This window comes from Ciconia boyciana, chromosome 1 (assembly GCF_034638445.1).
Source record: "Ciconia boyciana chromosome 1, ASM3463844v1, whole genome shotgun sequence".
Taxonomy (NCBI): Eukaryota; Metazoa; Chordata; class Aves; order Ciconiiformes; family Ciconiidae; genus Ciconia; species Ciconia boyciana.
In genome coordinates, this window is record NC_132934.1 from 131466654 (window position 1) to 131610832 (window position 144179).

Here is a 144179-nt window from a genome sequence, read left to right on the forward strand (position 1 = left end):
CCCCTGCCCCCTGAATCCTTTTGACGTCACTAACGGAACACCACGTAAGACACGCCAATGCCCAGACATGTCAGCCGTGCTCCGAAAAGCCGCTCCCAGCATCTTTTTCCTCCCCGGGGAGGGGAAGCGGGCGGCCGCTCCCGGCCCGCCCTGGGCGCCGGTGCCAAGCATCGGGAGGCCCGGGCAGCCCCGCAGCCGCTGCCCGCGGCGGCTCGGCGCGCAGCAGGGGGCGGGCGGCGCGCGCGGCCGTTACCGGCGGCGCCGCAGGAGCTGTCCGTTCAGCACCGCGCCCGCCCGCGCCGCCGCCTCCCCCGCCTCTCCTCGCTCCCGTGGTCCACTTCGAACGAGCCAAACTTCGCCGCGGGTCACCGAGAGGGAGCTACCGAGGCCGGCCAGGCCGGCGGGCCCGCGGGAGGGCCACGCTGAAGCGCGCCTGGCCTGGCCGTGCGGCTGCGCACGGGTTGGGGCCGGGGGGGTATGCCCGTGCGGCCCTCGGTGCGTCTCTCCCTCCCAAATGCCCACGCCGCTCCGGCACGCCTCGGTGCGTGGCACTAAGGCGGGCCTGCCCGCGCTAGGAGGGCACACCCCGTCCCGGCGCGGCGCGGCGTGGCGCGGCCCGGGTTCGGGGCCCCGTCAGCAGGCGCGCCGAGGGGGCTGCCCGGCACCGGCGGGTCGCAGCGCGGCGGGGCCGCCGCCGCCGGGGGGCCGGGGCCGCCCGGGGAGCCGCCGGGGGCCGCGGTGGCGCGGCGGGGCAGCAGCCAACCAGGAGGCCGCATGCAAATGAGCGCGGCGTCCCCCGCGCGGAGGGGGCGGTGGCGCGGCGGACGCCCGGTTGCCATGGCGACGCGCGGCGGCCGTGCCCCCGGGCGGCTCCCGGGGAGACCCCCCGCGGGGCGGGCACACGCGTGACGGCGGAGCCCCGCGCCGGGCGGGCCCGGGCGGCGGCGGCGGCGGCGGCGGGCGAGGCTGCCGCCGGCCATGCCAGTGCTCGCGCCCGATGCTGAGTCAGAAACAGGTATCCCGAAATCCCCCTCTGAGGCGCGGCGCTCGGAGGCCATGGAGGAGCTAGAGCACACCTGCCCCCAGCCTCGCCTGGTGAGTCGGGCCCGGCCCCGGGCGGGGGCTCGGCCCCACCTCGGCCCTCCCGCCCGAGCCTCCCCGGGCGCGGCGGGGCGGGGGGCGAGTGCGGGGGGGCGCGGCGGCGGGGGGGCGAGGGAGGGAGAGGCCAGCGCCGTCTTACGGCAGGTCCCTTTGTGTGGCGCCGCGCCTCCGCGGGGAGAGGCAGAGCGGAGGCTGCTGCGGGGGCGGGCCGTCCCCTCGCCCTCGGGTGCGGATCCCGGACGGGCTGCCCTTGCTGTGCTTTGTCGTGTGGGGACTTCGGGGAGTACAGTGGCAGCTAAGCAGAATTTCTGGTCCCTGCTTTAAAAGCAAAAAAAATCCCCGTGAGCCCGCGACGAGGAAGGGTGCCTTTGAGAGACGGTGTGCCAAGCTCTGCCGCATTTGCGAGAGGCTCGCAGGAAATAGCCGCAGTACAAAGCCACGCGGCTTCAGCTCAGGTAGTGGGAAGCATGTGACTCGGTAAAGCCGTATTACAATAAAAAAAGCTGCATGTCTTTAGTAACGAACGCAGAGGAGCAGCGGCCCCTCAAAGGAGGCGGCTGCGGCGGGCGATGGCCGGTCCCGGCCTCTCCCCGGGCCGCTGCGCGGGGCTCGGGCCGCGGCCCCGGCTGACAGGGGCGTCCGGCCGGGCGGCAGCCGCCTCCTCTTCAGTGACCCTCCCGGGTCCCGCTGAGCTCTGCGGGCCGGCCCCTCGGCCAGGTGTAGTGCACCCGGGAATGGTAAATCCCACTTTTCTCAACTTCAGAGCCCAGCGAGGAGTTTCCCGTCCGATTCGGGATGCGTGAGGAAGAGAGTCTTGGGGAGCTGCGGTTTTTGGGGGACGGGAGGATGAGGAAGAGCCAGGAGAGTGATAGTAAAAATAAACTCCTTTGGTGGCCTTTGGTTAAAGTTGAGGGAAGGCTCCCTCGGATCGTGCAGGCAACTGTACGAGGCTGCTGCGCCCCAAGAGTTAAGGTTCTGAGAGCTGCCCTTTTTTCATGTGCTAATTTAAAATAATTGGAATGTTTCCTTGCTTTTTATTGAAACCTTTTGTTATTCCTGTCAGGAATGATCACTCCTTTCCCCAACATGGTATGCACCATTGGCAAGGCGGTAGAAAAATAATAACGATACCTGTTTGCACACACAGAAATGCAGAGACAGCATCAAGGTGTGAAAGTGCATGATTGATGCAACAGTTTAATACTGGAAACTAGATTATTTAACACTGCAATTCAGCCACAGTCCTAATTAAAACATATTTAAACATCAAACTTCAGTAATTAAATTCAACTATAGTTGAAACATTGTTCTGATATGACAAGAAATAGCAACAGTTGTTGGAGCTGACCTAAATTAATGTTTTCTGCTTATAATTAGAATCAACTTTGAAGAAGACTGTTAATTTGTTCATGGAAGGCTTTTGGAGCTGTTTTGATAGGGAAAGTTAGCTCACGTGTTGTTACTGCAGTGTGTTCGTACAGGCTGTCTAAGATTTCTCTGTCAAAAGCTCAGCTATAACAACCCGTTTGAATATATTACTCCATGTAGTCTGACATTTTAAAAGATTTTAAAGAAAGAAGTGACAATATGATGCCAGTATTTACAGTATCATGCATTCCAGTATAATTTCTGTGGAAATTAAGTTGACAGCTAGAGTACACGAATAAAACAGGAATTCATTATGATGTTTTAGATCTTCCTGAGTACCAATAATGGACAATGGAGACATTTTGAATAAAGATTTATGGAAAGTGTGTGCTTATGAAGTGATATTTTGTCAGTCAGCAGATCTTCGTTATCTTCAGGCAAAAAAAATAAATTGCCTGGTGAAGTGTAACACAATACACCCTACTTGTTAGGGCATAAGGAGTGATGCAAGCAAGCGTAGTCAAGTTATGTCTTGAGAAGAATTCAGAGCTGGTGTCCTGAAGAGTTAAAGTGAATCACCCCTTGACAGATGATCTAATAACATGGATATCTAGTTCCTATCAGATCTTTTTAAAGATCTTCAGTACTTTCTCTGATCCCACTCCTTTGAAGGCAGCATGTACAGTGGTAGGCCAGTAACCACGTCACTTAGTTCATTAATGTAAATGAAAGAGGGGGTCTCAGTTAACATTTTAGTATCATTTTATTATCCTGGACCTCAGGATGGTACCTCAGGATGGCTTTGGTACCTCAGAATGATATAACTGGTGGCAAGTAAAGTCTGTGATATTTTTATGACTTTTTAATGCTGTTCATTGGTTACTATGCGTCTCTCAAATTAATTATCTGGGCTTTCAAGTTCCTAATGTAGGCTCATTTTTAGGAAACAGTTTTTGTTAAGAAAAGAAATATAACTTCAGAATCAGCTCAAATTTTAGAAGATGAAAAGGGGGTTAGTTCTTTTCTGAAACAGTTGTCGTCCTTTTCATTAAAACAGGAATTATTTATTTAAAGCCTTAAAACTGTGAATATTTTTAATGGATATCTGCCACTAGATCCTCTGATTTTAGGCTATGGAGTCTGCTAGCTTGGCAGGAAGTGTCACAGTAGGACTAAAGAAAACCCCTGTATCCTTCAAAGAGCAGGAAAACAGGGGACATTGAAGGCAATTCTCAGGTAAGTTTCAATGTGTATTGAAACCTGATGTTTTCCAGTGCCTAGTACTGTTGTGATATAAATTGCCATTAATTTTTTCCCAAGACACTCGTTGTGTTTTCTTAACCAACTGGAGCATTAATGAGCATTCGTTCTTCAGTTAATTCCCCTGGTCCATCTCTCACTTAATCTTTGCCTTCTTTACGTTCTCAACTTCCACGTATCTGAATGCCAGAAAAATCTCTCTCTGAGTGACACACGTACCTTAGTCTCAATGCACAATGGAGAAACAAACCAATTAGAGTCGCAGGCTTTATCCATAGCAGTGATTTTAGCAGTTTTGTAGTCAAGGAAAAAACCCCACAAATAGCATTTCTCCAATCCTGGTTTGTATAGTTTTGCATTTATCTGTTTCTCATCCGGACCAAACTGCTGGGTTAGGCCACTTTCTCATCTACCACTGTCCCATCCATATTGTTAAGTGGGCATTGCTTCTTCTACTTAAACCCTAGGATACCCATGGTTTGGTCATGGGGGTCTTCATTGTTTTAAATGGGATAAACATCACTGCCGGTCATATCATGCCACACATTCAAGGTATGGCAGTTGCCCCTGGATAAGTTTCAACAAGCTGCAGAGCACTGCTGGGCTGTGGATCTTAGCCTGGGAATCCCAGCGTTAGGGTTTGCCTGCATGTGTCTGTACTAAAAAGGCCCGTAAGTGAGGCAAGTGCTTAGTTTAACTGGATGGCAGAGATACCATAGGAGGAAATACCAAAGAGTAAGTATGAAGCCTTGTGAAATGATTTGCTTATTTTTTAATAATTTATTTATGTTCCCTGGGATCAAGAGTTTGACTTTGGTCCCACAAGACTTCAGTCCCACATGTGGGTAGCTCCTTGAAGGATCGGTGTGCACCTCAAGAATTACCAGTGCTCACCCTGAAAGAAACAAACAGGCATTTCAACACACTTTGTTCAGGAAGACAATTCTGGGTAGTGTCTTTCATAAAAGGAAACAATGGCAATTTATAAGGACAGTGCTGCAGATAAAGCGAAACCAAATACACATCGAAACTTACTTGAAAACAAACTTCAAAACCTACTGCTTGGTCTCATCTTTCCCTTGAACACACTGGGAGCTTCTTTTCCTCTTATTTCACGTCTCTGTCATCCAACACAGGCCTCAGTGGGAACATCTGGGAAAGTACTGTTGGGACCTGGGTACCAATGTCTTATTTTCAAAACTGGCTGAAGCCCTTAGGGTTAGGTCAGCTAAGGGAATGCAGGGCAATGAAATGTACGTTTGCATCGCAGTGCCTACCTTGTTGTGCTGTGAGACTGAGCCTGAATCAGGAACACAGGCTCTTCTGCAACACACAGGGAAAGTGAAGCACAACTTAAGGAACCTTAAGAAACCAGATAAGCAGAAAACCACCTGAATTAGCCAAAGTGAACTGCAGGGGAGGAGAGGGAGTAGACAGGTAGGCGGTTGGTTTGACCTGTGCCTGCAAGGGACGTTGGTGGGTACAGGGCCAGGCAGGAATTAAGCAGCAGTTTTCATGAATTTAAGGTAAAGTGAGTCTATCTTCAAGATGACATAAAGAAGCAGATAAGTGCTTTTTGCCTTGTCTGCTCTGTCCTTGGCAATGCAATCCCAGGAATACCGGGCTGTTCCCAAGATCATGGTTACGTGACATCCGTGCTACCATCGGACACCTGTTCTCAGGCAACTCAGGCTGTGGCCAGATCCTGTTTGCCTGTGCAGGAAGGGGCATCGAGGCCCCGTGTGGAAAATACCCAACTAGGTTTTTTTATGCTTAGTATCACCACTGCAAGGATAGACTAGCTGGAGACTCAGGACCTATCCATATGGCAGATAAAACATGTTCTGCCAAGGCACTGTAAGCATCAGGGCCATTTGAGGTTCACCCTGGCAATCCCAGTGCCTGCTCCCAAGCCCAGATTTACTTCTGCTGCCTTGTCTTGAGATTTAGGGGCTACAGACTTTTACAGTTCAATAGCAATTAGGTATCAAATATCTTGGGGCCACTGAATCTACAATACTTTGGAGAATGAGACTCAGGTACAATTGAAGATCACAGCTCTCACATCATTTTAGGTATCAGCTGCTTTAGCCATTTTGTTTATTTTCTTGATTTTTTAGAAGAAATGAGAGTACATGAATTCATTTTTTCAAATTATTCAAGTACATTTGGAAAACTGTTTTTCTATTTTTTTATTTTATTGAAGGGTAGAGGAGAATGTTTTAGTACTTTCACTCACTGGAGCTGTATAATGGTTTAAAGGGGCACTAGACTCCTTTAGACAATTTCCTTGTTGCTGCTGTTAAGCAATGAAATGTTAAGCACAGAATTTGAAATAATTGCAATGAAAGTGTGCATGCCTTGGATTCCTGTATTTTCATCCCTGGATGCCTTACTCCCTTTGTATTTGCAAGCAGTGTTTTGAGAGGGTCTGATGCAACCTCTAGAATTATTTCAGATATTTTATTTCCATGAGCTTCCATAGATCTTCATATTTATCTTTCCTGTATCACTGAAAGGTATATGCAATTTTAATCAGAGGAGCTAATGATGCATTTAGGGGGTTTTAATGTAGTTAAAAAGTGTTCCATGCATCTGTTTCTCTCTCATGTGATGTTATGACTTAGGGGGTCTGCCATCTGTTTGCTTCAAAGTGGAACTAAGCATAAATATATATGTAAACAGCTTTACATTTGAGGAACCCCAAATGACTTTATTTGACCAAATATCTTTTTGGTCCTTTACAAGTTCGGTTTCTGCTCTGGATTAATTTTAGTTTTCATAAATGTTGGCTACTACATAAAAGGACAAACCCATAAAAACATGCCAAGTGTGCTTGGTGCTTGGGGACATGTAGCAATCTTTGTCGCACTTAAAAAAAAATAAAAACTGCCCATAGACACCAAAAATCTGCTGTGATTTCCCCTTACTACATCAAAGGACATGCAATTAGTATATGTTCCGAAATGTCATAGTCTCTGCAAAAACATACTGCAATACGTATTCATCAGATATACAGAACTACAGATATTTTTTGCAGCATTCACAAATGACACATAAACACAGGGAGCAAACATTACATTACCTGTATTGTATTCCTTGCTTGGAAATGCATATATGCAGTGCTATTTTAGAAGCAGCTTTTATTAGGAGAATATTACCAATTTCTTAAACTGTGCTATTGTCATTACTATGAAGGTTTGTATCATATCTTTAAAAAAGGAGTAGAAAACTATCGTAAATAGATTCTCTCTGCCTCCTTCTCAAAAACATATACAACGTTATGATGTAACATATGTATAAAACGTAAAAAGAAACCCAACACGTACATGGGTGTGGCGCAGAAGAAATACAGAATTAGGAGCCAAATACTAACTACACGGGCAAGAAGTATGCGTTGCATATAACCACACATCCAGGATCGTGCACAGACACCCAATGCAGCCGAACTGTCTATCACAATATGTGATTATACCTTTGTTTCCACGTAATCTGCTTTCCTTTCCTACACACACGTAGACACACACATAAGGTGAAAAGCTTTTGTGAAAGGCACAGGATGAATCAAGGGATCTGGTAGAGAAGCCCAGTGCACTCCCTCTGGGAAAATAGTTCTTCCCAGGGTGCTTCTGCCTGCCAGCTGGGGAACTGCAGAGACTATGTGCCTCCTGTGCGGGAGGAAAAAATGGGGTTTCTTTTGCTTCCACATAGCTCTATTTTGAGTAACGGTTTATACAAAATGCTGTTCTACATCTGACGTGAAATAACGGATAGACGTTAAGTATTTTTATGTAGAAACACAAGTAGGGATTGAATACTGGGCCAAATTCACCCAATATCTTGGCTATAACTCAGTTGATTTCAGTAGATTAAGCCTTGCCTATGTTAAAGTTGAAGTTAGGTCCTTTTAGGCATACATCAGGGTGTACACTAATGTACAAGTAAAAAGAAATGGGTATTAAAAAAAAAATATGAACTGACATTATCTCCAGTTTCTGGATTGATCAATAAAACACAGAGTGGCATTAGAGCAGTGGTTACAAGTTTGCTCTGTTGGCCATGGCCAGCCCTCAGCATTACTCATGGGCCAGCAAGCACCTGCCATTCAGCTTGTAATTGCAAATGCACTATGGCCAGTTTGGTTTGGCAGTCCCGTTGCAATGTCCTCGTTTTGCAATGGCATCTGCAGGCTGCTGCCTGGTAACCAGTGCCCTGTTGAAGGAGCCGCATACTTTGTCCTGAAATACTGCATATCCCTCCTCAGTGCCCGGACATCTGACAGCTTGGCTAAGTCTCTAGCCATCAGGACAGCAGGACATCTAGGCTCACAGGCTGCACGCCAGCTTAGCTGCAGTTTGTTCTTTCACTGAGTCCTACCTGGGTCACCTGTATGCAGTGCTCCTTCCAGCTGTGCCAGGGGAGCAGGCTCAGGTGGGTAAACTGCCGAGGCTCACATTTCTTTTCCAGCTGGCATTCATGGAGATTGAGATGCTTCCTCAGCAGTTCTTTCGCTTGAGCTCTGCTTGACTTGGGGCCCATCCTACCTCTATGATGGATTTTATTTTCTAAATAACGTGTTCCAGTTCAGTCAAAAGTCATGGCTGTCACGCAGGAATCTTGTCACAAAATTCTTTGGCCTTTTGCAAATATTAGACTAGATTATATAATAGTTATTCTAGTTTCATAATCTGTGAATCTGTACATATATACATCATTGTGCTTCTTGAGAAGGCAGCGGAAGCTGCTTTTCTTCTATTATATCTTCAATTTGTAATTGCATCTTGCACTTAATCGTTACTGACTTAATACTAATGACAAGCAAAGTATATTTGATTGAAGATAAAGCCCAGAAAAAGCAACTGAGAATAAGGCAATTTGGAATGCCTGCAAACAGATTTTTTTTTTTAAGTGATTATTATTATTAGGTTAGTTTGCCTTATTTTTAGTTTACATCCACCTCCCTGAGTCAGCAGAACTATGGGAGAACAGGCTAGATTTTCTTTTGATACATGCGTTAATACTGGGACTGTTTGTGAAAAGTCCACCTGGAGGCACCCACCAGTAATACTCAATTACAACTTAATTGCTCATAAATTTACCTGTTTGGGTCAAGGTTACCAAAGGTAATACATGAGAAACTGTGGTTTTCATTTTTCACAATGTTGACTCCCTGAACCTCTAAGAGAAGACCTTGGTAGTCCTTAACATAGTCTTTCCACTTGCAAAGGGTATTCATACTTCAGAAACTCAGCATGTATTTTTAGTTCCTTCTCAAGAGTTTTGATAGTGTTCTTCTCTTAAATGTTCCTTAAAACTGATGTCAGTGTTTCCTGCTCTGTAATTATTGTTTGCCAACATCAGGAGCAGGTTCCCAAAATAATCTTTCCTCATATGAGTAGATCTTACCCATGTGATTTGTTCCAGTGAAATCAGTTATCTCTTTTAAATACTGCCTCTGAGATAAAAGATAAAAATTACAGCATCAGACCTCCCACAGAATTTGCCTACCATCCGGACACAGAACCAGCTCTGTCCTGCCTACCACACTGTACTCTCCTCTCTGGGCTACTGTCTCATTAAATATACTCAGGGGTTACAAAGATGTTACTGGGTGCAAATGGAGCTGTGAGGCATTTGCTAGAAGCCCCCCTTTACCTACCTTCCATCTTTTAATTTCCTGAAGTTTATTGAGCATCATTCAGTTATTTTGCAGATTTGTGGGAATGCAAGTAAGCCACTGAACTTGTCATAGAATGAATGGCTTCTGATATGCTAGGGTTATTGGATACGATGTTTTTGCATATGTTCATTTTTAGGAAGTGAATTTCATTATAATTGAATGCAGTGTCTTCACTCCCAGGAAATACGACTTGCATTGCAAGAGTTGTTTAACATCTTCTGAAGCAAATATCACTAACAAGTCCTAATATTACAATGACTTATCCATTTATGGCATGTAATAGGCTTTCTCTAGACACCACATATTAATAATAAATAACAATGTGGCATTTGGATTGCTTAAATGAAAGTAAGGTCTCCCTGCTGACACCAGGTGTAAGGTGCTTATGTCATCAAAGATAACGGCAAAGTGTGAGCACCATGTAAATAATTTTATATTCCTATCTATTAAAGCTCTAGAAATTGGAAGAGTTATCAGTTTGAACACTGTATAAACCACCTTGCAGTTAACAGGGAAGGGCAACAAAAATATTCAAAGTTGTGGACCAGCTTCCATACAAGGAACAAATAAACACGGTAAAGCTCTTCAGCCTGCAAAATGTGACTGCGGGAGAAAAGAGAGAGGACTATGAGATCATGAGAGGCAGGCAACAGGTGACTATGGATGAATTTACTGAATCTTCCAGTACAAGAATATCAAATAAAACAAGGAGAAGGCAGGTGCTGAACAAACAAAATGAGATAATTCATCACTGAACTCATGCTTAGGCTGTAGAGCACCTTGCTACAGGATGATGCAGATCTCAGAAGCTTACCTTGGTCCAAAATACGAGGCTAATTTGACTTGCTTGACTAATCGCAAAATGTAAATGCCTAGAAAATAATGAAGGCACAGATGAGGGGAAGAATCTGTTAGAGAAAGACAGAAGTACATTTGCACAAAGTCTTTGTCTAACTGTCTGATTATTGGCAAAACTATAGTGAACTTCTAAAAGTACTTTAATGGATTAACCAAAATGAAAAAGCTGCTATATAAATTACTTGCTCTCTTCTCCCAATTCTAGTTATTACTGACAAGAAACTGGAAGGAATACAAGTAATTATATACAAACGGAAAGAGGTTTGATAAATTATTTCTGGTTTTTAATAATTTCTTGAAATATTTTATCTTATGCTATAATATACAAACTAAACTGTCTCATCTTATTTTACTCATAAGATTTTTTGTTAAGCTCAGCAACATTTTTTCTAGGCCAGATAAAATGAAATAGTATTGGATACTCATTGGGAAACTATTGCTGTATTTCCCTTGATCTGTCAGCGCATGGTATTTATGCATTTCTCTATGTGGCTTTGATAGAATATTGCTGATTTTAATCTATTGTATTTAATGTATTTTCATATCCAATGACTGAGAGGTCACAGAGTAATGGGATTATTGAGAAGTCTGGTTCTAAGCCCTCAGCTGTAAAGAGAGCTTTAATGATGAGGGTTTACAAAAGCTGGACCGATAGGAAGCTAATAGAGGTGGTTCTCCATTGAGCAGAGACCGAAAGAAAAATCTTGGTGTTGCAAAGGCGTTTGCATGGATAAAAAGCACCACTGTGTTTGCCGGAGGGGGGGAGGAGGGAATATCTTGCTGCAAACCAGGCCTATTTTCTTCAAATAATCTCCAAGGAAACAGCCTCTGCCAAGCTAGGATCTGATTACCAGTTGCAGGCCTCAGACCATAGCCATTATTGTTTTAACATTTCTGCCTTCCTCTTTATCCCAGCGGGAACCAGGCTGTATGGGCTGCCGTGTAACTTGACCTTGCTTGGAGATAAAAAGACAGGTTAGCACACAGCGATCACAAAGCCAGAAGCAAAAAGACAGTGTTTAGAAAATAAAGGAAGGAGCTGGCACAGTATGATTATGTGTAATGTTCTACGTTGTGCGGCATGGGTGGCCTGATGAACAGTTCCTGTCCACGAAACCCAGACAGAAACTTGGACTTGGTCATAGTTTATCCATTTTTAACCTTGTCTCTGCAGAGACACTGTGATTTTCATCACTAAGATATTAATGATGAAGTTTTTCTGCAATATTTGAAATTATGAAAAAAAGGAAAGAAAAACGGAAGGAGAGGAAAAATAAATTACATAAAATTTTAGTGCTTTCGGTAAACAAAATGACTAGTAAATCAGCAGAAAGAGCTGGATATGAATCTTTAAGTCTTTGTTGCTGTTTTACTAGTGTCCTCTGAGCTTTCCATGCAACAAGCCAGTAAGCCCAGAGGTCAGCAGCAATTAGGCATGACGTTTTAAAGTGTCGCAGGGATGCTAACAAAAATAAACGCTCAGTGATTAAGCATTCAGCATCTAAAAGCTGGAAAAATGTGTAAAGGGGAAGAGAGATTCTGTTACGATCAGCCGTGGGTGTTCAAACTGGTATGACAACTGTACATCACACAAGTGGTCACTGTCAAAACCCAACCAAGCCACTGCTGCAAGGCCGTGAGGTCCCAGCTAAATCATAGCGGAGGCAAAGTAAGGGATAGATTTCCTTCAGCTTGTCTCAACTACCACCTCATCTCACAGAAACAAAGCAAACCAAAACTCAGGTCATGGTACTTTGCTGTTTCTATGATTTCATAAAGATTTCAAGCCAAGAGCAGTAGAAGTGTGTTTTTTCATACCAGACCATATGGCAGATAATAAATATCTGAGGTTCTGATCACTGATAACTTCCTACATAGGCATGGGCAGAAAATGCAATTTCTGTAATCAGGTTTCCTGACAGATAATGCCACGTCATTCTTCACACATCCTCACTCTCTCTCTCTTATATCTTTAGGTTATAAGCTCTTCAGAGCAAGTACCCTTGTGGTGCTCTGATCACAGTTGGAGCATTTTAGTACTATTACAGTATGTGTCAGACCAGAGAAAGGAATTGCAGCTCAGTTAGCTCTAGTTAGGTGGGACTTCTAGTTGCAGTCTTGGCTTTATTTTGAATGGCTCCTCAAAATTATACAAGGTTCTGATTAAACACACAACAAAACAACCTGGAGTCTCAATCATCGGTACTGATGTCTTGTCACTGGGAGGAGCTGGTGCTTCTGAGGAGGTGGCCCATTTGTAGCTTTCTAAATCCCAATTAGTTTTTCCAGCTATTATTTACACATAGCAGAATACATTTTTCATCTTGGACCTTTGGACTCATTGAGAACAAACCAAGGATTAAGCTGCTTGGGCCATCAAACTGGCTTTGCCCAGCAAAAGAAAAATTAAGTACCTGCCCCTACCTCAAAAGTGCTTGAGCTTCTCAACAGACAAAGAATTAAGTTGCATGATGTGTTTGGAAAGCTTTATTTTCCTCATCATTTTACGTTGTGTGAATTGTGCATGACCAAAAGCAAAAATCCCCAGGTAAAAAAACAGCATTAAGCCTGGTTACAGCATCCTGCCACAGTTAAATGGTTCTTTTTTAACTACTTGATGGAAGAAACAAATTTACTTTCTTCGTGTTTTTTTCCCCTTCCAGACTCTGACGGCACCTGCTCCATTTGCAGATGAAACAAGCTGTCAGTGCCAAGCCCCCCATGAGAAGCTAACCATTGCACAAGCCCGCCTGGGAACACCAGGTATGTGGAGAGCGCAACATCAGCAGGACCATGGGTGCTGGGACCATGGGGCCAAAGCACAGGCTGTCCCTTACAAATGTCTGTCAATGTTCACTTGTGCCTTCCACTTGGAAGCAGAACAGCCAGCCTGGTATCGGGTGCTATCAGGTAGTGGGGAAGAAACCAGTAACTAGAGGACCATTATATTCTGCTAGAGAAACAACAGGAGAAAACGTTTCAAGTTAGAGTTTGATGTTTTCGTGGATGTCTGCATGTTGGTTGGAAGGCTTGCCAGCCCACTCCAGCCAGCCTGAAAATTGTGTTGTGTAGTGGCTACCTCCTGGATTCTCTTCCCGTACTGCCTCTGTATGCTGGAAAACCTCTTCTTTCACTGACATTTTCGTTGATCACATCAGACCTTAAGTGGCCTTAAAGGCCACCTGCCCTTTGAAAAGAAACCATGCCCAATTTTGGAACTCTTTATCTGGACATTTTTTCCAGACCTACCTTTGTGATTGGGCTGGGGAAACAGGATGATTTCACATAATGTCCCAGATACATAATTCAGCCCCCTAAATTCCAAGAGATTCTTTAAAAAAGCACCTTCGTATACTTACTCCATATTTAAAATAAGCTTTTAAAGTACCTACACTTTATAGGGGTAAGCCGCAGCTTTCCATTCAGCTCTGCAAGGAACAATGTTCTCCCGTGGACCCGTGGATGTGCTGACAGCAGACATATCTCTCTGTAGCACTGAAGCACGGTCCACGGAGGTTGGAACTCTGTCGCTCTCATCTCCACTGTCCTTTTGCTTGGAGGTGGCACAGCTGTCAGGCGTCATTTGGTAAAGCAAGTCCCTTTTCTATCTGGAGGCTGCTGCTGAAGATGTCATACAGAAAGCAAGAGTTACAAGGATGATAGCAGGAGGATGGTGAGAAAAAGAAATGATAGGCTCGTTAGAGAGAAGAGAAGAGCTTGGGGGAAGTATGAAAAAAGGGAAGTGAAAGGTTTATGTGGAAGAGGTAAGCAATACATTTTTACAGCAGTAAGCTGTGGAAAAAAGAAAGTCACAGACAAGAGGGGAGGAAAAGGGAGATCTTTGGAAAAAATAAGGAAAATTTTGAAAAAATCCAGAAGGCAGAACTGACTAGAAAGGCAGAAAGAAAAGAACAAGACATATGGTGGAACTCCGAATGAAGCAGGAAGATGACATTTTTCCTAAATTAGAATACCGGGATGATGGATGATAATAAATAGGCTAAGTCTGAGAGAAAACAGCAGAGAGTACAGAGAAGAACAAGTAATGAGCAGGATAAAACACTATGAATTCACCCATGGTGCGTTTTGAACATCAGAACTGGGGTAAATCTCTGCAATCATCTTACCTGGGAACAAAAACCTGTCCAGTAGAATTAAGTGCAACTTGTTTTGGGTCTGAAAAATCACTGTTCTGTTTCTTTCTCCACAGTTGACAGACCTGTCAGAGTGTACGCAGATGGGATATTTGACCTCTTCCACTCTGGCCATGCTAGAGCTCTTATGCAAGCCAAAACTCTATTCCCAAATAGCTACTTATTAGTAGGAGGTAAGATCAGGGTTATTTATTGCTCTGGATTTTTGCTTCTGTGCTTCAGTATCAGAGAGTTATTGCGGTGCTCGCACCCCCAGCTGTTTATACACTGTGACTTTGAATGCTACTTTCACTCTGGGGGCTTTCTATAGGCGATTTGCCTTGAATTACATCTTACAATTGCATCAATTAAAGTAAAAGTCAAATTCTGCCCTCAGCAGCACAGGCACAATTCCCATTCTAGTTAAAGCAGGTGCCTGCATGACTCTGAGCTTAGAATAGCTCTGTATGAATAATTTACCTTTTTCAGTTATTCACTCGAAATTGTTCAAAGATGGAGATGAGTGAATGAGATCAACTGCTCATTTATTTCTGGCTCCTCGGTCCCTCCGCCAGCCAGGCACAGCGCACATCCCCTGGCTGCTGGGTCAGTACTGTGTGTGCAGACCCAGCCTTCAACATCAGCAGAGAAGCTAAATCCAGCCCATTATCATTGGAGACCCAAATGTAGGTCACGATTTGAACGTAGTTTTCAGCTCACAAGTGACCCCGGGCAGGTTACTTCCTTATCAGGTTTTTTTTTGCCATGAATATCTTCTTTTTTTGCTGTGCAGCTGGCTAACAGCTGTTCAGCAGTTGGTACGTGCCTGAGGAGTCACTGGAGGCTGGCTGCGTCCTGCCTAGCTGGCTGTGCAAGCCCTGCTCTCGTGAGACCTCATAAACATGCATTGCAGTTCCAGTTTCCCTGCACCTTTGGGATTGAGATATGCCTCGCATAAACATTTCACAGCAACCTTCAGCTGCTCAAATGCTTACGGCAGTGATGATAAAGCAAATGCGAATGCAACCTTCAGACACTTTATAAGATGCATTATTTTGCATCTTTGTCCCAAATTAGTTGAAAGAGGGAAAAAAAGACCCAACACAGAGGAAAAGCAAAATCTCCTATAAACACACTTTTCGGTTTTACTCTTAAGTTCATGAATTGTGGCGATTCCCATGGAGCTTCCTGGGACGGAAAGGAGACATCCCTTTGTTATGAAGGAAACATTTAGGACTCTCTTGTTTTCCTGCTGAGCCAGATAGCTTGCAGAAGCAGCTAGTGGAGGTGCAAGACTGTGAGGTTTAAAAAAAAAAGGCAAGTTATAGATGTTTTGTTGTTTCTTTTAAAGGAGCGGGGGGTGTCCCAGATCAGGGAAGGAGCTCTGGGGCAAAAGCCTGGCCCCTTTGAAATTCACAGCATAGCTTCACTTTGCCCTTATTTTTGGAGTGAAGGACAAAGCAGCCAGCACTCATCAGCACCTCTTCCCAGCAAGACACTCTGCATCTTAGCATGTTTAAAAAATGGGCACCTTTCCACACCCACATACAATTTGTGCTGCAAAAGCACTGGTATCATGTGTCTTTGTGGGCACCACAACCAACCCCTTTATTTCTCGTTGTGAAGACAATTATTTGGAGCGAAGAAATTTTTTTTAATAGATATTTATACCTTCCCAAATCAGTCATTAGAGCAGGATGACAGAATCAAAATACAGAGATATTGTGTCTGCACTGTACATGAACAAACACTAATCAAAAAATGAAATCAAACCTTTCTACAGAATTCAAGCAAAAATTACTATTTTCCAATAATTTTAGTAGACCCTTTCTTCCAGGAGAGGGTAGCTTTAAGATGACATAAAGGCTGTAAATAAATATAAATACAATCTCAGAAGGGATCTTTCTACTGAAAATGCTTTGATCTCCATTAAATTTCTTGTCAGCAGGCATCAAAAAAAGACATAATAGGATAGAGTAGCATTTCACTAGCTGAAATTCATATGTATATTATTATCTGGCTTTGAATTTTGCACAAACTCCAGGGCTATCTAAGCCTTCCTACATTTTTCCTACTTTAAAGGTCCTTAATGACCATCACAGCAAGAACATCCATTTTAGATCTCAAAAAAACCTGCATCTTTGCCAGCACCTTGCCTGATAGGTTGATGTTTTCAAATTAGAAAGAAGCAGCAGCTGTAGGACTGCTCTCACACTTCCCTGCAGCACTAATAATGTTGCATTTATCATTTGTCAAGTACATTTACTGTTTGTCCTGGTGTCACAGACAAGTGAGATCCAAAGGCACAGGTCTGACCTGTGGTGAAGGACAACCACTCTCAACCCAGCTATAAATGGGTATCACATTATTCCATGTGGGGTGTCAAATGACTATCGTAGCTATAATATTGGACAGAGTTACAGTTGTGGGGATAGGTCACTGTGTTTTACACAACGTTATGCGGGTAGAAAGATAATACCTAGCTTTTATAGTCCTCTGGTAAAATGAGGGGAAGCAACACCCGTGTTAAAAGCAATGTGACAAAGTATTGGTACATCCAGAGTTAAAGATGCAGGATTTCTGGACTTGCTCATTCCACTAGAGCATACAGCTTCTCCCAGTCCTTTCCATGGGGCTTCCTTCTGCGATTTCCCATTTGAACATGGCATAAGCCTTACTTCTCTTTCTATGAAACCTGCTGAACTCAAAGCTAAACTCAGAGACAGATTCCTATAAAATCTCCCTTGACTTGTTTTCCATCAGTGTTTATTTAGTGAGAAACTGTTCTACTGTGATTTAGAGCTTTGTTGGCAAATTCATCATTTAGAGCATTGTTTACATAAGAACAAAAAGCGGGAACAGGAGACCCAGAGAGGCTGAGGGGTCTCCATCTTTGGAAACTCAACTGGACATGGCCCTGAGCAACCTGCTGTAGTTGACCCTGCTCTGAGGAGGGGTTTGGATTAGGTGATGTCCAGTGGTGCCTTCCTGCCTCGACCATTTTGTGTTACATGACATTTGTGAGCACTCTGTCATTGCTGACACTGCACTTTTTGATTGTTTTTAAAGCATTGTCCATCACCCTTGAAATTTCACAGCCCATGAAATCCCCACTTATAGTGGGATTGAGTTACCTCAACGTGTGCCTATAGTACCACTTGAGGTGTCCTACAGTATCTCACTTGGGCTCTGGCTGCAGCTCCAGAAAGGGAAGGATTGCTCAGAAATCTATGGTTGTACCTGCCAACCCTGAACAGAACTCTTAGATGCCCTGGAGCACCCCAAAACTAGCTAAGCTAATAACTAAGTGCTTAATGGAATTATCATGAAATAATTAACTGCTGGTCATGCTAACTCTACTGAGTGTAGAGCCATTTTGTTGATATTTCCATATTTTAGTTTGCAGTGATGACTTAACTCATAAATTCAAAGGCTTCACTGTGATGAATGAAACTGAACGATATGAAGCCCTCAGACACTGTCGTTATGTGGATGAGGTCATCAGAGATGCACCCTGGACACTGACACCTGAGTTCCTTGAAAAACATAAGGTACATTTCTCCCCTTATCCCTCCCTTCCCCTTTGTAGACTGACAGTTGAGAATAAACAGCAAGCCTGTGAAATTCTATTAGCTGGAGCAAATTATTTAATTCAGTTAATTCCAGTCACTGAAATTAGGTACATGGCATTGCTTGCCTCCGTCTTTGTCAGAAAGTGTTGTATTTGTCTTGCCTTTTTTTTCCTCAGGATGCTGAGATGATTTCTGTTGTGGGATTTTTGAATGGCAAAATAACACTGAAGAATTATTCACAAATTGACTTTCAGGAAAGGAGATCATGAGCCAGAAAAGTTATCACGTAGTGACTAAAGTCCTGTTAAAGTCCTGAATTCAAGGCACATTTCTTATTAATGTCAACAGGTGCAATAACTGGCCAGAAATACGTAAAAATGTCATATGTCCTCTAAAAGGCAGGATATAATTTCTTATGTGCTATTGACTGTCTTGCAATATATATAAATCTTAACAAAAGCATAATTAACTAGGATGTATTTTAGTGTCCATATCACTGGGTGACGAATGGACAGCATGACAGTACTAGGTATACATGTATATATGCACAGCCCTAAGGGGGCAGAATCAATAATCCTGCCTCCATGGTTTTGAAAGCCAAGGCTTTGCCACTTGACTTAGCTCTTCCCGTAGCAATAAAAGCAGGAGTGGGTGTCTTAGGTTTTCTACAGAATATCACAGAGAGCCAGCCAGAGCAATGTGTTAATGGCAGTGCTTCTGGAGTCAAGCTTTCTGTTCTTTCATAATTGATCATACAACACAGCAGCTGTAGGCCTAAATCTAGTGCAATATTCTAGGTGATGGCTTTAGGATGAGAATGTCAAAAGCAAGTCAGCTGAAGTCAAGAAAAGAGATGATCCTCCACAACGACCCCCCACTGAACCAAAATTCAGTGATGGTGGCATGTGATTCTTCTTCTGTTCACTGGCAGATTGACTTTGTAGCCCACGATGACATCCCGTACTCCTCCGCTGGCTCGGATGATGTATACAAACACATAAAGGAGGCAGGTAAGGGCAACTTTACATTTTTAGCACCTTCCTTTTCAGCCTCAACTCAAATTCTTTTACTGCCTTTTCACCTCGACTGCTGGGAGAGAAGCAGTAGAGATAATATCACATTCTCTTATGCCCTAATGGTAGGTACTGCTGACTTCAGCAGAAAGGTTCACTTCGTAAAGCCACAAAGGATGTCCTTGGCTGAATTCCTGCCATAACCCCAGGAAACCATTCAGATCTGTCACGGAAGAGTCCCATCTGAGTTTTTTAAACAATTTCAGGGTGCTCAATTAGAGCTCTGAACCAAGGAAAATAAGTTCAGTTCCCACAGCAGCCCAGGCAACTTCAGTGGTTTGTTGATAACCACAAACTGATGACTCCTTGACACAGCCCAGTCCTGAATACGGGCAAGCACAGGCAGCCTTCAGGAGTCATTAGGATCCACTTCTGATTTGCACTGAGGGTTCTTTTTACTACACTGGCAGAGGGTTTAAATCAGTACCAGAGTGATTCGTTTGCCATGACTATTTAGCAGTTTGGTCGACTACCATATTACGTTGAACATGACCATGCTGAAGTCATCAGGAGTTTGTATCTCTTCAGTTCAAGGAAGCTGAATTAAATCTGAGGAGACAGTATTAAGCCCTGTTTGCTAGCAGCAGCTGTCCTAACACAGTGAACAGTGCAGGAGGAGGAACTGATCATACCTTTCTTCTGCTCCCTGGGGGTGCTGCCCTGAACACTGGCAAATCCATCCTCTTCCTGGTCTACATAAACATGTATATTGGAGGCTTAAAAAAATTCCAGAGCAAATCTGCCCGATGATAATTTGTCATGCAAAGTGACCTTCTCAAGCTATACAATGACAGCAGTAGACCAGGTACTGACCTGAGCTGAAAGAATAAGCTTTTTATAGCAGCAATTCTTGATCTCTTTCCACTTGCAAGCCTCACTGTGGTGTCAGACTCACAACCCTCCTTTGGGAACTGCTGTTTTACAGTTTCAGAGCCAGCACCAGCTTACTTCACTAGGCAGTGGAACAAAGGTACCTCTGGTAAGGATGGGTCACCGAGGGACATACAGGATATGTGCTGGCCAGGCAGCTATGTTGCCTTTCTTCTATTAGGTGCTGAGTGCGCAAGACAACATGACAGGAGCCCTTGGTGTCACTGCATCATTACCAGACTGAGTTGGAGAGTGCCCAAACCTGGCACATCCTTCTCTGCTGTTGTTGGGCACGGGTGCAGTGCGCACGCATCCTGATGAGAAATTCAAACTTCATTTGCAGAACAGAGTATGGACTTACAGCTTCAGGGACTTGTGGTCTGTCCCGTGTCCGTCACTGCGAGATGCTGGAGAAGTGACTTCTGTCTTGTATGGCTGAATTTTTTTACATATTAACTGGGAATAATGTTACCTTATTTGTGAAGAGTTTTGAGATCTACTGCTGTAATGGTCATAACACTCCAGAACAGCATTATTACAATAGTGAATTTCCCCTTTCTCCTAGGATGTTTTGTTTTAAATAGACCAATGCTGTGGATGCGCTTGTGCATTTTCCTTAGTTCCAGTACTCCCGTTTTCCCACAGGTTGTTGGGGAGCAGAGAAGCAGATGAGAACTGCGGAGCTCCTTGTGTAGATTCCCATGGGCTCCCATTTCCCCAGTCCCTTCAGTGGGTGGGAGGGTGTATGGACAACGGTGAGCTGGGTGACGGTGCACTGACTAAACCTCTGCACATCTGTGAACAATTAGCTTGGAAAACATGAATCAGTCCAACACATGAAGCATATGAAAGCAAAATCAGTGACTAAAGGTAATGTTCTCATACAAGGGTTCGTGCATCTACTTGAAAACAATTCCACTTTTGGCTTAGCAAGGGTAGGGTTTGGATTTGTTCATATATTCTTGTAGCTCCTATCTTAAAAGGCTTCTGGCTCAAAGTGGTTTTTACTGCTTCCAAAAATAGTTTCCTGAGTGACTGCTGCAAGCCTGAAAAGCACGATCAGGGAAACCTCTCTGCTTGTGATTAAAATAATCTGGTTTTCAGCAGGGTATTAATTAGAGATCAGAAAGAAAAAATATCCTATAGCATTTAGTCACAAGAGGCTGCTAAGCTTCTTGATTCCTTCTCCAGATCTTTTTCTAACCCTGCGAAATTAGCTAGCAATGCCTGCCTACTTCAAGTGAACGTGTGAGGATTAATTTGCCGGTAGCTATACCACCCTTTTAAGACAAAGCACTACTTTGTTTTGCAAAACCATTTCCAGTCTTATCTTACAGCTCTCTCTCATCAGCAGCTTGATGTTCCAATTACATATAAGTGATCGTAGTAATTTTTGTAGCCCTATCTAACTACTAAACCAAGGTGTGCTAACGCTCTATTATTGCCTTTGTGACTTGCTTTAACAGTTCAAGTGATCCTGTCTGGATGAGGAGCAATTAAAAAGCAATATATTCCTCAGGTGTGTTGAGGAAAATACAAGCAGTATTAGTAAATGGCCAGTTTTATTAGGCACGGATCTGTCGGAGCAGGGACAGTGGTTATGCAGCCACTGACATGGCCAGGTGGACATGAAATGGGGACTATGGAGACTGATACCTTCAGTCCCCACGGTGTATCTGTGTTTGTTCATACCACCGTTATGCTTCATCTTCCTGTTACAAGCTACCAGCAGCTCCAGGGTGTTTTCCAGTTATTGTAACGCATCTTTTACCTGAAGGCGCTTCCTGGCTTTGGCCAAGGCCAGAGGCTGGTCGGTTTTACTCAGAAGAACAAAGACCATCAGGGGGTGCAGCACAGGAGGGGAGGGGAGAGTGGAAATACACAGCAGAGCAGCAAATGGCCTTTCAATAGCGGGAGTGGAAGCCAACCCCCTGCTCCTTTATATAACATTAAATAAGGGCTACGCTTATAGAAAGAACTGCTCAGTGAATTGTCACAACTGCGAGGTTTAGCCTTCCTGGCTCGGGAGCCCCTGCCAGTCTAACGACTTCCACATCACAGCGAAGAGGGCAAGTTTTAGCCTTTCTGAAGACTTGAGGAAAAATGAGCGGTATAGCAACCTAGTGCCTTCCCTAAGCTCACACAGGAACAACAGCAAAGAACTAGGAATAAGCCAGGCAGAATTGTGAGTCTCTTACCTTTGGTCAGGCATTTTTGTGTTCATCCTCAGCTACCTGCCGCAGTGCCTGGTCCTGCCGTGCTTTCTCAGCGGGCTTTCTTTTCCCACTTTGCTCAGGAATGTTCGTACCAACGCAGAGAACCGAAGGTATCTCAACATCAGATATCATCACAAGGATCGTCCGGGACTATGACGTGTATGCCCGGCGCAACCTCCAACGAGGATACACCGCCAAAGAGCTGAATGTTAGTTTTATAAATGTAAGTACACCCATCTGCATTTGCTTCTGAAACACTCTCTCCTAGGACCCTGAATGTAGAGTGAAGGTTAAGAAAGGGTATCTTCCTCCTGCTGCTTTTAAAAGAGCTGGGAAGAACTTAATTTAAAAGGAACTGGTAAGCTGAGGGTAGTTTTAATTGTTCCTATTAATTAGCAGCTTCATTTCCATTTTATGCTTTCACGTTTGTGACAAAGCTGCTGCTCCCCCTTCCTCCTTGAGTGGGTGACTTAATGACACACTAGGAAGGGGCCCACCCCGCCCACCGCAGGCTTCTCAGCCACTCACCCAAGACACCGTTTCTTTCTTTATTCCTGTTGTGAGAAAGCAGCACAGAGAGCAAAGATTTTGATATCCAAACTTCCTCTACAATGCGATGGGATAAAACAAAAAAACCCACCCCAACCGCTGAGCAGTGAGATTACTAGAGGAAGCTAAAATGGTTTTTAAAAGACAAGGAAGGGTGTTAGGAAGCTGGTACATAAATGATGCTGATCAGAAGCCACAATAGGTAGGGCAAGAGCCCCATTTGAAAAGATGGCTCAGATTATTCAGCTTCCACATACAGAACTGCATCTTACCCTCCAGTGAGGAGTAAACACTTAACAGAAATTAAAGTTTACTTTCCTTCATTTTCTGTTTCAAGTCTTAAGGCCTCAAGATAACCCACATTACCAAAATCTTTCCTGTGATTGGACTGGCTTGCAAGAGGACTTCTCCCTCCTTCCCTGGAGCTGGGAAACCCCCTTGTGAAGGGCCGAATTGTGTCATTTCATGAGGGTTTTTGCTTACTTGTTTCTTATTTTGAAGTCTGGCAGATAAATCACAGATCACAGGGCATAAATATTTATTTCACTATGGTTTTTTTTCAGTCTTCTACAAAATCCTGCATGTAAGTACTCCACCCAGAAGGATCACTATTGCAAATACCCGTTAAATTAAGGCATACTGGATGCCTTGGGGGTTCTCAAATTTATCCTTTAGAGGCTCTGAGGTCAAGATACTGTTGCACAGGTATGCTTCCCCCAGTCTCAAGACACTGATATATCCTGAAGTCCCTCCTGGCATTTGGTTATTTAGCTTATAGTAATTTAAATGCAGAAATACTAATTTGTACCAAAGACCGTTTGTGTTTCAAAATTAAAAGAAACCAAAACAAAACAGGATTTCACCACGACAGAAGAGTGCTGCTTTCCTTGTTAAAGAAAGGCTTGGTCACCTATTAGGTGCAAAGCGAGTTCGGTTTCTTTGGACTTTGAGGATTTTGTTTGGCCTTGTGGCCTGCAAAGATGGTTCTTCTAGTGATTCATGAGCTAGAATAAAACCCACCTCAGCACTAAACAGTATTTTTTTTAAAAGTAAATTCAAGTGCCCATTAAATGAAGTTCACAGGAAATTAAAAGCTGATAGTGATCTGTGCTTCTACAGAGACCATTACACCTTCAAGGGCACAGCGTTAAGTTAGCTGTGTGTCCTGTACATTTGAGGAGCACAGAGGCATTCCAGGACAAAAGCCCTTTAACCCTGAAGTATTTGAGAAGCTTGGCCTGATGAGAGGTCCCTAACGTTATCTTCCCTGTCTCTCTCTTTTTCTGTGTGACTTAGAAAAGAGGGCAAGCTCCTAATTGCTGTCAAGTCTGCTGGCCACAAGCCACCGGCCTACGCGCATCTTTCTGTTGCGGCCAGAAGCTCCTGTATTAGCCAGGCTTGGAGGTGAAGGCAGTTTTCCTTCTGCTCTGCAGAAATCCCAGCAGAGAGATATTTTGGTCCAAGTTATCATCCAGGCTGGCAAGTCAGCAGTGGGCTGCATTTGCTAGGAAACCCAGGGAGATCTGCCTTTTGCTTAAGTTTGAGCTGTTAATTTCTCACTTGTATCCTTCACAAGATTCATATAATTTTCAAAGTGCATTCAGTCTGAAAATATGGAAAGATTCATTTAGTGGATTAAACACAGTAATCACACAAGATTATCTTTTCAATATGTACCTTCTGCACTTCATCCCACAAATGTTAAATTTGCATTTATAAAAATAATGTGAGAATAGTTAACCAAGGCCATATGTATTAGGATACATTAATGCAATTTTTTTCTTCTCAACTGTCAGTGGCTAATTATTTTCAAGTGTCTTATATTAATCTCCATCCACACTTTTAAAACAGGAGAAGAAATACCGCTTTCAAAACCAAGTGGACAAAATGAAAGAAAAAGTCAAGAATGTAGAGGAAAAATCAAAAGAATTTGTTTACAAGGTGGAAGAGAAGAGCCATGACCTCATTCAGAAATGGGAAGAAAAGTCCAGGGAATTTATTGGCAACTTTTTAGAGCTGTTTGGACCCGACGGAGCCTGGGTAGGTATTCTGCCATCCCAGGAAGTCTGAGTGGTTTTCATTTGTCTTCTGTAATGCAGATAAAGGGCAGATTCTTTTGCTGCAGTCTTTGTTTTGAAAGCCAGCATGGTAGGATAATGCCAAACCTGCCTGCTGAATCCAATAACGCATGCCAATACTGCAGCAGGAGGATTTGGCACTTCTGGCTGTTGCTTCTTGGGATAATTTCTGTCTTTTGTGAAGGTGCGATGCTGAATGTGATACTGTATTCAGTAGAGCTGCATAACAGCAACACACGAGCAAACAGGCTGACACAGTCTGTTCTCCCCATTAGCACTAAATGGGACCACACAGACATCAGGGAGAAATACACTGGAGGTGGCGAGGGAAACAGGGACACTGAAAAGTTTTTCAATAGTTCTTTTCATGCTCTGTACGCAGTAGTAGAAGGTGACAGTTTTCTAAAACTTTAAAAACTTCTGATGTAAAGTTCCAGGAAATGATTTTACATGTCGAGTGGCCAGGCTCATCTAACTGACTGCAGGGAGGGCTCAGGTGGAACTGAAGCACTTTCGAAGTTCTCTTCAGTACACGCTGGCTCCACAGAGCCCGTTTATCAAAGGTCCCCAGGTGCCTTGGAAAGGCAGTTGAGAGTCTGTAACAGCACCCTTCTGGGGAGAAACCCCATGGCCTTACCTGCTCAAACCAAAGTAATGCACTGAGCGCGTGGTGAGTTAGTGACACTTCAGAGCCCCACAAGAGTCCTGGCCCCCATCTTTCAGTTCTGATAGCTTGCCAAAACTGGGGGAAACTTTGTTTCCTTGTACTACTTCCCTTTGCTACTTGAAACCCGCAGCAAAGCTTATTTTGAATGTAAAAGTTACCATTTGTTTGAACAGACCTTCTTAGACCTTCCCAGTGGGAGTCAGTCCTTTTCCAACAAGCTCTCTGTGCAGCTGTGTTCTGGTGAAAGCCCAGGCCCCAGCCAGACCCGTCAGTACAGGCATCATCTTGGACATGCTGCTCTAGTTGCAAGCTTCAAGTGAAGCTTTTGCTCAGTCCACAGGAATGTGAGAAAGCATGGAGGAGAGCAGCAAGCAGTGCAGGGTGAATTGAGGGGAGCAGAGTAAGAGCTAGACAAATAATCCCACAGAACAGCAGGATGCTTCAGAGGCACATGTTCAGACCATGGCATGCAGTCAGGCAGCTCCCTCCTCACTTAAAAGCAAACCCTTTGCAAGAGGCTTGTGCAAAGCTTTAACTGCTCATGGATTACAGTTTGAGGCAAAACATCAACAGAGGCAGCAAGTCAGAAAAAACAGTTTAGGACTAGCATGAAGCAGATACTATTGGAATATTTTTAAAGAGCCAGCAGACCCATAATGTTCTTTCATGTCACTTTTATCAGTTCATACCTGAGCAGCTTCCCATCACAAAAGTACCTTCTGTTGAAAGGATCTCAGCAGAGTTTTTGTTTATAAACGAGCCTTCAGGAAGATTCACAGTCCCCTGGTGAATTAAGTAGCCCACATCACAGCTGTGTCACAACTCAGTGCCACCAAAGCACATAGTACCTGCCTCTTACTGGAGTTATCATCTTTTCTCTGCCATGACTTGCTGTGTTGATTACCACTCAGTTGAGAAAAGCCTAAAATTAGGCTGTGAAGGCTTCAGAACAGATTTGCGTCTTTATAATCTCCTTACAGCTACATCTGTCCCATGCAAAGGCAGGTGCTTTCTGAGTAACTCCGGTCCCAGCCATATAAACAAATAGCTTATTTAGCAGTTTGTTCATTGACAGTATCATTTTCCTTGGGGAGGCGAAGAGGGTAAACTCTTCTGATGAAAGGCCCAGGTTTACCTGCATTGACCACATCCACATGAAGAGTGCTTCCTCTGTAAGTTATTCTCCATAGAGCTTGGCGAGCGTTCCCCATGTGGGATGGTCCTGTGGCCATAGGTGCTGAATAAATAAAACCAATGCTAACAGAGCATGTGAAACCCACAGGAGGCAAGATGAGTTTGGCTGGGCAGAGAGAGGAAAAGAATTTCAAAGCCTTGATCCCATTCCCTGGCCCTACCCACTCAACACTGCACACTGACGGCATTTTTAAAAACCCTTTGCTGATAAAACATTTTCCCAAATTTGATTAGAGAAAAGCTGCTCTGCAAAGGTCTTTGGGGGGGTGGGGTGGATGTGGCCTCCTGTTCACTGAGTTAGTGTCCCAGCCATAGAGTAGGAAATCTGGTGCAACCACAGAGACCTTTGCTAAGAACAAGAATGAAATCTCCTTGCACTGTTGTAGGAAAAGCGTCAGTTACAGCGAGCTGAGAGGTGTTACGGCTTTTTTAAAATCAGTTTGAGCCTTGCAACAGGAAAGATTTTTAAAATAATGATAACTCGCTATTAGTGTCAAAACTGTTATTAACATTAATTTGCCTTATCACTGTTAGTTAGATGTTGCTTTTAATGTTGACATTAAAAGTACAGGAATCGTTATGGGCATGCTAGATTCCTAGATCAGTAATTTGCATGCCATTAATATGCTATTATTATTTCACAAATAATTATTATAATATGCTTTATGCTAGCATCAATTTTCTAAAAGTAAGGGCCACGTAACCCACAAAAAAAATACCTGTTTCTGAAAAAGGTCAAAATGTCAGTTTTGAACTGTCAGGATGTCTATAATCCATTGGCAATTTTGCCCACCTGTGTGATCCCCTGTATGTATTTTTTCTCCGAGAGAGTCATAGAGGGGTCAGAAACAGCGATTAACATGGCACGAAACTTTTGTCCTGGCTTTAGAGAGGACCACTGCACAGCCCGGCACGGAGGCCCTAATGGCAGAGACGCCGCTCCACGGCAGCGGAAAGCAGCAGGGTTCATTCCACCTTCTCTCAGACACGTATGAGCAGGCAGCTGCACTTCAGGTCAGCGGAGAGAAAGGGCAGGGTTTCCATGCTAATCTCCCTCTCGGAGGAGACGAGGTGTCCCTCGAAAGGGCCTGTTTCCCTCTACTCAGGGCACAGAGGGAGGTGGGGATGGCCAGACCAGGAAATGGCTGCATCACATCAGATGTCTGTGGCGGCTCAGAGGAATCGTACAGGTTGCAATTGGAACCCAGGGCTGGCGTTTAGGCCACACCCGTGCATCTGCAGCCTGGGCCTCAGCACGGCCTTGAAAGAATCAGCAGCTCAAAAGCAGCAGTCCTCCGTAACACCCAACTGGCACTTGTTTTGTAAAGCAAAGGAGTAGGCAGTAAAATTCAGAAACAGACAAAATAGACAAAATATTTTTGCCCAGTAGCAAGTTCGCATTATGTCCCTAAATTGGTTGGGTGTACCTGAACTTGCTTGAGCCAAGGCTTTGAAATGATTTTCCCACCTCTGGTAAAGGTCCAGAGCGCACCCAGCCTTGTCTAACCCTCCTGCACTTCAAGGGAACCATTAACACTTGTTCAATTTCTTCAGCACCCAACAGCCCGAGGAGCACCCCCCTGTTAGGAGGACCTTGCCTGTGAAGGGCATGACTTGCTGACCCTGCTAGAGCACAGCTGGAGGGGAAGAGTCATTCTGGAGGCAGGCAAATTACACCTCCACCTCCTCCTATAGCAGCTGCGGTTTTAGCCAGCAACCTGGTAGGTAAAGCACTGAGGCAGGGGGCAATTTGGACTGGCTGGGCACTTACACTGCTGAAGGTGTGGGTGCACCAGCTTGTTCAAGCAACAAACTCTTTGCTGAAGCAGGGACTGGGAAGCAGGTGTCCTACAGCCTGGCTGAGGGCCTTAGCAGGAAGGTGGGGTTCTCCTTTCCATCCCTGGCCCGTGTGGCCCAAGGTACAGTCAAGTAGCCCCTGCCATGTGGGATACCAGCCAAGCTGGGACACTTTGATCTCCCCCAGCACCGGTACCAGACCACCATGACCCACAGCAACATCACTGAGCTTTTTGAAGTGGCTGGTAAGGTGCCAGGGGCAGGAGGGAGTCAAAGTGATTTGCTTGGCCAGGAAAAAGATACTTCATATCAAACATCATTTTTTTGTTGTGGGTCATCATCAGTGAGAGGATGAAACAGACTAAGTCAAGCCAACAAAAATCTCAATTCCTGGGATCTGAAGAGAAATTTTGCACTCCTACCACTGAATTTCAACAGGCTCTGGGGCTTTGCCAGCCCTGGTGACATCCTCACGGCTCTCAGCAGCAGAAACCCTCCCCCACCCAAATGCTTCCTGGCACCATTTATCAGGAGCAACCACCATCTGCTAACTATTGAGATTTTAGGAAGTCTTGACTATTTTGGACCTAGCAGTAGTGCAGGGGTAGGTTACACACCATGGGTCTTCACATGTGAGAGCATGGCTAAGCGTGGCTCCAGGCAGGAACCGCTCTGTCATTCTGCACTGCAGCAACATCCAGGCTCTAAAACTAAGTTAATAAAGGCCCATGTGATAAAGATATAAATTGGGTGAGGGAGCTCACAGAGGAACAGTTAAGCTTGGTATTTGTGCTCGACTGTTAACCCCCAGGATTAGCAAACACCAAAAACCTGATGGGAAAACCTAGCATTTGCCCCTCAGCTGGCAGGGAAATACTGAGTTTCAAAGAGAGGGAGGAAGAGCAAGACAGGCAGCCACATGCACCTTGGCTGGGAGGAAGGTCATCACAGAGCAGAGTCCCTGCAGGGGGAAGGGGAGGAGGAACAAAACGAAAACTGAAGCTGAGAAAGTCTGTGGACTGCAGCTGCCCAAGCAGGCAAACCCAGAATACGTTCTGCAGAAGTATTTTGCTCTCAGACCCGAGCGGCAACTTAACTTTGTCTGGGCTGGCTCTTCCGTTCTAGCCGAGCATCGCCTGCGATCCAGCTCCCAGTACTCCAGCCAAGGTTGAGGCTTCTTGTTCCCCATCCCCAGGAGGAGCAGCGAGGCACTCGCATTTGGCATTTTCCACATGAAGCGTGCAGCAGCCGCGCAGTACGTGCTAGATCTCCTGTAAGCCAGCCTGGCAGCCTAACGCAAGGCCACGTAGGTGCTAACAAGTAGCAGCATTTGCCTTAGTGTAGCAGATTGCTTGACTGAAAAGGTGGTCTCTTCCTCTGCCAGCTCTGGCAGGCCTCCACTCAGCTTTACAAAGCAAAAAGGACAATAAAGCCCAAAGCAGAACATAGAGCCTGCATGTGTTTCTCTTTTCAACAAAGACACCTGAATTCTGACATTCCCACCCTCCGTTTAAGGGTTTGGGTGGTCCCTGCTCCAGGTAGCTGGGCAAGTGGCTGCCAGTATTTGGCAGGCACCGGGCTGCTTCCCTTGAGAAGGGAAGGAGGAGAAAAGGCTGGGTCAGCCAGGAAGCTCAGCAGGAGATGGGTGGTCCACCCCAGCACACTAAAAGGAAAAGGCCCTGGGAACAAGGAACCTTGGGAGGTCAGGCAGAAAACTGACTTTTTGAGACAGAGTGTGACCAACACATACAAAAAATCCAGAGGGAGTTCCCCCTAGCTGGCTTAGGACAGTACACACAGTATTCTCACACTAGGGGTGTCCAATTTAAAAAAAAACCTTGTCACATAAAAAACAAGTTACTATGAGCACAGCAGAAAAGGCAAAGGCTAAGTTGGGGCTGAACTGGCCATGCTTCAGAGCAGAAATCTATCCTGTGTCTCCCTGCTCTCTCCCAGGTGAGAGGCACAGTGCAGCGCAGCCCCTGCCTGCCCAGAGACATACCTGCCCCTCTGTGCATTACTCAAAGAGCATCTTTCCACTTTGCTTTTGCAGAAGCAGATGTTCCAGGAACGAAGCGGCCGAATGCTCCAGGCTTTTTCTCCCCGGCAGAGCCCAAACAGCAGTCCTACGCGAGGCCGTTCTCCATCCCGTTCTCCATCTCCACCCTGGGTCTTCAATAAAGCCTCCCCTCCCTCTTCTCCAAAAGCTGCCTCTGCCTCCCTCAGCAGCATGAGCGAGGGAGACGAGGATGAAAAGTAAAATAAAGATATATTTTTTTAACCATGAGACAGAAGAACAAGCTGTGAACTCAACCGCTGGATGGGGAGAAGCGTGAGGAACATCTGGGGTATCTCTGACAGCAGGGAACATGCTCTGGGAGAAGATGCTGAAAACAGACTGGAGCACAGCAAGTGAGATCTCAGGAAGAGCTTATCCCATCCCCACCCCCTCGCCGTGCCTGGAGGCCCGGCTAGCCGTGCTTGCCAGACACGGTACCGGGGAATGACAGAAAAACATACACCTTTGTGCAAGTTCCTGTCCGTGCGTTGCTGCTTACAGCTGCTGCGGCCAGGCCGGGTCAGCGGGGAACTCTGCACCGCGTGGGGCTGGCGGGAGGAGCCCTGTTGGCTCCTGATCCGGACCCCGCACACAGGCATGTGACTGCTGCGGCCCATGGATGGAGAAGATGCAGTTATACTGGACCCTGCTAACCTTGAGCTCTTCTGGCACGTGAGGGAATGGCATTGCTGCAGCAAATACATTCAGAAACAGGAAATAAAATTTCACTTTTTTTCTTGTTGAATGAAATCTGCCCCAGACCCCAAACCATGCCAGTGAAATGGAGAGCTCTCCAGCTAAGCTGGTGGAAATCCATTTAATATATTCAAGCTATTGAACACTGCTTGTTGACCAAGCCTCTGTACAGGGTGTATGTAAAGAGTCAGGCTGTATTTGCTTTCTCAAATTGCTCTCCATGTTCCTAGTGCCTGAACACCTGGTAACTTCGGTTTTGCTCCCTGGCTTTGCACTTTGGAGGCAAGAAAGTAAATGAGAAGACAGCCCTAGCTGGAATGTGGTGTTGCAGGAAATAGATAGTTTGAAGACACTGCTGATTTTTACTGGTGAATTCTAAAACACACATAGGATCCCAAGGCCTCAGGATGGGGCCTCCTAGGAAACCCTGCTGCTCCCTGCTACGTATCACCAAATGACGGGCACAACAGTGCTGCTGTCCTCACATGCTACTCAGCTGGTTAAACAATTTCTCATCAAACTCTAAACAAAATGCGTTCACAGACACCCTGTCCCCGCAGGGGTCCCGAGGCCATGCCTCTACCCTAACGTGGAGGAAAAAGTTGGAAAAAACAATGGAAACCTTTTAAACAGGATTAGGCATGGGGATTTTCTTTGTCCGTCCGTGACGCCCGTACAGCCCCAAGCAGAAAGGTAGCAACGAGTGAAGCTTTCCGCTCCTCTCGATGCGCTAGCTGATCTCCTTCCAGCTTGGCAAAGCCAGACCTGCCTGACGTCCGGCTCCACCGTTCAGTCCCGCAGCTGGCACCTGGTGAGGTGGCTGCAGACTTGGATTTCTGAGCATGGGGGACCCCCAGCCCCCAAGGCTGCCCTGCCCCACAGCTCAGAAAGCTGCAGGAAACACCCAGCTCGCATCACTGTGGTGGGGCTGCGAAGCAACGATGCGACTTTGCTCCCAGGCTTGCCTGCCTCAGTGCACAGGCACGTTCGAGGCTCTCCAGTCCAGCACCAGCTTTGGTGCCAGGCCAGCAAGGTAAAGGGTGCTGCCACCTGCCTGTCCCACCGGCAGCCTGCCGGGCACAGACCCCGGACAGCCTGGGCAGGGGGTGACAGCAGTGAAATCGTCACCGTGCCACTGCTCCCTGGAGTTGCAAACCCATCGGGACACGCAGCCTGCGGTGGGCAGCACCAGTCAGCGCTTCGCTGGTTCCCTGCGCAGGCAGCACAGGAAACGCTGGGAGAGGGAGGGCTCTGAGCAGCTCTTGGAATAAAAACTGAAGGAACAAGGCTCCCGAGTGCTTGAGCACATGGAGGGGTAGCACCTGCTGGTGGCAGTCCCCCCCAGGCACCATGCTTACCTTGCCGAGTGACCTAGTAGGTAAACTTTCACTCCTTCCCTTCCAGATACTTTTCCAGTCAGGTAAATTACAGACCCTTGTACCAGGCACCAAATTAGCCCCACACTCTGTTCATTCCCTACAGCTTTCATCCCTCCCCCGCTGTTGGGTAACCAGTTTTTCTTTGGGAACACTTCTCCGACTACCACAAGACCGAGTACATAGTATCTCGTGGCATGCTTTGGCCTCTGGAGTCAAGCTAGTTCTTTCTTCACAGAGCTGCAAAAGGAGATGAGCAGGGAACAGGGTGAACTACTGCTTTCACTAGAAAGTGCGAGGGGAGAGCCACAGCTAGTTCAGCTGCCGCCAGCTGTGTGCCCGATGGGACGATGCAATGAAGACCTTTCTCAGCCTCAGGCAACCTGTTACTGTAATTTCATACCTGGGATGCACTTGTTAGTTTTTCTGATCCTTTGCAAGTCTTAAGTCTTCTCATCACAAACCACTCCACCACGGGAACCGTCTGCTCTCTACTGGTGCTGTTTATACGACGAGCCATGTCCAAATGCAATGGAGGTGGGCAGGTTTTTGTTGTTCCTGGCTTTTACCGTTTGTTTTTTTGTTTTAATTTCACAGTGCTTACTGTTCAGCAGCCCTTGTTCAGTGGTTTGAGTGGAAGACAGCACCACGACTTGTAAATAGGAACTGGAGAAAAACTCACCAGTGACCTCTTCTTAACAGAAGCTGTTTCTCAGAGTCACAGGTGGCTACCCAGCGACAAAGCCATATACTGTACCAGATGTCCTTCCGCATTTAGGATATCGATAAGCTGAAGCCTTTGCCCTGCTGGTACAGACACCGATATCCATGTGCTGTCTCCAGCAAACCAGAACCTCATTGTCTCTGGACACGTGGAGGGCAATTTTGCACTTCTGAGTCATGGTTGGGTTTTATTTTTCATGAGTGTTGCTTTAATTCAGTCCTATTTATCAGCCAAGCTCCACATGAAAAATAAACAGCGTACAACAGATACCACTGCCTCTCACCTTCATTTTATAGCACCTCTGGACACAAACGCAACCCCCAGCGTAAGCCCCACTGATAGCATAGTGCTTGTTACCCCCATCCTTTGTACCCCAGTACAAAGTACCCATCCTTACGCCCCTGCAAATGCCACTAGAGCAGCCTCTCCAACCTGCCCAAAACCCTGCTGCTCGAGTTACCGCTGCTGCTCTCTGCTCTGACCCGATCACCTCTCTCCTCACCTTCACTCAGATTTTTCTGGCTGCAAGGAAAAGGTGGAGAATTGCTGCCCGAGCTGGCAAGGCGCAGCAGTAGACACCAGCAAGTTTGGGACCTCCCTTCCCCTCTGCCCCAGCGCAGTAGAATCAGGAGCCACTATTTTAATTCTTACTTCTAAGTGGAAGAAAGAGACAGTGCTTTTGCAACCATCCTGGTTCTGCTTCTGAAAACCATCCCCAGCAGCAGCAGCGATGCTCCTGTGTGTGCCAGGATGGTTTGCAGTTGTGCCAGATTTATGCAAAACTGCAGCAGCAAACATTACCACAGGGACCACAACTGACCCTGGCCTTTGGACTTGACTCTTCCTCCAGCTAAGTCAGTCTGATGCCTGAATGTTCCTGCTGCGCTCTTTCCCTTTTGTCCTTTCTGTAAGAAAGGAGTTATTATTGCAGCAGCAGTAGAAAAGACTTTTTAAAATTATTTATTTATAGAGAAACTATTTAAAGGCACAGAGTCCACGCCAAAGTGCTCCCTGGTAATACAAGCTTTATCACTTAAGATGAATCTGGAGCTGTTCTGAGCAGTGTCTTGCATCACTTGGGAGATACGAGACATCCTTGTATGCTCCCGGGACCGGGAAAGTCAGCCCGGCTGCAGTCCCGCTTCTCTTTTGCCACTGAGCTGCCTCTGCAGCCCTGTGGAGAGGAACCACGTCTGACTGATGCCTCCCCACAATCTCATTGCCCTTCAGGTGCCAGTTCTGCACACACATACACCCGCACAGCCGACAGCGCTCTGGGAAGGGACAACAGGGACTCTTGTTCACACGGGCCTGATCTACACCCAGGGACAACATGAGCCACCACTGAGTCAGGCCCTCTCAGGCAAGGTGACACAAAGCAAGAGCTGCAGCACTCTGCGGCAGCATCTCCCTCTACTGCAAAACAAGCACCGAGTTAGATTTGTAACAAGCTTTAAATCCAGTAGTCTGAACTGAAAAGCATTTTCAACTTTTTAACTGGGATTTCATTGCACCATAGAAACCGTGAAAACACTAGCAAGGGGCACGACTGGAAACAGTCAGAAAGTCTCCGCTGCAAGTTCATACGAGTTGATATAAAACACGTAGGAGAACATTTGAAATGTGGCTGCAGAAGCAGAGATTTTCTGCAGTACAAGGCAGAGCTCTTGTGCCAGCATTTGTGAAACATCTACAGTATTTCCTTAGTTTTAAATCCTTCCGTCATTTAGGCATGAAATATAACACTGTGTAAGCTCACTCACAGGGATGATTTAACTCACAAGGCCCAAGAAAGATAAACATTGTAAAAAAAAACCCACATCATAATTTTTTGTGTATATTAAAAATTATTTCCAAACGCTGTAGGGACAGAATTCTCAAAAGAAAAATATTTAGAATAGCACAAAGCAGTACTGACAGCTGGAAGGTGGATAACGTTAACAACAGGAAACAGGCATTTCAAATAAAGCCACAAGAAAACTAGATGCTTTTTCATGAAGAGGAATCCTGACTTCCTAAGGGGACCGGCTCAGAGCAAGGACCACTTATCGAGGAGGATACGGCTGTAATAAATCCCCAGCATTGCCCATTCTGATCTCTCCTGAACGCTGCAGCTGCTCTCCCTGTCCGCTTAGCTTTGCCTTTTACGTTTAAAAGTCATCCTGCTGGAACTGCTGCTATGCACTTTCACCTTCTCTCCCCCGAAACAAAAGGCAGAGGTGCCTTTGGTCTGGAGGCTGGACAGGCTTCACACCTTGCTCAGACAGCGGCCACAGACACACACAGGAAGACAACGACGAGACGACTAAACAGCTCCAGAGCCCAACAGCGCTGCCAGATCCTGCACCTCCTTCCCCACTCCAAAGCCTTCATTAAACAAGGCGAAACTGTTTAAATTCCCTTCGGCTCGTGGCTTGGCTTCCTCAACTGCAATCCTTGCTTTTCCACTCCAAAATCTCAGGGGAATGAGTTCTGCCAACAGAAGCCGCTTGGTGGGTCCCCGACGCCGCGTCCCCATGAGCACAGGCCCTGGGAAGCCGGGCCCTCACCGTGTACAGCCCAGCCTGAGGTCAGAGGAGATTCTTGTTTTGGTACAGGGCAAACCCCCTCGGGAACAAGGTGGTCCCCTGAATCAACACAAGGCCTACCAACTCAGCTCAGCAGAAAGGAAGGGTTTGACACTACATCGAATTTGCTTGTAAAAAAAGGGTAGTAATAAACCATCAGGGAAAAGTCCTATATAAAAAGCACATAATTAAGCAGCAGTTTCACTCGAGTCTGGTGCAGACCTCTGACTGCCTCCTAAAACAGAGCTGAAAACGGACCAGAAAATGGACCTAGGGCTTTGCCTCTTGTGTGGAGGCCCTTTCAGGCAGCAGGCTATCTTAAGCACTCCTGTTCTGATCTTATTTTGAAGAGAGATTTTTTCCTCTCACAATACACCGTGTGTTCCCCAAGCAGGCACACACAGGTATTTTCTGCCCTTCTCTTTCTGAAGGGAAGGCCCTTCCCTGGTGTGCAAAAGGTGGCATTAGCGTTTCTAACCTGAACGGCAATCAAGGCCACTGCCTCACAGCTCCGCCTGAGGGAGAGGAGACAGATGCAGAACAAAGTAAAAATAGCTGAGAGCCTTTGGAAACGCATCTTTGCTGTGCTAAGTGGGGAATGTGGGACCGAGACTCCAGCAAGAACTGAGGCTCTTCCTATGACAAGTCACTCTGCTGGACCTCCCAGCTGCATGCAGCAGGCTCCCATGTTAAAACCAGTTTCTCAGATAAAAGGCTTGAACTCCTCTACCCCAGCAGTTATTCACGGCCAGTTTATGGTTGGGCCAATACCTTTCTTCAGTTCAAACAGTTCTTTCACACTTGGTATCTTCACCCCTTGTTAGATATTCTTTCCAACAGCATCCATCCTTCCTTCAATGTGGAACAGTGAACTGCCAAGTTCATAAGCCAAGTAAGGCAGTTTTGCCTTTCACAAACACGGAAGAGCCTGCTCCGTATACTGCAGTGTGGCAAAATATCATCTGAAGACAAATGGGCAAAACAAATGTAAGGAGGAAACGATGCCTTTGGAAGTATCGCCTCCTTTGACCCTTCTCAAAAGGCAGTTTCACCCTATGAAAAGAAAACTGTCCCCTAAAAGGATTAAAACGTTACAGGGCTTGATCCCAAGCTTCTCTGGTAATACTTCGTGGTCTGTGCTATACATGAAATAAGTGACCTCTGTGGAGCCATCAGGATTTGACTACTTACAACATTTTCCTCTCATCATTTTGGTAGCTCAGCCTTCCATTTACATTTAGGTTTTGGATAAAAGTCTCATCTCCATAGGCAGGGGAGATTCCTGTTGCTGCCCAGCAAACTATGTTAAATAACCACAGCACAGCAGCAAAATACCTGGAGGAGCCCAGACACGCATCTGAGGGGGGACACACGCCAAACCCGCACCCTGCCTGATTCTCTGCCATTAACTGTGACTTCAACAAGTACGTGGGAAAGAACCAGGATTCTCCCTTTTTAAAGCAGCCTGAAATTCCCCTCTCTACAGAGGATGCACTTGCTGGTGCAGCAAAGCTCATGCTCAGAAACACGTCTGCAAGGGGAGGTGAACCCCGCTGTGTCAGGCTACGTACCAGTGCCCAGACCCCGAGTCACTCCTCCTTTGCAGCAATGAGCCCACAGGCTCGAAGCAGCTCGGCAGGTGCTGCCTCGGTATCTGGCTGGCGAGCTTGGTCCTACGGGATCAAACAGTGCAGTCAACCCTAAACCAGTTAGGCTGATGATTTCCCTGACTTCCCCTACTTGCAGAAAGGGTGCAAACAAAACCTCTGGCAAGGGAAAGCTGGGGACCCAGGAATTTAAACATTTTTGGCTTTTTTTGTTTTTAAATGACTGTGGTAAACAAGTGAAAATATGGTTGCAAGACGCAGTTTTCACATTTACAAAACCCAGCAATAAATTTTTTTAAAAAATATTTAACTGGACTAATCAAGAAGAAAATGGCCCATTATCTCAAAACAACTATTCCTGTGCCTGGGCAGATGAAGGCAGGAACACTCAAAGGGAAAATCTTTCCTGGTTGGAACTGACCAGGCTGCAGGCGCACGTCAAATCTCACACGTATTTCAAATTCTAGAAACAGCTTTTTTACAATAAATTACGGCCTCTTCAGCACATTGTGGTACTTTTTAACCCTAATATTTTAAACCTAATATTAGATCTAATATCTATCTAATATTAGATATTCTCTAATCATACATCTCCACAGACAAACCCTGGTTTTCTGTAAAAGAAATAACTGTGAACCGCAAAGCCATCATCCATTTAGGAAAAGTAGATTAATTATAACCTGCTCTTTACAAGTGACTAGCTTTGAATACCAACAGGGTTGTGTTATTTTAATGTACTACACACCATACTAGTCGCTACCTTTTTTAGCTCAAAAACTAATGCATAAAAACAGTAGGAACCCAGTTACTGTGCTACTTGGCCGTACCTAAGATATTTTGTATCATCAGTTTAAAACTTAACTAGTTTTATTTTTAACAGTGTCCTGAGCTTGCTACAAACATGATTAAAAGCCAAATGCCAAAACAAACTATGAAACTATCCCTTAGAGAAAATGTCTTTTTTTTTTTTCCCCTTTGGTTATCTAAAAGGCCTCTCCCAAATGAGTGCATCTATTCCAGAAAAGAACAAAAAGGACATTTTCAATACTCATATTGTTCACATGCAAATAGAAAACTGCCTAAGGCACGTCCTGGGTAAGAACTAACAAGATTCCCCCAAAAATAGCTGGTTCCATACTAAACATTGATCGAAACAGTGTAGCAAATCTTGGGTGGTTTAATTTTTTTTCTCTCCGCCCATCCCCCCCCCCCCCCCCCCCGTACCTTTTCTTCAAACCACCCCACAGCACATACTTGTATCATAGACACACAGAGAACATGGAGAACCATCAGAAAACACCAGCAAGCTCACAGTCTGTATCTTCTGAAGAAATGCAAGAAAAAAAAATAATGCCATGAGGTCAAGCACCTCTATTCTGACACCTTTCAACTGCCAGTTTCTGGGAATTCAAGACAATTTGTCATTAAGAACATAAACTACATAGAAGCTAATTAAAACGCAGTTAGCCATTCTGCAAAGAGCGGTGGTTCTACCATGCCATCCGCAGAATTGACTTCACCCATTATATCTGAAATTATATCTACAGGGAAGTGCCCAAGGTGATCTTTTTGCATGTTTTACCCAACTGTTCCACTGTTTATCAAGAAACAAAAAGTGAGAGATTAATTATTTGAACGCTGACAGCTGTGTATCAAGCACCTTGATAAAATACTTTCATATGCCATTAAAAAAAAAAATCTAGAAACTTCAGTTCTCTTGCTGTAAAACAAGATGTTTAGCAAGCCAGCATTCTCCATCATGAAGTGCACAGAGTAACAGTATGACAAAATGTATTTAAATATACCAGAACACAGCGTAACTCCAACCTCTTCATGCATCACAAAGGGCTATTTGCGAAATATTTTGTAAAGCTGGTAAACTTGTACATTATAATGTACAGGTACAAGCAGGCAGTTTTCAAGCATACTGCATCATACTGGCAATGGTCACCCATTTACTGAAGTGGACACCCATACCTGAAAATAAAGAAGGAAAGAATAGTGTTTCCCTGGTGGTAAAACTTAACCTTTAGTCCACCAACATCTAGAGACACAGAAACTACCACACAGCCATGATTCACGCACACACAAAAACTCAGGTTCCTTTACCTGAATGCAAACCTAACCGCGCCTTAAGTGTTGGTCCTCCACAGCCCCAAGGATTATATCAAGTATTCTTATGTCTGCAAAGAGATTTATTAACATAAGTATAAAGAGCAAAGCGGAACAGGCAAGGGAGGCACTCACAGAAAGTACGGGGGAAGCCATGCACACTGACAACCTCAGGTCTGCTAGGATGGCTCCTGCATTTTAACAACTGACATCTCACAACAGTGCCAGCTGGCATCAGCTCCCATAACCACAAGAAAATTTTAATGAAGCTGTCCTTCGAAAGCTTTCTAATACCAGAACACAGATCAACATGTGACCTTGAAAACTGGCAGAACTGAAGCTTTCTTCTGACAAGTCTTAAATCAGCGTATTTACAGGCGCCTGCTCATTTATTAATTTCAAGAAAAGAATCCACAGTGGCAGATCGAGAAGGAAAACCATCTTACAACTTTCAACTCCTGACTCCTAGTTGCATGCTAGTAGAAGCAAAGCGACATGCCTGTTGTTGCCTTTGGACTAGGGGACACAAAGGGGGATAGTTTGGGCCAAAGACATAAAAAATTATCCAAGTCACGAGATAGAGAAGGGTCTTCAGATTGCTGTAACAAGTTTTCTAAATGGCTGATGCTCTTAGACAAAATACAGCAGGCATTATTTACGAAACTCAATTTTACTCTTACTGCTAGAGGAGATGGTACAAAAGCTAAAAGTAAAGACAGCCTTAGAGTTAGATGATAAATATAAACTAATCCGGCAAAAAAAAGTTTCATTTTGCCTATTAAGCATGCCTGACATGTTTTGTATGCCTGACTACATTTAAAAACTGTCTACTGCAAGGTTTGTTTCCACTGAAAGTAACAAATTTAGGTACTGAATGAGTCTACGACAGTCTAAAAGAGACATGAATGTATAATGACAAACTGATCCCCTATCACAAATTGTTCTCCCACAGGTCCTACAGCCATAAATCTTCATTATACTGCTGCTGCTGCAACTAGTTGCTTCACATTCTACAGACAGCTACTCTCAAATATCATGCTGACAGATTTTGCAATTTTGAGTTACTTAATTAACCACTCAGCTCCTGTGAATATCCTATCACAGCAAATGGTAAGCAGTGAGAAAGTGCAACACAGACTTCTTCTCATCTGAAGTTTTAAAATAAATTCATCAGAAAGAAACTTAGATATCAGTTCTAGCATAATTCTGACCAACTGGAGACTCATTTATTACTAAATGAGAAAGTTAATGAGCCAAGAAATCTGGGTCTCCAGGCATTTTCCTGCTCTGGAATTGCCTGGTAACAAACTTTGTTTTTCATTTTCTTTAATAAGTTACGAATGTGTATAAAACTTTCCATAAAGTTGAAGAAATTTCAAGGTAGAAGCCTTGGGTGTTATTTTATAACAGACTTTTCAAATGTCAAGAATAATCCAGGAAATTTTAGCTTTAAGGAGATTCATATAGCAGAAAAAAACAAATCCAAACCAAAGAAAACAATGTATGGTGACAAACGGTGCTGATGTAACCCAATCAATCAGATACCAGAGTTTCAGAAGTCCCCAATAACTCACTTCTGGTTCTAAGCCGCTGTAGGAGCTTCTGCTGTTTCACTGTCAGGAAATCAAAAACTCCAGGAAGCAAGGATGCATTAGAGGCAATCCTTAATAACATGGAACACTAAAGGAAATGTCATACTCCACAGAAATACTAGGCAGTGGCTAAAACTGTAGGCTTCATCTCTATGCACTTCAGAGGAGGCCTCAGTACTGCCAAAATAGGCAGCTCAATCCCTACCTTCAGCATCTCCCTGAATTTGGTCCCTCTAAATCCCGTATTTCCGCAAACCAGCAGTCTGAAGTGCTGTGAAGCTGTGCTCCTACCACAGTAACAATGATGATTCAAGGGCTTAATTACTCCCTTCTGTTACTTGCATTGATATATTAAACCAATAAATTATTAATTCAATAAATTATTAAGTCTTGATCAACACTAAGGGGTATAAACCGAAGGAAAAAAACCCCATACGCTTATATAGCAAAATGGTTAGCGAAACCACAACAGTCTAGCTAAATTTAAGCAAAGTTTGAAACACACATAGCGTACAGATGGCACCAAAATTCAGCTCTTAGGTTTTGCTAATGCTAACACCTTTTCTGCTTATAAACCTGTGTGTTCCCTCAAAACCAAGAATCTGGAGAACACGAATGAAACTCACTTTTTGAAATAGTACTTCATATTTTCAAATAGCAAAGTTCTCAGTCAACAAATATGTTTAACTTACAATTATTTCAACTTAATGCTCTTAAGCTGCAACTGTTTCTGGATTCCTCTATGAAAGTGAGAAAGGGACAACTTGGGGTTCTTGCCACAGACTTTCTATTTTAGGCAGTTATTCAGAAACAGCCGTTTCTAGGTAAGAGGCCTGAACTTTTCTTACCCAATGTTCTGAGAAAGAGCAATGAATGCTAGTTTAAAAGAGAGTAAAACAAGAGTCACTAGGTCAACCCGACTTTCTCAGACTACGAAAGAGAAAATTTTTATCCCAAAATACTTTAGGGTACATGTTCCCACTATACCTCCTCCCTTGCCCACCCCAACTACAAACCTATAGAAACCAGGGAGCTTATCGGTATAGAGAAAGAAATAACGTAGAAAAAATATTTGCAAAAGTGATGGACCCAGAGTAACTTCTGTAGCGACTAGTTTTTCAAGAAGCCAGTCTCCACAAATGCTTTTTCAGTTCCATTATTTTGTAGAAAGAGACATCTTCAGATTTGCAATTAGCAAAAAAATTCTTATGTTTCAATTTTTCCACTCAAACCAAGTACAATTTTATTTTCTATACAACTGCTATCTTTGTAAATATTTTGGTATCAGGTCCTTGGCATAACAGCAAAACCAAGAATTGTGAAGTTCAACTATGTTAGCACGTGATTTTATCTTTTTAAAAACAAATCAAGTCTTGTGCCACAAGAATCACTGAAAGGTAACTTCAGAATGAAAAATAGTTTCTTGTGAAAATAAGCATTTCATAAAGACTCATATCTAACAGGAATAAAATGTATTTATGAAAGACTTTAAAAGTTTCAAAGTCTTAAAATCTACCCGGAAATCTGACACAAACCAGAGCAGATTAAATGTACCTGAAAATTCAGACTAATACAATACGGAAGCAATTGCATTTATATATAGTTCTACAACCAACCTAACAAAAAATAAATTATGCTTGAGATATTAACAATAAATCTCGAGGGAGGAGGGGAGATGGACATGGAAACACTCAAATGTATGTTTCCACAGAAGATTTCAAACTGCTTTGTGACAAAACAGGCAAGAAAAACACTGTTATCTAAAATTACTCTGAGCTCCCAACTGCAGCTCTCTGAGGGTATCCCTCTGTAGGCGTGTGTGAAGTTGACCTTGGGCTGCCAAATCACTAAGCTCCACAGTATGTGAAACCGAATCAGTCCCTTAAAAATGTCATCATGTAGTTTTTACATATTTTTATTTGTCAGCAATGGAAAGAAAGAAGGAAAATAAGAGTATACACAAATTATATACACGGGTATTGGACTAGAAACAATTCCAACACAAGTTATAGAAGACTCAAAATGAAAACATCACCAAGTAATCTCATGAAAAATCAGCTTCCCACTCCTCCATTATAGGTTCAGTTGACTCAAATGATGCCACCTCACCAGTAAGAGTTCTGTCCCATAACCGATGCTGGGAACAAATTGACTTGATTTCCATCCATGTCAGAAACTCACATCATAAAACCCAATACAAGTTTAGCACACCGTTAACAGTTCATCAGAGACAGCAAAGTGTGAAACAGCTAGCAGGTCCCTTGCATAAGGACAGTCCTTGCTGAACAGCTGAGAGCACTGATAGCTCCTCTTGGAAACGCCCTGCCACTGCCCGACAGGATCTACAGAGGGTATGAACTTCAAAGGACTGTCAATCTGGCACCTCTTGGCAGTATCCAATTCAAAGGAAAAATTTTAATAAGGCAATTAATACTAGTTTGACAATGTAGACAATGAGAATTATCACAAACACATCAATCCTACCAATACTACATAAAAAAAAAATCTCTAGATTTAAGAAACAAACAGGTTCTCTACGACAATTTCTGAGATCTTTTAAGGCAACATAATACTGCAGTTAAAGCATGTGAACTTTAAATTTTCTTATTTATTTTTAATTAGAAAGCCACTTCAGTTACACAAATCTTGTTTCAAATTAATGTCAACAGCTTAAGTCCTAATCCTGAGAACAGATTCATTTAAGTGGGATTACTCTCATACACTGTTTACTTGTGCAAGTATTTGCAAGGTTCAGCCCTGAAGTTGCTACACAATTTATAACTATGTTCCTCATTTGCGAATAAACTCACCTTTGAACTCAGTAATACATCGTCCTGTCATGTGCCATCATATTCTCTTAAGTTCTGCAAAAACACGTTTATATATATTAATTCATAGGCAGGTAAGTATGTCAGGAAGAAGAGATGGAAGAGCTATTAGAAACCACAGCATCTATATGGCAGCCGAGGAAACATGCAAGGAAACTGAACACCACACAATCGGACAGAGTTATCCTCAAGAGATAAGTACTAACAATAAACATTTAGGCTGTTTTCTACAAAATTATTTATATCAATCAAGACCACTTTGCACTTTGCAGCACCTAACACATAAGGATTTAGAAGTGCTTATTAAAGGTGGTTGGATGGGGGAAAATGTCTTCCATGTCAATGAGGTCAAGATTTCATCCTAAATACCGAGTTTGGGTGGAGGTGAATAGGAGATTGCACTACACTGAAAGATCACTCTTGCTCACTTTTTGGAGAAAGTGAACAGCTGTTTCAAAGCAAATTTTACATGCCACTGAGGACAAAGAAGAGTATGTTATCCAGTTGGAGCAGCAAGTGTAGTTTACATAGCCAAAAAGTAGCTTGAGTTTTCCAAGAACACTACAATTAATATCCATATTCTTTAAGCATGTGTCAAGGGACCTGCTTTAAACACTGCCCAAGAGGAAGCACAAACTGCAGCAGGACAAAGTTTTTCTCAGTACTCTCCTAGGTCATCACAGTCAAGTACAGAGGCAAAGACTGTGCATTTGAGTTGTAAAAGAAGCATTTCAGTATCTTCTGAATATTTCTCATCAAGTGCTGACTCTGAAAGATCCCTTGTTAGCCTCAAAACAAAGCCTAGAAAAGCAGGGAGCACAAATATGTATATGATTTGGGGAGACTTCAGTATCTATTAATATTAAACTAGGCAAGGGATTAATAGATTATGTCCAAGACACATACACGAGAAAAATGCACACTGGACAAAAAAGTTAAACTATTTGTTACACTACGACACACAGAAGTTGTTTGTAAATTCTCAGGAAGAATTGAGGAGCAAACATCTCTTGCTCAGTTTGTTTCTGTTAATCACTAAACACAACAGATACGAAGCATTTTCACTGAAAACATTTTTTCTATTTATGTGTCCTGTAACTCAAGACAAGCAGATTGCAATAACATTAGCAGGCCACACATCTGAAATCCATAAAAAAGAAATACACTTTTATATCATCAGAAAGTTTAGAATTAACAGCCCCAAGATATTAAAACAAATAGTTATAACAGACTCCAATCAAAGGTAGAAATAACTGAAAAAAGATCAGCATCTGTAGTTAAACTAGCCATATTAAAAGCCCATTCACCCTCAGTTTTCAGGCATACCCATTGAAAAGCTCTCTTCTAATCGAAGGTCTGCTGCTGTTGTTTCCTAAGACAGTTTTCAGACTAATACCCCTATGTAGAAACATGGTATGAGGATGATGAGTGAAGAACAATTTATGGCATACCTGGGATCTCCACTAAAGCACAGGCTGCCTAGACAAAGTTGGAGAGAAGGAAAGTTGCTTCTCGCTCATATTCACCGTAAAGCCCACGAACAGACCTTGGGAAAGGGAAAAAAAATGCATTCCTGGTGCTCTACCTTCCTGCTTTGAGCTGTTCGTACATGCTCAGGGGTCTTGGTGCCATTTCAGGGGACTGCAGTTTTCAAGTACTAGAGCACTTCAGTCCTGAAAGCCAGCCAGTTGTTTTGTGAATAAATAAGTGAAATGACCAATATACTGTAACATCCTTCACAGTATCTTCAGCTTCCATTCACTGGCTTCCATTCAGTTTATATTCACTTCATGAAAACAAGTTGAATATGCCTGCATCCTTTCTTTTCTTTCTGTTCCCTCTCCTCTTCATGTATAAGGAGACAGCCCAAAAGAAGCACCAGGTCAGAATTTATTACTTCAAAATAAGATTTCTAACAAAAGCTGAAACGCAGGTTCTTACAAACTATCTTATTCCTTGGAATGTTTTAGGTAATGTTCTAGGAAAAACTGACCACACCCAACTGGGAAAATATTAGTTTCACCGCAAATTTCTATTTTTAAGCAAGCCCTCCTCTGCGATTACTAGAAAACATACACAACTTGAAATTAATTTAAAAAACAGTAAGAAGTTACAGATGAGGGCAGAAGTTAAGTGACTAAATTTTAGTAGATGTGACTTCCAACTGGTGTTTCAGTCAAACTATTACTCTGATTTCACCCCAGCAGCATAGCTGTATCACTTGAATAGCAATTTGCCTTCTCTGCAGCAGTGCCTGCAGTGGTGGGAAATTATTGCTCTGGAGGCCACACGCATTACACCCTCACCGTGCCATGTAAAGGGCCCCTAGCCAGGGTCAAATGAGTCTGGTTTGGGAACAGAAGAGGACAGCCCCATCAGCATGCTCCCTCTTCCTACCTGCTGGCAGAGGGGGCTGAGAAGGGCACTGCTTACCAGCTGACAAGTCAGACAGCCTTCAGCAGCTGTCCTGGTGTCTCCACCTCTGAACAGTATGGCAGCACTCCGCAGAGACATGGATGAGAGAGCGTTAAAACAACCTGGTGCTCCAACGTGACTATCTGTACAGTGTAGTGAAGCCCACAGAACCTCAAGCCCTGCAAACTCATGAAATATTCACATACAAATTCTTGAACTGACTGCACCAGATAAGAGTAAGGGTTTGCAAGGTAAGGAGTCCGACTCTTCAGAAATGGGGCTATATGAAGTTTATTGCTCAAAGCACTTTGTAATCCTTTGATGAAACGTGCTATGTAAGTGCAAAGTACTATCATTAAGTCAAACTAAGATTTTTTTAAAAAATACCTAGGAATTTCTCAGCATTTCTCTGTTCACCTAATAGATCAGTTTTTTTATAAAAATAAATATTGGGAGGACAAAAGGGACAGTTCCCCCACAATTTTAGTAAACAAGTTTCATTTTTCCATGCTAAAATCTGCAATATCTTTCAAAAAAATATCAAAACACCTAAGAGAAACTGAGGGTGCATCAGAGTTGCTTACAACTCATCTACTTTATTCCCACGGCTAGGATATCACCAGAACTTCTAAATTCCACAATTTTTTCTGAAAGGCCATAGTATCAGAAACAGTATTTGGCAAAAACTTGGTGAAGAACAGTTTCCTAATAGTCAGCAATAACCCTTACAATAAATTTAAAGGGAAAATACTTAGTTTTTTCCTCTTTGATTTTTTTTCTCCCTTAAATCAAGTACCAGCTATGTTTTGTCCCTCCCATTTCTATGATATTTCCAGTTTCATGTATTTAGACCAATGACACTTTCCAAAAGCTGGTGTACAGCATCTTTATATACACTACAAATTCAGATTACCAGACTATAGTCAGACATTGAATATATAAATAACTTTGCAAACTATTTACAGGTTTCAAACTAATCAGGTTCCACGCAACCAACACTCTTAAGGCAAATTAATTTGTATGACTGGCTGTCTGGCCTTTCAGCATTTCTCTCCCCTCCCCAACCCCCCAAAAATGATAGGCAATAAACACAAAATTGAACTACCCCTGCCCCTGTATTGACAGAATTTCTTGTATGGAGAGATGATCTAACTACTTATGATCTTTCCTCAAAACAAGGAAAAATGTATAGAAATGCATTTCTGTGTTTGCGTGTCAAGAAAATCATTAAGGTGCATACCAAGAAGTGGAAGTCCCAAAGTCTTATAACAACCTAATTTTTGTATGCACTTGACAAATGGATTTGGGAATTTGGGGAAAGCATCAGTTTAAAGCTGCACAACCCTTTTTAGAACTATGCATTTATAAGCTCATTAGATACAAGATCTGAAGAGCTCAAAGGGATTTTCTGTAACAGGTGACACTGCAATATAAAATGCAGCAAAGAGTGGATTTTCAAAGTGTATGTTTAACTACATTAGAATTTTTCTCTTATTCCATATTGCTGTGCAAGATACTATTCACCATTTAAAGGGATTCTGCAAATCTTGCCAATCCTCCTACTGGAATAAAAACTGGCCATTTCAAATAGTATCTTTTTTTACAACATTGTATTCTTAAGTGCAATCACAGTGCAATCCCTTTTGTCAATGCATGACTGAAGCAACCAAGCATATTCTGGTGAAGTAGACAGGATTCACATACCAAATGTGCTTAGTGCCTTCCTTTAAGTCCCAATCATCACTTTGTTCTTAGTATTTTTCAATGCCCTGATTAGGTCTTTGTTTGGAAGTAATTAGCTATTGTGGTTTGAAGGATTTTTGGAACAAAGCAGAGACTTTATACTGAATGCAGAGGTCATCTCCAATAGAGACAAAAGGTGGCAAATTATCGATTAGCTTTATATTTAGAAGCATCCCTTGGTTCACTGCTAGGATTGCTCCAGTCATCTGCTTCAGGTGTGGTCTTGTAGTGTCGCCATGCTGACTTATTAAAAACGGGAAGTCTTTCAAATGATTCACTTGAAAGGGCCTATGGAAAAACAAAAGCAATGGTGAGATATCATTAGACATACCAAGAGCAAGATGATACTCTGGGGAGTTCTACAGTTACAACTTCTGTATTGAACAAGTGTTTCAATTATCCAAGTGTTACATGTCACAACACTATTTGGAAAATACTTTAGCTGTGACTAATCTCTCTAATCATAGTCAAAGTACTAGCCATAGTAAAAGTTAAAAGAAAATAGTAACACTTTAAAATATTTCCCTTCTTTCCAGGGAGCAGTGTCTACAAAGATAGCAAGGAAAAAAAGTTTTGGTCAAACATTTTAGGGAGATTTGTCATTGACACGGGGCAGACAGCTACTTCACTTAAACATTTCACTTCAACAAGCTTGGGCTCTGTCAGCACACTGATCTGTGAGGACTGATCTAGTTCAGCCCATTAGCATGCCTTTTTCCTCTGAGAAAGACCATACCTTTTTCCTCCACACATACATGCACAGGATTAAACCCATCAGAAACCAAAAGTTAGCACAGGATTCCACAACTCACTCACTACATACAGCAAGGCACAACGACGACGCTAAGTCAATGACCTGCACACAAGCTATACGCTATATTCTTTTAAATTCCCTGATGAAATTCAAGAAGTTAGTTTCAATCTTAAGCCCCTAAGTAGCCTGGGATCTCCCAAAAAACAACAACAGGATCAACACAGTCTATTGCACAAAGGCCAAGAACTGCACAGGAAAAAAAAGTACTATTCAGGAGTTAGTCAATAGTCTTCTCAGTTTTGTTGTGGTCAAAACTTTTAGAATCAAAAAATATTAACCAAAATTATCTCTCATCACACAGTTCTTTGAAAATTCAGCACTTATGACAGATTAACAAAATGCAAAGATCCAACACAGGGGACTGGAAAAAAAAAAATCAAAGCAAACTAACTAGTATTAGTGCCAGGTTAATATTTATAACCTTGGTTTTCAGGATTCTATGTAACTGATTTAGATGAAATATACTGAAGACAGCAATTACAAATTTGAAAACAAGCTGAAGAGTGAAAAGAAAGAAAGTTCACTTATTCAACCCACTATAAACAAATTGCACTGCACTACTAGCTTATAAAAGGGTCAAATTCATACCTTCAAATAAATTACAGCATCTGAACCAACGCCTTCCATTGAGTAGAGTTTAAGGTCACCTTGAAAGTACCTAGCATACAGACGAGAAATTGGCAAGCCATAGCCAAACCCAGCCTACAAAAACAAGAAAACAAAGGGAAAAATACAATGGAAAGTTAAAAATGCAACAGATCACTGCAATCATTTATGAAACAGAAGATACCTAAATATTAGAATTGCATCAAATTATTTTTCAAGCTTTCCTTTGTTACTCAGCCTACACTATACGTTGGTATTCAGCCTTTTGAAAAATCTCCTTTTTTCCTAGGCATAATTTTTTAGTTTAGGTACAAAAAAAGGAAAAATATCAGAGTCCTTTGTTAGGACTACCTTGTCCATTTTGCATTTTCTCAAAGAGGCAGGTAGGTGTAACATACAGTACATGCTGCCTCCCATCATCAAAGCAAACTGATACTCTCTACTGCTTCCTCACTATGATTACCATTGCTATAATATTCCATTCTTTCTTTGGTAAAAATCAGATTTTTGACAGCATGTTTTTTCTCCCCCAAGCCTGAGATTATTATTCTCAAATGTCTCCACACTTAGGAGACTACACAAAAAAGCCAGAGACAACTCTATTTACTTCATCTAGGTCACTCTATTAAGTGATTGCTGATGCCATACTGCAATAGAGATCACAAGACTACTGCAGAAGACTACATACAAAGCAACACAAGGCAAATAATCCTCACTGTTGTTTACCCATCTAGCAAAAGATCAGGACTCCACAGCACTGAAACGTTTACTGAGGACTGAGACTCTGTACAGACCACACAATTTTCAAAGCATAATAGACTTGACAGGTACAAATTTTAGATTTTTAATTTACAACGCTAATATTCATAACCATAGCTGCAATAAGGTCAACACTTGGCACCTTTTCCAACCCACTCTTGTCAGAAAAAGTTATTAAAAAAACCAAACCTCTCTCACAGCAGCCAGGGAATAAGATTTTGGTCTACACCTCAACTCTTTCAGATGACCAGGTATGTGCTGAGAATCACAGTGCTTGATTATTCATCTGAACACCCCCTGAATTTTTCAGGGCTATCCAGAGCAATAAAGGAAGAATTCCAAACACACAAGCATTTGAAAAGAAGGATATACAAGGCAATGGATTAATACAACTTTCCGGTAAGGGCGGATTACAAGAAGAATGAGACACCTAAAGTTTTCAGAAAACCAATAAACTCATTCCACTATAATATTTCTACAAAGGCAACCTGACAGATAACTGAGAATCATGCCCTGAATCTTAAAAACAAAGCCCCAAAATGATACAAAAAAAGGAAGGCTAAGAAGAAGGACTTGCAAGCATTATACACCGCTAATATGTGGTATCACATTATAGGAAATTCTTTGAGGGAGGGGTGAACATTAAAGAACTTTGTACTACAGTATCCATCACAAATTCTCTTGCTGTCATCTACTATCTCTACAGTATCTTTTGACTTCTTTGCCTTGTTTTTACAGAAGTCTAAATTTAGTGATTTTAAACTGGTTAGAATTGCTCACTCAGTTGTTCTGAGCAAAATGAGAAACAGAAATGCCACAGATGCCCTTTTCTACTCACACTGCTTGTCATTGTTATTAGTGTCCATTTCCATAGTTAAAACAGTTGCTTAGCTGCACTTTTTCAAACAGTATGCTTTAAAAACATAATTCTCAAAGACTCCCATTAGAGACACATGCATCACTGTCAAACATCTGGTCTTGAAACTGGAGGTGTTTCTTTCTTAACCTCTAAAAAAATGGAAGTTATTTGACTGTCTCAGCACGAACTAAAAAAAATTCCCAAAGCTGACTTGCGTCTTTTCTGGAAACCAGACAATAAGTACATTACAGAAATTAAAAACCACAGCAAGTGAAAGGCAAATTGTAGATAGTACATCCCCCAGGAACAGCTCAAGTAAAGGGCAGTATCAAGCAATCCTGAAAACACATTACAACTTCCCTCTCTCCAGAACTACACCTCCTTAAAACCCATGCCCAACTTCTGTTTGCCTCCTGCTCCTTCCAGGAAAATGTTTTTACACTATGTGCTAGCCCACATAATTATTTCATACTGCCCTCTTCCAAAAATTTCCTGTCAGTCTCTTCTCTACATTGTCTTCAGGGTACTTTCCAAAACAGATCAATTATAAGAAATATGAAGACAACCGATCCCAGATGAGAACCTTGTTAAGGCAAGAGCTTGCAGAAGGTCTATTCTGCAAAAGACAATTAACAAGAAGTGATCACTACATAGGTCTGTGCTTGACCTAGGGGACAGAATATACTCAGTGATGGCACATCTGCCCTGAGAAGGGAAAGCTTTTTAGAGCCGATTTCTCATTAAATATTGCAGTATGCATTATACAAATAGGAAATTATTACATTTTTGTGTTACTAGTGTCTACAGGTTTAATTAAACCCAATTTAAGCCACGTTTCTTCCACCATAAACAAATGCTGCCAGAGAGAGAATCATTACATTCTCTAAGAAAACCTAACGATCATTAAACATTACCATGTGTTTCTAACATTTCCACTATGTGTACAGCAGTACAGATGAACACAAGACCTGCTAGAATCTGACTGCTGCCATGGTAACAAGGTTTCTCAGCAGTTTTTAAACATTTGCAATGACACTGAGAAAGATTTTTCACCAATCAACAAAAAGATCCCTCTCTTCCACTCCCCAAGTCCATGAATGTTTCATAAACTAGACAGGGGATCATATAACAAGGGGAGGGAGTGTTAGAACAGAAAAATATGTCTATTTACACTGCACTGCAATTTAGTTTAGAATATTATCTAAGTCAAGAATGACACAAGCACAGACCTATACTTCCTGGAGCACCATAATTCTTAAGTGGTTTGGTCTTTGGCACTAAGCAATAAAGAAACTCTCCTTCTGTATGGACTTCGAAGAGGATTTATGCAGAACCTTTCTGCTGAACCATTTTTATTTCTAGGCATTTCTAGATATACAGGCAATCAGACTCACAGGGCAAAAGCTGCTAGGTTCACAAGAGAGGGGGATACTTTGCAGGTCTGACTACAGTGACATAGACTGAAGAGCAAAACGAGACCTGAAAACGGGGTACAGTAGAAGAATACTAAGTATAAATGCCACAGAATCAAAGTAAGCAGTCTTGAAGATGAGGAAATAAACACAGGAATGCATTGCTAAAGATGCACAGGGCGGGGGGGGGGGGGAGAAGGGGGCGGAGAATAGCGTCAATCCTAAGATGAACACATTTTACAATCAGAGAGCCACAAAGGAAGAGACATTTTAATAGCGAATACAACTGGTAATCAAGGTGTAAGTTTATAGTGAGAACAAGTTTCAGGAAATCCTTGTAGGCTGATATAGTAAATTGCTGATCAAAAGTGAGACAGAACAAAGGCAGATTATGAACAAGAAAGATTCTACCATTCTTGACATAAAGAAAAAAGTTTATAGTTTAATTAAGGCCTCTTTCCTATCACTCATCCCATTCAAGAAGATTTTCTATGAAAAAGCACAAGTTTGAAACATATTACTAAGATGTGTTGTAGAGATAGGAGCTGTGAAGGATTAATATCAAGTCAATGCAGATACAGAACTGGGTTTCACACCTACCACGGTGGCATCAAACACTGGCAAAAACAATGCAATACACTTACGTGCCACAATGTTATGAACTGTGGACTAAGACAGTACCATAAAGACTTTCTGCTAAAAATCTAAAAGGAAATTTATTATCTCTGAACCACTCTGAACTGGTTTCACTCTCAGTTCACTGTTAATTATATCAGAAATATAATCTCTGCACCACATTTTATTAGCTGCCTGAAGGCACTTCAAGCACAGAAGTAGCGGGGGGGGGGGCAATCACTTAACATGCTAGATGAGAGTGTTCCTAAGTAGGGAAAGGAAATTTCTCAAAGAATCACCTTTTCTCAACATGCTTGAAGATAAAGGATTGCACCAGAAGCAACAGAGAACAAAGATGAGAAGAGGCAAGAATACACCATCAGTACTAATCCACTTATTGAAAGCCAGTCAAATAGAAGAGTAGCTATATAATTTTTATCACAATGAACCAATATGTAATTTAATAAAATAATTTAGAAATAATACTTTAATAGTAATTTAAAAAATCATGCTTGCTAAAAGAATCTACACATTCAACATTGAAATAATTCCCTGCTTAGAATAAACTATGCAGAAATTTTGTTTGTTTGAAATCTGACCCTGATACATCTCAGAAGAGAATAATCACATGAAATATTTCCAACTGAACAGGAATATACCAAAAGTGTTCATATCACATGCAGGTTTGGGATTTTTTTTTTTTAATGTGTTTTTACAGTCCATAACTTATATAAAAATAATTTTCAAAGTTCAATATAAGCTTGTGCATTACCAGGAGGTCTTTCAAGTGCTATAATTGTGACAGTGCGGCTCACCTTTTCAGTATGTTTATTACAGGAAACTTAGATAAACAGTAATTTACACACCAAAGAGGAGCTCATTAGGTTACCCACCTTCTCAGTAATACAGCACTAAAAATCCTGTCCATTAACCTGTGAAAATGTTGTGCTTTATGCAGACATGCTTGTTTTCAAGAATATAATGTCAAGACAAAGAAAAGCAATTTTCTATTCCAAAGACTAAGTGATGATAAGAGAACCCATTTTCACCTGACATGTTTTACCTGCATAGAATTGCTAAGGATAAACAATTTCTTCAATGGAAAACCTGATCCAGTAGATTGCAGTGAAGGAAACGTACAACCAGAGTAGTGCAAAGGGACATTTAAATACATATTGCAATTGCTTACCAAAGGCACGGCTCTCGAGGGCTCCAAACTAGGCCTGGGTGCTGTCGAGTACATGTAGTTAAACAATCTGTCTATTTTTCTTAAAGGTACACCTCCACCTTGATCACTTATCTAAGGAATGAAAAGTTAAGAGTTTTAAACATTATGTTCTGAAAAAAACCCTCCAAAACTCAAGCAGCATTATTTAAATGACTTTAGAAATATTCAAGGAGCAGCTAAGGACGTTGGGTTTATCTAGTTTGGAGAAAAGAAGGCTGAGGGGTGACCTCATTGTGCTCTATAGCTTCCTGAGGAGGGGAAGTGGAGAGGGAGGTGCTGAGGTTTTCTCCCTGGTATCCAGTGATAGGACATAAGGGAATGGTTCAGAGCTGCACCAGGGGAGGTTTAGACTGGACATTAGGAAGCATTTCTTTACCGAGAGGGTGGTCAAACACTGGAACAGGCTTCCTAGAGAGGTGGTCGGTGCCCCATGCCCATCAGTGTTTGAGGTGCGTTTGGACAATGCCCTTAATAGCATGCTTTAACTTTTGGACAGCCCTGCAGTGGTCAGGCAGTTGGAGTAGATGATCCTTGTAGGTCCCCTTCCAACTGAAAATATTCTATTCTAATGAATATGAAGCAAGTGTCAGAAGTCATACAGTAATTAATTTGCCTTTTCAAATTACAAGTCATACTATTCTACACCTAACAGGTTTGTAAGCTGCATATTATTTTTAGGCATTTACCTTAATAGATAGATCTTCTTTCCCCAAAGTGACTAAGGTTTTGATCGATGGATAGCCTTCTCTCTTACCTTCATGCAATTCCACTGTAGCTCTCATTGAATTCTGAAGATAAAAGAAAAAACAGTGTCTTTGATTCTAACTTTATCATATATGCTTTTGGGGACAACTTAGAACCTGCATTTATTTTACTGAATCTAGATACTTTGTCATACATTTGTATGCAAGACAGAAAAGGCCGTATTTAAAACAAATTCAAGAAGTGCTTTCAAGTCAATGAATTGTCCAGCTAAACTTTTACATCAGAACTCCATTATACATACTTTTATCTATTTGATATAGAGTCAGAGAACATAAAGCAAGAATTTTTTTTTTCCTGTGTGAAATCAGGTAATTATATATAAGGGATGACAACATCCTTCACCTCCACCTTGCAGAACACCAATAGTGATGTTCATCACAGAGAACAAGCTTTGATTTTCTCAGCCTGGGTCATATAATTGTTAAGTTACCATCTATCAATCTGAGTTTATCATATCTATTAACAGAGTTTCCACTGCCAGTCCGTCACAGATTACCATTACAGCTACCGCTTACTGGTTTCATACTGTTTCATGACTTGTACACTACTTGTAGGTACATTTTGGTACAAATTCTCACCTGTTCTACCCTAGAACTAATGTTACAAGTGGCAAAATAGGGGAAGATTTAAATGAATATACTTGGCAAATGTCAGAAATCAAACCCAAAATACCACTATTTAGGAAAAGTTTCTCTCTGACCAAATACATTTTCCCCTTGAATTTCTAATGTTCAATTGCACCACCTAGAGACCACCTATCTTATTCGAAAGCATACTATAGCTCTCGCATGTTCCATTTTCACTGTTGTTCCAATTATTCAGAAAACACAAATAAAAACAAAACAAGGCATGTCATTTACACTATTCAAAGACATATGGGTTGTTTTCACAATAAACAAAAGACACTGATCCTAACCAGTCCTCAAATATGCAATAAAGAAGCAAGCTTATGAAAACTGCAAGGTAATTAATATATCATCATTGCAAAAATAGACCATCATGGGTGTTTTAAGTTAATCAGCTGCAAAAGCACAAAAGGAGAAGTGAGAAAACAGAGAAATTTTTCTAAGTACACAAAGGCATAAGAGAGGGCTGTAAGTCTAGCTTTTATTAGTTTCAAACCCTCTTCACTTGTTTAAGAATAAACTTAAGAAAGGAAAACTGAAATAACATTTAAGAGCTGTAACTTAAAAGAATCTCAATTTCAGCAGTAATGTAAGTTCACAACACCCTTCCAAATATTAACGAGTGCAACCTACCTTGAATAATTCAAATAACATATGAAACAAATGAGAAGGTACATAGACTACTTGAATAGGCTTGTTTGGAGCTTTAGCTAAAAAAAAATTAAAATAAAAAAGACAAATTATTTTTTTTTCAAAACAGGATTTTGTAGAATTTCTATTTACAAGAATAACATGAAATTGTAGGCAAAGACAAGTATGTAAGCATGTTCTAATTTCCCAAGTGCAAGATCAGCTCCATGAAGTAAAAACATAAATTTCAATTACTGCTATCACCTGAAATAACAAATTCTAATGATGATTTTCAAAAACATCTATGGCAGCAGACTTTGTTTAGATATGAAACTTCAACTAAGCAGTGGTTGGTTTCGTACTGACAATGTATATTAACTAAAATAACTTTCCCATGTAAGTGGGAAACTTTCTTTTTCTTAACACACACAATATTTAAGCATAATATTTGCTGCACAAAAAGATTCTTAAACTAAAAAAAAATCACTGTTTAAATATTGTAAAAACAACTACACATTTTCCCTTAATTAAAACATATAAAATGTAAAGTATTCATAAAAATTTTCACAATATATTTCAAACAATATCACAGTTTTCTTATGCCAAATCATAACTGAATTGTTTGTCCACTGTGTATGGCTTGGCACAGCTCTGAACACTAGAGTGCTAATTGATTTGGCAGGAAATAATACAGCTGCATTTAATACATTCCAGGAAAGTTTTGGTGCTGAAGATGCAGTCATCCCTGAACATTCAAATATCTACTGGTAATAAATTATACAGTCACAGCTTGTCAGACTCAGCAGCATTTCAGGTTGAAGAAAAGCCTCTAAATGCCTGCTTCATAAATTGCAGGAAGATACAAACATGCACACAGAATGGGACTGGAGTCAGCTTCATCCTTTCTGGCACTGAGGGCTGATAATAATACCAGTTATTACTTTACGAGACACAGTAGTGAAAACTCCTAGGAAAAGGATAAGACCAAAACAATGCTCTGCGTAGTTAGTTGCAAGGCAACTTGCTGTTTTATTATGTTAATTTTGTCAGAGTCCATACTCCAATTCTCTTATGCATCACCAAAACCAAGGCAGACTGATTCATACTTGTTTGAGGCATAGAGTACATGTAGAAAACATGTTATTGTTGCTCTTGTGAGGTAGTCACTTTCCTCATGTTGATTATAAGCTAGTTTAAAGGAAACAAGTAATTCTTTCCTCGCTGCTTTTTTTATTAGATGCCAGCAACTTGTGTTCTCTACTGTTGGATCTTTTTACTTAGGCCTTCAAATGAATTTTGCATTGATTCCTCTGCTGCAGCACTCAGTACTTTTAGCTCTAAAATCACTCAGTTTTGGAGGGGGAAAGGTTGGGTCCTTTGATTTTGGGAGAGGGGGCTGGTAGTAATGCATCAGTGTTGACAATATCACTTGGTGTGGAGAAGTATTTCTACAATATTAAATAGTACTTTGAGCAACATACGTTCTCATATATCACTCTCTCCATTTTGAGTGAGTGTTACCTATTTCTGAGACTTTTGCAATTCTTCTGCTGAAGTTTGGAAACATCTTAGTCTTATGTTTGGACAGCTGTCCAACATTTGTGAGAGGATCACTCAAGACAATTTATTTTTTTAATTAAAAAAAATCCACCTTTTCTCAATAGAAATGACGACTAAAAATCAGTCGATACACTGACAAGGACTGTCTCATCAGTTTTGTAGCATCCAATTTTTATCTTTGCAATCAACTTGAAACAGATTTTCATGTGAGAAGTTTATGATAGAACTCAAAACATAGGCTACGTAAAAAAGTTTCTAATTTTGCCATCTTACATGGAAGAGCTCACCACTGGTGCAGGGACTGATGGTGGAATTTACAAGCATACTTCAAAATGAAACAAATTTCAGCTCTATTAAAAGATTAGTTAGAAGGCAGGTGTGTTTCCTTCCCACTTATGAGGATTCTTGACCACTTTATTTTCTTTAGTGATAGCAAATTCAGCAGCTAGCACTCTGCATTCAGCACCAAGAAGTAAACAAACATGTCATGATGATAAACTATAATCCAGGTGCCCATGTAGACACATTAGAAGAAGAAAAGTAACTCTGCATACAGGACTGCAGAGTTCAAATTATAACTTACAATTAATTAACAAAACCAGAAATCACAGATATTAGAAATGTTTTTTCTTACATACACCACTTAAATTAATTTCACAATTACCATTGAATTCTTCAACTTCCAGATCAGGTGCCACCAGATAGTACTGCTCACATAACATCTTAGCTGTTTCATAAGCATCTGCAAAACAACAGCACAGAACACTGGTTTATCAAAATCCAGAGACGACTAGCAACATTCATCCTGTATGTGAAAGACTACAAGCGGAACACTCATTTTAGTAACTAGTTTACAAGAATGAAACTGGTATCCATTCTAATCCCTTTTTCTCTGTGTGCTTATACGCCATTTGTCAAGAAAGGGCAAATTCTATTTAGAGCTCTACGAACAAAAGCAGATTACTAGAGACAAGCTATTTTTCGTCTTTGTTCAGGGCTTGAAAACCAGAAAGGTATAATCTCAGGCTGACCATAATATCTACTTATTTGTCATGTGCCAATCACAATTTAATGCTTGTTCTTTTAATCTCAAATAAAAAAGGATGACATTGCAACCATAAATTCAGTTTTTCCAAACACAATACTGCTTACAATACTTGATTTTCAAGGTCTTTTGAGGGGAAAGCCGGAATCTTTAAGATTCTTCATTCTTTCCTACTGAACCAAAATTAAAACAAAGCCGCCTCATAATCCAAATCAGGCTTTATGTATTGTCAAAATACAGCAAGATAGTTTAAGTCATCTTTTGCTTGAAAGATTTCTTAGTGATTCTAAATATTCATTGGTACCTCGTTTGCAAAAATGTTTTAGAAACAAGCAGCAAGTGTTAGCTTAAAGAGAAACCACAAACTCAAATACATTCTAACTACATTGCTTAAGCCACCTTAACGAAAGTGGCTTCCTTGTAGTAAGTGTGGGCTAAGAGCAAGTACATAAACAGATGGGCCGTTCTGCAGACAGAGAGAAATCTGCTAAGATACCATAACAATTGCATTTGACCTTGCTCTACATATATTTTCTTCCTCCTGTCTAAAGTGACACTACCAAACAAAACAGTCTCTGCCAAGACTCAGAGCTACGAGACAAACACAAAGAAAGTAAAATCACCAGGCTCCCAAAAGGGCTGGTTACCTGTAATTGTTCTCCTTCAAGATATCTACACAAATAATCTATAATGTGCCCTGTTATCTGAAAAAAAGTTATATCAGTCGTTCTAACATCTGCAAGGCTGGACATATCACACAAGGCTGACACAAATGCTGCTTGAGGTCTAGTAAAATGGAGCTAATCAACACTGGAAATGTTCTTGATCAAGTCCTGGGAACGTCTCACAAAATCAGCTATCTAGTAGGAACCTTTTGTGTCAAGATGGTCAGCTCCACAGACTTTCTAAAAGGGTCCTGTCATTAACACAATAAAACATGCCCTAGTAAAAAGATCAAATATCTAAGCTGTACAGCGAACCTCAGACTGGGATGTGCGTAATTTAGGAAAAAGAGATGCAGGAATACCTACACTTACACACTATTCTAAGATCATCTCAGAACTTCTGATGGCCTTGGGAGTAATCCTGTGCTTTAGAAAAAAGGGGCATAAACAAACACAGACACAATCTTGACTCAGTCATCAAAAGCCAAAGACAGCAATGCAGCCAGTATGACCATAAGGCCATCTATGTGGAGAAAGGAATAGGTTAGCACATTTAAAAGAGTTTCCACATCATAGGAATGAAAACTAGATATGGATCCAGGGGGCAGGAGTTGGATTCTTATTGCGGAGAAAAACTTCAAGGCCTCTGAAAAGCAAATCAATAACTGTGTGGGAATAAACCAAAAGCCCTCAGTACACAGATGTGGAGCAGACACAGCCACTATGTGAACCTTGAGAGAACAAAGAGGCTCTGAATAAACCCATTTAGCCTCCCTAAATTTAATGTAGATCTCCCATCCATTTTCAAGAAGTAGCCACCCTAATACCCTTCAGATGAACAGGAAGGCACTATCACTTCATGATCCAGTAAAATATCCAGCCCCAAGCAAAACTGCCAGAGTCGGAATGCAGTCTTACATTTTACCTTCTTCTAAAAGCCAACTCTTTGGCAGAGTCCTAAGACTTTTAAAAGAGACTGCAAAGTTCAAAGCACTTATGTTGTGGCTGGAGGTAAGGAGCAACAAGAGTGAAGGATCTACAGTATATCTGAAATCCCAGTTCCAGGAACAAACCCAGATTTGCTGTTAGCTCAAAAATCTTATTGTAGGACAGCCAGTTAGATACAGAGACCCACCTCAGGCAGATACAGACACAACACTTGGTGAAGCTGCTTGAAGTAAGAAGTGACTGTTTAAATCATTTCTTCAATGTTTGAAGGGCATACAGAGCTTGTAGCTGCCACATACAGTGCTAAAATCAACATCTTAACTCTGAAAAATTGCTCAGAATGTCACCTGTGAACTACAACATTCTGGAGCTAGCACAGTATACAGAATGTAAATTAACCCCTCCACCAATTCTACAATGAAATGGCCTCAATCACCTTGACTCTAGACAGGCTCTGTCTGTATGGACATTTTGTTTCTTTGAAAGACAACACTGGATACTGTTTATGAGGCCCTCATTTTGTTAGTGATTGTTTCTTCAGATGTGGAAGATCTGTTTTAGCTACTGGCTTGAAAACTGGACTGAGAATCTTCTGACACTATGCACCTCCTCTGTCCAAGGCAGCAACTACGAATTTGAGGATCAAAATACATTCAAACATTGCTATTAGAAGGAATATCTAAATAAACAACATGACTAACATATACAATGCTGAGGTCAAAGTGGAGTAAGATCAATCAAAACAAAAGAAAGCTGCCAAAAAAAGGCTGCCTTAGAGCCAAAAAGAGCTAGAAGCCAAGAAGCCTTCATAACAGTAAAAAACATCTACGTTACAAAGCAAGCTATCATGCAGGTCAAAGTCTGACATAAGAAAGATTTCCTTCCTACTTCACCAAAGGCTGAGAGAAAATGAAGGGGAGAAACACTCTTCCCCTCTTGCAGCTGCGCAAACAGCAGCAAAGGATAGAGGGTGGAATTCACTCCTACAGAAAGACCTGTATTTGTAAATAGATACCCCCAGAGTGTGAACCTTCAATAAACAAGTTATTGAAGCAGACAGCATTGCCTCGTGCCTACTTACTAACATTCTGAAAGCATATGAACATTCACAACATTAAGCAAACAGGGTATCTAATGCAACTGTGCCAGATCATTCAGGTACAACCACCACATACATGTTTTCTGTATAGGAGAGAACAGGCTGTGATGTGATCAGATGCACATAGTAATGGGGAGTTTCACTGGAGTATCTGTACACCTGAGGACATCTTACTGAAAGGCCTAACTAAACAAATTGGAAAATTTCACTTACTCTCAACTTTCTTTAGTACCAGCATCAGATAAAAAAAGCAGTACATGAGAACCTGCTTCTAGATATTTTAGGAAAGAAAACATCTAAAGTTTAACAAGACACTTAGATACTTAATCTGATATTTAAAAGGACAGATTAAAGTTATTAAAAATTAATTTGTTTTCTTAGTTCTGTTAACATACCAAAGGTTTCTCTATTCTCAATAATGAAGACATTAGACAGTCTCAATAAGCCCATGGCTTTATTGTGAGCAAATGCAGAACTTCCATTTTTTTTCTTTATGTTATTAAATGAATTTAAATCACCTTCAGTCTTTTGCATCTCAATAACATATTTATGCATATTCTAAGTTGTTGGGTTTTTTTAAATCAACAAAAATACTAACTTCATCTTACCTTTAACCACCTCTGCCACATTACAATTAGGATCAATACTTCCAATATGTTTGGGATGAGCAGGATTAATATCTCCACCAAAAAGAAGTGCTAAAAGGAAAAACAAATGGCAGTAAATTGTCTATTACACTTGAGGCAGCCCAGAAAGTTTAAACGTGATGGTATCTGAAACTTACTAGATAGCGCATCATTTTGTAAAAAGATACTTTAGCAAATTGCTAGAATCCTTGTTTAGGAAGACTACTTGCCTCTCTCTTCCTCTTTTTTTTTTTTCTTTTTAATTTTTAATAGCTAAGACTAGTTAATACAGAAATAGTGGTATGGGAGGGTTAAGGTGAAACATTTCAAAGTGGACTATCAAAAATCAGATGAAACTAAAATGTAAAATGCTTTGTTCATATCATTATGTCAGAATAGCAGCACTCACAACAATGAAAATGTTATAGTAAAAAGGACTGAGGAACTGTATGGCAGCATTAAAAGCCTTTTATGCTCACCTAAGCTGCAATTTCACAGCTGGCACAGAGGCCTCACTCACTCAACTTTCCCCCTGACTCTCAGCAGTATGCTGCTCCCCACTCCCTCCTTTGCACAAGGGTCTGGCACTCAGCAGATCCTTCACTGAGAGTTTAGCTCTCAAAGAAGTAGAAAGGTTTTACACTTTCCTGCAGAAGTGATTTTCTGCTATTTTAGCAAGTTAGTCAGCTCTGATATGAAACAGATGCAGTATAAGATGAGCAAAATACAAGATCTAAAAGCTCTTCCTATTCCGGTCATGGTGAGCTAAGACACTGGCACACTGCACCTTGCAGAACTGCACTGTAAAAAAGTCTGTCAATAACGTATGAAACAAATGCAAACTACATAAAAACCTGTTTCTGCATTCTGCTTTCCAACTGTCTTTTTCATCAGTGCTTCAAGATTAATATTTGCCATCATGGATGGATCACTAACATTATTTAGCATAGAGAAATTGTACAAGGTTAATTAAACTTTAAGTATCTGTAAGTGGTTTTAAGTTTCAACTAAATAAGAGTGTCCATAGGAAAAGCCATTTCAGTTCAATGAAATAAGTTTAATATTTTAGAACTAGTGCAAATTATGCTAACACTCAGCCCAATAATTCTATTAGGACAGCGTTTGTACTTAATGCTAGAACTCTTCTATGAGAGCCTTTTAACTTAACTTGCTTTTATGTCTGTCATTTGTCTGCCCAGGTACATGTAAAGAATAAGCTGCACATTTATCTCATTTCGTGTGCTTTGCCACATGGAAGTTATTTGTACACACACACAGCAAGGCATTTGCTAGTCACATAAAAGGTTACTGGAAAGACACACAACTAGTAGTAAAATACCTTACACTACAGTACTCTAGCATCTGTGTTATCTGTAGTGTACTACAATTTCTAAGAGCTCATGAAAGCAGAATATTGGGCAGAGAATAAAGCTCTAGAGCTAAAAAGGTACAAGATACACTAAAAGAGATCACAAGATTGTCCTTAACTTTATACAGATCACTTTCTGCACGGTTGCACATACAGGTTAATAGGAGGTGTGCAACTAACTCCTTTCACTCTGTAATATGAATATAAAAAAAGTAAGTTTATTGGTAACAACAAATGAAACAGAACCTAATGACAAAGAATTACTAATTCTAGCATGTATTCATAAATAGTGAATAGGAAGTAGAGGGAGACAAGGGATATAATTTAAAACTTAAGTTAGAAATACTCAACCTCTTTAGAAGGCAAGAAAGTCTAGATAACTTCCTGAAAAACCAACAATAAAGATACATATAGTGCATAACCTATTCAAAATTTATGGCATTCTTGTATTTCATTATGAAATAAATGTCAGCTCTGCAAACTATGTTGAGAGGTTTGTGAGCAGAAAGATACAGCTACTCTACCACTATCTAAAAATACTTCATGTATCACTATGCAAGCTGTCTCTGCCAACAAGATTAAAAAGTGACAGCCATGCTGACAAAGCCTGACAATTCTAGAAGAAAGGGTACTGGTGTTTTGGATTAATTTCTGATAACTGCGAAGTACCAAATTAACCAGTTGCCAGTATATCTTTTACCATAATTAGCACAGAATATTAAGAATTAGTCACGAGTATAAAAAAAAACCAAAATAAAGCTATGGTTTCAGGTTTACAAGCAATAATTAATGAGTTCTCAAAGATGAAAAAAGCAATTACTTACTGTGTTGGTTAATAAGCATACGGAAAGAGATGCGGTTCGTGTAGAATCTATCTAGAAAATACTGGATGTTACTGCTAACAAATGGATCAAAGCCATATTTTTCCTTGTATTCAATCACCCCTTGCGCCATGGTTGGAACCACATCATTGTGTCTGTTCCTGACTTTAATTAAAACATCTAAAAAGCTAGAGGAAACAAAATTAAAAACAGATTGTTAAAAATATAATTAAACTGAATCTCTCACTTTGTTTTCAACTCCCCACAGCATAACTCTTTTATCTGTTTACTATCCCTCTCAGTCAACAAAAAATTATCAGAGGGAGAAGATAAAAATATAGCAGTAGCTAAACAAACCCATTTAAAGATAAATATTTGGTCAACCTCTCTCTCACGAGATCTGTGGAATATTTAGGGCCTCAAATTAAGTTATTCCTCCCCAAAACACTCCTTTAAATTAAATCTCTCTGAGATTAATGGAGAACAAAAGAATTTCTTTTCTTGCAATCATATGCACCATGGTAACTCTCATTCTCTGCAACTAACAGTAGCTGGGAGATTGGAAAGGAAACTCAGGAGAAACAACCTGACCTTCATAATTTCATGAGAAGTTTTACACTTCATACTGTCTTCCCAACACCTCAACCCATGCAGTGTAACTTTTGAATGCATTTCCTTCACCTGGCATCTATTCTGGTAAGTTTGAATATCAGGATAGGTAACTATTATCAGTGTGACTTCTGTTCAGTTTCCTTTTACACCGCTGGATGGCAGAGCACATACAACGGTGCTCTGACAGGCTCTTCTCCGTGGTAGCTCGGGAAGTTTCAGGGTATCGATTCCATTGCTTTTAACAAGCACCTGTTAACAAACACTTACTTTGAAACAGCTTGGATGATTTTTGTTTCTCCTGCCAAGGCAGCTCAACACCTATGATCTTCAAAGTGCTCATCCTTTTTTTTCCCCACGTGCAAACTCATACATACTTGAAATATTAATTATTAATAGCTTTCTAAAGCCTAGACATGGAAAATCAGTACTACTCAACTCTGCTACATCCTCTAGTATTAAATGAATATTAACACCATAATGATTACATGATCTTGTTTAAAAAAAAAAAAGCACACACAGTGAAATGCAGCTTTCAAAAGAAAGCACAGCTGGGGGACTCATTCAGCTATGCCTATATCTGCAATTCTACACATCCTTTTTAAAAAAAACATCAACAACAAAACATTCTCAGTAGATTTATAATGAACACTGAAAAGAAATTTATTATTTTTATCAAAAGTAGAACATACACCAGCTAAGGAAGGAATCATAGAATAGTCTGGGTTGGAAGGGACCTTTAAGGTTCATCTAGTCCAATCCCCCTGCAATGAGCAGGGGAAAGAACATTAAGACCACCAAAAGTAAAAAAGACTACCAATTAGTCACCACATTTAAAGCAGGTGTTTCCTTCCTTTTCATAACCACTTAGCCAACCAAGGCAATCATTTGCTAGTAAACCATACCATTTCTTAACAAGTGATACACTTTTAAAATTATTTCTCCCACTCTACACTGCCAGCTCCAAAGGCATGTAGGATTCATTTTTAATAGTTTTTTCATCATCCTCAGTCTAACCACCAGTTTTTGCCTGTGTGTTAACAAACAGTTCAGTAGTCTTTCAACACTATTTTGTTGCATAGAAAAGGAGAAGTTTTAACTGCCTAATTCCCCAGTCTAAATACTATCACAGTAGAGAATGGCTGTTCTCTTACCTACCAATCTTGCTGACTGGACAGCTTGAAATATTTTAGTGCTTAAAAGGTTGTAGACTCTTTTTATGTTTATTAAGTCTTGATTCTGTGTGATCTGTAACCCCTGAGATCTGATGTTAGTTTGAGACAAGACTAGTGCCTGGCTGTACTCATGCTGCTTCTCTGTTTCAGAGCAACAAGACACTAGCTAAAAACAGAGCTGAGAAGCAACACATACAATCACATCTGAAAGACAACTGACAACACTCTCTACTAACTGCTATTTGCTGACAGATTTGCTATTTTTTTTTAAATACCTCCACTATCCACAATATACACAACATGATGCCTACATGTTCCATGAGGGCAAACTGTTCACTGACATCCCACTACCAAAGTGCTTAAATGCACAGAGCATGCTGAAGGGCAAACAAAGGCCTGGGAGGTTTATCTGCTACAGACCAGCAAATCATAGCTGAAGCTTAGTGTGCAAATACACACAATAAACAAATTCTTCATTATTGCAGTGATAAGACAAACCTGCCATTCCATCTTCAAAGATAACTGAGTTCACTCAAGTGTTTCCATCAAGCAGATGCTTTTAAAGGACTAAACACATGAAGTATTAGGCACATTTCAAAGCAGCAGGGCAGAAATCAAAACACATTTCCTTAATCTTACCACTCATTCCTTACCACCCCTCCACCCCACACACCCCTGAAAGACACAAAGCTTTTACTGTACTCCAACTGTGGGAGACCATATCAAGGAATTTTTAAAATGCTCATGGGATTAGCTGGGGAGGGAATACACCAAAATAGCTCTGAAAATTTGATTTAGCAATGACTGTTTTTTCAAAATTCAGTGTATCGTATTTTCAAAACCACAATGAATAAATAATGCCGTTGGTTTGACAGATGAGAAATTATTAATATGAAGCTATTTTAGACAAGTGAGCTTCAGTGGCTTCTGTATTAACAAAAGAATATTTAAGGCATTACCATTGCTGTTAAATAAATTAAGCCTACAGACTTCTGCAAAGACAAATAATGAATGTCACAATACAAGTTATTATTTAACTCCCTAATGACTGTATATATTATTCTGTTTTGATCTATCATCACAGTGCAAGAAAAGAAGTCATAAGTCAATATAAAGACAAAAGGAATTTTTGCTATGTCTCTTATGGATGGTATTATCTGAGAGATTAAAGACATGAGTAGACTGAAAAAAATCCTTTTAAATGGAACGGACATGCAATGGGGTATTTTTGATTGCCTGCTCTTTTTTAAATAAGTGCTAGCTGGTAGCTGAGAATCACCAGAAAGACAGGTACAAGTTCACACTCTGAAAGATTTCTCTACTAGAAAGTATAGCTACTTTCGAAGTGCAAAACTAACTGAAGTGGCACTTCATGTTACTTGAAAGTAACAAAATTGCACCTTCTTAATCAACTCAACTCCAATATTTACTTATTTCAAATTGCTAACAATCACTATTTTAATCTTAGTGCTGCAGAAAGGAGAGTTACTTCTTGTTTACTAAGTTTCTTGTGTGTATGTTATCTCTAGACATACTGGCAGCTTACTACTTCAGTTGCTCTCAGTTGCAGGACACTCCCCCACACACCCTCCCACAGAAGTGCCACAAAGAGAAAAATCAGCAAGAAACTCACTGGTATAGGGGGTGGAGTAAGTGTTCTTTGAAAGTACATGTGAACAGCACATTTTACAAACCCTTCAATTTTTGAAAAACAATTTCTGCCTCTGTGTGTTTATCCGGATGCATATTGACACCATGGGAAATATCCAACACTTCTGCAAGCTTACACACTCTACCAAGCGTGGACATCTTAACGCTCCTGCAATCACACTGTTTGACAGAACTGTGGAAAGACTTTCACCTGATCACTCTGCAGCTTGAGGAAAGATATTTGTGTTATCAAAAATGTAAAAGTAATCTGACCTTTTGGCATATGCCCATACTACTGACAGTGACAGTAATGTGGTGACGTTGTAGTAAGTCTTCATAAGGTCTGCTAACCAACATAACGTAAGAAACTGAAGCACCTCTGAACCTCTTCATCACAGAAGTGCTGAGACAAAAATTCCCTTTAAAGGATTTTTGTCCAACATTCATAAAAAGGTAACACTCATGAACGTATATCTGCCCTCAAATTCATACACTAAGAGCAGAGATAAGTTGGGCCACTCCGAAAAACATCAGCTTTAGTTTAGTGTCTGCACTTATTCCTAACCGTTCACCCTCTCTATTGCGTTGGCACTGCTGTCTGTCTCTGTAGGCCACACGGTGTAACAGGTTAGGGACCATAGGGCTGAAAGTGGGCTATTTTTCCACTAGATCCATCTCCCAATTCACTTCACTGCATGGCTTCACAGACAGCTGTGCCAGTACATGGATAACATCTATAATCCTGTAACACTGATACAAACAATGGCTTCCTCAGAAAGAGAGCACAAATTCTGAGAATACCAGAGCAGGCTCCCCAGACAAGCAGAGATATAACAGAAATAATCAGGGTACAGTTTTATGTTCAACTGATCAAGTCATTCCACCATTTTAGAAAGCATTAATTGAAGAACTACTGCCAACATTGATACAGCACATCTGTGGATAACGAACCTCTCTAAAAGATCATTTTAGCTCCCCTTCTCTCCTGTGCTACTGTTACCTTGATTAGCCATAACAGAAACTGAAGACCACCTCAGCTGACAAAAAGACCACCAAGGCACTCATTCAACTTCCAAAAAATCAACTGCTCTGTAAGTCTTCATGTTTTTTGAGTGCTTGAGGTGGATGCCGCATTCAGCTCCAACCAAAAGCTGCTGGGGTGGTACTGGGGCAGAAGTACTTCCATCCAGGCAAGTCTGACATTTTGTGATACTAATTAAGCTAAAGGAAGAAGAGATGGGGGCCATCATAAAACGTGTAAGCCATCTGATACCACACAGGGCACTAATAAGGATGGGCACGACGATGACCAGAGGATGCAAGACTGGGTCTTCTGTAATATGAAGTATATAATATGTAATATTAATATGTAATATGTACGCTTCTACAGTGTGCTCAATGCAGGAACAAGACAGCTGAGAGGAACCAAGAGAGAAAGCATGCTCCAACCCCTCTTCATACGCTACAATATGCAAGGTACTCAGAGATACGCCGCAGATACTGCTAGGACAAGAAAGGCTCTGGTTCAAAGGACAAGCCATACCTCATAGAGTGAACTTCCACATGTCCTTCTCTAAGCAAACCAACCTGGTTGAAGAAAAGTACTATTTCTGTTCATGCATCCCTAAAGACACTACCCACTAAGTCCCAGATAATGGCTCAAATTCTGTGTTAAATGATACATGCAATTACAAAAGAATAGAAAAGTGTAATGTAAACATAACCGAACTCAGATATGTAGTTTTTTCCACTGAAAAGTAGTTCATTAACTACTAGAGTTCCCAATATTTCTCCTCTGACCATAAGGCACAAAAGCAGGATAGGGCCAGACAGCAGCATCATGGAATACTGGTACAGGAGTTGAGAAATTTATTAGATTTATCTGTGGGTTATTATAAATATGGACATAGTTAAAGAGTATTTTTGAAAGACATAGTTTGCAAAGAGTATTAAAATAATAGCTAATTACAGCTCAATATCCAGTTAAATGGCATAGCCTTCAGAAAGTTAGGAATAGATGACATGCAAAGAGCAGGGAAGTAAATCTGACTTCCTAATCTTAGGTAGCCTATCCAATACTGTCAAGAAGAATAAATTTGCTCTTTAATCAGATAACAAGTCTTTTGTCTCTTTTCACAGGCCAAACTCAGTATAAAAGATGACTCTTACTGTCAAAGTCCCTAGCTGGACCTCACCTCAGTAGGTAGCAAAAAATTCCCAACATCCTTATATGTACTTAATTACATATAATACAATAATTGTTAAAATTTTTGAAATCTTGCAGAGTTATACTGAACGAATAAATATTTGGTTCTTCATCAAATATTTGGTATATCATACTAATATAGAGCATCTCAAACAATATTTCCAATGGCCATGAAACAGTATCAAGAATGCGAGTTATCCATATAGCAGAATCAGATAATTCACTTGATAATTATGAACAGACTCTAAAAACAGATCTCCACGAAAACCGTTCATCAACCTTTTTAAAAATACATATATTGTGATCTACCTTGAACCTCTGAGGTCCACAAAAAGCTGAAATTCACTTACCTAAATAGAGAACATCTAAGATGGTACCAGAAGCTACATGACCACCTTGCCTCCACCTCCATATCCAGGACATTATAGGCTTAATAGGACCTGTGTTACACTTGCCAGGCTCACTGAGATATCTAGGACAGCTTATGCCATCTCAAAAGGCAACAGACACCTAAATTTCGGTAACTTAATCCCACTCAAAATGTTCTTCTAAGTGAAGCAGTAGGAAAACTTACTGCTAGTCACAAACAGAAATTCTTGTCCCATCAGCAAACAGGCTGTAAATACAGAATCACAAAATGTAACAGCTAGAGGTAGTCGAAAAGTTCATCTAATTTATCCATTACAGAATAAGCATGCCTAGAACATCACTGAAAGCTATCTAATCTATTCTTAAAAGCTTTTAAAATGAGATGCTCTACAGACTTCTGAAATGGTCTTTTTCAGTCCGTTCTCACTAATATTAGGATTTGTACTTTTTGCCCTGTGTACAACCTCAACTTTAATAAAAATCAGCCATTATTCAATTCTCCACTTCTTTGCTTAGAGCAACCAATCATCCTTTATTACAGTTACTTTTTTTTTTGGCACACTCAGACTTCCAGTGTCTCGCACTTCAATCTTTTTTTTGACAGTCTAAAGAAATGCCTTCAACATTATTCAGAGATGGAACTATCCAAGTTTCTATTTCTTGTTCCTTTCACATCAATACTGTCCACCTGTGTTTTAATTTCTTCATAGGTAGCAGCCAGAACTGAAGACAGTATTCCAGCTTAGGACTTGCACTGAGAAAATATTTACTTTCCCCTTGTTCAATAGCACTACAATTCACTCAGTCAGTCTATAATCCTTACAGCTCCTTTTACAGTTCTGCCACGCAGGGAATTTGGTACTCATGCACTTGAGTTTCTCCTGCATGTATTGCTTGATACTTAAAAAATAAAGTGTAAAGATCCCAGATAACATGCCCGCAACCAAAAGAGCATAACATCTAAAATGCATTACCTAATAAAACCCTTACTTAACCTAATATAACATAACAGTTAATTTATCTGAAACTAACTGAAGACAAAACACCATTTTTGCACAGCACAGGCCACATCTTGCACAAACAAAGCATTTGTTGGACTGCAAGATGTTTTATGAAACACTTCCTATAAAGCACTGCTTGATGAGGCAAGATTTCCAGAGCTTTAAAAGAAATTTAAGTTTAAAAGACAAGCTACCCTAAGAAATCTAATCAATGGAACAAAAAACCTGCAAGAAGTAATTTCCTGAAACAAAGTTGACTGCTATAGGGTACAGGGTAACCACAGACCTTAGTGTTGGGGGAGGGGTACTTGTTTCGGTTTTTTGGTTTTAAGTCTCTGATGCATATGTTGCACCTGTTGTTCTCACATCTGGGGGTTTTCTTCTGTTTTATGCATACAAATTTCAAGGAAACATTCTAATGACAATTTTAATATTAATTTTATTGCTAAAGAAAATTGGCTAAGCTTTCCTTTCTTCTCAAAATGTAAGTAATATTCAATGAGGTAGGTGAACACCAATAACTGAAGTCCATTAAAAAGCTTTTAGATAAAAACAACAACTGACACATGGAATGTTTTCAAACTGAGAAAATTCAAAGCATTGTGTTAATATACATTACATACAACAGAGTACTAAGCTCAATGTATACTAAAATTACATTCTAGTCATAAGAATTTGATATGCAAGTATATTCTCACATGCATGTTGTCTTCTCAATACAGCCTTGGAGGAAGCATTTCATGCCATTTCTTAAACTATCAGACTATGTAAATGCAAAATATATTGTTCAAAAGCACTTAGATTCCTATATTCTGCTCCAGATTACAATTTTGGCCTTTGCTGCACAGATTCTACCTTACAAACAACATCACTGTTATTCTATAGTACAAACCCACTTGTTTTTTGAGACAGATTATTTTAAAATGAACCGTCACAAGAAAACAAATTACTCACTCATCCAGAACATGAGGATCCTCAGGACTTTTATTTTCATATTCTAAAAGCTCAAGGAAACTCTGCATGTACCTGAAATAAGCAAAAATTATAAAGAAGGAGTTAAAATACTTAAACCTACATTACTTTCGAATTTTTTTAATCTTAAGACTGCAGTCTCAACTGAAACAACAGAAGCATAGTACACAGTTCTCTGCAAAGGCTAAAATGAAGTGGGACGCTGCAACAAAGGGAAAGCAAGCCACTACAATATATTATATTGAGTTTAAGAGTACTATTTATGACCCTACAGTCCATGATTCAGGAAAACTGCTATATAAATCAAGCTGAAGTTAACAGGAGCAAACCCTCTCTTCAGGTAGGTCTGTAATTTCGGGTAACTTAGTTTGTCCCTGGATCTTGATTTCCTGGCCATCCACTTTGTACAGATGTTAGTTTGCCCCCAAGTTCCTCAGAGAGCTATCCAACCTTCCTTCCAAAATAAAGCTCCAGGGAACACTCCCCAAAAGCTGCGCTAAGAAGGCTTCACCAAGCTGGTCCTACCACAGTACTCCAGAAGAGTACGCCTCTTCACACACTGCCACATCTCCTCACATTGTACCTCAGGCCACACGACACAACCCTCAATTTCGTAAAAACACCACTCATACGCAACACAGCTCTCTAGTTCAGACATTCGGCACACATGAGATATTAACTGAGGCTCAGAGCCACAGAGGTGCCACGCAGGACCCAAAGAAGATTCAAGGCAAAGTACCACTCAACACGAACATGGCCAGGCTGCTCTGTAGGAAACTAGCCCAATACCAGTGTAAATGCCGCCACCTCACACCACTGGGCCTGAGGACCAGGTATCACCCCTGAAGCAGGTGCATTTAGCCGTACAGATGTAGCTTTGAAGATTACAGAATTGGGACCTGTTTAATGAAGTAAATCAGACAAGGTATCACTCACACACATAAAAGGCAGGGTTTCAGCGTCACCAGAAGGAGCTGTCATTCTTCTCCCTTTTGCCCTCCCTTCGCTCCTGGTTAAGTGCTGCCACCTACACTATGGTAACATCAATGCTAATCAAATGTGCGTGTCAACAGCTGTAACTCCCTGCAATGCCAAAACAGCCAGCCAGATAGGTTTGTTTGTGTTTTTTTTAATCATTCTTGCACACAAAATGACTCATAGAAAGGTCTAACCGGCTAAAGCTAGCACAAAAGAGAAAAGATAACCATAAAGCCTACATAAAGAAAAAGCAAAGGAGGTGACCAAGCCTTTCTGCTTTCAGTGGCAGCAACCCATTAGATCAGCTCAACAGAATGGTCTATGCACAAGCTCAGTGCCTATGAGACTGACCCCAGTCACTGAAGCTTGGACAACTTCACATCACAACAAAACATAGAACTGCTACCAAAAGAGGTTAAGATCAGCTTAAGCAGGCTATGAAACTTCACCCTACATCTTCAAGCCACAGCAAAGCTTAAGACAGCACTGCTGTCTACACAACTCCCTCCAGAACCACATGCTGCTGCTCCACCCACCATTTCAGTCACAGCCATCACAAGTCACTGCGACATTTCTCCAGGGAGACTGACATTTTCAACACAGTCAGCACAGCAACACTAGCTCCCATCCCTCTGTGTGTTTTTGCCCTCCTGCAACCGTCAAATGACTACAGAAATCCCCCAAATGTTTGTCAGTTACAGGTTTGGGAAGTCGCTGATGTCTCTAGTACTGCTTATTTTAAAACATGTTCTTTTACACTGCTAAGACATAGTACCAGTTTAGAACACCACGCTCCCAGGAAGTCAAGAAATTGCCTAGGGTCACTTCAGGGAACTGGCAGTAACTTAAGGAGCCATAGCCCACTATCCACTGAAGATGAGTTCCTGAAAAGTGCAACATTGAGCAGTTAGAAAGATACTGAAGCAGTTCTAACTATGCAGGGACAGCATACATGATGTGGAGAATAGAGAGGCAGGGGAAGAATCATCAGGACCGTCAGCTGGAGGAGGGACTGAGTTTCTGAAAGAGTGAATGAGAACTAATCTCCTTTGAGAATGTGTCCTTGCACGCACTTGCCTTTTATTAATTCTCACTGGAAAAAGCTGCTTTACTCTCTGAACTCAGCTGCTTCACCTGCAAGGCTTAACATGTAACAAATTACCATCACCCTCACTCCTTAATTTCAAAGAGGTACATGTTCTTCAACATCATCTGCCTCTCATGAATCAAGGTCAATCAAGTTAATAATGGGTACAGGATGGGAAAAAAGGTACCATCATTACAGTGAGCAAAACACGGTAATAAAATCAGCAAAGGAACTCCAAAATGAAAGATGGGAAAGTGGTGGACAAGGCACTGAGGCAATTCAGGGCATCATCAGTTTGGCTCTATGGAGGTAGTAAGATGAGCTTTTGACTTCCCACCAAACCAAGCAATGTCATACAAAAGCAATACTTAAGACCCATTCCTGCGTCTGATTTTGCTCTGCCTCTAGTGAATACATGACACTCCAGAACCAGTCTTTGCTACCTCCTTCACCATTTCCTTGATGGGTGATGAGAACATATCTAAGTCATTCAATCCATAATTGTCTCAAAGAGGAAACTGACTTCCTGGACTTTTTCTGTGAATAGAGAAAAGGGTATAATTCATGTGGTGCCCTTTCCTTGCAAATACATTTAGGAATTTAAAAAAGCCATGTAACTTGACCTAAGATCACCAGCATTGTCAGACTGAACTAGTTCCCTCACACTGTGGGTTGTAATATAACCAGAAAGCTAAGATCTTCCTTTGTAATTAAATAAATATTTGCTGTCTTAAATTTCTTTGTGTGGTAAAAGGAAATTAGGCAAAATATTTGATTCTACAGAGAAAAGCAATCTACCCAAAAAATACCTGCTTGATTTCTGTGAAGGTGTCTTACTCTGTTCCTCAAATACAAGTTGATCTCTTGCCACTCAATGACTGTGTCTACATTAGCATTTTTATTCCCAAATCTAAACCTTTGGTATGGTTTTTGAAATAAATCCCCCAATAATCTTCACTTAATCCACCCTGCTTATATTTGCAAAGTGGTTTTGGAACTTCTCAGAATATCACATTCTTCTCAGAAGAAACTAAACTGGAAGCTGCTGTAGATGTGCATCAAATGTGTGAAACCCAAGGCAGCCATCATGACCTGAACCAATGAGTGGGCCAAAACGCTATTTCTCCAGCACAGGCACAATACATGCCAGGAGGCAGACTATGGACTGTCACGAGTACCCTCCACACCATAAAGTGTTTCTCATATTACATAAAAGACCAAATGCTGTAGGTGTCAGCAAGTTTGCCAACAACCACCCCTCTACTCTTTACACTCCCCTCTCCCATCCTTTCAAACCTTCCTCCTGGTTTAAAATCCTTTCCCTTCCTACTTTAATTTCTGTTGCCATCCTCCCTGTTTTGTGAAGGCCTTTATTTTTTTTTTCCTTGCCCTCTCTGTTTTTCCCCACACACCCAGTCCACTCTTCTACACCCATTTTCATAAAGGTAACAATAGCCCTTTCTGCCTCCCAGAACACCCAGGGCTGCAAGCCAGATTTCCAAGGAAATTCAGAATCACAGAATTGTTTAGATTGGAAGAGATCTCTTGAAATCATCTAGTCCAACCTCCCTGCTCAAGCAGGGTCAGCTAGAGCAGGCTGTCCAGGACCATGTCCAGTTGGGTTTTGAATATCTCCACAGATGGAGACTCCACAGCCTCTCTGGGCAACCTTCTTGTGGTGTTTGATCACCCTCACTGTAAAAAAGTTTTTTCTTTCAGATGGAATTTCATGTGCTTTAATTTGTATTCACTGCCTCTTGTCCTGTCACTGAGCACTACTGAAAAAAGTCTGTCTCCCTCATCTTCATTCTCTCCCATTAGGTATTTATACACACTGATAATATCTGCCCCCCCCCCCCCCCCCCGCCTTCTCTTCTTCAGGTTGAACAGTCTAGATGGCTTGCTGAATACCTCTAAGGAGATATTCAGCTCTCTCAGCTTCTTCCCATATGAAAGATGCTCCAATAAATCTGTGCCATGAAAGAAGTGACAGCTTCTCTCGTGGCAAACCAAGTCAGAGGAGGTTATTCGGAAGCTGCTCACACCCATCTGTCATCATATAATATTATGAAAGTCCTGTTTCTGAAGATCCAGGACAACCACCGCACTTGAGAAGCAACACAGCAGGTGCTTTTTACTACAGACCTCCTACCAGAAATCTCAAACATCAGCAATCCTGTGCTGATGCTGAGGATAAAATAGCAATGAGTGTTGCTGGTACTGAAGGCAGCTGATACCTGATTTTTGTGTTGTGTGGATTTGGTTGGTTGCCTACCACTACTGGTATGCTGTATTGAGATTTGTACTCTCTGTTAGCTTATTGGGACATTGGTCCTAAGACTTCAGCCCCTGGAATAATCAAACATCAGTACTCCTATGTTGAAGGATCAGCACTTTTACTAGAGTATCAGGCAGGGGCAAGCCAAGTGCTTCCCTCATCTAATGCAGGCAGTAATTGTGCAGGAAACAGTCTCAGTCAGAAAAAGACTAAAACAGGTCTCAACCAGAAAAAAGCTGCCAAACACGGTCACCAGTCTTCAGTGCAACCAGAAGGCAGAACAGCTTCTGAGGTCATTATGCTGCAGGCTCAACATAGCACCAGTGAGGAACTGAGAGTTTCTGAAACAAAGAAAAATTACAAGCTAAATGCTCTAAGGAAGTCTATACAAATGTGCTAAAGTAATTTCTCTTTAATATCTGTGGTGATGGAGAAACTACGGCAACAGGCAATGCTCTTCCTTTAGATAGAGTCATCAACAATATTTAGATGTCTCTTTCTGATTCTAAAGTAAATTGATTTTACCTTAGAAGTCAAGTCCATTAGCACAAGTACTGTATCCTGTATCCAGCAAGTTAGAGGGACCAGCTCAGAGAAAAAGTTAACAACTTCAAATCTAAGTTACTCAAATTTCTTCCATCACTTTTACTGTTTCTTCCAATCCCTTGACTAAATGAACCTAGAAAAAAGTAATCTTACGTCAAACAATCTAACCCACTATCCAATGCCTACCACTATACATGACCCAACCTGCGATGTTGTAATACCCTGTACATTATCCCAAGTCTCTAAATAAAAAGTCAGAGCTGCAAATGCTGTACGTCTTTCTTTTATCCAGTTGTGATTTCCAGTTTTTACATGAAATTCATCCCCCTGCTCCCTCCCAAACAGCTCAAAGTTAAAGAAATTAAGTAAAAACTTGTTTAAAAGGAAATTTATAACTCTGGTTAGCTGTAATAAATAATTCACAACATTGTAATGTTGTTGGTGGTGAAGACAATCAGTCTAATGGTGAGCAGTCAGCAATGCAGTTCACTCCTGTAATAGCTAGTGTGTGTAGAAAAGGTCATTCCCCTTTCATACAATTCATCTATTTCCTTGAATTTTCTTTTGATTTGAACTATGGGTGCAGATATGGATAAATGAAGGTGGTAACTGCAGGATTTATCAAGCACTGAAAAGCAAGACCTTGTGACATTTTAAACACACTTCACACACAATTACCAGCCAGCTAGAATAAAGAAGAAAAGTACCAGAATAATGGATGACTTGCTATATTATTAGTAAATGAATACAACTATACAGGACACAAATCTACAAAAGAAACCCCAGCACAGACAAAAAAAGAGAATGTCAGTTATACTTTGCTATCTTCAGTGAGTCATCAAAAGTAGAAATCAAAGCCCATGCCCTTCAAATCTGTTGTCTTTCTGCTGTTTAATTTTTTATCACAATATACTACAATTCATTGGGCAAGCTTTTTGGTTTCAAGCACCCTTTAGCCTTGTTCTTTTGTTAATTACTGCCAGGTAGATTGAGTTCTTGTTAGTCTGCCAAATGTAATAATTCTAGAATGGCACCCTTCATACATAAAATCACTGTAAATGCCCATAATGTCAACTCCAGATTTTCTTTTTAAAAAAAAAAAACAAACATGCAAGATACCTTTGCTTTTTCCCTCTGTGTATTTCACTAAGATTTTCCTTTACAATCTCTCTAACACCAAAGCACTGAAAAGATAAAAATGTATCTCCACGGTAACACAACCTTGTTAGCATAGTCTGAATGTAAAAAATAGAGGAAAAACAATTATTAATCCCCAAACTGTACTCATTTCTCTAATGGGTCTTTCCAAGTAGATAAATGGATATTTATAGCCTTTTCCAGGGAAAAGTACTAAGGAAAAGTAGAGAAATTTGGCCAAGGTTAATTAAAATGTGAATTTTAGATATGACCGAGTAGCATATTGTGCAAATCTCACACTCCCTTTAGATATTTTACAAGCTCTGACCTTATCCATTATAAGGTTTTATTGCAACTATTTTCCCTCATCACATTACATTAGCAATGATATACTTTATTACGCAATTCTGCCACATGTTCAATATCCTACCTGCAGTGCACTTTAGCTAGAGAGTGCCCTCTCAAAGCTGGCCTAAAAAAGGCCCACTTCTTTGGAACTAGGAAGTTGCCCATTAATTTTGAAAAACTGAAAATAAGTTGCTGATCCCTAGTACGCTGGTTTTTGCTCTGTCTGTTATTTGGAATCACCACAGTTCACAGCCAGAACATATTAACTGTTATTATTTTGATTCACTTTATTCTTTCCCTTGCTACTCTATGCAAAACTTACACATAAACTAAGTTATAACTCAAACTGGGACAGAGCTAATGTTTTACCTTTGCACAGACTGAAGTGCAAAACTATTTTTTTTGTTGTTGTTGTTCATAGTTCACTCTGTGAGTAATGCCAGCTTTATTCAGAAAAACGTGGCTGAGTAGCACAAAGGAAGGACAGCTGTCTTGCCTATCCTCATTGCTGCACACATCAGGCTAAGGAACCCAGAAAGGAAGGAAAAAAAAAAAATGCACCTTTCCTGAGAGCAATCAAGCAATCAGTTGCAAAATCTGTTAGGCAGCGCAATGCAGCCAAGGAGCATGGTACAGGAAGCAAAGTGCCTACAGCACTTTGCTGTAGGCAAAGATGGATTAGAGAACCAAGAGAAGAATAGGGCTTGCCTGTCTCAGCATATTCTCTAGCATATTCTCAGAAGTGACAAGATGAGGTTGCTTCCCAAGGGACCTATAAGAGACTAGGAAATTCGTGCAATCCAGAATGTCACTGCCTGGCTGGACAGAGGATTGATGGGAAAGGATCCATGCTGTACAATAGGCAGGGTTAATTTGTTTTCTTACTCCACCAAACCTAAGTTTCATCTATTTACAGAGCCACCTTACTCTAATTTAAAAGTTTAATAAAACCTACTTTAAAGATTAGGAGCTTTTTGTATTTTATGGCATGCTGACATTAAGGAATAGACTGGGAACTCAAATTTTAAAGCTCCAGCTAATTTGGAGTCTCACCAAAAACACATGAAACCATAGGCTTCTACTGCAAAGTGGTAGCGTAAATAAATCATAAATATGCTGGTGACTACATAAATTACTGAAAATTAGCAAATAAACAGATTAAGGTGAATAATGCATTAAATTATGTCTTTGCTCACTTGTGGCAAATGTACATCAGATTTTTTGTTTGCATATTAATAAATTGTCAAGCTTCCTCAACTTATGGCATAGCAGAAATAAAGGATGATGAAATCTGATCTGAAAAAAATTCTTCTTTGAAGTATCAAACAAGTGCATCAAGAAGAGGTCTCTTCATTTTACAAGTTCACAAAACAGCTGAACAGCTAAATTTCTATTTATTTATTCAGGACTCTCTCTCTCTAGATATGTCTAAATTTTAGGTTAAGAAATTATAAATGTTTCAAAACTTGCTATCAGCATAGCTGCATACTACTCAAGGTCATTCACAATGAAGTTAATAAAACTGTTTTGTTTTGGTCTTTTTTAGAAGCTAACAGATACAGTAAATTTTGCCCAATGTTCACCACCAGTATATCACTAGGACTTATAATCTACATGTAAATGTTTAAAAAAAGCAATTAAAAACCTCTAAACAGAAAAATAAGAAATAAGCTCTTTAAAGTCCATACCTATAATCAGGGAAACAACATGCTACAGTTACTTTTGTTACTTCTGACATAAGATCACCAAAATATTCTTATATAATCTCAGTGAAGATATTCCTTTCCACGAAAACTGTTAGTTAACTAAGGATCAAAATCAGAAGAACACTACAACAAACATTTTGATTTCAAACTTCCATCTCTGGGTTGGATGTCCACTTGAGCTTCTTCATCACATTGAAGTCTGATATTTTGGCCCATTTAACAGAAAACTCAGTCTACAGCTGTGATACTGCAAATAACATTATCATATAAAATAGACGATTTGGACAAGTATCTTACAGTCATTTTATATTCTAATACACTCGAGACTAATTTTTTTTTTTTTTTTTAAATCAGCAGTATCTATTGTAGCTGTAAAAGTCATCCCATGAGTCCTCAAACCTCTAAGCAAAAATTGTGAAGGGGGCATCCACTCTAAACACCCATTCAGCTCCTTTGCCAGAAGTGATCCAAATGTTGATTTCTCTGTGTTAGCAGGGCAGAAGTATATGCCACAGAACGTATATTTGGACTAGAAGAATTATGCTGCAGAGTCACTCCAGAAAAATTATTTCCTTTTCCTCATTTACCTCTCTGTCCACATTTCACTAAAGACAGCTTCACAAGTCATCTAGATTAGAAAAAGCCTAAAAGGCCTGCATATTATCCACTCTTTCCTATTTGGCATAACAGCTTCCGGTAACATCAGACAGATGATATGAGCCTACAAACCTTGCAAGCTGCCACTTAACCACAAAGTGATTGTTATTGTGTGGCTCCACAGCATTTACATTTATTTGAAGCACTTAATCACTACGTTTGAAGTGGTCATCAAGACAGCTACTATTACCTTTCACAGACAAACATACTTAAACTAAAGTACACAATATCACATATTGTAATTTATATTTTCCAAGTCTGAAGCTTGATAAATATGAGACCAAACCCAGCAGTCAATGTACAGTCAATGTGGAATTTCTTGGATCAAAGCCTATGACTGAACTTAACAGAAGCCTACAATATTAGTTGCTGTTACAGTTAGATAAGCTGTTATTCACAAAGGGAAGTTTGTTGCACACTGCAAAGACATTTTTACATAAATTCTTTGGATCAAGTATTTGCAGGTAGAGAGACAATAAATACCCCATGACCAAAAATTTTTTAGAGCTTAATATATACAAGGCAGTAGTCTCCAAACATCACTGAACATGGAAGTAGGCTAGAAATTAATTACTGTGGAAAAGATGACAGGATTTTGAATCACTTTGGTTATACACTAGTTATCACAATGGAGAACGTTACTTACTGGACAACACCAGATTTTTGTCCCGTAATTTTTGTCCATAATTTCCACTGAATACCAGGTTATGTTTTTAAAGATTTAGCAATGAGAAGAACAGATGAAGTTTAAATTTTCTTTCAGTATTTTTGACAAAGGAAGAATAAGGAGAAAGAACAGCTATTTCAAGAAGTCATGGGTGAAATACAGTAAGGAATATTTAAAAAGCTTGCTCTTGGAAGTTACTGACTGATTCTAATTATCTGGGAGACAACAGTATGCTTTTACTAACTTACAAGACTAACTTACAAATTCTTATCTCTAAGATCCATATTAGAGTATTTACTTAACATTAGACAGAAGAAAATGAAACTTCATTTGGCAAGAAACATGCATTATAAACAATTCAAGGCAGAAAACAGACTTCAATTCAAGACAATTTGAGCTGAGTTGCAAGTAAAGCAACACATATAGTGTTAGTTTTACACTAATTTTTCAATCCTTTTTTTTTTTTTAACTTACCAACTCTGTACTAGCCCCACTGAAGGCCTGTTAAGTAAGTTATCAGGCAACAAATTGACTTCTCTCATGGTGTTAGCTAGTCGCACAGGAAGTTCCTTCCGCAGAAACATGTATGAAGTCTTCTCACATGCATTGTCACGACCTGTTAGAAGGAAGGAGAAACACAGACGTCCATTGCAGCAGATCAAATTTTAGACTTCCCAGTGCTAGAAGATTAAAAAATCACTTGTGGAAACAAAAACAGTTTAAAAATAATTTATTTCAGTACCCACCTTCACTTCCCTCTCACTCCCAAGACACATATTATACTTTTACTTTCCTAGAGCTTAACCCCTTTTATCTGACATTCTTCCTCATTTCGCATCATCTCATCCTCCGTCCTATAAATAAAAATCTCTCATCCTATAAATAAAAATCATCGAATACCAAAGACTTGATATTAGCTGGAAATAAGACCCCAAAATACCAGCTTTTATCAGTATGACTTTTCTACTAAAGTGAGCTTTTAAAAAGTGCGCACCACACATGTAATGGAGGGTAAAGAGTGAAAACACAGGGACAAATCAGAATGGCAACAGCTGGCTGACGTTTCATGTCACAAGCTCTTCAAACCTATTAAGTACTTAAACATTTCCGCAGCACCTGGAGAGACCAGCAAAGGCCATTATCCCTCCTGGGACTAGCCTACAAGATGCTCACTAGCCACCTGGAAGGAAAGTGCAGTGCTCATCACCACATTCCCACTCGGAAGAGCTGCAGCTGAGATTATCTTGGACTTTCACATTTAAAACAGGTTTTTATCCAGCACAATATTTTGAAAATAAAATAAAATAAAAAGCCAGAAAGCAAATAAAAGGGATCCAGCAAAATAACAATACTTTGCTGCAGACCTAGTTGGAACAGTGATAATTCTCTGGAGCCACCCTCACGAACCAGAAGACTGACATGACTAATAGCATTCTTAAGCTAAACTAGTTACTGGAGATACCTATAAAACTTTAACTACAAATATTTGAAAGTATAAGATGTTAAGGCTCTTGCTCAAATAGTTCAGATGGAAGATCAGACCTGACTTGACATACTTTTTTGTATTTTGCAGTGTTTCACAAGCAGGGGAACTCCCCACCATAACTAATTTCTAAAGAGTCCAGGTAAATTAAAATAAAATTTAAAAAAAAATCCATGTTTTACTTGTAACAAACAGTCAGTATTCTGCTTTTGTCTAGAAAGACAGCAAATGTCTTTTGTGATGATAACCAGTACAACCGCCTGCAAAATTTGTGACTGAAGGCATAATACAAGAGCTATAAGTTATGTTCAAGCAAACCAGAAAGTGTTAAAAGCAATGCTAGGCACATAATCACTGATATTTGCAATTTGAAAGACTCAAGTACAATGCAACCAGCACAATCAAGGTGATACTTTTTAAGACAGTCCCATTATAATCAGCTGAACAGCAGAGTTTTCACCTTCTTTGCATAGGTAACATGCATTGATGGATTAGTTCCCAAACTGTAACACAAGCTTGGGGGAATATGCAGGAAGGATTAGGGTTTCCCTTTTTTCTTGCTCATTTAGGTATCATCAATCAGTGAATCATTAAATTCTGTTAGTGTCAGCAATTCTATTACTGTTCTCCCAGCAAACATCTAGACGTATTTTACTTATTTGCATTTTCACATCTTCAATTACAAATACACACATCCTGTCAAAATTAAACAAAGGAAACAAGACATTACATTGTTGTTTTCTGTGAAGCAGAGTAATGATTTCAGAGTGCAATCCTTCAATTAAGTTAGATACCAGTTCACCTACAATAGAGGATAGACACTTGTTTGTTCACAAGTCATTGTATACAGTAGGTCTTCAGGAAGACTGTGGCTGGACAGCAGGAAAGACACTGACTAGCTCACCCTACACCTTCTGGGCTGGAAAAACTCTCAGGAACAAAGACAACAACTACTTCTTCCCAAGAGTGACTGAGAGCAAGTTTACTTATTTTCTAGGCAATAAAAAGCAAAAGGAATGAAAGACAGCCCAGACAGAGAATGACAAAATGGTGAACAAGAACCCACACAGCCTGCGGGAGTCTGTGAAAGGGCATGGGAGCCCTTCACAGACACAGTCCCTGGGTTTGTGCAAGGCAGACAACAAAAACTCCTAGACTGGAAAGCAGGACTGGCAGAAGAGACCATGAGCAAGGGCACATCTCTATTCAATCTGTCTCACCCCAGCAGTTCTAAACTGTCTCTTTTTAAGGAGTTGCCGTGTTCTAATGTACGGCTACGTTTTAGGTACAGAGCCCTTTGGGGTCCCTTTGCATGCTCAGTGCAGGAAAAAGAAACGAAGTTCTGTTTCAAGCCTGCCTAGCTTGAAGGCTTGCTTCACCATAACTTCAGTACATATTTTTGGTTTGGGGCATGCAGTCAGAATACCAGCTGCTTCCCTGTATGCAATTTATCTGAGAGCCTCCACAGAGTTGCTTCAGCTTCTAGCATAAGGTCAGTTATCTGCTTGCCAAACAGCGCATGCATGGGAAGAGAGAATGGCTATTCACTAGGATGAGCAATAATTAGATATCCTCCAGCTTCCAAAGCAAAAAGTATACTGCATCCTAACGGTTGCTCCTTGGCTGCTGTTCCTCACAGCAATGCCTGTACAACCACATTCATAAAAATGAGGGGCATCCTACTAAGTACAGAAACTAAAATCTGAATCTGTAAGTTAGGTATTTTCGTAGTCTAATTTATCATACACAAGTAAGTCTAAGTTCTAAAGGTCTTTCCACAAACAGCATTCTAGTAACCTGTAATGCCACCTTTGCAGGTTTAGCCTACAGTCAGATATTTTTTTTTCATAGATTGGCTTTATTTTTGCTTTATTCATTACATCTTTTTTCAAAATATACAGCATTCTTTCTTGATTTTGTGATCACTCCAGCTGGGTCAATACACATTGCCAGAGTCAGGCTTTTGTCTTAAACACCATAGGCTAAAGACAGTTTAAATCCGTCAGTTTCAGTTCAAGGGAATTTGAAATCACTTTCTCAGGGTTAAAGTGAAAGTGAAACTTGTGAATAATCTCTCCTTGAATTATACTGCAGCCCCCAATAAGTTACTCAATAATACAACTGTATAAAACAATTATCTGCTTACCTTTGTATGAATTCAAATGGAAGAAAGAATACAGTAATCTTATGCCCTAGTGCAGACTACACTGCACTAGGTATCCAGGACTGTGTTTAGCTTTATTTCCAAAAACAGGCGGTGCTGTGTCAGAGTTGTTTAATTATGGTGCACTGAAGACCAATGGTAGCAGCAGACTTCAAGGCAGAATGTAATGACATGGAAGTATAATGCTAGCATGGCATTATAATATACTAGGAGTACAGCTTTTGTTACAAATTACTAATAGAAGGCCCACTGCTTTTATACTTGAAGCAATGCGTTGCAAATACAGCTTTATGCTACCTTGTAAAATTATATGAAATTAACATTCATTTTTAACTCTGAGGAGTCATGAATTTTCACCTACAAATCACTGAATCACTGAACTATAGGAATACTGCAGAAGAGTCTGCTCAGAAGATGCAACGTGAGGATCACTGGCATAAAAATAAGCTCCACATACATATTTTATTTCTAATTTTACTGTCTTGAGTAGTCCTACAGACATCAGCGCAACTACTGGATAAATACTGTACATAAGTTTCTTCCAGAGACAGGATATAAATAGGAAAAGCATTCAAGACTTAAGAAGAAACAAAAAGCTGTGGGGTCCACCTCAGAACAGCCATCCTGCCACCAATGGCCAGCAATAGACTCTGAGCTCCAAGGTGGGGAAGTGGGACCTCACTGTTCAGCTAATGACAAAATAGAATCTATGCTGCTAGAGACAGAAAAGTTTGTAATACGATTATCCATGCAGCATTCCCGCCTTGATATTAAACCTACGGCAAGGCCTTTGCCTTCACTTCTATAGTCCACTACTCCTTATTATTTAACCATGAGTGATTAATTAGGGTTCTTTTTTGTCTCATCTTTACTAGTGCTTTCCATCTACATTTTTCTAAGTAAAATTAGTATGTTCAAATTAAAAATAGCTAACCCACCACCAAAGACATTTTCAAAGTTTTAGATTCAACTTTCTCTGAAAGCTGGATGTGTGTCCATTAAAATATTACACCTTTAATAACTAAGGATTTCTGTGCAACTTTTATATTCATGCTGAGTTTGAGTTATTTGAATAAAGGCTAGGTTAACATTTCATCCTAAAGAGTGTTTCAATACAAATATATATTCATTTTCTTTAAATGAAGACTGATCTGCTGAGACAGCATAGCAGTTTCTTTCTACAGACTCAGTAATGGTATATGATGTACTTCTGCTTAGTTGTCAGATACTTAAATTTAGATTTCAAGCACTAGTAACAAATGAGCACAACAAAAAGTTATTTGTTCAACTTACGGTTTTAATACGTAAAAGTAAAGCATTTGAGAAAATTTTAAAGCATTTTGTTTGGTTGGTTTTTTAAAGATCTTAAAACAGATTAGAAGTTTTGGACTGATAATTCAAGATACTGAAACTTTTCTGCAAGTCAGAAGTTAGCGAAGATTTTCATTTCAAGAGAAACAGCTAAAAAATTATTTCCTTAAACTGGCAGCTGCGTAGATTTCCAATATCAGCACTTCTGATTTGTGGATTGGCCTGCATGCTACACTATACCCATGAAAGAAACATCAACTCAAGCAAGAGTTTGAAGTTCCCAATGCCATGTATGAGAGATTAGAAATACTAGAAAGGAGAGAATGCCCAAGAAACCACAGCACCTGGAAGTCTTGGATCCTCTACAGCTTACCAAAGAGTCTGAATCCTGTTTCTTGAATTGACTGTTCCTAGCTACATATCTATTGGAAATGTTTCAGTAAGCTGTGTTAACAGATCACCCTCCAATATCTTTCTGCCTGTGAGAACACAGAACAACAGTCCAAGTCTTCAGATCCTTTCAAAAGCCAACAGAATTTCATTGCATAGTTTAGCTAGTCCTGAACATATTAATGGCAAAAATAAAGAATAAGGAAAGACACCCCACACTTTTGGAGGTATACAAATCCATCAGGAATAACTGTTCTCATCTCAAACTGTTGAGTTGTTAAAGATTTTAAATACCATTTCTCAGGTACGTAAGCTGTCAGACACCTAAGATTCTGCATTAGGAAAAGAAAACCTTTTCAGAACAGTGCATCAGGAATGCAATTACTTCAGTTTTCACAAGTTCTGCATTGATTTTTGTGAAGATAAAACTCTGACAGAGTTCCACAGAAGAATTAAGCAATATTCTGCTTTGTTAACAACCTTGTGAAGAATGAAGGACAGATATATTACTGACATTGCAAATTTGACCCTTTCATTAAGTATGCGAGTAATCTCTAGAATTAATTATACTTCATTAAAACTCATGCCCAACTTGATAATCAATGTTTAATGCAGGCAGAACAGCCAAAAAAGGACATTCTAGTGGACAGCATCCCTTTTATTTCATATATAAACATTTATATACCCAGAAACAGACAAAGCAAATAGATCTCTTTAGAAGTGTGCTTTTAAAAAAATGAAAATGGAAATATTAGAAGACTCAAAGTGAAACACTTCTTATCCACAAAGCCAAGAAAAAAGGAAAGACATCACATGATATATAGGGTTCACAGTTTTACACCATCAACATTTATTTTCCAGTGTCTGTAATACAGCAATACTTGATTTAAATTGAACTATAATTCAGTTTTGTTGCTTTAAGTAGAAAAATTGTGCAGACCAAATTCTTAAGTCAGGCACTGAAACAGGTTTCCTTCAATGAGGAGTATCACATTAAGGCAATATAAAGAACAAACCACACAGCATACTACCTCTTTGCTATAGGGTCTACTCTGCTGCAGGGAACAAAGCAGCCCCATACTACTCTTCATGGTAGAAAACAACCCTATAAAGTAATTCTGTTTTCTAAGGGACTAGATTTTAATTCAGGGTCAAGAGGCTAGATTATCTTTAGATTTTTACTCTTCTTAATGAAAGTTATACTTTCAAGCTGGTTAAGAAACTCCCAGATCACACCTATGGTGCTTACAACTTAACCCAGAATTTGACCAAAGAGGATGAGGGAAAAGCACATGTGAAATAACCCACTCTACTCAACATTGGTAAATTACATCAATTTCTGAGCATCTTCTAAACAGGTAGATGGACCAAGCAGAAATCCAGATGACCACAACAGTAAAAGAGTCTGTGACAAAGGAATTCATGAATCTGACTGGATTTACCTAAGAAGAAATAGATAAAGAATGCAGCAACACTCTTCAAAGCCATACAGTTCACTACAGAGGAGACAGCAGTAACCTAGTCCATCAAGGACCAAACAAGCATTAGACTCAAACTGCAGAAGATTCAAGTCATAATTTGAAAGAAACTTCCTGATGGTAAACACTGTAAAAGACAGCAAGCAACCTGCTCTGCTTTTTTGCCATCTCTTTTACTAGTGAAGTTAGGCATCTGCTCAAAATTACACTAAGCTAGTTGATTCAGTCTCTGAACTGAAGATTAGACTGAACACTGCCTAACATTCTTTGTAGCCCTAATTCTCTCATGACCCAAGAGGAAGAAAGTGATCACCATGTATCTTGTTAATCACCTGCAAAAAGAAAGCAGTGCAGTTTCACACAGGGAGAGAAACAAGCAAAAAGTGAGAACTCTGAAGCAAGTCAAGAGTTAATAAAAACGCAGCATAGATTGCGTAAATTAAGTTACTTTGGCAGAAAAATAGCAATAAAAAGCAAGATATTTGTGAAGGAAGTAATCTTAAAATTATTTCAAATTATTACTACTGCATGCGTACCTAGCACAAAAACTGAAAGAAATGTCAAGTGTCACCACAGTAGGTCTTTATAAAGGTTTAACAAAAGAGGTTGTTTAATAAATGCTCTACCATCTTCAATCTTCTCAACAATCTTACCTGTCTGGGCTAGTCAGTCACCCTATACAAAACCCATATAGAAAAGCATATTCATGGTCTCCTCTCTGCTACCTTCAAATCTTCAGTTCAAAACTAGCACCAAAGAGAGATTGTGATGTCAATCTTGAGACTCTCGTTTAAGTACAAGTCAATGTAACAGACTGACAACAGATACAGCCTTCAACATAGTGAAAATGAGAAGATACATTAGTCAAACAAGGATCTAAGCAGTGATCTCCTGGACTTTACATCAAACTAAGGTCAGTGAAGAATATTCAATAGACAACCTTCCATGTAACAGCCTTACATATGACAGAAACAAGCCAGGGTTTGCAACAATACAGTGGGAATGGTACCTACACAAACATTGCCGCATTTCGAATGGTCACCATCCACAAGAGAGAGAGAGTGTCTCCAAATTATGGTGGATTTGCTTATGCAGTGAAGTATGACACACCTGAAGAACTGATTTGACTGTCCTTGCTCAAGTTTAAGTTGAGAATATAGGTAAACTTACTTAAATAAGACAGTAAGACATTAAGATTTCATAAAAAGTTCACCTAGAAGGTGGCATTTAATATCAAAATCAATTTTCTTAGATGTAAAAAGGTGTTAGACATTTCCACCAAAAATAAATCATGCCGTTTATTCAATTAGAAAGGTATCAGAGGAGAAAAAAAGGATAAGAAAACATATAAATAAAACATGATGCAGAAGCTTCAAGGTAACGCAAGTCACAAAAGCAGGCTTGAATGCATTAGGTCTTCTAAATGCAATACCATCAGATGGGAAAAGATCAAAAGTGGAACATTTCAGGGGTCGTACATCAATATTATCACTGGTGGACCTTCAAAGGACCAAAGGAAATTCAGAAAGCAGAGTTCTACTTGAGACAGTTTCCTCTACTAATCTAGTTTCCTCTACTAATCTATTTTCCCCACTCTGGGATTCAACTCTTCTCTGAACATTTACTCATCTCTTCCCTGTTTTTCTCTTTCCCCTTTTACCCCATAGTGCTAAGAAATGGAAAACAAATGTAACATTGATAACAAGGCCCACTCAGGCTCTAGGGATCACATGCCTGTAGCATGTAGGGGAAAAAAAAGTATTTTTCAATTGGAAGGAATGAACATTCATCACAGTGCTCCCTCTGAACCAGTATCTTTTCAGTTCCTTCCATTGCAGTGACGGAATTAGACAACTGTTGCAAAGCTGGACCTAGAGAAAACTTTTGTTCTGGCTCCTGCAACAAGAGGCACAAACTATATAGAGGCTATTCACAGACATGCAGCAGACCCTGATTCGATTCTGGCAAATTCTATGAATTGCTGTCCAAGATTCAGATTACAAAAGGATTAGTTCCATACAGAAGGCTGTACACAAACCTCAATTTTGCTGCAGAAGAGGGCAGAAACTCAGCAGGAGACCATGAACTCTGGTTCCTCCAGAACATTATCAAATGCTCTCAGTTCAGCTGCCAGATTCCCACATTCATGAGATACCCATTTGAGAACAGACTGCAGTAGTAGTCCTTCATAATGATGATCCAAGTCACCTGCTTTGAAAACCTAACATGGCTGTCACATTCCTAGCAGGTGCTGGACTGCTGGGGTCACACCATAAAAGCATCAGTAATTTCTGAGTATTAACACTTATCTGTCAGAGGAGACAGGAAAAGAAGAAACTAAGTGCTCTTTTTAGTCTTTTCACTGCGCCCAGAAGTCTAGTTCTCCCCATTAACTATGTATCTAACACCAAGCTGAGACATTGGATATCACACTACTTTAAGACTCAAAAGCAGCAAAGTCCCACCTGTTGTATGTCTGAGAGGAGGGACTCCATTCAGAATCCACAAAAACAAGATCAGAAGCCTTTCACCTCCTATCCCTGTGAAACAACTACTACTACTTCTTCAAAATAAAGGAAGAAAGACGGGAAGGCAGGAGTGATCGACTGTATCTACTCTCTTCTCTCGAGCTTCCAGAATACTTTTTAGCTCCTGTGCAGGCAAACAAAATAAACAAAGAAGTGAAGCAGAGGGATGGAGAAATCTTCAAAAGAATATGCAGAAAGATCAAGGCATCAGAACGGACTGAGCAAAGGCTAATAACTTGCTGCTGAAGCTAGGAAAACAGAACTAAAGAAGGATTGATGAATTCCACTGATTATACACCATTTCAGGAGCATGGGCTATATATTAAAAGGCAAACAAGCTATGCTTGCGCAGCCCCAATAAATGTGGCTACAAAAAAACTCCAAAACACCAACGAAAAAACCCAAAACCCGAACAACCTCAACTCCAAAAGCATTCCTATTCCCCAATAGAAATAAAGACATTTTCATCATAATCTCTAGGTATTTATCTCACCAACCACTAAAAACACCAATCCCACAAAAAGCATACAGGGTTGGTTTGTTTGGTAAAAGACAAGGCTTCATAAAACCCAATGAAAATGATGAAACAAAGGGAAAAAGAACACACACAACATAACTGGAGATGCTGACTCTCACTCTCTACCACAGGCTGCCTCTAAGAAAGCTGTGTGTTGAAATGGGATTCCCTTTTCCAACCTACCACGTTGTGCTACAGGACAGCAACCACAACCTGTACAGCTGTTCCAACACAGGTAGCCAGCAGATGGCCAAATTTAAAGATCTGGCCCACACTAACCTTTTTTTAGCCTGTTTTTAGCCATCCCAGACGTAAGCTTCAGCCCAAGTTCCATCACTGCTCTCTAAGGCTACTTCCACCAACACCTACAATTTTTTCATTCAAGTGCCCTGTTTTAAGAACATGCTTTCACTGGGCACATATGATCAGCATATTAAGAGATTGATTCTATGTCAGTAAGGAAACTGGAGAAACTCTGAAGTTTCAAAAAATGAAACTTGAAGAATTAAGGAAAATATTTTTAGATCTTACTGAACTATCACTTTTATCACAAACATATCACTTTTATGAAGTCTGAACAATTAAGTTTTGTTAAACAACTACTGCCAGAAAACCAGCTAAAGCCAGAGCAATTAAAGTCTGCAAGTAAGCTTTCCCACGTAACTTGTTTCTGTTCTTCAGTCCAATTCCCATTACTAGTTGCACTTTTGCAGTCTAAGGGAAAGCACACTGATAGAGGTACACCGAGTCTTCTCAATCTAAATTACTTATGTTCATAGATGAGAATTTACTTGTTAACACTGTACGACCATTGATTTCCACTCTGTGCCATTTCATTGCTAAGTGCAATCCAAACTAGCAGGCTCGCATGCTAGTTAGCTTTCCAGTTAAACTTTCCAAGTCATGTGACACAGCATATGGATAAATTACCAGAGCTGAAGTACAGAAACAGTTGAGCTTAATAAACCATTTTTGATTTATACAATTCAACTAACAACAGATTCAAGCACTCTGTGACTGCCAAGCCAACCGCAGCATTTAAATTTTCCTTTGGAATAGAAAGTCAGGACACCATTCACTAATGAGAATGCATTAGCCTATATTCTGCTGTCTAAATTATCAGACCAAATCCCATTGACAAGCCAAAGGTCTAGACTTCAACTTAAGAAGTTCAAAACTAAATAAGTATTACCACTCTTTACAGAGAAAAAATGTACTTATCTCCGCTTACTTCCAAAATCTCTGAAAGAGTCAGCTTGTTTATGTCCTATCTGTATTAATTACTACGGCCATACAGATGAATACCACTGGTGCCAAGAGAAAGTCAGTTCACATTTTCACATAAATGCAGGCTAAGGACAAAATGTCAGACAGCTGGCATTAGCACAACTGAACAGCTCAACATGGACAAAATCATTACATTTACTATTACATTACCTATGCACTAATGTAATAATAAATTACATAGTAATAATAATGTAATAAGTTACAATACGTAACTTGAGAACTCCAGTAAGCCTGTTTCAAGTAAATGGTCCTCCAAATGAAACTGACTGTGCTGGAAAGCAGCTTAACTTACTACTGAACTGGAACAGATAAACAGAAGGAATTAACAGATGTACAAGACACTGTAGATCTATCAAGTCTTAGTCAAACTGCAATCATCAATTGTAACTCTTAAAGCCACAGCCTTCCGTTCACTGAAAGGACTCAAGGGAAGATGTCTGTGTGTGTCTCAAGATAAATGGTTTATCAGACAACCACTTGTAAAAGCTGTAAACCAGTACTACGTATTATATAAACCAACCCAAACTAAAAGCATCAGTTTTTAAAATAAGCTTCTCTGATTTAAAACTAATATTTAACTGCTTACCACTCAGTTCTAGTGAAATAACTTTGAGTATTTTAAAGCATTTGCCAAGAGAAAGCACAGTAATCAAAAGGATCTATAAAGTTTAACGCAGAGGTGCTCAAGCAATTACCTATAGGCTGTATTACTTTTTAGACTAATTCACATAGGCCCAAGGTTGTCTTTCCTTAGGACATTTTGGAGTAGGCTGGAAGTCAGATGAATCATTTTAGCAGTTCAGCTTTGTCTTGCCCATACCACAGGCACTCCCCACAGTACATGACAGGCAAAGACCCAAAATGTTCTTTGGAGAAACCATGGCCCAGATCAGGTTCCTGATCCTAGAGCTACCCATACACCCCAAAGACTCCCTCCCTAACCAAGCGGAAGGAGCCTCTAAAAAAAAGTGGTGCTTCAGACTACATCAGCTCCTCTTCCACTAACACTCCTGAGACCTAAGCAGGAAATAGTCCGAGAGCAGGAAAGAGGTGCACATACCATGCAGCACATCAACCCCGGCCTACACTGCAAAGGGGCTCTGTGGCTTTCAAACAGGAGATCCTGGACAAAACAGATTTAGTGTTTTGTTCTGGTGAGACTCGAAATTTTAAAACAAATTTAAAACTTTTTTCTTTTAAATGTAGATGAGGCTTAAAACACCAAGCCAAAGAAACTTCATTCCCCATTTGTTGCTCTCTGATCAGATTCTGTTACAATAAACTGGCCAGAAAAGACTTAACTTTGCTCCTTTGAGCTTATAATCACCTTTCCCTCCCATAAAAGTTGAAGATCTATTTCACATTGAAGGTTATTATTAGATATTCCAATTTTTTAACACTCTCCCTAAGCTCCAACAACTTCTTCCCTAACCTTTATGGAAGACTTCCATAATTCCCACTAACTGTTCCAGAAAAATACAAATCTCTGCTTTATCCTTTAGTCCCTGTCAACATGCCAAAGGGAAAGATATTCCAAATCTCCAGCATAAATAAAATTAATATTTATAAGCAAAGACTCACATAGTTAATACCATTTACATAAAAATACTGCCAATACCACATGGTCCAGTTTCCCTTGAGTCTCAGTGAGGTGAAATGTATTAGAAGTGTATTAGACTGTTAACCATCTTGTTACAAAATGCTTTTGATGATTAACAAACCACATTGCAAAAAAGATTACAGGATTCCCCTATGCCACTGCTAGTTACCAGGTTTGGATGTATTTATCCAGTCTATAAAACCTTTAAGAAAAGCATAAACAAGGGCTAAAACAAAGAAGTAGCAATTAAAATGTAAATTATTTTTAGCAAAAAGTCATTTTGTAACTTTTTAACTTTGCCTCTTTCTCTATTTACACAGTCTTAAACCTAATTCTGAAACATATCAACTAAAATTTGAACAAGTATTATTTTAAGGAATTAAGTCAGTGAAAGTATTTATAATACTGTTACTTATTTTACATTGAATACAAACTAATGTGACTGTTTTTTATATATATATATATACACACACACACACAGAGTAAAAGTAGCCTCTTCCCAAGCAAAGAAAATAATTTAAACAAACAGGGCAAAGAAACATGTAAGAGACAATGTCACATTTACATAGAAAGGTTCAGAGGAAAAAAAGGGTCAATATAATAGTCTCTTATAACACACAAAGAATCAGAAAAAGGAGAAAAATTGTCTCTCTCAGGGTCACAGTTCAGTGCCCTAATCTGTCCTTTCAACCTACTATTCCAAGAAGAAAAATTACATTTAACTGATTCCAGGAACACACAAAATCATAAACGTATTTTAAAATGGACAGGTAGCAGCCTATAAAATACTTTAGCAATTTTGGGGAAAAGGTGGCTTTTAAAAAACACTAATATATTAAGGATAACTGGCATCAAGACAAGCTGCTGTAATATAGCAACTATGGAATTAGAGAAAACAATTCCTAAATCTATGCCAAATTCTATTACAGATTATATTGTTTTGGACCATGGGGAACTGGAGAAATACTACTCACCGTCCACAGAACAGTAGTGTGAAGATCAATGAAAGCCAGTGAAATGTAGAGTATATATGGAGTGTTCTTCATAAATACATGTACTGAGTCTGGCTGGGATGGAGTAAGCTTTCCTCACAGCAACCCATAAGGTGCCAGGCTTCGGATTTGTGACTAAAAGTGTTGATGACACACCCGTGTTTTGGCTATTGCTGAACAGTACTTGCACAGAGAGAAAGCCTTCATGCTTTCTCCTGCTCTCAGCCCCCGCCCCAGCAAGTAGGTTTGGGAGTGGGTAAGAGGCTGGAAGGGCACAGAGCCAGGACAGCTGACCTAAGCTGGCCAAAGGAATGTTCCATATTACATGATGTCACACCCAGCAATAAAAAACTACGCGGCTCTGCTGCCCAAGATAGCCATGACATCAAGACCAGCTGGGCATCAGCCTGCTTGTGGGAGGTGGTGAGTGACTGCCTTTGCATCACTTGTTTCTCTTCCTCTTTCCTTCCTTATTAAACTGTCTTTATCTGGACCCACAAGTTTTCTCACTTTTGCTCTTCCTATTCTCTCTCCCATCCCAATGGAGGCTGGGAGGAGGGGAGCACCACGCATGGGTGCTCAGCTGCTGGACAGGGTCAACCCATCAGAACGCTGCACATCTACAATATAGCAATCTCATCTTAAAGTTATTCCATAGGTTTTTGTGGGGTTTTTAATTAAGAATTTCACATGGGACTTCATAAAAAGCCAGGTACAGCATCTACTGCTACTGCCTTAGCAAACACCAAATTAACCTTGAAATCAGACTGCCTCAACACAATTTATTGTCTCTGTATCACCTTATTATCTCTTGGTGCTTATCCATGTATTACTTCATTATTACCTCTATCATTTTTTCAGCTATTTCAGTCAACCTGACTTATTCTAATGTCTTTTAAAGAAAAGGAAGAGGAGGACAAGTAGTGTATTTTCCAACTTCCACAACCTTGGGGCCACCACCATCGGTTATTTCCATGAAGCTTGTAAGCAACAGCTGTGCTGCACCAGGTGCTCCCATTTGCAGAAGAAAGTGGTCAGCTACTCACAAAACACAGCATTGGCTTACTTCTACTGGCACCCACTAAGCCAAGAGGATCTAAACATACTTCAACTTATCCAAAATTCGTATCACGGACAGGGGGGGAGTTGTGATTTCCTTTAAGTTTCTGGATACAATTTCTCTTTTTCTGAAGATCAAAGCAAAGATTAATTTGGTAGTCTTTATCATTATGTACTTTAATGCAGTAAACACTAGACTTCAGCATTCTCCCCAATTACTATATATTATCTCAGCATCTTTTTCTCTTCTTTTCTATTCCCTGACTTTTCACCTTAGCCGTTATTTGTACTGCAACCCGAGATATATGTCCTTGTTTCCAGTTTTCATATGATTCTTTTCCAATGAACAGTATTTCTGGAATTCCTAACACTGCTCTACTGCGCTCTCATCTTCTGCCTGCATCAGAATTTCTCTTTCAGAAATTGACAGATTCTCTTATATTCCTTATGTTTTAGGACCCTATCTACCTATTTCCTTAGCTTGTAAAAGTTATGCTACTTTAAAATCACTAGCTGTCATTTCTTCCATTCCCAAGGGGAAGGAATGCTATCAATTCATTATCATTTTCATCAAAATTTAATTAAGTTTCAGATTTTCAAGCACCTCCTTATTAGTCCAAATCTAGTCTAAAGCAGGCACTTCAACAACTTCTACCAGTTTCTGGAAAAAAAAAAAGGTGTCCCAAACATTCTTAGACCTTCAAGAACTGCAAATCCTGTCTTTTTGTCCTTCCAGAAAGTGGTTTTGTCAACTTCCCCATTTCTCTCAAGCTGTATTCTCTATCACTTCTGTTACTTGCTAAAAAAAAAACAACCAAAAACAAAAAACCAAAACATTGTTTACTGCTTCATGCTGATTAGGCATTCTTGTCTTCTTTCTTTCACCAGAAGACATACCACTGTCTGCTTCAACGCCACATCAGCTTCAGCAAAAAAAATACATGCGTATGCACACATGTACGTATGCAGCGTAACATCATCTCCCTTTCCGAGCACCTGAAGGCAGAGCACTGCAGCAGCACCTTTGGTCAGTCCAAAGACAAACAGAACATAGACTAAGACATTTTCTGCCGTTTAACGAAACAAAACAATCAATCCCATCAGTTGGAGGATGCTCACTTGCAGACTACTAGCCTATGCTTACAGGCAAGAAGTGGCCAGTCAAATCACCTACCGAAGGCAGAATTTCCTATGCTTAGCATTACACAACATCCCCCCGCCCCCCAAATCTACTGTCTTGGTGATCCAGTTCGATCATCCGCAGCAACTCATGGAATTTCTACTATAACTATAATAAAATACTGAATTCAGAATATATGAAGTCTCAATTACTTATAGAAATGAAGTGTTCCTTTACTGCATAATCAAAGTAGTTAAAAATTTAAACCAAAGCTAACATTTTTCTTGAGAACTTTGTAGAACTGTACTAACGAAGATTTAACTAGCAGCATAAAATTTGAAAACAAACCTTTTCTGGAAATAAAAAATTTATTATCAAGCAAGCAAGCATACTTACTCCCTGAAACAGTCTCCAAAAGTGACTGATACAGATAATTCTGTAAATGAAACGCGCACCATGATCTAATACTACGTAGTACTCACACACACACACACAAATATCTCTACCATATCACAGTTCAATAGTGTCTGCTGAACAAAGTTATCTAACCACAATGACTCTTCCAGACTTTCACAACAATCAATATTAGCCCTTATAAAAACCTTCAATATTATATATAGTATTGGAAGATCACTGCCTGCCAGAGACTGGCAGAGTTGTAAATAGTAACAGGTTATAAATAATAGCAGTTGCATCACAAAAAGGCTTCCAGCTACTTGCTGTGCTGCAGGCCATTCAAAGAAAACCCCTTTTTATATTACAAAATGCAAACTTTATCCATGCCTAGATCTACAAGAAGAAGGACTGAATACAGAAAAGCAATAACCCCAAAATAATTCACAAACAAAAGCAGACAGACAATCTAGCTTTCACTGTGACAAAAGGATAGTCTTTCAAGGTAAAAACAAAAGAGTAGTAAGATGATTCTATTCCAACATTAGGCAAAACTCCTATCAGGATTCTATTTAAAGCTCTAACAGACACATTTTAAAGAGTAATATTGAAAATCCTGGAAAAGCCAAAAAAGTGAATTCCATGGTATTTTCACGAGGCTTGAAATAACTCATTTAAAGAATGTATTTAGCTTTACAAAAAAATCAAGATAAAATATTCCATCACAAGTACAAAAAATTCCAGGCATCAAAGGATCCCAACCTACCAACGAAAGCTATAACCAAATTGCTGGTTGGAAGCTGAAGCCAGTCAGACGAAAATAAGACACTAATGTCTGACTAGCATTCATCTTTCTGATCCGATTCAGTGGTTAGCATACCAATGCTTAACATTCATGTTAAGAGGAAATTTTTTTTGAAGATGCATTTAAATCAAGCATCAGGTTTTAAGGTCAATGCACAGACAGCAGTAGAAAAAACCAAACACATCTGCATGCAATAAATGGCAGGTAATCATTTAACAGTATCTTCTAGCCCTAAACTTTGTGAATGATCCATTGCTCATCTTTTCCTCCAGATATGCCCCAGGACACAACAGTTCCCAAACTGCATGCACTCACTGTGACTATCTGCTGCGTGCTCAGCTGTTCACAGTACAGTAATATTACTAAATTACAACCTTTGTGAAATTTTTCAATGCCAGTAGCTGTAGCAGTTGCCACAGATATTTTGATTGTAACCTACAAAATCAGGATCCCCTAAGCCAGGTTCCACAACAAGAATTCACTATGATTCACTATCTTCTATCTTAAGTATATATATTACTTTTTTTGTCCAAACTCATTAGTAACTATGTCGTATATGAACACTAACATATGACAAATAAGGAGGGGTAAGCGTCATTTTGTTAAGTTTCACCTATACGTACAAAGAGCTAACCAAAAGCCAAGTTTAACCTCGCAGCTACAAAATTCATCCAAAACATTTGGTTTGAGACTTAAAACAGAAAAGGCTAGAATACAGCTAAGTACAACTGGCCGAGATAGTTTCAGTAGTAAACAAGCTCCAAAAGCACACGGTACATGTTTTTGACGAAACAAACCTCAGACTCACAAAAGCCTCAGGCACTCCATCAGCTGTGCAGTAGCAATGAGAGTATTACATGAGTATAGCATACTGGCATAGATTCACAATATAGCACTAGCACAACTTCAAATGACTCTTTCATGCATGATCAAAGGTTTACACAATTTATATTTCATCCCCGTCTTTATTTGTGCTTAATTATTTTATAAGTAACCTTTTCAGTACAACCATTAATTTCATGAGACATTCGTTAATATCTTTACTGTCAACTGCGGTACCCCAACATGACCCAAACCAAGCAGTTGCAGGGAGCTTGCTAGCTCGGGCACAGTTCAGCATCAGTACAGCTGTAAGGGTTTTGGCTCACACCTAGCCCTTATCAAGCCAGCTTGTAGCGCACCCAGAATGAGCTCGAGGCTCCTTGCGTCTTTCTCTAAATGCAAGGACACTCATAGACACAGAAACTCTACCTTCCTCAAACAGACCTGTCTGATGACCCGGGCATACATGACCGATTGGTTACCCATGTATGCAGTTGCTGATGAATATTGTTGGCTATTTTGGATTAACCTTTTGTCCTCTAAGGCTCGCCTTGCATGCTGAAGCAAATCTAAGTCGAGATGCTGTATCAAAGCTGACACAAAATATGGATCTCCAGTATGGGCATTTTTTTTCCCCCAAACAGTCTAGCCCCAAAAGCATACAAAGATTCATGTACCTGAATGTTAAACTACATCTCTACTTAGGAGTTTACTTCAGAAAATATATTTCAGTAATTATAGCAGACTGGATCATTTAGGAATGCCTGCACTTGGAAATCTACCAAAATAACTTCCAGAGCTGAAGTCAGTGGGTTTGTTTATGGTTTTGGTTTTGTTTTTTCCAGACCAGAATAATTATGGAGGCCTGGATAAACCTAGAATGACATGCTAACATTAAACAAGGTCAAAACTTGTTTACATTAAAACACAGTTACAGAAGGTCATTCTTTTGCAAAGGAACAAGATTGCACAAGAATCTTGGGAAATGCACTTTGTAAGAAAGTAATTGAATGAGCAGTATTCAAGAAGAGCGTGCAAACAGAAACTGAACACACAGAAAAAAGGAAAAAGCAGCACAGACAATCTGAGCACTCGTAGTTTGTGACAGAGGTCCCAAGCCCGTGACACAGTAACCTCTTACATAGTTGTGGCAACTACAAAGATAGCTGCAAACTTGACAGAAAGTAAATCACATACGGCAGAACATGGTACGTAGACACAAATAGGACCCAGCTATAAAAACCAACTGAAAATCACTGCTTTAAATATTGCTTTCTGTTTCACTTCACAGTTTTTTAGTACTAGTGAGTTAAACAGCCAAACTGTCTTTTATAGTGGTTTAACTAACTGAATTAAGCTACATGAGAAAGTTTTAAAATAATCATTAATTTCTATCATTGGAAAGGAATAGAGACTCTATGGCCCCATTATGCACACAACTGTATTCCACACAACCCACACTGTTAATCAGTAATAAAAAAAAGTCTAAGCTGTATGTCAGTATACATTGCCACCAACTGTGTTTGAAGAGACTCTTCAGCCCACAAGAAATATAGTTTCTGTCCCCCTGCTCACCAGGATTTTGCAGAGACAAATTTAGAAGCCAGTTTAGTCTAAACCAATATAACCAATACAAAAAAGAAGACCAAACGAAGTAAAAAAATCCTTCTGAAAAAAAACTTGAATTGCAGTAAGCGCAAATTCCTCTTTTTTTTTTTTAATACAAGAAACACACGTACATCAGACAACAAAATCACAGACTGCCATGAGAGGGTTATTCACACATCTCCTTCATGCTTATTCTTTAACATTTGTTGAAAATGTAGTCATCTTTTTGTAACACAAGCACTACATTTATGTAGCTCAACAAAAATACCATTTCTTTTTAAGTGAGACATTAAGTAGCCTCTATAAGCTGACTACAAAACAGAGTGTCTTCTTCCCATCAAATAGTCAGGCTAGGCAAACACAACTGAACTGCACCTTTAGTATCACGCTCCTTATGCTTGGCATATTTGCTCTCTTGAATACTTGTGTCCGATGCCGCCAGCAAATTATTTTTTGGGTAATTCAGGTAAAAGTAACATAGCTCCCTGATACAGTGCATATTGTCCAGGCTTTCCATGCCTCAAGTGGTAAAATTCTTGCATCAACATCTTACGTTTTGTTGCCAATTTCTCCTCTCGGCCTCTGAAGTCTCCAACAGAACTTGAAATTACCCAAAGCCATCAACACATAGGATCACGGAAGTTAGGTAACCACAGTGTTTTTAATCTATTTGATTAAACTGCTGTAATCTTCCTACTCCAGGTTTCCTAAGTAAACACAGGCACTAAAGAGAAAGTAAGTGGAGATGTTAAGTGGCCCATAAGGCTTATTAAGATCAAGCTGATAGTTTTAGCAAGGCTGATGTGACCTAGCACTACTAATCTTAGAAACTCCTGGTGATCTTAGAAGCCTAAACCGTACACATTTTTTTCTTCAGAGGTTTTAAATGTCAAAGACTATATAGTTTCCTGTCAGTCTTAAGACATGAATACACTTACATATACAGCCTACACAGAGACAAGATTCCATAGACACATCCAGTGACAACAGACTGGAGCACATCCAAAGAACAGGGCTGGCCAGGCTGTAACATACCGTTCTTACTCTCTTCATTTCCACTAACATAAAAACCAGGCTTAAAATCATAAAATGAGACTACTTCTTCCTGGAGAATCATGAGACACTTTTCAAACCATAAAATAATACAGATACTACAAGGTAAAAAAAAAAAAAAAAAAAAGCATTACTAAATGGCTGCCACACAAGAGATGTCCAAAAGCAAGTAGTACTGCAGGGACAACTTAGAACAGTAGAAATCCTTACCAAAAAGCGAAGTTCAGCCAGAACACCCAAGTCATTAAAACAAACACTGAAATTTTTACACCTCTCTAGTCACAACTGAAAAGCCTCACAAACATTAATACTTCCCCAGCAACAATTTACAAACCCAACTTTCAAATAGACAATGGTGAAATGATTTGTTTAGTGCCAGGGCTCAAACGAAGATATTCTAAGTTTCAGGCCATTGCTCCTGCCAATACAGAAAGACATGGCATAAGGACCACAAATGCCAGAGTAGGGGAAGCACAGCAGCAGGGGAAGTGAGAAACAGACTCACGTGAGCAGAGACCAGAGAAGGATAGCATGGGTTCTAGTCAGGTTGTCCTTTTAATGCAACACAGGAGAAGGTGTGATTTTTTATTTTTTTTTTTAAGATGGTAGAAAACCCTGTCTCACTGCGATGTGGTAGCAAGCCCAGCACTGGCTCTTTAATACTTGCAGCATTCTTTCACTAATACCATTGCCATAAACATGTGATTGTTTCCACTTTTAATCACTTTCTGGCTTAACACCACTGGCTCATTTCTGTCTGCTTGTACCTTTAGTGTAATACTGGAATGAAGGAACATTCTATAAGCTTCAATAAGCTTCACAGTGTTACACACGGCCTTTATATTTACTCAACCAGCAACATTCATAGCATAATAAAATCTAAACAACTCATGTCAAAGAACAGGAGCCAAATAACCTCTGATACGGATATGAGAAGTTTATTGCTATCTAGATCAAAATGTCAGTTTTCTAACAGGAACACAAGTCATTCCTGGGTTTCAGTCCAGTGCTTCTGAAAAGAAAAATGCTATTTATTCCTCACCAACGCTTCCTAAAGCGCATGAATTTTCCATGAACAGGTCTCCTACACAAGTACTGTCAGAGTTCATGCCTGGGGTTTAATTAAGCCAATCTCTGCATGGCAGACGAGAAAATTCACATTCACGACGAGTAACTTACTCTCTCCTTCTGTCGCTAAGCTCACAAAATTTCAGGTCAGAAACCCTTATTTTGACACTCTTCCCCATGGAACTTGCTGTCTGGGAGTAACGCAAGGAAGGGGAGGCAAGCCTGCCTCTCCAGCCTCCTGGCACCTCACCTCAGGAGGCCGAGGCGGCCAGGCAGAGCGGCGGTGGTGTTTACCACCGGCTGCCGACGACCACGCACAGCTGGCTGTCACCGCAGGCGGCCGCCTCGCACACGACTCGCACACGACGGCCCCCACCCACCTGCGGGGCCTCCCGGGGCAGGGGAGCCGCCACCAGGCCGGGCCTGGCCGGTCCCACCGCGGCAGCGCGCACCGCCCGGCCGCCCCCCGCCGTGACTGCGCACCCCGGGCTCCCCAGGCCGCACGCAGGGGCGGGCCCCGCCGCCTAGATGCTGGGCGAGGAGAGGAGGCCTAGGCACCGGCCTCCGCCGCCGTTCCCCCCGCCCCGGGCGGGCCCTCGCCGCTCCTGCGCGGCGGGAGAGCCGGGGTGACCCTCCCCCTCCCCCGCTCCCGCAGCGGCAGGGGGGGGCGGCGGGCGGCCCCGCCACTCACCGAAGTCGAGGAACTGCTTGATGGAGAGGGGCGAGGGGGAGAAGCGGGAGTAGTACTCGATCTGCTTGGGGATGGGGCTCTTCAGCAGCGCCCCGCACAGCCGCATGGCGCGGCGCGGCCCGCCCGGCTCCGCTCCTTCCTCCCTCTCCTCTCCGCCGCTCCGCTCCGCTCCCCTCCCCGGCAGCGGCACTAGGGCGCTGGGGCAGCGGCGCAGCCACCCGCGCTCATGCCAGGGGAGCGGCCAGCCCGGCAGCGCCCGTCGCCCTCTGCAGCCCGGCCCGGCCCGGCCCGGCCCGGCCCAGCGGGAGGGGCGAGCGGGGGGAGCCGCCCCGCCGCTGCCCGCCCCGCGCGCGCGCGCGCGCTCCCGCCCGGCCTGGCGCACGCGCACGCCCGCGGAGGGCGGGGAGAGGCGGGCGCGAGTGACTGGCGCGTGGCGTCCGTCCCCCGTCCTTCGCCAACGGCCGGGGCGCCCTAACGCGCAGGCGTATCGCCGCGAGGGGCGGGGCCGCACCCGGCGTGAGGCGCCCCGCTGAGGGGGAGCGGGAGCGGGCCTCGGCCCCCGGCCCCGGCCCCGGCCCCGGCCCCTTGGGTGGGAAGGAGGGAGAGCCAGGCTAAACAGCAGGGACAGCCTTGCCCCCGCCATCTTCTCGGCACAGCTTGGTTTCCACCCTGCAAGCGGTGGGCTAGCATTTAGAATTGATCTATTGCTGTTCGGTTAACCTGTCTCAGCCAGCCCATGAAATGTTGTACGCACGATTGGCTTCAGCCTGAAATCTAGCCTTAATGCTATCAGTATTCATCGGGTCTTACAGTTTGTGCAAGACCAACGGAGGAAAGGCCGCCTTCATTTTACATAACAAAGCAAGTTTTAAGCAATGGAGAGAACAAGGTTTAAAGGTGGAAGACTCCACTGTACCATAACACGAGGCCTACTGTGGCGGTAGATGGGGCCCTTCGGAATCTCTTACAACCCTGTACTCCCTGTGAAGACAGTCCAGGTCCAGAGTCCATCAAGTTTCAACTCTTGATAATACTTACCATCTCCTGAAAAGTCCATTTTTATCTGAGAAAGCACCTGAATACAATTAAAATTAATTTTGATTGCTAAAATCAATAGTGAAGCCAGGTATTTGAGAGTGAAAATGTACCACTGAATGAAATCACTGGCTATTTTTTCCTGCTTTGCTATGATGTGGTTTCGGTACATTGATGACAAATGCATCTGATGACAAGTAACTGGTCACAAATTCCTTTTTTTTTTCCTCCAATGAATTCAATATAAACTTCAGCACGTACAAGGTAATACTACTCTAATTTTATAACTGACTCACAAAAGAAACAGGTACTCTTCAGTTACTGAAAGCCTCTCTCCATCCTTCCTATCGTGATTGTCCTTATAGAATTTGAGATTGAGAAATCCTGACCTAATGTACAAAATAACTTCTAATAGCTGGAAAACGTTTTAAAATCACTTCAATTGCAGGTTATAGAAATGACCGCCTTGAAGAGGCATGTCATGTAATCAAGGCTGACAAAATGAAACATGTCCTGTAATTCTGAAGCTTTTCTGGCAGATGAGGAAAAGTGTTTTAAAACTTTCGTTATATACTCTTCAGGATTTGATTTTGATTTATCTATAGCATAACTCTGAAATGAGTTGCGGAATTATCTGGCAGAAAATAATATCATTTTGTGTTAAAGACAAAACAATGTTTCCCCAAATTAAGATGAAATTAGCAACTTCAAAGAATGATACATTGTCAAAATTTAAGCCACTTGATTTCATATACCTTTCACATTTTTAAGTAATTCACTTTTGCCTCAAAAAATAGCAAGACAACAGTTAACTACTGATACATCTTTCTAAACACAAAACCTTTTTTGCAGTATAAACAGTGTCACAGCATCGCTTTGTTGGGAATTTTTTAAACCTGTATTAACCAGCCCAGGTGAAAATTGGAATTGTTTTTGTCTATGCTGATACGGACTAAAACCATAATGAAGACGTGGGCAAAGTCACTGGAAAACAGTGGTGTGCTGCTCTCATCAAATGGACTCTCGACAGCTTCTCTCGACGCTGGAGAAACTGATGATGTTAACCAATAGATCTAATTCTCTGAAAATTGTTCATACACACACTTAAGACAAATACGAATCCCAGACTCGCCCAACAACTCTGCCTAACCTTGTGCGTAAGAAGACTGCAAGAGTTGCTTGAGAGAACACAAAATGCAGATAGGTAAATCAATGGTTGTTTTACCAATGCAAGACATGAACAAGCATACATGTAAACCTAGTTCCTAAACAATCTGCCTAAATAAAGAGAAGTTAGTGGCATAAACCATGCTAAATAGAAAATGTCACTGGGATCAACAGACTTAAAGTATAAGCTGGGTTTTGCTAAGAGCATGTTTTTGGACCATTTGGATTTCTCGTACCTCATACCTGTCTCCTTTATGTATTTCAGCACACATCTGATGCAGAAATGCTTCCTGCAGCTTGTTCTGCGAGTGCCTCCCTGAATTTTTGTTTATATGATAAAGAGCCTCTACAGGCGTGCAGGGAAGAAAAGGATTTGCCTCTTAGGAAGAGTTAATTACAACAGTGTTAATTACACAGCTAACACTGCTGAATTTCTTGCGTGCTTAGCATCTCCCTTTCATCAAGGGTATTATTTTCATATTTTCCAGTTAAATTCAAAGCCAGAATAACTAGAAGTAGGCTAGGGGTCCAGGATGCCCCAGTTTTACATGGCCCTTTAGTAGCCAGAACATCTTAGTCCCCATTCAGTTAAAAAATGTTGGGCGTGCAGGCTGACAACGTCAGCACCTGTAAGTGAATTAGGGTCTTGGTATGGACGCTTGCCAGAACCGTACACTGAGGAGGAGATGGCCGGGGTGTCCTGGCCCCGAGGGCACCACCCAGCCCAACTGCCCCTGCCTGGCCCCTCCCTGGGGAGCCTCAGCCTTCGTGGCACCCTGACACATCGAATCAGTTTTTGTTGGGCCATCACTGTGATGAAGGAGATGTGTAATTGAATCGGAGTAGCCAATCTTGCCTTAATCATTTTTCTTGGGTTTCTGCATTGGAGTTGGTGTAAAATCAATGCTTCTGACTCACAAACCACCGAAACTTTGAGAGGCAATATCAAGGTTTGCTGCAGAGTGATTCCCTAAAACAGGGGATCTGATGCAGAGTATATTTACATAGCCGAAAGCTTTTTGGTGTTTCCTACCCTCAGAAGTTTTGAGTGCTGACTGGTTCCCACTGACTTCAGTGCGGGTATTTAAAAAACAGCCTCCCTTAGTTTTGTGCTTTGGATATGATGAGGAGGGGGTGTCCCCTAATGGCAGAGCCTACATGGAAGAGCCTTTGCTGCTTAATCTCTATACATGTAAATAGTCTTTATGCATGAATTCAGTGGAGCCGCAGGGATGAATAAGGAACACTTATATTACTAGTAGTCAGAAAATTAAGTTACTGGAAAAGAAAGGTCTCCCTAAGTTTGAGTTTTCTTAGTGCTTGGTTACAATTAGAGATTCACTCCTATCCCTAGACAAATTTGTAGCAAAACTTCATCTGGGCAATTTGGCAGTCACATTTCTGTTACATTTTCAGATCTTGTTCTTTCAGGACCTTTGTATTACATGGACTTCCATTTTCAGGGAGCAAAGCTTTTGCATTTAATGTTTTGTCCAATTAGATTTATTCGCAGCAAACATTTCAGATCATTAAAACACCAGAGCCATAATCTCCTTAGCAAAGCTTGTTTTTCTTCACTGCAGAATACTCGGTATGTCTATAAACTAGCTGCAGGGGATTCAGCATAATGAACTTCTTTGTATGGATGTCAGAGGAGGGGAAAAGGAATGTTAAACTGTAAACCAAGAAAACATGGTTATTAGTGTTTTCTAGACACGTTGACTTTGTGGAATTCATAGTAATTTTTTTAACAAAAAAAACCCCTATATTGAAGTTATTGTAACCCCTATATCTTAAAGTTCAGAAGCACTCATTGAGAATGGGTATAATACAATTGAAACACTAACAATAACAGTAACCAATAACAGTTATTTGGGGGAAATTCACACAGAGAATTATAATCCCGAAGTGCATTTTACAAGATGACAGAAAAAAACAGCACAGAACAGGAAAAACTGGTATAGGGTAGTGCAATGTTTCATACAAATTCCTTCTGTTCATAGTACTAATTTTTCTCAATAACACCGCTGTATTTTCCCACCTGCCATTATATGCTTTCAAGGGTAGATTCAAGTAGTTGATCGTGTAAAGCCACATTGGGAACACATGGAGTTAGAAAGAGATAAGGTTTCTTAATGAAGCTTTCCTAAACTTCAAAAAAGACCTGGCTTTATTTTTAATAATTTATCTCTTCCTAGTATTTATGCACTCAGATGGGTAAGTTTGGATGGGCTGTTACCCATAATGGTCAGAAGATTGATAGCACTCAAAGGCATGATTTTAAAGTAAATATGGTCATTACATTTGGGAATGCACATGTAATATTAGATTCTGTTACTATCATAGTCTACGTTTTCAGCCGTTCTTGTCTATTACCCAAGAAAACAAAGTTTCTTTACTAAGTTTTTTTGCCAGCAAAAGCTGGTAGTCATTGCATTTAGTGTTCCACATCCTAGTTAGTTGACCAGCAAAGTTTAGCAATTTTTCTAAAGGAATCATCAGGGAGTATCAAAAATTACGTTCAGCAAATCTAAGAGGTAGGAAGTTAAAGAAGTTCTTGATTTTCTTTGTAAAGAGAATGGCTTGTGAAAGTGTTTATAATTAGCTGGCTCAGATGTATTAGGGTTTTTTAAAGTATGCACTCCACGACTCATTTAATTACATAACTATCCTCAGTAATTTGCTTCAGAGTCAGTAGAGCTGGTGCCACCATGGTGGTGATGTCGGCTCTCTATCAGATGACACCATCTGTGTGTCCAGTATTAATAGACATTATTCTTTAATAGCCCATAAAAATTTCATCTCTAAGGAAAAACAAATAGGTCATTTTGCTTTTGAAATTGTTAAGGCACGCAGGAGAGAAAATCCTTGCCACTGAGACAACTGAGAGATGCAGAGAAAAATGAGCTTACCCACTTCTCTCAGCAGTGACGAAAGCTCACTTTAAATTTATGAGTTTACCCACTCTTATTTAACACTACACCATTAGCCACGATTTTTCCTTTTGTTTCATGGGTGTTCCTCTCTCTTTCTTTCCCCAGCAGAGTTTCACATCTGCCCCTTTCTCAAAAGCATTTTAGGGGAAGGAGGACAAGTCTTTGTGGGCTCCAGGCAGGGGCCAGTCTTTGTGGTTGTCCAAGTGCCCCGCCAGTGCCACAAAGGCATGAGCAGAGTTCTGAACCCCATGCTCCTGTCGCAGGGGCCTGTTCTCCCAGCAGGCAGGTAAAAATGTTGGTGAGGTGGAAAGTCCCATTTTCACCTAACAGGCAGGATAAAGCAAAGTAACCGTTGTCAGAAAGAAAGAAGGAAACTGTCTAGGAGAAGTATCCTTATTGCCACGGTATTTTGTCCTGCCTGTGCCATAAGAGCAACCATTGGAACAAGTGAGTTAGAGCTATGATGGGGTGGCACAGAACCATACCAGAAAAACCCCTTCCCCCTAAGACTATGTCTTTGTGCTCCTTTTACCATTCAAATGTGGAAAAAACCACAGCCAGGTTCTAACTCACATCTAAAATGTGCAAAACTGAATCTGACCAGCAGTCAGTACGCTTATGCCAAGGATTTACATTTAACCTTCTCTTCCAGAAGCAGCTTGCAAGAACATCAGCTGAGGCAGTGTCACTAGGTATACATAAGAAATACATCTTTGGGTTTTGTACTAGGTTCTCTTACTTCGAGGAGGAGGAGAACAGCACTAGTTTGGCATTAGTAGGAGGGGAGTGCCCCTGAAAGAAATTCCATCTCTTGATTTTTTTTTTCTTCCCTTGCTAGGGAGTCTCCTAGGGGAAAATTCAAAACTGTATTTCAGTTTGAGTTGCTGTAACCACACCCTGGCATACCCTTATCTTTGGGGAAAATCATCTCAGCACCTTTTTGTTTGCAGAAATTGAAGCCTGCAGGGGCCTTGCGAGGAAAAAGTTGAAAAGGAGTTACATCTTGCTATATGGAATTTACCATGCAGCAGGAGAAGTTCTTGTATCCTCAGATAAACGGAATAAAATCTGCCAGTTAGGGGAGTAGATTTGAGTCGTCTTGGATCTGAAAATTCTCAGCTGGAGAGAAATGCACTTTTTGTTCATTTTGCATAGAACGTTTGTTTTCCATGCACTCAAATCTTCAAGAAGAAACTGCCAGTTTTGTCTGAAAATCACCATAATCTCACAGGAAGTTGCTCCCATCTATGCTAGTACTTGACACCCTATCGAGCAGGCTGGAGGACCGGAGAAGCATGTTTCCCAAGGCTTTCATGCCCCAGCCTCCACAGCTCTGCTGTACGGACTGTCCTGAAACTGGGGCTTTTTGGTTTCACTGCAACGCATGAGGTGTGAACTAAACATTTCAGGAAACATCGTAGTTTTTATAGAAACATCAAAACATTCTTCTTTGAGAATCCACCCATTTTGTGGGATTCTTTAAACAAAATAGTATAGAAGTTCAGCTCCAGAAACAACTGGGAAGAAGAGCTGTTGTGCTTGCCATTGTGGAGCTTTCTGAATGTTAAAAATCTTTCAGAGAATAATTCCTGCTCCTGAGCTGCACTTTCCAGAGGTAGCTGTGTGCCAAGAGACAAACAAATTAATAAAAATTCTGAGTCCAAACACACCCTTTGTAATGAATTATCAGCCATTTTCCTCTCAAAAACAAAGAAGACATTTTAGGGAAGCACAAATGCATTTTCTGATTGCCTCCTCTCCCAGATCTTGGCAGTAGAAAATGGGATGAGAGAAGAGCCTCTGTTCCAATAGCAGCTCTGCCCTCTGAGGATGCAGTGATACAACACTTTGTTCCTCTGCATCGATCAGTCTCCTTTTCACCCCATTATGATATTTCCCTGTATCTCATGCACCAAATGCTAACAGTTTTATAATTCAGTATCATAGCAAGTGCTTTGCTGAAATCAATAAGGATTACATGCACTAGGCTGCCTTTATGAAACACACATGCAATTACAGTTGGTTTGGCTATCAGGTTTGTCTGACCTGTTATGTTTTATTAACTTTCAGTTCTTACTGTTCATCCGGCTTTTTCACTCTATAGATTTACACATGAATTGGCAGGTTTTTTAATCTTAACTTGAGCCCATGGAAAGTTTAAACTAATGATTGCAGCTTCTCCAATTTCTCTGTTAAAACCACTTTTCTTCATTTATTCAAGCAATAAGCTTTTATTGTTCCCATTTTCATATATTTATTCAGTTTATTTTTTACGGATTTGGAATTGCACAGTAAAGAAACTGAACTGTTTTACATAGCACAAGTTAAACATCATCTTTAACCTTTTTGTGACATCCTGAACTTCAAATATACTTTTGCACCTTTCGCTGATACTGCTTTTTGCCAGATTCTGGAGTTCCTCTTCACTGTAGAGTAAACAGCAAGACATATTTCATTTGATTTTCTGTAATAGTTTGCAAACTGTAGCTCATAGACTGGTCTAGATGAGAAAATAGGCAAATACAGTGATTATGTCTATTTACAGTAACTTAACAAATTAGCCCTAAGCATAACTTCCAGCAGATGAAGTTCTGCAAGGAGAAAGAAAAGAACCATGACAGGAAGATTGTGTCTCCTCACTAATACAAGAAACCTTTGTCGGGGTTATAGTAGCACTAGTTTTTGGTTAGAGATAAGCTTTTCTGGTACATATTGTACAGCCATTCTTGCATCATGATCCTAGCTTCCAGTTCCTCTTAACAGTGGGTAGTCACATCAGGATGCAAATGTGGTTGCTCAGATCCGTGCCTACAGTGGGGCTCAAGACCAATGCCAAATAAGAATGCCACAATATTTTAATTTGTCTTCATATACCTAGTCCAAGGGAGAAGTAAATGCATCATGTTCATTTGGCATATCCATGCATCCAGTCTTTGTAAATGTAGTAGGCCTCAATTCAGGCTTCAAGGCCTGCTGTCAACAGCTGGTGACTTTTCCAGGAGTAAAATTTCTCTATACAGAGCCTCCTGGAAGAAGGTGACTGGAAAATACTGTAATTTAGCAAGAGAAACAAATATTTTTTCAACTGTTCTACCTATTAAACATAATATGCAGCTTGTTTTGCACATTATTCTGATGATCAGTGGGAAGGCATAACCTGAGAGCTTCATGGATGGGGAGAAAACTTTTGCTTCAGTGTTTGCTTGTAGATGTGTACTTTGAGATAACAAGAGTAATAAAATGCCATTCTTCAGGTGAAAAATGGATTCTGTGCAGAGACCTGACTACCTGGAAGTCTTACTTTCTCCACGTTGCACCATCACTTAGGTCTACATGTTTGTTGTAGGACGGATTAGCTTTGAAAGATTAGATATGGATATGGATGTGGACATGGATAAGAATGGAATTATTGATGGTCCAGGGTCATCTTTACACTTCATTAAGCAACTGAATACTAAACATGAGGGTGTCACACGCAGATGATTAACAGCATTCCCACATCCACGTAGTTTTAAGGCTCCTCTTCTTGGCTGAAGCTGGGGGTGGTGTGTGATGGACACATGGAAAAGCAGAATGAAGACCACAGACCATTTTTATTATTAAGGTTGCTGAATGCTTGCCTTTAGAAGCCATTTTCAGTTGTGTTCAGCAGACGTTCACCAACCCTTAACCACTTGACTAGTGTTGACTTCTGGTAGTTTGATGTTACACATGCATAATGAATAAGATACAAATACAGCATGGCTTTTGTGAGTCAGGTGAGAGGAAAAAAAAAGGTTCATCAGCTTCACTCACGACTGAAGCTACAGCATAAGCAGATATCTATAACCTGTAGCTCAAACCTGTAGCTTGTTTGTGCTAGAGCTTGGAGGATCACAACTATTGAATCTCACATTTCCAGATAAGATATGGTGTCAAATATGAGCTGGACTTCTCTACAGAAAGCATCCAGGCAGCCTGGGGATGAGCAATCACCTGAGATAAAGCAGCGCTGGAGGGAGTTGCTCTAAGAAATTGTCCTTTGCTTGATACTTTCACATCACTCTGAGGGGGACAGAAGGGGACGAGTGTCACTCCTCACTATCCTTTTTTAATGTATCTAAGTGAAAGCTGGAGTCCAATTGTGCTAACATGAAAAATAAATCTTTCTGAGCCAGGCACAGTAAAGGGAAGGATAACAATACTAGGTGTAAGGCAGCGTTTTTCAGGTGTTTTGCTTTTGTCTCCTGACTTGCTGGTTATAATGGTATGGTATTTACCAGCTTGTTTGTCACACTTAGACTTATTGTATAATTTCTCACCTGTTAAGATCAGACTTTGATTATTTTATTGTAGTTTGTATTTTTACGTGAAAAATGTTTTCATTGCTATTCAGTAACAGCTGAAAAAGTAATGCCATAAGAATATGAAATATTGTTCCTCCCAAATAAATGCCTTATTGTACAAGTGAAACTGAGCCCCTTTCCTTCTGACAGACACGTTGTAAGTGACACAGACTGATTATGTGACTACTAGGTATGTGAAATGTTTTAGCTGTGCTGCAGTCATGGTCAGCAGGGTATTAGATTCTGACTGTAGAAACATTAGGCAATGCACACCATTTCTAAGATATTTTCCTGTCATTTTCATTCAAACTACATCTCCCAAATCACATCTCACATATTGATGAGTATCATAGTTGCAATTCTGATCTTACAGGTTTGAGTTCACTAAGTTATCAGAAAACCTAACTGTAAAATGTTTTTCTTCTACAAAATCATGTAGTATCATCCTTCTAAATAATTTTATTTGTGAAAATAAATTAAATATTTCAGTTGTTATGATTATTGCCGGCATTGCCAGCAGGTGAAGGGAGGTGATCCTTCCCCCTCCTCTCAGCACTGGTGAGGCCACACCTTGAGTACTGTGTCCAGCTCCGGGCTCCCCAGTACAAGAGAGGACATACTGGAGGGAGTCCAGTGAAGGGCCACAAAGATGATTAAGGCACTGGAGCATCTCTCCTGTGAGGATGGGCTGAGAGAGCTGGGACTGTTCAGCCTGGAGAAGAGAAGGTGTAGTGTGTATAAACAGCTGAAGGGAGGGTGCACAGAGGACGGAGCTTGGCTCTTTCCAGTGGTGCCCAGTGGCAGGACCAGAGGCAATGGGCACACACTGAAACACAGGAGGTTCCCTCTGAACATCAGGAAACACTCTTTCACTGTGAGGGTGTCCAAGCCCTGGCACAGGTTGGGCAGGGAGGTTGTGGAGTCTCCCTCCTTGGAGATATGCAAAGATGTCTGGACATAGTCTTGGGCAACCATCTCTAGGTAGCCCTGCTTGAGCACAAGGGTTATATCAGATGACCTCCAGAAGTTCCTTCCAACCTCAACCAGTCTGTAATCCTGTGATTATAGAATAGGAATTGTGAAGTTGATTTTCATATTTATTGTTACTCAGCATTAACATTGAGAATTTTTTTTTAAATGTTCCCGTATTTATTTATTGTCTCAGCCCATTCCCTCCACCAAGGAATTTGTTTAAAATTAATGTTCTTTCAACATCGCAATTTTTGACAAATACTTTTTGTTAAAATGTTTTGCCAAAAAGTCTCCTGGCCATATATACTGATATGACAGAGGCTTCTTTTTCTTTTTAGTGAAATATAGGCATTCCTCTCAATCTTTACGATTTGATGTAGGTTCACATAGAGACAAAGACAAATGTGAGGCACGTTTGTATAATCATGTACACTTGCAGGATGTGGGAGAAAATTGCACTTAAAACGCTCCGCTCAATACAGCACAGTATTCTGCCTTGCCACACTGAACAAACGAAAAGGAGCTCCTAAGAATAACATTCATGATACAGAAAAATAGCTTAAGACATCTCTTGGTAAACAATTTCAAGGAAGGTAGGAAGGCGAGACAGCTCTGAGGAAGAATCTGCATCCTGGCCCCAGCCGTCACTCGGCTGCCTTGCTAATGCTTAGGCTTAAGAATCAAAGGGTGCCCAGCAGTTAACGGCTCTAGATAAGCCAGCCCTGAGTCGTCGTGGAGTGCCATCTGCAAATAGCTGGACTTTGCAATGCCACCTGATTTTGAGCCTCTTGATCTAACAAGCGAAAAGTACAGCTGGCGGCTGTGGCTGTATCAGGCTCACACCTTGCCACAAGCACCTCAACCGCAGCGAGGGGCTGTCCCACCTCCCCTCCTCCCTTTCCCAGGTATGCCTCCTTGCCCCGCTGAGGGACAAACCCAACCTCAGGCTGTGCCAGCTTCGGGAGGTGAATCTGCAGAAGCAGCGAAGTGTTCCTACTTCCCCGCTCCTCATCAAAACAGCAAAGAGGTTACAGATCCTCTCCACAGCTGCGAAGGAACCAGGGTAAAAGTGGAGCCACTCCTTTCAGCGTGAGATTTGTTCAGCCATATTAAAGTATCTTGTCTTTAAGCACAGTCTGACTGTAACTATAGCAGTAACTTTCTGATTCAGGTGGGACTTCATTTAAATCAGTGCAACGTAAAGCAGGTTTAGGAACGTGACACCAGTTACCGGTTTCAAAGGACGGTCAGGGCGACTTGAACTGAGAAGTGGTGTGTTTTCTCCCACCAGCTACCACCTAAATTGCCTTCTCTTGAGAATATTACAGGTGTGTTATGATAAATCCTTTTGGGAGACACGACATCTCATTACAACTCAGCAACAACACCGGTCCTGTACCAATCAAGATTTTCACTGAACTGATTAGAAAACTTTTATGGCCCACTAGGGCAATCAAGACAAATACACATCCATTTTAAAAACAAACAAAACCAAACAACCTTTGTAATCTTATGACTGTAAACATTTGTTTTATTGAGTGACTTGCATTCCCCCTACAGAGCAAAGCAGCTATTGCATCAAAAAGTCAGTGATTTAGTCAGAAAGGCAAACACTGGCATTGCCAGGAGAAAGAAGAGCTTTATAACCTTTAAAGCAGCATAATCTGACTGGACCTCCTGCCACCTTTCCCACTGGCAGTGCAGCAGAAGTGGATTTTATCTACCATTCTCGGGTATTGCAGTGGGAACATCCAGTTGCTACGAAGCTCAGACTAGTGTTCCTTCATAAGACTACCATGATTACCCCAAACAAATAAGGGGACTAAAACTGAAAAATCTCCATGTTCTTGTCAAATAAAACATTGTTTTCAAAATCATGTGAATGTATTCACAGATAAAAGCAGGCTGCGTGGGGCAGAGAGCATCATATCAAGTCATAGTTGCAGGACTCGGGTGGAGAGTGGTGCTGTGCTCTGCACCTCCGAGTGGCCCAGCTCTGGTGCTGGCAGAGGCAGGAGTAGTCGTGCCACCAGGGCAGACTTGCTGCAAGCTCCGTTCTCTGCTAAAGGAGGCACTTAAAACCAGCTACAATGGTTTTGTTTTGCTTTAATCATTAATCAAAGGCAAATAAAATGCAATGAAGGAGAGCAAACACGCTGTCGCACAAATGCAAGCAGGTGTTTGAAACGGAGGGCAGGTTACCATGGCTGACTTGGGGGAATGGAGGTGGGGAGAGGGAGGATAGGAGCTCGGAAGGCAAAAAATTGCTTTCAGTGGGTAATTGCATTCACAGCAGAGATTCCCGAGTTTTTACCTCGTGCGAGCGAAGATCGTCATAGTCTCTGCTGAAGGTGGGTTGACATGTTACAGTATGTGACTAGATTGTTTGAGCTGTGCAGTTTTAGACAAGTGGATGGCTGCTTGTGCTGGAAACATTCCTGAAACTATCTCCACAAGTCCTTTCCCTTCAGTAATTCTCCTGTGTCACTGCCGTCTAGCTTACTCAGCAACATACTGCTGCAAGCTTGTTTTGTTCACAAGGAATACATCAGCACTGAAGGCAAACCTCTCTGGCGAGGCTGACAATGCAGTCCTCTGAAAAAAAGGCTTTGACAAGGAAGGAGGGAGTCCAGTCTGGTCTCCCAGTCACATGCTTACTTTGTAAGTATTTTTATAACCATCAGTCCTGAAAACAAACTGAGATCCGAAAGAACAATTAGGAAGCAGGGAGAGAAAACAAGTTGGGTCATTGATGGTTAGATTTGTAGATTATGGCTATTAGTTAAAATGACAGCACCTGTAGCCCGATGGGGTACAGACTCAAAGGCTGTTAATGCACTACAAGTAACATGATTTGGGGATATGAAAAGAGAAAAATCACAGTGTGATATTTAAGTCCTAGTTTCTACTTTGAAAACTGCCTTTTCAAGAGGGCTAAGTCCAATACCCCCCATTCACATGCTAATTCCCTTGTTTCAACAAACTGGTATTCTCCTTCACCTGTTTACATTAGCATAAAATGAGGAGCTTGAATCTGCATTTTTCATAGGCTTCAAAAGACAACCAGGCTTCAAAATTTCCAAAATGCAACTACTCGGGAATAGTTCATACATGCAAAATGCCGCAGTATTGTAAATGCAATGCTCATTTGCCTCCTGCATCCAGAATGTAATTTCCATTTTTATTTTAATCACTAGTGATCCATTGTTCCAAATTTCTTTAAATAAATGTCCCCCACTGCTGCCCATAGCTTTTGCAGAAACAATTTTGAATATTTTGCAGGCAAAAATAGCAGAAGTGTTGAAATTCATGCCATTCCTCTCCAGAGTAGATGACTGATGAAATGCACATTTCAAAGCCTGTGAAAATATGAGCCAGAAATAAATAGCAAATGAGATTATCCTTATATTGATTTCTCTGCAGTACATTCTGATTAACTGGCAAATCAAAGAGGTTTTTTTCCAGCTGCCCCACCAAGATCACATTCTTCATTCTCCGTATGTGTGGCTTCTGATAAGTAAGTGCTTCTTTTTGTTATCAGATACCTGGGGGCTTTTCTGCTCTGCTATCCAAAAAGCTTGGTCTTCTTCCTGTATGTCTGAACTTTCAAAACGTAGATTCTAATATTCTCTTTATTCTCTACACCACAAAGTTTGTTATTCAGATCTTTTACAGTCTATTTCAAAACCAGCACATCTCGCTGAATGCATTCTGGTGCACTTGGTCCTTCTTCAGGTATTAAAGCAACCACCAGGACAATTTATCTGAGCCTGTGGGACATTTTCTATCACTAGAAGATTTTTTCAGAAGTCAAAACCACTGTGTTTATCTGAAAGACTTTCTGTGATATAATCAATGGTTAGTTCAAGGACTCTGTTGCTGGTGTTATGATGAGCTGTCTAGCCTGAAATTCTTCATGATGGTACCAAAATGTCTGAAGGACTAGTAGTCTAACCTGCCCTAATCATAAGTAAAAAACCCCAATGTTAATGATCAGTGTGACACCAGTCTAGGTGTCATGACAGAGAGCAATATTATGCCTTTACCTTTGTTCTGATGGGAACGTGCAGCTAACTTTCAAACACTAAACAGCAGCCCAGATGTTCAGCTGCCTGTGACCGAAGGCTTGCTTTTGCAGTGGCACAGCTGTGATGCCTGGGCTGAGTTTTGCTTAGAAAGTTGTTGTCCAGCTGCAAGAAAGAGTGTAAGCTAAAGCCACGTGAAAGTAAGTACGCAGGCAGAATTGAAATTGTAGAGGCAGTAATAGTTAGCTGGAAAATACGGGGGGGGGGGGGGAGAGGCAAGACCCTCAGAAAGAAGGCAGAGACTCAGCAGACAGCAACTTGGCTGGACGAGGGATCACGACTCTCTCCAAAGAGCCATGGAAATGAAAACTTCTCCTCCTGACCAACAGCTAGCTGCCTGCCTGCCTGCCCAGTAATACTTGTAATACTTAGCTGAGTAGCCTGTACTTAAGTAATAGTTAATACTCAAGTAATACTTAGCTGAGTAGCCTGTACTTAAGTAATAGTTAATACTCAAGTAATACTTAGCTGAGTAGCCTGCTAGTTGTACCTATGTACTGTATGCATTAGTTGATACAAATCGTTGCCGTTTGTTTTTAAACCTTGTAGTCTTTTGGCATAGTAGAAGGTGAGAAACCTTGAGCAAGTTTTCTCAAGACACATTGAGAAAGGTTGCAGGTGTGAGCACTAGTCCTTCCTCCTCTCCCTCTGCCCCTGCTTCGTTTCTTCTTGCCACACAGTAAGACTTCAAGGCCTGAAGTTACCACATACCACCAACTAAAATGGAGATGGATAACATCATCACTAGATAGTATTGCTATGTAGCAGAAGGGGTTGCTGTGAAGGGGTGAAGAATTTTTTTCCACTAGTAAGTGGCATCAGCGGGCTCTCTCTAGGTGTATTTAAAGGGAGAATAAACTAGGACATTAAATTCTGTCAGTGCCTCTTTAACCAGAAGAAGGAAGGAATAGGCTCTCACTAGAGGGCACATTGAGCTTGGATTTTATACATCCTATTCCAAACCAAATGATAAGGTGAAAAACAGCAAGGTTGAAAACAGCTGCCCTGTAAGACTGAATCCTCCTAGATGGCAAACTGCAGCATGCCTTTAAAATGCTCCAACCCCTAGGCACCACAGACTACGGGGTAGGGCAGTGGGTTATGTTACTTCTCTGTGTGAAATAGAATTTTTCTTGTATCTGGTACCATGACCATGAACACTGCAGAAGAACAAATCCCTGGGACAGTCACGTCTGGTACTTCATAGAGGGGCAAGGAGAAAGGAGGAAGGAAAAATATCGCACAGTAGGCACATTCTCACTAACTGATGGCAAAATTCTCTAAAAGTTTTAATTTGAAGGAAGCAACATACGCTATAGAGATCGGTGAGGGACAAATTCAAGGACCGCTCCCCAGTGACGACTGGGGGAAATTTGGCATTAAGCATCAGGAACAGTATCTCCACGTACGTTTGGCAGGTAGTGTGGCACCATAGGGGTAAATCTGTACAGTGCAATGGTTTGTTTTGAGGACTTGGTGTCTCCCTTATTCACATTTTGGCCTAGCTCTAGGCTGGTCCCGTGGGCTGAAAGCTGCTGGCAGCTGAGCAGCGCTAGGTGCGCTCCTGGAGCACATCTTCCCCTTGAGCTTCCCCCAAAAGGCATCTCGCCGGAGTGCTCAGAGATCAGCCCCTTGGGCAACACGATTAGGAGATTTGCTTCACAAATACTAATCCAATTTAAAACGTTACTGTAGACACACCCAGTCTGGCAAGCTGTAAAAATGCATCCCCGAGGAGTTGTTTGCTTTATGCCAGGCAGGGGGTGGACTTCAACTCAAGCTGGAGAACCAGCCCAAGGTCCCCGCCCCAGTGCCTCCACTTGGAGGGCAGGCTTCAAGAGCTATATGTGTATATAGGTTCGCGTCCCGTAAGCGGTCTTGTGTTGGCAAGGCTGAAAGTCAGAGCAAAAGGCGCAATAGGAGTAACTTCACCGAATTTGTGATTTTTGCAACAGAAAGGTGTACTGTGCAGTGAAGGAGTAGTGCCCACCTGGCAGGACTAATACAGTAGGATCTGAGCAAGAACAACTGAAGCTGCTGCCCATCTCTGGGTTGATTTACGTTTTTCCTCTACAGCGATGGTTAGAAGGTAAAGCAGTTTTGATTCTTACTGCTTGTGCTACTGGTAGCAGTGACAACAACAGTAACTCCTACTAAATATTTTGGGGAGCGTAAGTAAAACGATGGAAGGGATACAAATATTCTGTAAATATTGTTCTTTCAAAACAGGACCAGGAGGGGCTGCACCATGCATTATTTGCCCCCAAATAAATCACAGATCCCCCTAACCTTGCAGCTGTGTGACCGCTGCTGGAGTGACAAGCCAGGTTCACATCACTTTGTGCAGACGTTCCTCAAAGCAGCCGAACCGAGCCGTCCTCCAAAATTAAAGATGGCAAGACTAATTTAACTATAACTGAAGGCAAAGAAACGGAGCTTTGCGTGCTAATAATAAACTGTAAGCTTCCCAGTGAAGGCAGGAAAATGCAATAAAAATACAGGCTACCCAGAACGAGACTGCGCCTCAGAGCAGCCCTTGTCTCCCGCGGGAACAGCTCTCCGCTCGCCCCGGCACCTGTAAAGCAAGGTAAGACGGCGCGGTGAGTTGTTTAAGGGTGCCATCTAGTGACTGCCGTACGCTTGAGCGAGGACTGCCTATGGGTAAGTCACGCCTTGCAGCGCCTACATAGAGGAATTCCTCGCGTTTCTGTTTTTCAGAACAGCTGTGTGTCCCAGATGTTACGCTGGATGCTTCCAGCTGCGGGTGTGGCCGCAGTTGCTGGTAATCTGGTTATTGGGGAAGGTAAGAGGGAGCGGGTTCAGCCTGGCATAAAGAGGCTACTTAGGTGGAGTGACTCAGCTTTCAGCAGGTAGCGTCGCTCTGTAATCTGTGAAATACCTGCCTGACCTTGGGAGCACCACAGTCAGTTCCTCAGCTGTGAAGAAAAGTGGAAACGGGAGGGGGAGGAGGGAGGGTGACACAATTATTTTATCACGTTCCTTTTTTTTCTGCCTTTCTAACCAGAGCGGGGAATTATCTCAAATACGGCGATTTTGACTTCATGAGCAGAATGAAGTTCCTCCTCAAGGTATAGTACTAAAGCCGCTGGAGAGACTGTAGAATAAAAATAAATTAAATGGGGGTGAACTATATTTCCCATCGTGGCACAAATATGAACTCCAGCCTTTTTTGCTATTCCCAGTGCCAGTGTGCTGGAACCTCTGAGCCTGAGGCTGCTGGGGAATTACTACTGTTATCCTTGGCAACTGCCCCTCCTTCACCGACCCTTCTCTGGTAGCCCCCCTTCCCTTGCTCTGTCAGCCACTTCTGCACATGCAAATTTAAAAAGCTAAGCATGTTAGCTGCAAAAAATAATCAAGTTAACTTGATTTAGCTCTTACTGATGTATAGAACCACCAAAGACCAGACCAAACAGGCTTTGCTTGGGGGAAACACACGGTGAGAATAGTGCAGATGTTGTGCATCAGGAAACAAATGAGGCATTTTGCTCATTGAGAGCATCATGGGGATGCTTTAACATTTTTTTTCATGAGAAATATTTTACTTTTCTGATAATTATTTTCACAATTTTAAAAATTCACATCTCTCCTAATAAGTCCTTTGATGTGTCCTAGAAAAGCAAAATGGGTATCAGTTCTCTGCTAAAAAATATTTGAAAGGTGGGACAGTATAGACTACAAACCCAGGTGTTCTTCTGCCTGCAATGTAGGACAAACAGATGCAAGAGGCAGGGGGAACACCACATTGCACATGCTTGCCATTTTCAATGGTTATCAATAATTGGAAAAGAGAGAAAAACCCTCAGGTGGCTCAGGGATGGGGATAGCTGTCGCACATTGCCAGGCAGTCAGCCTGTAGTTTCCTGGGAATACAGGAGTTCAGACAGGGGGAAGATGGTCAGTCAAATTTTACTAATCATCTCTCACTGCGGATTTTTTTAGTGTGACACAATTACAGGCATCCTTCACGCAGCTTTGGGTGGTAGAAGAATACAGACAGAAGATAAGAAATTTGGAAGTAATTAATCACGCGACTTTAAAGAAAAAGCAAACAGCCAGCTGGCACTTAGTGACACTTTTCTCACCTCTCCTTAGGAGAGGGTGTCATCAGAGATTGCTTACTCGTGTGGAGGGAAAGCACCGGTAGCAAGTGTTGTCTCAGACAGCTACAACTGTTTACAGAGAGGATTTGCCTTAGTGTCAGGCAAATCTGTTTAGACTATCAGTGGAAATCCAGCTTGAGGATGGGATAAGGTCAGTAATATTAGCCAAATCCTACTAAACTAATAAAGGATTCAGATCGCTTCCTCAAAAAGAGCCAGTCAAAGGGTGGGTTTAAGTCTAGAAAATTAAGAATTATAAATCCAAATTAAATCCTTTTAATCTCTCTCCATTTTATCAGCATTCTTTTCCTTGAGGGAGAGACGGGCTAAAAATGATGATGGTGGTGTTTGTACGATACTAGTATTGTCTCCTCTGTAACGTTACAAAAGCAATTCAAATTCCCATTACAATCGCTACAAGAAAAAGTGTAATTCATTCCTTTGCAAGGGATTCACAAACACAGTTTTACTGAAGAAGCTATATCCGAGGGCAGCATACGGCAGAAGCAAGGCTAAACTGAGAGCCGGTTTCTTACACCACCCAGCTGCTGCTGGTTTTGCTGCCTTGTAACGTGATGAGCTGCGTTGGCTGTTCAAGAGTTGGAGGATCTGAACAAAGCACGCACCTGCCTGTTGCCTTCGAAGGGATGCTGTCTGCTGGGCCAACGCTTACAACAGGTCAATTTACATTAAAAATAAAGAATGGCTTGATAGCCCCAATGGCGATTCAGAAATATTGGTGTAAAAATTATAGTCAAATAGTTTTTATGTTGGATTGGACATAAATAACTCCCAAAAAACTTCATTTGGCATGCTCAGCCTAGTGTACATGTGTTACTTCATATGGCTTTGGTACCAGTTTTGCATGTCGCTCAGTTAAATCCGTGCAAGTGGTTAAAAATGGAGAAATTACAGGAGGGATTTGTATGTCTGTGCGCACACATTGGGAGAATTACCAAGAGTTAATAATTTTTAATGTTTTCTTTTTTAGTACTGTTGGGTAGCAAAGTAATTTACATCTGACATCCACAATTGGCTGGTAAGAGAGCAACTAACATTTAACTGATTACTATTTTTAAGAGACTAATATTAGCTTCCAGAAGCTGGCTGATTTTCTGACACATAATTATACTGACAGCAAAGCCCATCATAACCTCACAGCCACTTACCTGAGGGCTCAGAGCTGCCTTGGATCCCCAGCAGGCAGACAAACAAGGTAGCAGCTCACCAGGGGACTTTGTCGCACATCTCCCATTTCGGTGGCAGGGGCCGTTCGACCCAGGCAGTCTGCAGGCGAGAGGCTGCCATCTTTAGGCCTCCAAAAAGAGAATTTCAAAGGGAGGAGGGAGCATGAAAGAAGAGGTTGCCTAGTAGAAAGAAGTGCCTAACCAAAAGGATAAGAGAGGAAGAAAGAAACAGTTGGTTGAGCTTTATCTCCTTAACGTTATCCACAAGCAGACAACAGGCAGGACTTGGTCTGGCAGATAACCTAACAGCTTTGATCTTCCTTGCTCATGCAGTGTAGGTTCCTCAGCAACTCCCAAGGCAGCTGGCACTGCAGAAAAAATTACCCCTGAGTTGCCAGGTGTGTCTTTTGTAACACAATGGCTGCTCAGTAAGAACTGGAATGAAATGGCTAATGCACTTCTTGCGAAAAAAGGGTTATTTGACCAGAGCTTGAAATTTGATCCTTTTTGGAAGTAAAAGATAAGGCACATAGGGAAAATAAATAGCTTCAGAAAAATAAACAATCATCTCCAATCAAAAACATGAATTTTCATGTATTAGCCCCTCAGGCTTACTTTCTTATGCTCTCTTTCTCATGTTACATATGAGCAGCAAGGGGGAATGCTCCATGTAAGAGAGAGAAAAGAAGATGCTCTCACAGCTCTCGGGATTCAACGTAGGAAATACTGCCTATAACCAAAGCAACCAATTCAGAAGTAAACAATTTCTCCTGAAGCACAGAAGTAGCAGCAGCTGATGTCATGAACAAAAGTAGGCAGGTGAACAGAAATAGAGCCACAGAAAAATGGATATGAGAATTGCAGTCCAGGATTTCAGAAGCAACAGTAATTCATAAGCAACGAGCTATAAAAAGCAAAACCGACTGAGAAAGGGAGTCATCGTCAGCTTGCATGAAAATGCAAATCCCTACCACCTGTGTGTAGCATTTCTGTCAGGGTGAATGCTACTCGATAGGTACGCATACAAATCACAAATGCTGCTTCTGTGAGGAAATGCAAGCTCTAGTTACATTAACCCGAAAAGGCATTGAGAAGAAAAAACAATTAAGACACTGGAAGTGTTCAAAACAGGTTACCTAAGTCAGAGATATTAATCCACTAAGAGAATTCCCGAGTGCTAACTCACTTGTACCTGAAAGACAACTCCTACCTATCTCAGTGCAAACAGTTGCCATAGGTATCCGTGGACATGTGAGAAGACAGGGCTGCCCAGAAAGAGCCACGTTTTCCTCTCCTAGGGCTTTGCAGGGCAGCCTTTCTGCCTAAAAGATGCTGCTTGACAAAGCCTTGGTAGATCAGATGCCATTTAAAGCTACGCTACCCTCGCTGGCTTGCCTTTTTGTGGGAGGCTCTGCTTGGAGGGCTTAGGGGTTTAAAGGTAATGCGGTGACAAAAGGCAATGAAAAGCCTTTTGCTAATCGTGGGCAAGCAGAGCTCACGTACCACGCTCTGCATCGCTGCACCTGTGGCCAAAACTGGACTGCTTCTAGACTAGACGTTAGCCCAGATAATATACCTGTGCTCTGCTGCACACTGCCTGCTCACGTGGAACGGGCTCTTCTCCTTGTCTGTAGCTGTCAAGTCACACTCTTCTTGTCAATAAGCTGCAGTACACTCATGCCAGCGGGAGTAACGACACCCTTGGGTGCAGTTGACTCAGCTACCGGAGATTAAATCGCTCCTCTCCCTTGCACGCTTCTTGGTGAGAGGTCACTAATGCACCGCGTTGTACTAGTGCCGTGCTCCAAGCTATAAGGGTAGCATCATTTACCAGAAATAATATCTGGTGTAGACCAGCTAATATTATCTGATAATACATAGAAGTGGTGATGATCAGGGTTATATCAATAGCTGAAACTTTAAGGTAGAAAATTGGTTTGTGTTTTCCAACTACATTTGTTTCTCTCATGTACACATCTGCTTTCCTAATTAATTGTCCTACCTGGACATCCCTTCTTTCTAAATACTACAGGGCATTCATGTTCCTCAGAATGCCCTTAAGGATCAGAACATGGCTCTCCTGCGAATGTGCATTTTAAAGTCAGACTAAAGCCCTAGTCTAAAATCACAGTTATGATCTCCTTTTAGAGATAATAGAAGCGAGTGATTCTGGGAAAGTCTGTATTGACAGGAAGAAAAATAAATAAATACAGCACCTTTCAAAATAAAAATACTCATAGCCCTGGAAAATAATGGCTCAATTCTTCAAAATTAACATTAAAAAGTACAACTCTGCAGAGAATCAATGTAAAGAAATACTAAAACACCCTACACAGCAGATACTGACACTGAAAGGATAGTAATAGGGCTCTGGGGAAACTGAGCACGCCATTTTCATGCCAAGGAAATTAGTCCTTCTACCATTAGGCTTTACATAGGTTTTGATGTTATACCATGTGTTAATTATTTCCAAATCACAAGTGCAAACACTCACCCTGATTGGAAAATTAGCAGATTTCAAACTCAGGTAATTTCCCCCTAATGAGGAACTTGTTGAACTGAATTTAACAATTAGCTCACACCCTTTGCTGGCTGGGTATGGCAAGGCTACAAGGAGACACAGAAACTCACCTTTTTCAGTAATTTGCAATAAAGGATGAATATAAATTCAGAAGTCATTTTCGTGCTATTTCTAACACTCCTTTGGTTCTTAAGGCAGTGATTCTTAAAGGGTGATACAGGAGGAGGTGCTGCCCATACTGAATACTTCTTGCTTTGTAACCTTCCCCTCTGGGTCAGTTCATTTGAGTGCCTTTTGCTACGTACCAAGCCTCTGCAAAAAGGATTTCACAGCTTAAAAGAGTAAAACTTATGATTTATTGGTCAATATACACAATGCGTAGGTAGAGCTAACAAGCTAATGTGTTCGCCACCCCGATAAGGCACCCAAGGAGTCACTGGTGGCTGGGCGGCCTTCAGTCAAGAGGGGAAGGGCTGGCTTCTGCTGCCGCTTGGACAGGGCTGATCATTGACGTTGCTAAGCTGCCAGCCTCGGGCTGCTTGGCTTCATTTCTGTAGGATTTTGTATGTTTTTCATGTTGGTTTTTCTCTTCAAGAACCCTTGAGCTGCTAATTATCCCTGTGTCAACACTCCCCCCTTTGCCAGCAATCTTACCTTTCTTCTCATGGCTCTGCTCTGCAGAATGTCTTGCAGTGCTTTCTCACAGCTTAGCAGTTCCCTAAGATGTCTGAAGCAATTTCAGCCTGCATCAAAACTATGCCTTAGATCCCAGAATGCATCTGTGATCCAATGCTTGAATCTCTAGAGGGGAAACCGACACTTTTCAGCTGCTAAATCACATTAAAGGAAACAAAAGTAATTTTATCCTACCGCTGGTTCCCTACATATGCCATGACCTTGTCTGCATAATGGATGCTGGGCAGTCAGGTCTTAAAGAAGGTGGCCTATTTGTAGTTGTGAAGGGAAGGGACATCCACAAATAAAAGGGAAATTGCCTTTGGACAATTCTTCTCCCTCCCTAGAACTGACAAAACCCGTCCAAAATATTGCCAAAATTTAAGTCTGATTTCTCCCACAAAAATGTAAAAATTATTCAATAAAATTTTCTTCCTGTTTTTCAATGCACTTTCTGCAGTAGGGTTTTCTTTTCCTTGTTTGAAGAACAATAAAGAATATTCTGAGACTTCAAGCTGCCTTAGGTATGTCATGAAGCACCTGTGCCTTCAAGTGCTGTGCTGGCACACCAACTGCTTGATTATTTGCCAGTAAGTGGCATCAGTATAGGTGTACAAGCTTTTTTGAATGTAAAGAAAGGATAACGAATTGAGAAATGGCAAAAAAAATAATATTCTGCAAAAAGTAGAGTTCTGAGCTCTTTAAATGTGCTGCTTTGATTGTCTTTATGTAGAGACATTTTAATAGGAACTAGAATTTTGAGAAGTAAAGAATGAAGGGTTGTGGAAGGAGGCAGTACATCTACTAATAAGGCTGCACAATGATCTGTGGGGAGTTATACTGAGGTTTGACTTAGCAGAGGAAAATAGCCTAAGATATTCTGCCTACATTCTCTTGCAAGTCAACAGTACAACGGTCTGTCCTCCACACCAATCCCACAACCGACAAAGAGATGATCTGACCTGTAGCTCTTACTCGAATGAGGTTATGAATGCTGAGAGCACCTTGTTTTATTGTTCTGGTGGATGCATTATCAAACCATGATCTAACTCACCTAACCATTATTTAACTCAGACACTCTTAGCTTAATTTGTGATCTTACCACATTTAAGAGGCAGCATTTTTGAGAGCAGGAAGGTGAGACTGGGTAACTTCTGCAGCCTGATCCTAGGTGATACAAAATGCCCCTGTGTGGCTTTGGGCAAGTTCTCTAGATTTCTCTGCTGCAGTTTCCCTTTGCTCAAACAAAGATGATCTTGCTCACTAAGCCCAGACAACTGTTTGAATTACCTAGTTAACACTTTTAAAGGGATCTAAAGCAGTAAAAAATTCAGTGTGTTATCTAGCCCTCTTCCCCCACAAATTGTGTCTTAAAAATAGCAATTCATTTTACCTGGGAGCTAGGGAGGTGCAAGCAGATTCATGAACTGTCCTGAAGGAACATGTGAGTGGCTGTCAGTAAAAGCAGTAGCATTCAAACTGTCAGCAGCCGTCAGACCTTGTTTAAAAGGGTAAGGAAGCCAAGGGGCAATATATTGAACAGGTGGAGCTGCTGCAACAGACCTATTCTAGCATTTCCATTAGCTGTGTAGCAAATGGCTGCTATTTTCCTCTCTGTTATCCTTGAGTCTTCTTCTGGGCTTCTCTACGACTTACACTAAATCTACCTATTCCCTAACTTGTTCGATTTACCATTGTTTGTATCCTTATTGCATTATCTAACTTCCTCCCCTACTCCAACTCTGGGAACCATGGGGTCACAATTCAGCTCTTGTACCATCTTTTTTTTTTCTTGGCCTTTCTTTGGAGACAGATGCTGTAGAAAGGAGGCTCTGTTGTCTGGCTGCCCTGGGTCTGCAGGCATGAGCCTACACCCCTGCACCTCCTCCCTGAGGAGCATTCCGTGTTTTTTTTCTCTTGAGCAGGGAGAATGAGGCAGGGATAAGTGTGAGGGCGCAGGAATGGACAGGACAATTGGAGGGAGGAGGTAGGGATAGAAAGGTCTATAATCAGCAGGGCACCCTCTTAACACCTGAAACAAATCCTTTGGGTATTAAGTCAGGAGGCCTGTGCTGCTGACACACGTGAAACACAAAGGCATGCACTTAAATACACTCTTCGCTGCTCTCATAGCTAGCCCCACCTAGGGAATGACAGCTTGCCACTGCGAGGAGGTCTGCTGGGGGGACCTCTTCAAGGTTCCAGTGCTGCCCATGCTGCAGCAAACAGGAGCCCGCACCATGGTCTTCTGGAACAGGAGGAATTCAGTTAGTGTCGTTTTGAAAATAATAGCTTGAATGACAGATGGAAAAGAGCACTGAGCAGCTTTTGTTTGCCACCGTGCTCCTGCAATGTTACAAGGTGCTAGCGTTCATCCTCCCCCTTGCGCGTGTCCTGCTTGTGCTGCACGCCCCTGTGTGACACTCCAGGAGCTTCATGGTCAGTGTTCACCTTCACACCTGCGCCTCTAGCGCATGGCCACCCAAAGCACGTAACTCATCTTTTCGCCTGTGTTCTCATGGATTGCTTCCAAATGCCTACTCTCTTAACCTTCGATCGCACATCTCTGTGTATGCTTATCTTTCTATTTAACAGTGTTGGTGCCTTTTATCATTGCAAAAGACATCAATAAAATTACCTTTACCCTTCCTCACATGATAATACCAAGCAAACATAGCATAAAGGTTATGCGCTCACCTTAACACTTATTACTTTACAGCAGCTGTATAAAATGAGTTGAGAAATTTATCTTCTAGCTTGTTACATGTTTTCGAATGCTTTAATCACAAACACATAATTGAAAGCGATTTTTTTCACTGACCCGAAAGGGATCCTTATCAGAACTGAGACTGGAGGAATTTCCGGCTTTCTGTTTTGTTTTGCTGTATTCAGACTTGCCTAAGGTCCAACCTAGAGGTTGTGATTTGCAGTGTTTTAATTTCAAGAGCTCCTGAATGAATGCACTGCAGTGCAGGCCACCTGCTGCTCCTGGCTGCTAGCTCCCAGGTGCCTACCTAGACGCCACACCTAGATTAGGCAGGCTACAGCTATTGGTCTGAGCCAGAGGTGAGGAAGAAATTCTTAATTTAAAAAGCTCAAAAGAAAAAATAAATTTGTAACAATAAGGCCTATACATTCTACTCCATTCACATAAGCTGTAACTCAGGAAGGCTCTTAAGCACATATTTAAGATAAAGCATGTCCAATTTTGCTCTGAAAAGGGTTGTGTGTAAGCAAGTGACTTCTGGAATGAGACCTCCATGACTGTACATAGTAAGACGACACAACTTCGCTGCCAAATCTGAAGTCCGCTTGACGATCACCACGGTACATTTTATTGCTGAAAAATGTCAGGTGAAGATCACAACAAATATTAAGTATCTACCCAAAAGCGTAACAGCTAGTGATACCTGGGGCTAAATCGGGCCCACACTGATGTTTACAAGATATATTTAACAGGCACTTCAGAGACACGACAGATGCCAGACCAACGGTGATGGGTGAAGACTCTTGCTGTGCCCTGGCCTTCACTGGACCTACAGAGACCACCGCTTCTCTGTACGCTCCATCTGTTTTCGAATGCACTGTCCATGGTAGGGCGCATGGATCCGCTCTTCATGGCACAGATCCCACCCACCAAGGCATACCCCTCGCAGAACCGCTACAGAAGACATTTTCCAGTAATGCTCATTTGTTGCATTTGCTCTAGTAATTAAAGTGTTTTCCACAGCAATTCACAAGGATTCCTTACCAACTCAAAATATTTTATTTTCCAGTTTTGAAGCTGCTTGAACTCACAGCCAACCATTTCCAATGCCATTATGAAATTAAGTACTGCTCTGCAAGTCTACACATGTACCTGTGCCTAAACTACACTGATACAAAGCAACATTAGGAATATGCTAATAGCCATAATGTTAAAATACATGAAGAAGATTTCCCATGTGAAGAATATGTTAGCTGATCCCATTACACTCTAATGCAGAGTGAAAATTTTCACCTAAATTATTTTTCAAGGGAAAAGTGCAGATTCTCTCACATTAATGAGTTCAAGAATCTGTATTAATTTCCCAGACCACCTGCTTAGAAAAAAATTAAATACAAAAATAGTTTCAAACACTTCAAAACAAAAATAATTCCATTTTTCTACTATAATGGAATCCTTCAATTGTTAAAGAAAATATTATTTCTGACCTCAATCAGAAAGAAGAAAACATTTTGTTCAATTTAACCCCCTTTTCTACTTCCAGATGGTTCACTAGCTGTTTTCAGAATATTTAATTTTCCACCAACTCCCCAACTGAAAGTATTTTTTTAATTCCTTGTAAACTAAAGCCCCACTATCTGCCTAGCTTTGCTCTGATGATAAGCTATATTTGATACAATATAGGAAAAAGATGTTATTAACATATTTTGCAACATGAAACATTTTCCCAGCCTACATACGGAATAAGCATTCTTGCTGCATGGATTGAGTATTTACTTCTAGGGATCAGAGTAGATGAGGATAGACAAGTGCTAGTATATGGCGCTGCATCTCCCGCCCCAACAAACAAAATATCCAAATGCTTACTAGGCACAGTATCATTTTATAAATTATAGAGAGCTAAACCAAAGCAATTAGGTTAATCCAAGAACATCAGGATCATTTGCAAAAAGTAAAAACTGGCAAAAAAAGTAAAAACAGAGCAATGGGTGTGAATTGAAAAGATCCTGTAATACCTGAAGTCCTACTAGATGCTAGGACAGGTCAGATTTGGGGTGAAGAAGCTGGGGAGGTAAGCATTTTTTGAAAGAGATTTCTTTCAATAGCTCTTATCCCCACAGACACCTTTATCACAAGGATCCTGAGTATCATTATTCCCATTTTCCAAGCAGAGAACAGTGGCAGAAGACATCTCAGACTCTAACTCGTACTTTCTTTTTCCAGGCCATTGACAGAGATTCTGCTGTACCATGGAAGAACATCTGCCAGTGACATATTTACAAACAGCAACTGTGCATTTACCAAGTTAGGAGGTGAATTGCCAAGGAATGTTAAAAGTCTTGCCCTAAAGAGATCGTTTATGTAGGTGGAGAGCCCAGACAGGTTTGGGGATTTCAGAACAAACATATGCAAATATATTTACTGATCAGAATTAGCTATGGTGAGCTTGTGGCATAGAGTGAGAGCTGATAAATTTTAATGGAGGAAGGATGGGAAAATGCTGTGTTGGACATATGACAGTAATCCAGGGTGAAATAAGATTAAATAAAGTCAAAAGAGATGAACAAGAATGACTCTGGATTAACTCTAAATCATAGCCATTCTAATAGCTAAAAATTAAAATAAAATCAAATCACATTGTGAGACAGTTTGGCTACCATCAGGTGCTCAATAACAGCATAAAAGTACATGGTATGAAATCTTACTAAATTACATGGTACGGAAACCCTCACACCATGTATATAGCACTGGAGAATAAACGGGGTTATCTTTCCAGTGGTTCTTTCAGTACTATAGCTCACAGGCATTTATGTCAGAAGTTGCTCCAACATGGACAGTGGCCATTTGTGGTGCAAGAATATACAAGCTCCTGAAGCTGAGCTTCCAGCTCCTGCAGAATAGGAGTACCAGGGCTTCTAAACCTGCAATCCATCTTCACTAACTGCGCCATTCAGGATACTCTTGTTGTCCCCAACTTCTTCAGCCATACACTCCGGAGGCTCTAGATCATCGTATCTTCTCCGATAGACCATCCTTGAGATTACTGTTATCAGAAACATTTCCATGATGAGGAGCTGCTGGGTCATATCTGCCAAAAAAAAGGGAGGCAAAGAACAGCCCCCAAAAGGGGGAAATGACTATCAGACACAAAGTGAATACCTGGCTTATTAATTTTCATCTGTGCAAAAGGAACAAAACTTCACCATCCTGTCCCCATAACAGAGTGTGTCTCACACTCGGCAATAAAATCAGTTACAGAATTATAGTATTGCCCATCAGTAGGCACACAATAAGTTACGCATTCAAAACGCAAGAGATTTAACAGTAATTAAGCATGTTGATTTCTTGTCCTCTCATTTCTGATTCCAACTCTTCCCATGATCAAGTTTTTCTCTGACACTATGACAGCTATAAAAGTTTTGTTATTATTTTTTAAGTAAAAGCTGAGATTCTCCAAAAGCTACATGATCCCAGGAAATTAATATTTCGGGAAAACACCGGATACTGCAGTTAGCAACGCTGAACTGGCACCTTTATAAGTAAATGAACAACATTCTTCCCAAAAGAACTTACGTGCTCCTCTTGCTGAAGAGGAGAGTGGGGGAGCACAGGGAATAATTCTTTGCATGGCCAAGATATTGATAACAGCTGCCTGCAGGTGGTTCAGAATGAGGATAAACTGCACCAGAAAGAGAAAACAGATGCCTTAGCTACCAGGAAAAGGTTTAGAGTTCACGCAACAATTCTGCTTTCATAACAGACCCCCTTTTGCCTCATTCCTCCTTTCTTGCCCTCCCTCTCCTCCCATCTACCTGCAGGCTGCCTGCCATTCTGCAGAATTCATCTTTAGGTCAGAATGATACTGTTCGGAGAATATGAGTGTTAAATTAAACCTCTGTTTGAAAAGTGCTTCTTCTCAGCCTTTCATTTGGGAGGTGCGATATACACAGAGCTCCCAGCTGGGATCTTAAACAATACTGAGCTCTGAATAATAGGTAACAATGTTTTAAAAACTTCCTGTTAATCTCACCGAGGAGCTCATGGTCTCCCTTAGTGGAGGAAGGACTCAAAGAACGTTTTTTCTGTTGTCTCCTCTTTGCCACAGCAGGGAGATGTGGTGCTCCCCAAGTTACATGGGATTGGCTTCTTTGCCAGAAGAGATGGAGTACTCTTCGCAGCTTGGCTTCAGCAACAATGACTTACGCATCATATTACCTGCTATTCGCTGAGCTAGGCCTTTGCTGCCTTGGAGATACCAAAGTGTCTCTCTAGCTGCTGGTGTAACTGCATGAGTATAAACCCTCGCATTAACAGTTTGCCATCCTAAACCTGAATTCATCCTAATGCAGCTTTGCAGGTGTGACTATCCCATTTATTGCATTTATAAGTGCTTAATAATTTACTTAACAGAAATCTTAGTGCACCACCCTTTCTGTATGTCCTGTTCAAGAACGATGCGTATCCAAGGGTTCTGCTGTACTCTCTTCAGGGTGATGTGGAAGAGGGTGGCCCTGTCCCTGGGCTTTTTCAATCTAACCTATCTGGTTCTGTTCCTTACTATTTAATGATTCCCAGCCAGTATTTTCATTATTATCTAACTCTGAAGTGCAGAATGGCCCACAAAGATACTGTCAAAACAGAACACTGTGACATGCTGAAACAGTTCCAACAACAGCCACCCACACAATGCTCCACATCCTCTCCTAGTTTTTAAAAGTTCACACCAGCATTTTAACACTGTGTTTCAGGATACTGCATCTACAAAGCTTCCTTCAAGCCCTGCAGAAGGTGCTGTTTTGATTTCAGTTGCCTAAAGATGAATTGATTTTACGCAGCTTTCACATCTCCAGCACTCCTGGGAGACCAGAGGTAAATTGTCTCAAGCTGAAACTGAACAGTGGCCAAGGAGAGCGCTTCAAAGGGATGAAGCTTTAATCAGGTAAAAATATGCCTTTGCACAGTGCATTTAATGAGGAAAAAAAATACTATAACTTTTCAACAAAGGACCGAGAACCAGAGAGACAGTGTTATACCAGCAGTTAAGAGAAATTCCTATCAGAAATATAAATTTCTCACCTGATAAAGAGCAAACTTTGGGATGATCTTCTTACAGATAAGGAGAGTCCTAACTTGTTGAAACATGATTCCAACTGGCCACAGAGCAAGAATGGTGAGGACACCAATGAAGCAGTTAATCCATATTGCAGCTCCTTTGGGAGATAACTGAGAAGCAAATCGAAAAAGCATACCTGTAAAACTTTACAGTGCATTTTACTGTTTTCACGAAGAAGTTGTGAACTGGATGATGCAGACGTTAAAATGCTTGTTTCTATCTCCATGAAAGCTGATGGCAGCAGCAGTTGCTGGGGTTTGCATGGGAAAACTGCACAGTACCAACTGGAGTGTTAGCACAGTGCTCTCGCCCAGCAGGCACGGACACATAAATCTGTTCAGCCTGGGAAGGTAAGAAGTGACACAGCCCCTCAATCTGACCCCAGCAACACCTGGGAACGCTCAGCAGCTCATAAGAGCGTATTCAGCATGACATCTCAGAGGGGTCATTTATTTTATACCATGAAACAACAAAAAAATGTATTACTTCTAATCTGAGTTATCCAAGAGATGCAAAATTATTAGCAGATACAGACTTCTCAGTCATCTTGCAGCATACATGGTACAAAGCAGAAGTACAGTACTATCTTTTCTACTTTGCACAGACCATGATTTGCAGAAAAACATGGAATTAGGCTTCCTGTTTACATGCCAGTACATCCACTTGTTTCTTAAGGCTGTACCTTACAAAACACGGGGCAGGTGTATCGCACAGGGCAACTTGCAGTCCTGCTATTCTAACCATACAAGCTGGGAAACATACTGGAGCATAATCTGATGCTCAGCCCACCCTGATGCCCAGTTTCTTTCCAAGAGAAGCCAGGAAATGGAGAGCCTGGGGGAAGGCAGAAATTATATGCTTCAGGGTCTCAAAAGAATACAGTAAGGACTTACTTGAAAGTGCTCCCAGATTTCACAGTTTAGTTGTAGGCTAAGATACTAACATCAACCCTAAAACCTATGGATTTTGTGGACCAGCTCTGATTAAAATCTTTACTTACATTGTAAAGGGTGTAATTGCCATTAGTCCAAAGCACTATCGATAAAAACATGAGCACGGGTCGAAGGAAAGCAAACTGAAAGGTGCCCAGCTTCAGCCAAAAGAGGGTTCGCCTGGCCGAAAAAAAAATCACACAGGCCAAAATCTTATTAGCAACCTTCATAGCATTTTTTGGATACTGTCAACTGCAAAATGTGACATTTAGCATGTGGCTAGAATCTGGGGAGAAACAGGTTCAAGATTAGACAATCTTTCAAAGAATTACCCAGTGTTTATTTAGTAAACTCTCTACAAAAATAGTACTTTTCCTGTTCTGCAGCAATTACATACTAACCAAAGCTGGGCAAAACATGATGTCTTTCTCTGCCCCAAAGCTAACCAGAGAGCGAGTAGCAGCACAACCAGTTTCTGAACAATAATGCCACTTGCTCTTGCCTTGTTGCTTTACTATTTCAGTTTTCCAATGAAATTGGGCAATTTAGCCTTCCTCCTCAGACACTTCCTAGTCCTGTGGCAGGTCAAGAAAGGGAATCATACAGACCTAGGTGAAAGGACTCCTAGTTTTTCAGTGCATCATGAATACTACCATGTAAGCATCTGGTTTTGCTCCTCTGTACTCTAGCAGGAGAAAGGAACTATCTTTTACTTGGTCAACTGCACAAGGCCAGCAGGACAGCTCAGGATTTCCTTACTTCTGTCAGTATAAACTGTGTCCCGAACACAGCCCATACACAGTAATCTGGCCAGGCAGCATTAAATGTCACCAGGAAAGGGGCAGATGCACTTGCTAATAGAGGACATGAAAGCTGACTGACCTGAACTCTCTTTCAGTCTTCACAGGACAAGCTGTGGCTGCTACGACTGGCTCATGTTTTAGCCTATCACTGTGTATCACCCATACTGTTAATGTTGTCTTCACTGTAGCTCCTCGGGCCCTTGAGACTGCCATCAGAGATGCCTCAGCAGGCAACCGGCTGCCATTTAGTACGCTACAGGATATAGCCATGAACCAGGAATTAAAGGAATTGCTCAATTAATATAGCTAATAACCACAGGGTTATGAATAGCACGAGCACATGTGGAAGGGCCTACAACTGGCCAGCCATTTAGTGTGTGTGCCTTTTCGAAGATTTATTATTCACAAAGGGCTTTAAAGAATAATATGACAAACAGTGCAATCACTGCTACGCCAGGAGTTGTCTTCCTTGTTGACACAGGTCTATCTTTCTTAACCATCAGACCTCTTCTGCCACATGAGTCCCCACTGTATGGCTTGTTACTTTGCCTCATCAGTCTACTCTACCTTGTTAGCTTCCCCAGGACTGCTCAACAGTATATAGCTTTTTAAAAGAATTAATCCCTCCCTTGGAGTAGCTCCCTGTTTCCCCAGAAGATACCTACGGGAGGAATATGAGACTGACCTTCCTCTGGTATACCTCGCCCATATTTAAAAAAAATTGTACCCTGTAATGGGAAAAGGCTAGAGGTCAGAAGCAGAGACAGCAGATGTGTTTCCCAGTGCTACAGACGCCGGAGAAGGAGCCCTAAGCCCTCTGCAGAGCAAAACACCTTTTTTTTTGAAGACAGCTCTCCTTCCTCCCAGCATTAGCAGGCGCTATCTAGCTCCTGAAATGAGTTAATATTAGCTAATATCATCCTGGGTAAGCTGTCACTGGACTGATCAACAGGAGGGCAGAGTAGAGGATCCTCTCCCAAGCTCTCAGCTACCACAACCTATACAGAGGGTGACAGACATGGAAAGAAAAACAAATATACTGGTGACACATTAGATCTATAGCACAGCTCTGTCCCATGGCATTTCTTCAGCTCTGACTGCTGAAATGAGCCTGAACCAATGCCCATGAAAATTAGTAGGAGTCATTTAGATCTGTGTCACTAGTTGCTGATTTTATGTCATTGTATTACATCCATTTCTGGAAGTATATTTTTCAGTTGGTTTATTACCTGTTCTTCTTGGTGCCCCCTCCATGTAAATAATTACTGTTATTCCATTAAAATAAAATGATGGAAAAAAGAGTTTAAATTCTACTACCGAATGAGGCAGTTTAAGGAGGAATTATTACAATTAAAATTAAGAATTTTTGCAAAAGCATCACAAACCACTATGCTGCGTTCTGTTTGCCGCTTTCATTTAAACAGACCATAAAGCCCCTAAAGTCCCTTTGACACTAATGACCAGGCCCTCATAGAAAAGTCTCTGTCTTGCACATTCAGTCCTTCAGCTTTTGCTTTAACGAGAGAAACATTCTCATACTCTGTGCCAGAAGGAAAGCCCTGGGAAATAGGAGGCTTCCAGGCTGTGGAGCGGCATGTAAATGACAGGGTGACACTAGCCAGAGGAGGAGCCCCACCAGGCAGTGCTCAAAGGAGGGAGGGTTTCTGTTACAGTATATTGGCTCCCATAGGTGCAGCTCTCCATCCTCACCCTACTTCTCAAAGGTGCTTTAATACTAAGTTTAGTAGAAGAAAATATTTGCTTTTGCCTCACCACACAATGCCATTTCGTTGAGATCAATGCTTTCCAGGAATTACATCTATTTTTTGTTATAAAAATTATTTTAATTTGAAGTAGTTTTAAAGTCAAAATCAGAATGAAACATTTCCATTTCATCGAAGTAAGAGAAATTTTCTTTCAAGACAGCCTCAATTTGACAATTCTGCTTGTGAAAAATACCCAATTTGGCGACTTTCATTCCCTTCTGGAATGAAAAGAAACAGAAATCTCAATTATTAGGTTTTCTAGAGTAGAAATTCCTCCTCCCACACACCACTGCTTACTATAGAAATGGTTTCTTGGAAGAGAATGGGATTAGCTGGGGAGATACCACAGTGCTCAACATTACTATGAGTGGGAACACTGCACTGGGTTAAACTGAGAGCTCATGCTCTTGACTCTTATGCAAAATTCTGCATTATGAAAACGAAATAAATTAGTGGTGGTGTACAGCCCCAAAGTGATGGCACTGTTTAAAATAGACGGCTTGAGACTGACTTTTTCAGGAAGCGAGGAGGTCCTTTGCTGTAAGCCTGGCCTTGCCAAGTTGGCTGAATTTCAGCAGCCGTTTTCCAGCTGGGAAATCTTAAAGGGCAACTCACCTAGTGATGCGCACACGAGGGAGGCAAAGGCAGCAGCAGCAGCAGGGACCGGTGCTGATCTTGAAGTGACCATTTTCAAACCGCCTGAGGAGAAGCTTTTGACCTCCACACTCTTTAATCATCATCAGCAGGAACTTGTGGATAACTATGGCAAAAAATCTAGGAGAGGAAGAAAGTGCCAGCTTGAACTTGCCTGTGTGTCTCTTGCATGCCAGTGCTGCCTTCTGTCCAGGGTTTTTACAGCTTGCACTTTGCAATCAACAGAAATTCTACCACTAGCTGTGAAAAACCTTCAGCTTTCCGTCACCTCAGAGGACCAGAACTGCCCTAACCTCACCAAAAGAGAAATAAACTGAGGCACACAGTAGCTGTGGAATTTCCCAAAGCCACACTGGTGGCTGGTAGCAGAGTCAGTATTAAAGCACAGGCTTTTCTGGCCCAAGTCATTATGGACATATTTTTTCTATCTGTTACGTAGTCCTGACTGGTCCAAACTTTTCACAACAAGTCCTATTCCTTCTTTAAAAAAAAGCACTTACCAACCAACAACAAACATGGCTAGGTTCATAGATATATACAGCTATCAATGATATGTGCTGCCCCAGTCAGGGCATGGTTCCTCTGCAACCAAAGCTGATCCAAGCACTGACTGCTGCAACCCCACCTCTCCCTCCTTCACCAGCTGCACATTCTGAACCCTTCGCAGGAACTGCAGTTGTGCAACCACCCTTTCCTCCCTTTCCCAAACTGATTTAGGGAACTGATTCACTGAAATCCAACTCCCAAATGAAAGAGGTCCTCTTCAGCTGCGCTGCCTCCTTGAAGGAGCTTGCTGTGCAGCTGGAGACCATGAGTGGTAGTGGGTGCAAGTGAGGGGACAGGAAGCTGCAGCTTGGGCAAGGGAGCAGGGGGGATTCAGATAGGCTCAAGGTGCCATAGGACTGGATCCTTGGAAGTTTTTGGTAATCTGCACTACCTGCACAAATTGCCGCATGCTCACAGTGTTCCCTACTACTGTGTTTTCCCTCCTTTTTTACTCTATTCTCTTAGTAAATGCAATGTGACAAGGGGTGAGGATACTCATGACAGTCTTTGATACTGTCCTGCAGTGGGTTCCAAAATCATCCCAAAATCAACTGTGGAGTGCCCAAGGCCACGGCGTCTCTCCACCTGGCTCTGCCTACCAGGGTTGTACCATCACCTCCAGAAAGCAAGGACCACATTTCTCTGTTCTTCTCTGTGCATGTCAGAGCTGTCATGCTCGTACAGAACGTGCTTTTATCAGGACAACTGCGGAACATTTTTACATTGATATACTCATCGGAGGTTCACTTGCCACCATTAATAATAGACCTCCATGGCTCATCATTAGTAAAAGCACAGAGAAGTCACAGGTCAGAGTCTCGTTCCACAGGACACGCAGAGAGAGGAAAGAAAGAATACTGCTTCAAAGCTACTGTCAATCCGAGGGATCAATTACATGCGAGTCACAGATCTTTCATACTGAGGTTCCCACACTAGGGGACTGTAGCACTGGGAACTGCTTCAGCATTTTACACCTCCCAGAAAAGAGCTGCCAAGAGATTTCAACTCAAACCAAAAATTACTAAATTGTTAAATTTACAAAATGACTGTGTTTACCAAGAGCAGCAGATGTTTAAAGGGAAGAAATTCAGGGTTTGGGGCAATGTCTAGAAACAAGCAGAATACTCACACTGCTGCTGTGAAATCTGTAAACATCGTTGAGCGAGGAATCCACATGCCAAAGCATGAAGTAGTAGCAATCACCTACAGAGAAAGCGAGGAAGGTTGTATGAAGGGCAGAGATAAAGCAGGTTCATGTGGATTTTCAGGGAAACGCTATTCTCAACCCTCAATTTTATCTCTTTTCCGTGATAACGTACCGGAGCAGCAGCATTAATCCAAATTATGATTGATCTTTTGGAGGAGGAGATTTTCCTGTAGATGTAGACCACTTCCTCTATAAATACTAGATTGGCAATTAGCGTCATCAGAGTCAAGATTGCAAAGAGAAATCTCCCTGGTAGGTCAAGGCCTGCAGAGAGAGAAAAGAAAACAGACAGTTCTGATTTATTTCATAAGCATTCCAAAGATTTAATGTAAAGACACCATCTCTGAGGGGCTTCTTAGCCCTATTCCTGCAAAGACTTGCATGCGTCCTTAGCTACATAGATAGACCACTGACTCCACAGGATGATTCAAATACTTAAGTTCATGACTAAATCTTTCCAGGATCCACAGACAGCATACAGGAAGAATATGCCTCCATGTTCTCAAAGCATTATGCAAAAGTCCCCTTCAGAAAGGTGGAGTTCCAGGACAAATGTCCTTAGATGAATGTAAATACGTAATAGAATATAAATACATAATACATAATATAAATAAATACAGTAAATACATATTCTGGGAACTTTTCCAGGCAGACTACAAGCAAAAATGTATTTACTCAGTATTAGTTCTTTGCTTCCATTATATCTTCACAGGCATGTTTGTGCATAACTTCCTTAGGCATGCAAACTTTTTTAGAGGCTCGGTGGAAGTTTGTGGGGCACACAAACAATGTAAGGATAAGGCCCTGATGTATCTAGCCTGGGATAAAACTTGATGCCTTCACCAAATTCTTTTTTACTTCTCCCTTAAAGCTGGATATTGATATCAACTTTTACCCATGGCTGATGGGTTTTATGTCTCCACTGACACTGGGTATGGATATCAACTTTTACCCGTGGCTGATGGTTGAGGTGTATTTTCTCCCAAGAAAGGTGCTTCTGGAGGCAGAAGAAAGCACTGTGGTGCAGTCATGCTTAATTTAGGAGAAGTTCATTCTCACCGCCGGTGGGAATACATACTCACTCCCGCTGTGGCCACAGCCTATCTGAAGGCATACCGAGCAGTGCCTGCAAAGGTGAGCCTCTGCCCCAGCCTCTGTAACCTAACCTGCTTCAAAACACCCCAACACTTCTAGACCTGGCTGCAGGCAGAGCAGTCCACATCTCAGTGGACATCTCCACACCTTAGATCTCACCACGGGGGAGCCTGAGGCCAGGCGCAGGTCTATGGGCTGGTTCAGTCCTCAGTTTGCCAGGTACCGTCGCTCCCCGCCGACCACCCTTCCCCTCGCCGACCACCCTGTTCTCTCACACCCCCACCCGCAGCTGGGGGCTGGGGGGCCGGGCTGTCCTCTCTCCCCTCCCCGAAGACAGAGGCGGCTCGGCCCCCTGCCAGGCGGAGGTCCGGCCGGCCGCCTGCCGCGCCCGGGGGATTTCCTCGGTGGGGGAAGAACGGCGGCGGGGCAGGGAGGGGCAGGGGCAGCGGCAGCGGCAGGGGCAGCCACCGCCATCCGTCGCGGGTGGGTGGCGAGGGCGGCGCGCGCCGGGGCAGCGGGCCGTTAACGGATGGCCGGCAGGCGGAGGGGCCGCCTGGCAGCGGGCAGCCCCCTCTCCCTCACGCCTCCCCTCCTCGCCCCGGCCCGGGCGGGCGGCCGCACTTACTCTGGAGGAGCTCCTGCGAGTAGGGCGGCTCGGTGGCGTGGCAGGACGGGTGGAGGGTCCCGTTCGCCTCGCCCTCCATGGCGGCGCGGCCGCCGGCCCCCGCCGAGGTGCCCCGGCAGCTGGTCCCTGGGGAGCGCGGGAGCCGCGGTGCCCAGCCCGGCTGCTCGCCCCGCCGCGGGACCGTTAATCATTAACCCGGGACCGGGCGGGCGGCGCGCAGGGCCCGGCCTCCGCGCTGCCTCCTGGCGTCCGGCGGCCCCGGGCACCGGCGGCGTAGACAGTGCCGAGCCCGGGGGGCACTCGCTCTCCACGCCGTCTGCCAGGAGCCGTGTCCCGGCTGTTCCCGGCGTCTCTGCTCGGCCTCCGTGGAGGAGCTTTTGTGGAAGACAGCGAGCCCCCCCGTCCCTTCCTTCGGAGGCCCAGGGTGTCGGGGCACCTAGAGTCGGGTCTCGCACAGGAGTGCAGGCTGCCAGCCGAGGAGGGATGGGGAATCAGCCGAGGAGCGGGCTGGATTCCCCAGTGCCGTGTCCGCCTTCACCCCAGCCCAGTCAGGGCACTGTGCTCTCTGCAGAGGCCTGTGGAGGCGGAAGGTTGCTTGGTTGGTCAATGTAGCAGACGTTCAAAGGACTTTCCATGGAGCCCATCACCAAAGACTTCCTGATAATCTTGGCTGCAATGAGGTGAAAAGCAGCACCGTCTTCTGCAATGGCTGAAGGAAAGCATGTCGAGGGTAGGAATACACTGAGAGATTCTCCACTTTTGCACGTGTTTCACTTGCTAGAAGGATCCTTTCCGGAGCCTGGAAGGATCTTTTCTGGAGCCTGTGCTGTGCAAGATAACCAGGTAGTTTCCAGGAAAATGGAATGAGTAATGAAATGATGGAGTTTGGTGACCCACCGAGTTGTTCTGGATAGTCGTTCTGAAAGCTGGCGGCAAGAAGCAGCAGAGGGATGGTTACAGCACCAGGTGACACAACAGCAGGTGACATTGTATCAATAAGCACCAAGTAGTGCTCAGGGGGAGGAGGACAACGCTAACTACCTACACTACGCTTAGCTATTGCCACTCAGGAAAAAGATCTTGGGGCCACAATGGATAGTCCTCAGAAATGGCAGCTGAGGAATCAGCATGGAAGAAAATGCAAAGGAATGTGAAGAATTAGTGGATAAAGAGCAGAAGACACAAAGCAGCTGAAATGAATATAAAGGCCTCCCTTCATCAAGGTGGTATTCCAGGAACTTGAACAAAGTGAGGGGAGAGGGTGAATTTAGGGACTGCGGGACGTTCATAGGCACCACAGGCCCTTGTGGTAAAACCTGCCATCTTGCAGTTTTCACAGGATTCCCAAAGGTTTTACGGGAAGGACA

General features: G+C 41.5%; 3 protein-coding genes across 5 annotated transcripts; 1 reads left to right on the forward strand and 2 right to left on the reverse strand.

Annotated features, from left to right (window-relative positions):
• The first annotated feature begins 812 nt into the window (after window positions 1-812).
• Window positions 813-33519, forward strand: PCYT1B (phosphate cytidylyltransferase 1B, choline). Of its 2 annotated transcripts, none has more exons than XM_072848622.1 (8): window positions 813-1095; window positions 12931-13030; window positions 14478-14594; window positions 17800-17951; window positions 18904-18982; window positions 22146-22354; window positions 24532-24720; window positions 30470-33519. In XM_072848622.1, the coding sequence occupies exons 1-8, from the start codon at window positions 979-981 to the stop codon at window positions 30674-30676; spliced, it is 1170 nt and encodes a 389-aa protein (XP_072704723.1). In that variant the 5' UTR covers window positions 813-978; the 3' UTR covers window positions 30677-33519. The 2 variants fall into 2 exon arrangements, with proteins under 2 accessions (XP_072704723.1, XP_072704734.1); XM_072848633.1 differs by having other exon boundaries at window positions 22212-22354.
• Window positions 33520-43048: 9529 nt separating this feature from the next.
• On the reverse strand, window positions 43049-104676 carry PDK3 (pyruvate dehydrogenase kinase 3). Of its 2 annotated transcripts, XR_012039969.1 has the most exons (12): window positions 104338-104676; window positions 82443-82584; window positions 72547-72618; window positions 64586-64770; window positions 62375-62464; window positions 58674-58751; window positions 56453-56529; window positions 55115-55216; window positions 54390-54500; window positions 49538-49651; window positions 43960-48423; window positions 43049-43534 (listed from the first exon to the last, which is right to left on the reverse strand). XR_012039969.1 is itself a non-coding variant. In XM_072848643.1 (11 exons), exons 1-11 carry the CDS (start codon window positions 104441-104443, stop codon window positions 48280-48282), a joined length of 1221 nt encoding a protein of 406 aa, XP_072704744.1. In that variant the 5' UTR covers window positions 104444-104676; the 3' UTR covers window positions 43049-48279. The 2 variants fall into 2 exon arrangements, 1 of the variants encoding a protein (XP_072704744.1); XM_072848643.1 differs by having other exon boundaries at window positions 43049-48423.
• Window positions 104677-132033: 27357 nt separating this feature from the next.
• LOC140647675 (organic solute transporter subunit alpha-like) lies at window positions 132034-142956 on the reverse strand. The gene is made up of 8 exons (XM_072852539.1): window positions 142813-142956; window positions 141205-141356; window positions 141015-141088; window positions 139301-139459; window positions 136185-136296; window positions 135148-135294; window positions 133645-133750; window positions 132034-133159 (listed from the first exon to the last, which is right to left on the reverse strand). The coding sequence occupies exons 1-8, from the start codon at window positions 142889-142891 to the stop codon at window positions 132987-132989; spliced, it is 1002 nt and encodes a 333-aa protein (XP_072708640.1). The 5' UTR covers window positions 142892-142956; the 3' UTR covers window positions 132034-132986.
• Between the last annotated feature and the right edge of the window lie 1223 nt (window positions 142957-144179).

What these genes read in the sequence shown, in the direction of transcription:
- PCYT1B (XM_072848622.1), top strand. Translation starts at nt 979, where the DNA reads ATGCCAGTGCTCGCGCCCGATGCTGAGTCAGAAACAGGTATCCCGAAA. An exon ending in AGCCCGCCTGGGAACACCAG is followed by an intron (nt 13,031 to 14,477) that starts GTATGTGGAGAG and finishes CTTTCTCCACAG; the next exon opens with TTGACAGACCTGTCAGAGTG. An exon ending in TGAATGTTAGTTTTATAAAT is followed by an intron (nt 22,355 to 24,531) that starts GTAAGTACACCC and finishes CTTTTAAAACAG; the next exon opens with GAGAAGAAATACCGCTTTCA.
- PDK3 (XM_072848643.1), bottom strand. Translation starts at nt 104,443, where the DNA reads ATGCGGCTGTGCGGGGCGCTGCTGAAGAGCCCCATCCCCAAGCAGATC. An exon ending in GGAAGTTGAAGAATTCAATG is followed by an intron (nt 56,530 to 58,673) that starts GTAATTGTGAAA and finishes ATTTTTTTTTAG; the next exon opens with CTAAAGCTCCAAACAAGCCT. An exon ending in CCTCGAGAGCCGTGCCTTTG is followed by an intron (nt 49,652 to 54,389) that starts GTAAGCAATTGC and finishes TTGTTTTTGTAG; the next exon opens with GCTGGGTTTGGCTATGGCTT.
- LOC140647675 (XM_072852539.1), bottom strand. Translation starts at nt 142,891, where the DNA reads ATGGAGGGCGAGGCGAACGGGACCCTCCACCCGTCCTGCCACGCCACC. An exon ending in ACAGATTTCACAGCAGCAGT is followed by an intron (nt 139,460 to 141,014) that starts GTGAGTATTCTG and finishes TTCCTCTCCTAG; the next exon opens with ATTTTTTGCCATAGTTATCC. An exon ending in CCTCGTGTGCGCATCACTAG is followed by an intron (nt 136,297 to 139,300) that starts GTGAGTTGCCCT and finishes TTTTTCGGCCAG; the next exon opens with GCGAACCCTCTTTTGGCTGA.